The 143,328-nt window shown below is 43.5% G+C and overlaps 6 protein-coding genes and 1 pseudogene across 14 annotated transcripts; 4 read left to right on the forward strand and 3 right to left on the reverse strand.

The window, feature by feature from the left end:
- The first annotated feature begins 23,136 nt into the window (after nucleotides 1-23,136).
- Nucleotides 23,137-36,060, forward strand: LOC129840923 (claudin domain-containing protein 1-like). 6 transcript variants are annotated; one of them, XM_055908965.1, is made up of 6 exons: nucleotides 23,137-23,282; nucleotides 23,792-23,985; nucleotides 24,091-24,396; nucleotides 24,918-25,025; nucleotides 32,490-32,627; nucleotides 32,918-35,257. In XM_055908965.1, exons 3-6 carry the CDS (start codon nucleotides 24,111-24,113, stop codon nucleotides 33,136-33,138), a joined length of 753 nt encoding a protein of 250 aa, XP_055764940.1. In that variant the 5' UTR covers nucleotides 23,137-23,282; nucleotides 23,792-23,985; nucleotides 24,091-24,110; the 3' UTR covers nucleotides 33,139-35,257. The 6 variants fall into 6 exon arrangements, 4 of the variants coding, with proteins under 4 accessions (XP_055764940.1, XP_055764937.1, XP_055764938.1 ...); XR_008757260.1 differs by adding an exon at nucleotides 35,498-36,060 and having other exon boundaries at nucleotides 23,139-23,282; nucleotides 23,792-24,396; nucleotides 32,918-34,551; XR_008757259.1 differs by adding an exon at nucleotides 35,510-36,060 and having other exon boundaries at nucleotides 23,139-23,282; nucleotides 23,792-24,396; nucleotides 32,918-34,551.
- On the reverse strand, nucleotides 35,933-44,911 carry LOC129840922 (N-acyl-aromatic-L-amino acid amidohydrolase (carboxylate-forming) B-like). Its single transcript, XM_055908961.1, has 7 exons — nucleotides 44,617-44,911; nucleotides 43,598-43,908; nucleotides 42,752-42,947; nucleotides 41,400-41,493; nucleotides 41,150-41,257; nucleotides 39,583-39,698; nucleotides 35,933-36,352 (listed from the first exon to the last, which is right to left on the reverse strand). Exons 2-7 carry the CDS (start codon nucleotides 43,822-43,824, stop codon nucleotides 36,155-36,157), a joined length of 939 nt encoding a protein of 312 aa, XP_055764936.1. The 5' UTR covers nucleotides 43,825-43,908; nucleotides 44,617-44,911; the 3' UTR covers nucleotides 35,933-36,154.
- A 7,600-nt stretch (nucleotides 44,912-52,511) lies between these two features.
- LOC129840924 (neuromedin-K receptor-like) lies at nucleotides 52,512-78,467 on the forward strand. The gene is made up of 5 exons (XM_055908966.1): nucleotides 52,512-53,411; nucleotides 61,442-61,630; nucleotides 64,415-64,565; nucleotides 69,707-69,903; nucleotides 70,179-78,467. Exons 1-5 carry the CDS (start codon nucleotides 53,044-53,046, stop codon nucleotides 70,462-70,464), a joined length of 1,191 nt encoding a protein of 396 aa, XP_055764941.1. The 5' UTR covers nucleotides 52,512-53,043; the 3' UTR covers nucleotides 70,465-78,467.
- A 12,482-nt stretch (nucleotides 78,468-90,949) lies between these two features.
- LOC129841083 (probable E3 ubiquitin-protein ligase HERC6) lies at nucleotides 90,950-96,313 on the forward strand. Its single transcript, XM_055909186.1, has 5 exons — nucleotides 90,950-91,096; nucleotides 93,441-93,596; nucleotides 93,909-94,075; nucleotides 94,223-94,286; nucleotides 94,996-96,313. Exons 1-5 carry the CDS (start codon nucleotides 90,950-90,952, stop codon nucleotides 95,068-95,070), a joined length of 609 nt encoding a protein of 202 aa, XP_055765161.1. The 3' UTR covers nucleotides 95,071-96,313.
- Nucleotides 96,314-96,731: 418 nt separating this feature from the next.
- On the reverse strand, nucleotides 96,732-102,749 carry LOC129841084 (beta-galactosidase-like; annotated as a pseudogene).
- LOC129841350 (coiled-coil domain-containing protein 86-like) lies at nucleotides 102,496-105,038 on the forward strand. Its single transcript, XM_055909587.1, has 4 exons — nucleotides 102,496-103,488; nucleotides 103,639-103,768; nucleotides 104,075-104,149; nucleotides 104,418-105,038. The coding sequence occupies exons 1-4, from the start codon at nucleotides 102,935-102,937 to the stop codon at nucleotides 104,547-104,549; spliced, it is 891 nt and encodes a 296-aa protein (XP_055765562.1). The 5' UTR covers nucleotides 102,496-102,934; the 3' UTR covers nucleotides 104,550-105,038.
- A 2-nt stretch (nucleotides 105,039-105,040) lies between these two features.
- LOC129841348 (oxysterol-binding protein 1-like) lies at nucleotides 105,041-120,547 on the reverse strand. Of its 4 annotated transcripts, none has more exons than XM_055909584.1 (17): nucleotides 120,324-120,547; nucleotides 119,342-119,520; nucleotides 117,000-117,208; nucleotides 115,258-115,426; nucleotides 114,816-114,927; nucleotides 114,271-114,469; nucleotides 113,994-114,108; nucleotides 113,744-113,798; nucleotides 113,452-113,622; nucleotides 112,704-112,949; nucleotides 110,216-110,336; nucleotides 110,002-110,105; nucleotides 109,553-109,833; nucleotides 109,081-109,340; nucleotides 108,562-108,603; nucleotides 107,697-107,729; nucleotides 105,041-106,966 (listed from the first exon to the last, which is right to left on the reverse strand). In XM_055909584.1, exons 2-17 carry the CDS (start codon nucleotides 119,476-119,478, stop codon nucleotides 106,824-106,826), a joined length of 2,397 nt encoding a protein of 798 aa, XP_055765559.1. In that variant the 5' UTR covers nucleotides 119,479-119,520; nucleotides 120,324-120,547; the 3' UTR covers nucleotides 105,041-106,823. The 4 variants fall into 4 exon arrangements, with proteins under 4 accessions (XP_055765559.1, XP_055765558.1, XP_055765560.1 ...); XM_055909583.1 differs by having other exon boundaries at nucleotides 113,744-113,801; XM_055909585.1 differs by lacking the exon at nucleotides 108,562-108,603 and having other exon boundaries at nucleotides 113,744-113,801; nucleotides 120,324-120,546.
- Nucleotides 120,548-143,328: the final 22,781 nt, after the last annotated feature.

Raw genomic sequence — 143,328 nt, forward strand, 5'->3', positions numbered from 1 at the left:
CTCACATCTCAAAATAGGGCTACTTAATGTTAGATCCCTCACTTCCAAGGCAGTTATAGTCAATGAACTAATCACTGATCATAATCTTGATGTGATTGGCCTGACAGAAACATGGCTTATGTCTGATGAATTTACTGTGTTAAATGAGGCATCTCCTCCTGGTTACACAAATGACCATATCCCCTGCGCATCCCGCAAAGGCGGAGGTGTTGCTAATATTTCGATAGCAAATTTAAATTTACCCCCCAGAAATGACAGCGTTTTCATCTTTTGAGCTTCTAGTCATGAAATCTATGCAGCCTACTCAATCAAGTTTTATGGCTACTGTTTACAGGCCTCCTGGGCCATATACAGCGTTCTTCACTGAGTTCCCTGTATTCCTATCGGACCTTGTAGTCATAGAAGATAATATTCACATTTTTGGTGACTTCAATATTCACCTGGAATAGTCCACAGACACACTCCAAAAGGCTTTCATCGACTCAGTGGGTTTCGTCCAACATGTCTCCGGACCTACTCACTGCCACAGTCATACTCTGGACCTAGTTTTGTCCCGTGGAATAAATATTGTGGATCTTAATGTTTTTCCTCATAATCCTGGACTATCGGACCACCATTTTATTATGTTTGCAGTCGCAACAAATAATCTGCTCAGACCCCAACCAAGGGTCATCAAAAGCTGAGCTATAAATTCTCAGACAACCCAAGATTCCTAGATGCCCTTCAAGAACCGTCCACCTACCCAAGGACGTCAGAGTACAAAAATCGGTTAACCACTGGAGAAACTAAATGTAACCTTCTGTAATACCCTAGATGCAGTCGCACCCCTATAAACAAAAAACATTTGTCATAAGAAACCAGCTTCCTGGTATACGGAAAATACCCGAGCCCTGAAGCAAGCTTCCAGAAAATTGGAACGGAAATGGCGCTACACCAAACTGGAAGTCTTCCGATTAGCTTGGAAAGACAGTACCGTGCAGTATTGAAGAGCCCTCACTGCTGCTCGATCATCCTATTTTTCCAACTTAATTGAGGAGAATAAGAACAATCCCCCCCCAAAAAATTTGATGATGTCGCAAAGCTAACTAAAGAGCAGCATTCCCCGAGAGAGGATGGCTTTCACTCTTCTTAATAGGGGGGCGCTGTTTTCACTTTGGAAAAAAATCGTGCACAAATTAAACGGCCTCGTACTCTGTTCTAGATCATATAATATGCATATTATTATTACTATTGGATAGAAAACACTCTGAAGTTTCTAAAACTGTTTGAATTATATCTGTGAGTAAAACAGAACTCATTTGGCAGCAAACTTCCATACAGGAAGTTAAAATTCTGAAAATGAGGCTCTGTGTCAGGGCCTGCGTATTCAACTGGATTTTATTTATGGATCTGTATGCACTTCATACGCCTTTCACTAGATGTCAACGGGCAGTAGAAGGTTGAATGGGGTGTCTAGCTTGATGTGAGGCCGAATAAGAGCTTTTGGAGTGACATCTCAGCTCTTTTGTCAGTTTTCAACTGCGCGCCGGGGAACCTCACATTGTCTTCTGAAAAGCGTTCGGTATACACGACGAATTGCTCCGGCTCTGATTTTATTGGAAACAAATGAGAAGAACATTCTAAAGTAGGATTTTCAACCGAGTTTGACCAGTTTATTCGACGTTTATTGGGAATTTTTGAATTTTTCGTTCCAGGCACCAAGAGTTGATGGGCATGTTCGCGCCACAATGCTAGCCAAAGTTGCTAATTCGACAGAAGAAATGAACATTCTAAAACCAAACAACGATTTATTCTCGACATAGGACTCCTTGCACAACATTCTGATGGATGATCAACAAAAGTAAGAGAATATTTATGATGTTATTTCGTACTTTTGTGTAATATGTTGGCTCCAACACGGCGGAGAATAGGTGAGCGCTGTCTCACAATAATGCATGCTGTATGTTGTAGTAAAGTTATTTTTTTAAATCTAACACAGCGGTTGCATTAAGAACCAGTGTATCTTTCATTTGCTGTACAACATGTATTTTTTTGTAAAGTTTATGATGAGTTCTTTGGTTAGATTAGGTGACTGTCCAAAATATCTCCGGACATTTTGGTGAATTGTTGCTACGTATTCACAATGTATAACCACGATTTGCAGCTCTAAATATGCACATTTTCGAACAAAACATAAATGTATTGTATAACATGATGTTATAAGACTGTCATCTGATGAAGTTGTCCAAAGGTTAGTGATTCATTTTATCTCTATTGCTGGTTTTTGTGAAAGCTATTTTGGCGGTGAATAAATGGCGTTGCGTGTTTGGCTATTGTGGTGAGCTAATAGAAATATATATTGTGTTTTCGCTGTAAAACACTGAAAACATCGAAAATATTGGCTGGATTCACAAGATGTTTATGTTTCATTTGCTGTACACCATGTATTTTTCATAAATGTTTTATGATGAGTATTTATGTATTTCACGTTGCTCTCTGTAATTATTCTGGCTGCTTTGGTGCTATTTGTGATGGTGGCTGCAATGTAAAACTACAATTTATACCTCAAATATACACATTTTTGAACAAAACATAAATGTATTGTATAACATGATGTTATAAGACTGTCATCTGATGAAGTTGTTCAAGGTTAGTGATTAATTTTATCTCTATTTCTGGGTTTTGTGAAAGCTACTTATGCGGTGGAAACATGGTAGCCCTGAAAGGTTTTAAGCAGTGATAAATTCATGAACCTCTTTGACAAAAAGATCCTGATCATTAGAAAGCAAATTATAGACTCCTCTTTAAATCAGCGTATTTCTCCAAAGCTCAGTTGTCCTAAGTCTGCACAATACTGCCAGGACCTAAGATAAAGGGAGACACTCAAGATTTTTAATACTATAACATTCACGACTTCCGCCGAAGTCGGCCCTTCTCCTTGTTCGGGTGGTGTTCGGCGGTCGACGTCACCGGCTTTCTAGTCGCCATCGATCCACTTTTCAGTTTCGTTTTGTTTTGTCTGTATTATACACACCTGTTTTCAATTCCCCCATCATGTTCCCTATTTAACCCTCTGGCTTTCATTTCTGTTTTGTCCGTGATTGTTTGTTACGTTAGTGGTTGTTGTTATTCCTTGTTTTTTCTCTTTGTGGATTTTTGCTGTGATTTTGAGTAAACGTTTTGTGTTTCGCTCATCACCTGTGTCCTGCATTTGACTCTGCTACTTTGCTGCACACAACCCTGGCAGAATCACGGACCAGAACTTCAAATGGAGTCAGCAGGCACAGCCAGCCCCTCTCTCCCAGTCGAGGAGCAAGTGCAACAGCACGCGACCATGTTACACAGTTTAGGGACTGCCATGGATCGTGTGCTGCAGACAATGGACCGATGGGAGAGAGGAGGTCTCCCGGTAAATCAGACCCCATCATCACCACCCGCGCCTATCCCTACTCCACCGGTCATCCCTCCATCGTCAGGACCCAGTGGGATTCGGCTCTCGCTCCCAGGAGCGTATGACGGTACAGCAGCCGGGTGTCAGGGGTTCCTCCTACAGTTGGAGTTATACCTGGCAACTGTTCATCCGACCCCTTCAGGACGAGAGAAAGTGGGCGCCCTCATCTCCTGTCTGACTGGTAAGGCCCTGGAGTGGGCCAACGCCATCTGGGGAAGAGAGGGACAAACCCTGGATGACTATGATGACTTCTCTCGCCGCTTCCGGCCGGTCTTTGATCATCCACCTGAAGGGAGAGCGGCGGGAGAGCGTTTGTTCCATCTCAGACAGGGGATGAGGAGCGCTCAAGATTTCGCCTTGGACTTCCGTACTCTGGCCGCTGGTGCGGGATGGAATGAGCGGGCCCTGATCGATCACTACAGGTGTAGTCTACGAGAGGACGTTCGTAGGGAGTTAGCCTGCAGGGACACCACTCTTGACCTGGACCAGCTGGTGGACTTATCTATCCGTCTGGATAACCTGTTGGCCTCCCGCGGACGTCTAGATCGGGGTCCGCCCGTTCCATTACCCAGCCCCTTGGATCCTACACCGATGGAGTTAGGAGGGGCTGCTAGTAGGGAGACCGGAGGGAGGACCACTCCATGCACCAACTGTGGACGCAGAGGACACACTGCTGTCCGGTGCTGGGGTGTTTCTCCTGGAAGTCGAGGTAGCAGGCGGAGCACTGATGGGTCATCTCCGGTGAGTAGGCACATAACTCACCCAGAGTCTTCTGTTGCGCACATGTGGTTACATATAGAATTTCCTGAGTTTTCCTCGCATCCCCAGCATAAGGCGCTAGTAGATTCAGGCGCAGCTGGGAACTTTATTGATCGCTCTTTAGCACATAGATTAGGGATCCCTATAATTCCTGTTGATGTTCCCTTCCCTGTACATGCCTTAGATAGTCGTCCTTTGGGGTCGGGGCTGATTGGGGAGGTCACGGCGCCCATCGCTATGAGAACGCAGGGGGATCACGAGGAGAGAATTAGTCTCTTTTTGATCGACTCTCCTGCGTTTCCTGTTGTGTTGGGTCTTCCCTGGTTGGCCTCTCATGATCCGATTATTTCGTGGCAACAGAGGACTCTCAAGGGATGGTCCTGTCAGTGTTCAGGTAGATGTGTAGGTGTTTCCCTAGGTGCCACTACGGTGGAGAGTCCAAACCAGGTTTCCAACATGCACATTCCTCCCGAATATGCCGATTTGGCACTCGCCTTCTGTAAGAAGAAGGCGACTCAATTACCACCCCATCGACCGGGGGATTGTGCGATAGATCTCTTGGTAGACGCTAAACTTCCCAGGAGTCATGTGTATCCTCTGTCACAGGAGGAGACGGTGGCTATGGAGACATATGTCACCGAATCTCTGGGACAGGGATACATTCGGCCTTCCATCTCACCTGTCTCCTCGAGTTTCTTTTTTGTGAAGAAGAAGGATGGAGGTTTGCGCCCGTGTATTGATTATCGAGGATTAAATAAGATCACGAAAAAATACAGTTACCCGCTACCACTCATAGCCAGTATGACCGAGTCATTACACGGGGCGCGCTTCTTCACAAAATTGGACCTCAGGAGCGCTTACAGCCTGGTGCGTATTAAGGGGGGAGATGAGTGGAAGACAGCATTTAGCACCACTTCTGGGCATTATGAGTACCTCGTCATGCCGTACGGGTTAATGAATGCTCCATCAGTCTTCCAATCATTTGTGGATGAGATATTCAGGGACCTGCACGGGCAGGGTGTAGTGGTGTATATAGATGACATTCTAATATACTCCGCTACACGCGCCGAGCATGTGTCCCTGGTGCGTAAGGTGCTTGGTCGACTGTTGGAGCATGACCTGTATGTCAAGGCTGAGAAATGTCTGTTCTTCCAACAGTCCATCTCCTTCCTAGGGTACCGCTTTTCAGCGTCAGGGGTAGAGATGGAGAATGACCGCATTTCAGCCGTGCGTAATTGGCCGACTCCAACCACGGTAAAGGAAGTGCAGCGGTTTTTAGGGTTTGCCAACTACTACCGGAGATTTATCCGGGGTTTTGGTCAGGTAGCGGCTCCCATTACCTCACTGCTGAGGGGAGGACCGGTGAGACTGCAGTGGACAGCTGGAGCGGACAGGGCGTTTGGTCACCTGAAGGCTCTGTTTACTTCAGCTCCCGTGCTGGCTCATCCTGATCCTTCCTTAGCATTCATAGTTGAGGTGGACGCGTCCGAGGCGGGGATAGGGGCTGTGCTGTCTCAGCGTTCGGGTACGCCACTAAAGCTTCGCCCCTGTGCATTCTTTTCGAAGAAGCTCAGCCCAGCGGAGCGAAACTATGATGTGGGGGACCGGGAGTTGCTGGCTGTTGTCATGGCTCTGAAAGCGTGGAGACACTGGCTTGAGGGGGCTAGACACCCTTTTCTCATTTGGACTGACCACCGCAATCTGGAGTACATACGGGCAGCGAGGAGAATGAACCCTCGTCAGGCAAGGTGGGCCATGTTTTTCACCCGTTTTGATTAAGGCAGACGCACTGTCCCGGCTGTATGATACAGAGGAGAGGTCCTCAGATCCCACTCCCATCATTCCAGCCTCTCGCCTGGTGGCCCCGGTGGTATGGGAGGTGGACGCGGACATCGAACGGGCGTCACGTTCAGAGCCCATTCCACCTGACTGTCCAGCTGGGCGTATGTACGTTCCGTTTGATGTCCGCGATCGTTTGATCTGTTGGGCTCATACGTCACCCTCCTCTGGTCATCCTGGTATCGGTCGGACGGTGCGCTGCCTTTCTGAGAAGTACTGGTGGCCCACTTTAGCTAAGGACGTGCGGGTTTATGTTTCCTCCTGTTCGGTATGTGCACAGTGTAAGGCACCTAGACATCTGCCCAGAGGGAAATTACAACCCCTTCCCGTTCCACAGCGACCATGGTCACACCTATCGGTGGATTTTGCGACGGATCTTCCCCCGTCGCGGGGTAACACCACGATCCTGGTTGTTGTGGATCGGTTTTCTAAGTCCTGCCGTCTCCTTCCTTTGCCCGGTCTCCCTACGGCTCTACAAACTGTGGAGGCTCTGTTCACCCATGTATTCCGGCACTACGGGGTGCCTGAGGATATAGTTTCTGATCGGGGTCCCCAATTTACGTCTAGAGTCTGGAGGGCGTTTATGGAACGCCTGGGGATCTCGGTCAGCCTTACCTCAGGTTTCCACCCCGAGAGCAACGGGCAGGTGGAAAGAGTAAACCAGGATGTGGGTAGGTTTCTGAGGTCCTATTGCCAGGACCGGCCGGGGGAGTGGGCAGCTTACATCCCCTGGGCCGAGATGGCCCAAAACTCCCTCCGCCACTCCTCCACCAACCTATCACCTTTTCAGTGTGTGCTAGGTTACCAGCCGGTCCTGGCACCATGGCATCAGAGCCAGAATGAATGGTTTCGGCACTCAGAGGAGACTTGGAACGCTGCCCACGTACGGCTACAACGGGCCATCAGGAGACAAAAGGCGAGTGCCGACCGCCACCGCAGTGAGGCCCCCGTGTATGCACCGGGGGATCGGGTCTGGCTCTCGACCCGAAACCTACCCCTTCACCTGCCCTGCCGGAAGCTGGGTCCGCGGTTTGTGGGGCCATTTAAAGTCCTGAGGAGACTGAACGAGGTTTGTTATAGGTTACAACTCCACCCTGATTATCGTATTAACCCCTCGTTCCATGTGTCTCTCCTCAGGCCGGTGGTGGCTGGTCCGCTCCAGCAGTCTGAGGTGCGCGAGGTCCCTCCGCCCCCTCTTGACATCGAGGGGGTCCCGGCGTATACCGTAAGGGCCATCATGGATTCTAGACGTTGGGCGAGGGGCCTTCAGTACCTCGTGGAGTGGGAGGGGTACGGTCCGGAGGAGAGATGCTGGGTACCGGTGGAGGACATTCTAGATCCATCCATGTTACAAGAGTTTCACCGTCTCCACCCGGATCGCCCTGCACCTCGCCCTCCGGGTCGTCCCCGAGGCCGGTGTCGTCGCGCTGCTGGAGCCGCGCGTCAGGGGAGGGGTACTGTCACGACTTCCGCCGAAGTCGGCCCTTCTCCTTGTTCGGGTGGTGTTCGGCGGTCGACGTCACCGGCTTTCTAGTCGCCATCGATCCACTTTTCAATTTCGTTTTGTTTTGTCTGTATTATACACACCTGTTTTCAATTCCCCCATCATGTTCCCTATTTAACCCTCTGGCTTTCATTTCTGTTTTGTCCGTGATTGTTTGTTACGTTAGTGGTTGTTGTTATTCCTTGTTTTTTCTCTTTGTGGATTTTTGCTGTGATTTTGAGTAAACGTTTTGTGTTTCGCTCATCACCTGTGTCCTGTATTTGACTCTGCTACTTCGCTGCACACAACCCTAACAATATCTCTCTTTTTTTTTTCCTTTTTTTTTTTTAAGGGGTGGATCAGCTTAATATTGCGGAAAGAATGTTGCTTCCAATGTAATTGTCTGCATCATTTCCAATCCCCCATATTTTTTGGGGTAAATATATATATCCATTCACGTATGCATACATATACACATATATACATACACATACCTACATAGACATACATACTTTTTTTAAAGAGTATACCATTATTATTATTCCCTGCAAACCCTACCACCGATCCCCCAATTGGAGTAAACTGATAAACATTTCTGTTTTTACCTTCAATTTATACATCTTATACACATGTTACAGACACAGTCTACTTTATAATAGTTCTCTCTTGTTTGTTCTTAGTCCTTCCTCTATTTCTGTTGTCCATCCAGTTTGATTTCCACTTGTAACTGTTTGATTTCCACTTGTAACTGTGCTATTTTAATACTATATCTCTTGACACATTGATGAAAATAGTCATGGCCTCTAAACCTTCAAGCTGCATACTGGACCCTATTCCAACTAAACTACTGAAAGAGCTGCTTCCCGTCCTTGGCCCTCCTATGTTGAACATAATAAATGCCTCGCTATCCACTGGATGTGTACCAAACTCACTAAAAGTGGCAGTAATAAAGCCTCTCTCGGAAAAGCCAAAACTTGACCCAGAAAATATAAAAAACTATCGGCTTAAATCGAATCTCCCATTCCTCAAAAAAAAAAAAAAAAGATGTTGCGCAGCAACTCACTGCCTGCCTGAGGACAAAACAATGTATACAAAATGCTTCAGTCTGGTTTTAGACGCCATCATAGCACTGAGACTGCACCTGTAAAGGTGGAAAATTACCTTTTAACCTTTCTGAACCACCCATCCCGGTATCGGGATAATTGTCATCAACAACGCTGAATAACATAGCGCAACAGTCAAATAATATTACAAAAAAGTATGCATATTAGGCCTCCCGTGTGGCGCAGTGGTCTAGGGCACTGCATCACAGCGCTAGCTGCGCCACCAGAGTCTTTGGGTTCGCGCCCAGGCTCTGTCGCAGCCGGCCGTGACCGGGAGGTCTGTGGGGCGATGCACAATTAGCCTAGCGTCGTCCGGGTTAGGGAGGGTTTGGCCGGTAGGGATATCCTTGTCTCATCGCGCTCCAGCGACTCCTGTGGCGGGCCGGGCGCAGTGCGCGCTAACCAAGGGGGCCAGGTGGACGGTGTTTCCTCCGACACATTGGTGCGGCTGGCTTCCGGGTTGGAGGCGCGCTGTGTTAAGAAGCAGTGCGGCTTGGTTGGCTTGTGCTTCGGAGGACACATGGCTTTCGACCTTCGTCTCTCCCGAGCCCGTACGGGAGTTGTAGCGATGAGACAAGATAGTAATTACTAGCGATTGGATACCACAAAAATTGGGGAGAAAAGGGGGTAAAATTGTAAAAAATATATATATATTCATATTCATGAAATCACAAGTGCAATATTGCAAAACACAGTTTAGCCTTTTGTTAATCCACCTGTCGTCTCAGATTTTGAAATTATGCTTTACAGCGAAAGCAATACAAGTGTTTGTGTAAGTTTATCGATCGCTCAACAAAACATTAAGTACACATAGCATCAGGTAACTTGGTCACGAAAATCAGAAAAGCAATCAAATTAATCGTTTACCTTTGATGATCTTCGGATGTTTTCACTCACGAGACTCCCAGTTAGACAACAAATGTTCCTTTTGTTCCATAAAGATGTTTTTATATCCAAATACCTCCGTTCGTTTGGTGCGTTATGCTCAAAAAATCCACAGGAAAGTGCGGTCACGACAACACAGACGAAAATTCCAGATAATATCCATAATGTCCACAGAAACATGTCAAACGTTTTTTATAATCAATCCTCAGGTTGTTTTTCAAATATCTATTCGATAATATATCAACCGGGAGTGTTGGTTTTTCAATAGGACCGGGAGAAACAATGGCCGCCTTTCTCTGTTGCGCAAACTCACTCTGAGAGCCCCCACCTATCCACTTATGCAATGTGATCGTTCTCGCTCATTTTTCTAAATAAAAGCCTGAAACTATGTCTAAAGGCTGTTGACACCTTAGGGAAGCCATAGAAAAAGGAATCTGGTTGATACCCTTTTAAAATGCAAGAAAGACGGGCTAGGAAACAGATTAAAAAATTTAAAAAATCACTTCCGGGTTAGATTTCCTCAGGTTTTCGCCTGCAGAATCAGTTTTGTTATACTCACAGACAATATTTTGAGAGTTTTGGAAACTTTGGAGTGTTTTCTATCCTAATCTGTAAATTCTATGCATATTCTACGATCTGGCCCTGAGAAATAGTCCGTTTACCTTGGGAACGTTATTTAAAAAATTTAAAAAATCTGACCCCTAGCGTCAAGAGGTTTTTAAGCAAACCCAAATATCTTATATTGAGTGATAATTTACTTATTGAATGTCATTGGCCAGTAATTTTGCTTATATTGACATACAAATAGGCTTAATACAAGTAATTGATCTAATAACAACTGAATCCACTGAGGGCCGCGCAAACCAGGTGGAACTCAACCTCCAGGCTGGCACAGACCATCTAACTTTACCAATCTGATCTACGTGTGCTGTTCCGTATTATGAGGGACAATCAGGATGACTGGGATGGTGATACCCTGCTCATGGGCTCTGGATTAGATATGTGACTGTCAAAGACATCCACCTGCTTTTTGCTCATGGTCTATGGTGGCATTATGGGGTTAATGATAGGGTTAAATTTAGGAGTTAGTTTAAAGGGTTAAGGTTAGGGTTAGTGAAAGGATTAGGTAAAAGGTGAAAGTAAAAGGTGAAAGTGAAGTGCCTAGCTGGCCTCAGACATCACCGCAAGTCTCTGCAGAGAGAAGATAAGGTACCAGAAAGTGAAAGTAAAGTCAAACTCTATAAACTTTTCACATAGGTATTTATTGAACACAAACAGTCTTGGTAATTAATATTTGACATTCTTTTCAAAACATTTATTTTTACAAACACCAGAATGTAGGCTACAAAATACTTGTGAGCCAAATAATGTGTGGATGAAGAATCCTTATTTTGGATATTTAGTATAAAGTAGGCTAATAATTATGCGTGCTTAGAGAGGGCACAGAATCCTCCGATCTGATTGCCATCCACCTTAGAGGACACTTTCGGATCAAGAGAAAGAAGAAGAGTTATCAGAGACAAGACCTGTATCAGACCAACATACAGACTGGACAATACAGACCAATACATCACATCACTTCTGATAAAAGCTGCAAATTCCTCTTTAATACCAATTTAATGATTGAATTTGTATTGGACACATCTCATTTCAAATGCAGAATTGACCCTAACCCGGGTTCAGTCATAAGCAGCTCTTACAGAGCAACCTAGTATCATGATTTGTTGTTCTTTTTTGATAGTGACAGATGTGGTAGTAGCCAACATAATATTTATAAGCATTCCATTTTCTTCACAATGGAGAAACCCCTGTATCATAATACATTAAAAAAAACTCAAGTTCACAGATTTTAAGTGCAACAGAGCACGTAGATACGTAGATAAACCTGGTTTATTGTGTTGGGTGGTCCTTTGCATGGGGTGATGTCAGTTTTCCTTTAACAATCAGTCTTCCAGATAGATGACACAGACACAGGAACCTTGGTATAAAACTCTTTAGTAATAAAATGCAATTGCAGACAGAGATTCACTTACAGAGTACCTCAGTAGTCTATAGTAAAGATCTGTGTGGCGAAACAGGAGACCACACTCTTTATACAACCTACCGTCAATCGTAACTTAACATTGTTGCATTGGATTAGATACAAAGTATCTAAGATGAGAAAAACATGCCTAGACTCTGGTTTCTCACTCTACTATCTCGGCCTTGAGGCTGTGTGACTGTCAGCAGGTGCAGACAATTCTCAGCCTGAGAAAGAAAGCAGTACATCTCCATTTACCCAGTACTTTTCCATCATTGCGCATTGCAAGCATACAAAGGTTATCACGTATACAGTATACAGTAACAATGGCATTGGTGTAGGAGGAGGCCCTTTCCGCAGGTGTCAAGCATCTGCACTGATCCACAGATCCTAATTTGTGTTGAAAGGGTCTGCTCATGCGTTCCAGACTCACACACCCACTGTGCTTAGCATTGTTCAGTAGGTCCTTTCCAGAAACAACCTCTAGGCACTGTGTAGATCTGAAAGGGATAGTTATGTGGAGCTATTCCCTTTTTACTTATACCTATCTCTTTTCACGTATACATAAAGTGAAGTGACTAGGGGTTCGGGGTTAGATCTGCCCATCCAATCACAGTCAACCTGTGCACTCTGTTTACAGTGAGCTCCAATGTATTGGGACAGTGACACATTTGTCGTTTTGGCTCTGTACTCCAGCCCTTTGGATTTGAAATGATACAATGACTACGAGGTCTAAAGTGCAGACGGTCAGCTTTAATTTGAGGGTTTTGGCCTTCATATCAGGTGAACCGTTTATATATTACAGCACTTTTTGTACACACTCTGGTCCCCACATTTTAGGGGACTAAAAGTATTGGTATTGTGTAGTCAAAAGGTTAGTATTTGGTCCCTGATTACATCAAGCTTGTGACTAAACAAACTTGTTGAGTGCTTATGCTGTTTGTTTTGCTTGTATTTTGTCCCCATTAAAATGAATGGTAAATAATGTATTGTGTGATTTTGGAGTCGCTTTAAGTGTAGATAAGAAGGGAATATGTTTCTAAACACTTCTACATTAATGTGGAGGCGACCATTACCCATTTATTTCATACGTAATGTAAGTCTTCTTTTTCCTGTAGTCCTGACAGAGGTCCAGGATCAGGAAAAACAATAAGGCCCAGTTTGTCGTCACCCATAAACGGCTGCTGCTCCAGTACAGGTAGGAGGTGAGAGGGTGAACGGATGGTGAACTGGACAGTCAGTCATTCATTCTGTACTATGAGTCTAGTCAACCAATCATCGATAGAATTGAACATGCCTCTGATATAACTGAAGTCTTCAACTTCCTTCCCAGGCTCATGTTTTGAGGATTCTTCTGGGCTACTTGGCTCAGGACAGGGAGAGGCCACAACTCATACGAAGTGTTTAGTGTTGTGATGATACAGTACATGTGTATTTATGACAATGTTGTTAACTGTGTGTGTGACTGTGTGTGTGTTCAGGTGCTAAGGTCGCTGTGCCAGGCCTGGGCCAACCCCCTCTGGAGCGGCAGCTCTATGTGAGCCGGGCTCTACTGCTGTGTGTGGGACTACTGAATGATGCAGAGTTACAGGAGCAACGCTCAGGTAACACCCACAACACTACGATACAGTATTATGTCACACGATTAGAGCTGTTCACACTACTTTCTGACCTCTGGGTTGTGTTCATTTTTATTTTACTAACCAGGTAGGCTAGTTTAGAACAAGTTCTCATTTACAAATGCGACCTGGCCAAGATAAAGCATAGCAGTTCAACACATACAACAACACAGTGTTAAACATGGAATAAACAAAAATACAGTCAATAATACAGTAGAAAAATTCTATATACAGTGTGTGCAAATGAGGTAGGATAAGGGAGGCAAGGCAATAAATAGGCCATGGTGGCAAGATAATTACAATATAGCAATTAAACACTGGAATGGTAGATGTGCAGAAGATGAATGTGCAAGTAGAGATACTTGGGCGCAAAGGAGCAAGATGAATAAATAAATACAGTATGGGGATGAGGTAGTTGGATGAGCTATTTATAGATGGGCTATGTACAGGTGCAGTGATCTGTGAGCTGCTCTGACAGCTGGTGCTTAAAGCTAGTGAGGGAGATCTCCAGCTTCAGTGATTGTTGCAATTCGTTCCAGTCATTGGCAGCAGAGAACTGTAAGGAAAGGCGGTCAAAGGAAGAATTGGCTTTGGGGGTGACCAGTGAGATATACCTGCTGGAGAGCGTGCTACGGGTGGGTGTTGCTATGGTGACCAGTGAGCTGAGATAAGGCGGGGCTTTACCTAGCAGAGACTTGTAGACGACCTGGAGCCAGTGGGTTTGGCGACGAGTATGAAGCGAGGGCCAGCCAAAGAGAATGTACAGGTCGCAGTGGTGGGTGGTATATGGGGCTTTGGTGACAAAACGGATGGCACTGTGATAGACTGCATCCAATTTGTTGAGTAGAGTGTTGGAGGCTATTTTGTAAATGACATCGCCGAAGTCGAAGATCGGTAGGATGGTCAGATTTACGAGGGTATGTTTGGCAGCATGAGTGAAGGAGGCTTTGTTGCGGAATAGGAAGCCCAATTCTAGATTTAACTTTGGATTGGAGATGCTTAATGTGAGTCTGGAAGGAGAGTTTACAGTCTAACCAGACACCAAGGTATTTGTAGTTGTCCACATATTCTAAGTCAGAACCGTACAGAGTAGTGATGCTGGACGGGTGGGCAGGTGCGGGCAGCGATCAGTTGAAGAGCATGCATTTAGTTTTACTTGCATTTAAGAGTTGTATGGCATTGAAGCTCGTCTGGACGTTAGTTAACACAGTGTCCAAAGAAGGGCCAGAGGTATACAGAATGGTGTCGTATGTGTAGAGGTGGATCAGAGAATCACCAGCAGCAAGAGCGACATCATTGATGTATACAGAGAAGAGAGTCGCCCCGTGAATTGAACCCTGTGGCACCCCCATAGAGACTGTCAGAGGTCCGGACAACAGGCCCTCCGATTTGAGACACTGAACTCTACCAGAGAAGTAGTTGGGGAACCAGGCGAGGCAATCATTTGAGAAACTAAGGCTGTTGAGTCTGCCGATAAGAATGTGGTGATTGACAGAGTAGAAATTCTTGGCCTTGTCGATGAAAACAGCTGCACAGTAATGTCTCTTATCGATGACAGTTATTATATAATTTAGGAACTTGAGCATGGCTGATGTGCACCCATGACCAGCTCTGAAACCAGATTGCATTGCGGAGAAGGTACAGTGGGATTCGAAATGGTTGGTAGTCTGTTTCTTAACTTGGCTTTCGAAGACCTTAGAAAGACAGGGTAGGATAGATATAGGTCTGTAGCAGTTTGGGTCTAGAGTGTCTCCCCCTTTGAAGAAGGGAATGACCGCGGCAGCTTTCCAATCTTTGGGAATCTCAGACGATGCGAAAGAGAATTTCGGCAGATCATTTTAGAATGAGAGGGTCCAGATTGTCTAGCTGTCTGGCTGATTTGTAGGGGTCCAGATTTTGCAGCTCTTTCAGAACATCAGCTATCTGGATTTGGATGAAGGAAAAATGGGGGAGGCTTGGGCGAGTTGCTGTGGGGGGTGCAGGGCTGTTGACCGGGGTGGGGGTAGCCAGGTGGAAAGCATGGCCAGCCATAGAAAAATGCTTATTGAAATTCTCAATTGTAGTGGATTTATCAGTGGTGAGTGTTTCCTAGCCTCAGCCTGTGAGTGTTTCCTAGCCTTCCTAGTGCTCTTATTCTCCATGGACTTTACAGTGTCCCAGAACTTTTTTGAGTTTGTGCTACAGGATGCAAATTTCTGTTTGAAAAAGCTAGCCTTAGCTTCCTAACTGCCTGTGTATATTGGTTCCTAACTTCCCTGAAAAGTTGCATATCACGGGGGCTATTCGATGCTAATGCAGAACGCCACATTATGTTTTTTGTGCTGGTCAAGGGCAGTCAGGTTTGGAGAGAACCAAGGGCTATATCTGTTCCTGGTTCTAAATTTTTGAATGGGGCATGTTTATTTAAAATGGTGAAGAAGGCACTTTTAAAGAATAACCAGGCATCCTCTACTGACGGGATGAGGTCAATGTCCTTCCAGGATACCTGGGCCAGGTCGATTAGAAAGGCCTGCTCGCTGAAGTGTTTTAGGGAGCGTTTGACAGTGATGAGGGGTGGTCGTTTGACCGCAGACCCATTACGGATAATGTACAGACAAAGGTATGGTAGGATGTGAGAACATTGGAGGTAAACCTAGGCATTGAGTAATGATGAGAGAGTTATTGTCTCTAGAGACGTTTAAACCAAGTGATGTCACTGCATATGTGGGAGGTGGAGCTAAATGGTTGGTTAAAGCATATTGAGCAGGGCTAGAGGCCCTGAAATAAGACAATCACTAACCAGGACAGTAATGAACAAGGCATATTGATATTAGGGAGAAGTATGCGTAGTCGAGTGATCATAGGGGTCCAGTGAGTGGTTGGGCTGGCTGGAGACACGGCGATTCAGACAGCTAGCAGGCCGGGGATAGCAAGCTAGCAGAAGGGCCTTAGAGGGACGTCGCGACGGAGGAAAGTCTGTTTTAGCCTCCGCGTGCAGTGATGTCGATAGACCAGTCGTAATGGATTAGTAGGGTTCCGAGTAGCAGAGGGTCCCAGACCAATTGGCAAAATAGGTATAGTGGCCCGAGAAATTGGCCGATGGGCCTATTAGTTAACAACGATATGCTCTAGACAGCTAGCAGGCTAGCAGATGAGCATTCAGGGGACGTCACGACGTCGGAGCCAGTTGAGTACCCCCTCGAGCAGATTACGTCGGTAGTCCAGTTGTAAATAATCTGCGGGGTTCCGTGCCCCATACCGGCAGTAGAAGGGGTCTGGTATTGTAGCCCAGGAGTGGCAGATGGGCTTTATCAGCTAGCCGGGAGATGGGCCTAGCATGGGCTAGCTCCAGGCTAATTGGTGCTTGCTTCGGGACAGAGACGTTAACCAGGAGTATTCACTCAGATTGCAGCTAGCTAGCTGCGATGATCCAGGTGAAAAGGTCGGATTGCGCAATCGATATGCTGATTTTATTTTATTTTTATTTCACCTTTATTTAACCAGGTAGGCAAATTGAGAACACGTTCTCATTTACAATTGCGACCTGGGAGCCTTGTTTTCAGATTAGCCTTGTTAAAATCCCCAGCTACAATAAATGATGCCTCAGGATATGTGGTTTCCAGTTTACATAGATTCGAAAGAGGTTATTTCAGGGCGGTCGATGTGTCTGCTTGGGGGGAATATACACGACTGTGATTATGATCGAAGAGAATTCTATTGGTAGATAGTGCGGTCGGAATTTGATTGTGAGGAATTCTAAGTCAGGTGAACAAAAGGACTTGAGTTCCTGTGTGTTGTTATGATCACACCACGTCTCGTTAATCATAAGGCATACACCCCCGCCCTTCTTCTTACCAAAGAGATGCTTGTTTCTGTCGGCGCGATGCATGAAGAAACCAGGTGGCTGTACCGACTCCGATAGCGTGTCTCGAGTGAGCCATGTTTCCGTGAAACAAAGAACGTTACAGTCTCTGATGTCTCTCTGGAAGGCAACCCTTGCTCGTACTTTGTCTACCTTGTTGTCAAGAGACTGGACATTGGCGAGTAGTATGCTCAGGAGTGGTGCGCGATGTGCCCGTCTACGGAGCCTGACCAGAAGACCGCTCCTTCTGCCCCGTCTGCGGTGCCGTTGTTTTGGGTCGCCAGCTGGGAGCCGATCCATTGTTCTGGGTGGTGGGCCAAACAGAGGATCCGCTTCGGGAAAGTCGTATTCCTGGTCGTAATGTTGGTGAGTTGATGTTGCTCTTATATCCAATAGTTCCTCCCGACTGTATGTAATATAACCTAAGATTTCCTGGGGTAACAATGTAAGAAATAACATTTAAAAAAACTAAACACTGCATAGTTTCCTAGGAACGCGAAGCGAGGCGGCCATCTCTGTCGGCGCCGGAAGTATCAAGCAAACGGCTCTGGTGATTACACGAATAATAACATCAGCTAGCTAGCTAACAGTACACTTTAGCTTAAGACATATAGCTAGCTAGCAAGGTAAACAATGAACCTAGCAAGGTAAACAAAGTTAACAGATGTCACGTAACGTTAGCTAATGAGCCAGCCAGCTAGCATTAGCTAGTTAATAAAAAACAATGAACACAGTGCCAAATCATGTCGTTACTACCCTGCATGAATACGGCTCTGGGATACGAATAATAACGTCAGCTAGGGAGCCAGCCAGCTAACGTTAGGTAGCTAGCTATCAGTACACTTTAGCTTGAAATTAATCACTTTCTGTCAAAATTAGAAACGTGTAATATCTGAAAATGTAGCTAGCTACTGCTAGAGAATCTTACCTGTATCATCATGCATGATGGAAGTGTCAACCTGTCAGGAATGCCATACCATGGTTGCCCTACTATGGTTGCCCTTAGTTTGAAGAAGTAATCCGGAGACAGGTGTTTTCTGTCTCTTAGCTATAATACTCTAATTCCACTGATTTTAAAACTTGATCCTCCAGAAAATGTAGAGCAACACATATTCAACTCCACTACACAGTAATTTAAAAAAAAATCTGCATTCGACAGGATTACCAACACAGACTGACGAGATCAAATATACAGAGCCTTCTATATGGCATACCAATCCGAACTCATCTCTCGGCATGTCCAGCCCACTCATTATTTCAGCCAATCATGGCTAGTGGGAAGGTTGCTTCCTTTTTCTGTGGCTTAACCAACAAGGTTCGTAATTGAACAATTTTATTTGTATTTACAGATGGCATACAAGTTTGTTATTAAGGCACATGAAAGTTTTGAGAAGGCATTTCTGCCCAAAAAACTTTTTTTTTTTTTTTTTACATACACTTAGGTTGGAGTCATTAAAACTAATTTTCCATCACTCCACAAATTTCTTGTTAACAAACTATTGTTTTGGCAAGTCGGTTAAGACATCTACTTTGTGCATGACACAAGTAATTGTTCCAACAATTGTTTACAGACAGATTATTTCACTGTATCACAATTCCAGTGGTTCAGATGTTTACATACACTAAGTTGACTGTGCCTTTAAATAGCTTGGAAAATTCCAGAAAATGATATCATGGCTTTAGAAGCTTCTGATATAGCTAATTTACATAATTTGAGTCAATTGGAGGTGTACCCGGGGATGTATTTCAAGGAATACCTTAAAATTCAGTGCCTCTTTGCTTGACATCATGGGAAAATCAAAAGAAATCAGCCAAGACCTCACAAAAAAAATGGGTAGACCTCCACAAATCTGGTTCTGTCATGTTTTGGCTTTGATCATCATGTCTTGTCCCTGTGCTTCCCTCTGCTGGTCTTATTAGGTTCTTTCCCTCTTTCTATTCCTCTCTCTCCTCCTCCCTCTTTCCCTCTCCCGCTCTCTCTCTCTATCGTTCCGTTCTTGCTCCCAGCTGGTTCTCATTCTCCTAACGACCTTATTTACTCTTTCACACCTGTCCCCTATTTTGCCCTCTGATTTGAGTCCCTATTTCTCCCTCTGTTTTCCGCTTCTGTCTTTGTCGGATTCTTGTTTGAGGTTAGCTGCTCTGTGTCCTTGTTCCGCCCTGTTGTGTTTTTGCATTTGTCAGATGTTGCGTGTGAGCAGGTGTCTATGTCAGCTACGGTCTGTGCCTTCCTGAAGCGACCTGCAGTCGGTGGTCGCGTCTCCAGTCGTTCCTCTCTACTGACAAGAGGTTTTCAGTTTCCTGTTTTGGATTACCTTTGGATAATATCCAGGAACATCATTGTTTGTTTAAGACTGGAATAAAGACTCTGTTTCTATTACGTCGCTTTTGGGTCCTCCTTCATCAGCATAACAGGTTCACCCTTGGGAGCAATTTCCAAATGCCTATGGGTAGCACATTCATCTGTACAAACAATAATACGCAAGAATAAACACCATGGGACCACTCAGTCGTCATTCCGCTCAGGAAGGAGACACGTTCTGTCTCCTAGAGATGATGTCACGTTCTTTCAAAATCGAACCCAGAAGCAGACCAGGACAAGGAGCGTAGGAAGAAGGTGAGTATTTATTTACAAGTGAATGTGAATGGGTAGATATATCCAGGTGGCGTAGCGGGCAGCGGTGGTGAGTTGATGGGAGTAAATAGGTGAATCCAACGGGGTAGCGGAATCCTCCGTCGACCAGGCGGGAATGGGGTAAATGATCCGGGTGTGTAACTGAAGACAAAACAAACGGAGGTAAGTTTAAGGCAAGCAATACGTAAAAAACAACAAAACAAATTCTATCCAACTTGAGGCTGATACTATGGCACAACATACTGTTCATGGCTAACGATCCGGGGAATGGATGTCAGGTCCGGGCTTATGAAGAGGAGAGATGATGATCAGGACCAGGTGTGCAGATAGCTGATGGGATACAGGTGCGGGTAATCAGAACTCCCAACTGGCTACATTGCCCGGCAACCAGACAGGGTGCGTTCCAGGACGCCGGAAAAAAAACTCCAGGACAGAACACAGGCAAAAAACGACTCAGGAAACAGGATTCGTGACAGATGAACGTACTTTGGTGCGAAAGTGCAAATCAATCTCAGAACAACAGCAAAGGACCTTGTGAAGATGCTGGAGGAAACAGGTACAAAAGTATCTATATCCACAGTAAAACGAGTCCTATATCGACATAACCTGAAAGGCCGCTCAGCAAGGAAGAAGCCACTGCTCCAAAACCGCTATAAAAAAAGTCAGACTTGGGTTTGGAACTGCACATGGGGAAAAAGATCGTACTTTTTGGAGAAATGTCCTCTGGTCTGATAAAACTGTTTGGCCATAATGACCATCATTATGTTTGGAGGAAAAAGGGGGAGGCTTGCAAGCCAAAGAACACCATCCCAACTGTGAAGCACGGGGGTGGCAGCATCATGTTGTGGGGGTGCTTTTCTGGAGGGGGGACTGGTGCACTTCACAAAATGGATGGCATCATGAGAAAGGGGAATTATGTGGATATATTGAAGCAACATCTCAAGACATCAGTCAGGAAGTTAAAGCTTGGTCGCAAATGGGTCTCCCAAATGGACAATGACCCCAAGCATACTTCCAAAGTTGTGGCAAAATGGCTTAAGGACAACAAAGTCAATGTGTTGGAGTGGCCATCACAAATCCCTGACCTCAATCTTATAGGCAAATTTGTGTGCAGAACTGAAAAAGCGTGTGCGAGCAGGGAGGCCTACAAAACCTGACTCAGTTACACCAGCTCTGTCAGGAGGAATGGGCCAAAATTCATCAAACTTATTGTAGATAGCTTGTGGAAGGCTACCCAAAACATTTGACCCAAGTTAAACAATTTCAAGGCAATGCTACCAAATACTAATTCAGTGTATGTAAACTTCTGACCCACTGGGAATGTGACGAAAGAAATACAAGCTGGAAAAAATCATTCACTCTACTATTACTCTGACATTTCACATTCTTAAAATAAATAGATGATCCTAACTGACCTGAGAGAGGGAATTTTTACTTGGATTATATGTCAGGAATTGTGTAAAACTGAGTTTAAATGTATTTGGCTAAGGTGTACAGTATGTAAACTTCTGACTTCAACTGAATATACACATACATACACACATATATATACATATATATCCTTTATTACCGTACCACCCCTCCTCCAATTGGAGCAAACTAGTTATACATACTACATATATTTTATGGATACAGTTTATTTTACAATAGTTTTATTTTGTTTGTTTTTAACTCTTGTCCTTCCTCTACCCTCAACCTCTCCCATATATGTATTATGTCCATCCGATTTTATTTCCATTTGCCATTTCTTTCAAAGTGTAAAAGTTCCTAACCTATAAACATTTTACGGGCACAGTATGTATTGGTTATCTTGTTGTTATTAGTTCCAACCTTAAGCTCCATTCAACTTCTTCTGTGGGGTCATATTAGTGTTACATCAGACGAGTCCCGTGACACTTGTGGGGGTTGCAAGCAAAACGAAGAACACCATCATGTTCTTCATCTTTCCATAATTTGTAGGCCATATTTGTTTTGTAGGCCAAACCCTTTGGCCGCTACAGACATTTTTAGGAGAAGACCAATTTCCGGGATGCGGAAGGCCAACATCAGCGGATGCGGTGGATTGAGACACAGCCCACACAAAAACCTAATATCTAGCTTAAACCGATGGATTTTAATGACGATTCCTTTATCATGCTAATTCGATGTCAGCGGTTGTGTCATGGAATTATTTTAATCAAAAGGAGAGACTTTAAAATGTCTTAAAAACAAGTAAACTTTATAATTTAATTATAGCAGTAATGGAACTTGTCAACGAGCCCCCCCTGGGTAATTCGTTGAGAGCCCAACCATCAAGACTTAGCCACAGCATTTTATAGAAAAGTCTGTCTCCTGGATGTTCATGACAAATCACAGATGAGATAATTTATACAAAGGCACATTATGCTCTCATGCAACAGACATCAAGATTGACATGGCGCCAAATATCTGTCTCTAGTTCATTCACTGCTTGCTTGTACAAAAATATTAATGCAACCTAGAACAGACGAGTTGACGTTTTTGGCACTTCGGAGTCAAGAAGTGCGGCTGGGGGTCCGTACTATACGCCCGCTACGAGTTTGTGTCACAACGGGAGGAGGGAGGCAACTCTGGGTTGGCGTCCTCTTCAGCCTCCCCTCCTTAGAAATTGTCTTGTTTTTCATATTGTAGACTAACAGCATGAAACTACTAGAGAGTGATATCAAAATGTTATGAGCAGGAGATAACAAATACATATGTTATTAACTGACAGCTATAGCGCTTTCCCGTTTGTAGTCCTAAAAAACAGAATTAGTTACGATTTGTTCAGCCATTCCTATTGGGAAAGCATAGGGTTTTGGGGTAAATGATGATATTAAGGTCTGTGGTTATTTAACACAGGCTTAGGAGATCTTATACATTTTGTTCTATGAGATAATATCAGTCAGTGAACAGGACCTTAATGAATTATGAAGCCTTTATGTGCTTTTATTGATTACATAAATGCTTAAAAATTCTAAATTGATGTTAGATGATGAATATTATCTCATAGAACAAAGTATAAGATATTCCCACGACACTACCCTATGGTACTCTTAATCACAGCCGTATATGATACAGCCTGGTTTCGAACCAGATACTATTGTGACTCCTCTTGCACTAAGATGCAGTGCGTTAGACTGCTGCACCACTTGGGAGCCTAAATGCCTGTGTTAACCACAGATATTATTTTCGGTGTTTTTCCAAAAACGCCATTAATTTCCATATAGGCTTCGCCAATCGAACCATAGCTTTCTGTTTAGTGAGCTAGTTAGATGCATGTCATTACTTCATTAGTGCCCACAAAGAGACGCCATTCGTTCGCCATTCATAGAACCACCTCAGTGTATTGAAAGGCGAATGTGTAACCAAAAACTACAAAGCCCACATGGTAGGGTTTCACAAGACGCTGTCTGATGATGCTGCTTTGACAAAAAAAGCCACACCCCTCAATAGTTACCACAGCCACAAAGTCGTAAACCCCTCTATTTCTACAATATTCATAAAATCTTATTTTAAACCTAACCACACTGCCAACAGTATGCCTAACCTTAAATTAAGACAAAAATAAAAAATGTGTTTTCATGAATTTTTACCATAGCCAATTTTGACATTGTGGCTGTGGTAACTAGTCAAAACCCTAAATCATATGGGAAAGGGAACGCTATCAAGTGAGTTGAATAGCTACATGTTCATAGTATTTGCTATAAACGTTAGTATCGTTTAAATTAATCTGAGGGCCATTACATTGATCGATTTAAATGCATGATGGCTTTGTTCATTCACAACAAATATATATTTTTTCAAGAAACATGCCACTCTGTCGTGGCGGTTTTGCACCAGTTAGCTAGCTAGCGTTATTAACGTTAGCGTTTGATGACAGTCGGTAGATGAAAGGCAATATGTGTAATTCTTGCCACTTTGATTATTTTCTCATAGCAGGGACATAGCTTTCTGTTTAGTGAGCTAGTTAGATGCATGTCATTACTTCATAATTATTACCATATGCTTATTTTCATTCGCCTTAACAAGATACTGACAGCTAGCTAACCCCCTTTCGTCTGTGCTTTGCTGCTTTTTAACAAACGTTACAGGATCTTGCTATCAGAGCCAAAATGTGCCAGTCTAAGATCTGAATTAAAATTTAGTTGAATGACAGTTTGCAATACATTCTCTTCAGGTTTGTTCTCCTTCAAAGCAGTGAAGCTGGCCTGCTTGGTGATGGTGGGGTTGTGAGGACCTGGACTACAAGGAAGGCACAGAGGACAGGCTGGGAAGCACAGAAACAACCATCATGCTCAGGAACTGCACTGTCAGCGTTAAGGACATTACTGCAAGGCTGTTAAGTGCTCACTGACTAGCTGACCTCTTATAGTGAGTGCCCTTATCCCCCTACTTTTCAACTTCCCTTCATAGGAGGGTACGAGTCGACACACTAACAAATGCAGTAAGAGTAAAATCATTTTTACCCACAAACAGACACTCTTGAATTGCAAACCATGGTGGATAACCGCTACGCTACAGCCCTGGTCATTGGCTCTGTTCTGAGTCTGCTGGCCACAGTCTATCTCTCCGTTGCCGTGGGAACACAGCACTGGTACCAGTACCGAAGTCCGCCCGGCAACCATGAGGCCAGCAACGCGTCGGAGCTGCGCGAGGACTTCATCAACGGGGAGTTTGATGAAAAGGCTTACAGCGACACTCTGTTCCGCCTCAACGGCACACTGGGGCTGTGGTGGCGGTGTGTGCAGGCGCCAGGCCAGTCACACTGGTTCAAAGAGCCTGGTAAGAACCTACACACACTAGAGCGGGTCACCAAACACATGACTAAGTTGCATTGGTTTAAAGCGTCTGCTAAATTACAAATATTATATTACTGTATATTATGATGAATATATGTAAATATAGTATATATATATTACAGCATTCATTGCAGGTGTTGGTACAGAAAGGGTGTGCTGAATACACCAGCTATACATCACTGTGCCCATCAGTCTTATACACCATGCTAATATTGTATAATAAAGCAAAGCCTCCTTTTTTCTGATACCCACACAGGAGCAACACTCGGTTTGCTCTTAGTATAAATATTTGGTGCTTACTGCCAATGAGTTTGGGGTTCAATATGATCGCAGGTTGTCGACAATGCAGCTTTTAAAGGCAATTTCTGATCGAGCGGACATCTGCAGTGTTTAACCGTGAATGCGAAACATGTGAACACCGCCTTTAAAAGCTGCAATGTCGACAACCCACATCAGATTGAATCCCGGCCTAACGCTCTGTCTGTCTGTCTCTTGTTCTCTCAGATCCTAAGATGGTGACACAGTGTGTGAGCTTCACCCTGCCTCAGCAGTTTTTACCCAAGTACAAAGAACCAGGGAATCACAACACTGGGGAGGACCTGCTTCGGACATGTGAGTCTTGCCTTGCAGCCACACACACACATACATACAGTGCCTTTGGAAAGTATTCAGACCTCTTGACTTTTTCCAAATGTTGTTACGTTACAGCCTTATTCTAAAATGTATTTAAATAAATAAAAAAGTAGTGGAGAAGGTGGAAAGTTTTAAGTTCTTCGGCATACACATCACAGACATCCTGAAATGGCCCACCCAATACAGACATTGTGGTGAAGATGGCGCAACAGCTTGTCACCTAAATTTGGCTTGTCACCTAAATACCTCAAACGTTTACAGATGCACAATTGAGAGCATCCTGTTGGGCTGTATCACTAGGGTTGCAAAGGGTCGGAAACTTTCCGATAAATTTCCGGAAACTTTCCATGGGAAGTTAAGCCCAGGAATTTGATGAATTTTGCTTAAATTCATAAAAAAAGTTAGCTTAACAGTGAACCTTTTTTTGTGGGATACACATAAGGCAATTCTAGGTCTTGTGGCATATATTGATTATGGCTGGGATCCCGTTAACGGGATCGATATGACAACAGCCAGTGAAAGTGCAGGGCGCCAAATTCAAAACAACAGAAATCTCATAATTAAAATTCCTCAGACATACAAGTATTTTACGCCATTTTAAAGATAAACTTGTTGTCAATCCCACCACATTCTCCGATTTCAAAAAGCCTTTATGATGAAAGCACACCATCTGATTATGTTAGGTCAGTACCTAGTCACTGAAAAACAGCCATTTTTCCAGCCAAAGAGAGGAGTCACAAAAAGCAGAAATAGAGATAAAATGAATCACTAACCTTTGATGATCTTCATCAGATGACACTCATAGGACTTCATGTTACACAATACATGTATGTTTTGTTCGATAAAGTTCATATTTATATCCAAAACTCTTAGTTTACATTGGCGCGTTATGTTCAGTAATGTTTTGCAGAGAGCCACATCAAATTTACAGAAATACTCATAATAAACATTGATAAAAGATACAAGTATTACACATGGAACTTTAGATAAACCTCTCCTTAATGCAACCGCTGTGTCAGATTTCAAAACACTTTATGGAAAAAGCACACCATGCTTTAATCTGAGTACAGCGCTCAGAGCCCAAACAAGACATAAAGATATCCGCCATGTTGTGGAGTCAACAGATGTCAGAATAGCATTATAAATATTCCCTTACCTTTGATGATCTTCATCAGAATGCACTCCCAGGAATCCCAGTTCCACAATAAATGTTTGATTTGTTCCATAAAGTCCATCATTTATGTGCAAACACCTCCTTTTTGTTTGCGCGTTCAGTACGCAATCCAAACTCACGACGCGCGGGCAAGTCCATGAGAAATTTCAGACAAAGTCATATTACAGTTCGTAGAAACATGTCAAACGAAGTATAGAATCAATCTTTAGGATGTTTTTAACATAAATCTTCAATAATGTTCCAACCGGAGAATTCCTTTGTCTGTAGAAATGCGATGGAACGCAGGTCTAACTCTCACGTGAACGCGCGTGGTCAGCTCATGGCACTCTGCCAGACCCATGACTCAAAGAGCCCTCATTCCCCCCTCCTTCACAGTAGAAGCATCAAACAAGGTTCTAAAGACTGTTGACATCTAGTGGAAGCCTTAGGAAGTGCAATATGACCAATATCCCACTGTATATTCGATAAGTGATGAGTTGAAAAACTACAAACGTCAGATTTCCCACTTCCTGGTTGGATTCTTTCTCAGGTTTTTGCCTGCCATATGAGTTCTGTTATACTCACAGACATCATTCAAACAGTTTTAAAAACCTCAGAGTGTTTTCTGTCCAAATCTACTAATAATATGCATATATTAGCAACTGGGCCTGAGTAGCAGGCAGTTTACTCTGGGCACCTTATTCATCCAAGCTACTCAATACTGCCCCCAGCCATAAGAAGTTAAACTATCCCCAATTCAATGGAATTGCAACCCTCTGCATGCACAGTGCATTCTTCCATCACATGCACAGCTGATTCTCAAGATCTTCCTCACTAATGAGATGCTATTGAGCCCACACTACTACACTGTCTGAGCCAAGGACTACATGCTCTCTGGTAAGTTTTGATTACAATACTGTGTGGGGTGAATTTGTTTTATATGACATACATTATTTTTTGTTAACTAGTAAATAGTAGCCTACAGCAAAGTGTGTTTAAATTATTTCTAACTTGTTAACAATTTCTGCTAGTTAGCAGGCTCAAGCAAGCTAAAACTAACTGAGGAGTGTTATTTCACCTGTTTCCATATATGTTTCATTTTAAAACATTTATCTTACAAAGGAGTTGTTTAATCTAACTGCTTAACTATTTATCTGTACATGGAATTGTATTTGTTTGGTTTTTTTACTCCTTTTTTCCAAATTTTTACAGGAAAATGCCACAGGCACTATCTGATGTGTGGAGACATTTCACTGCAGCTAATGTAGAAGGAAAAGCTGTGTACATTTGCAAATACTGTGCCAAATCATATGTGAAGAATGCAACAAAGATGCAGAATCATCTGGCCAAGTGCATAAAGTTCCCTCAGCGCTCACAACAAGCAACCTCTGACAAAAGTCCCTCCACTTCTATTCGAGGTGAAAATTATGAATCAGACACCTTATCGATAGCAACAGCTCATGGTCCTCCTGGAATCAGACGTTTTTTTGACTCAATGGAGGAACGTAGTCAGAGAAATGCTGATGAATGTCTTGCTCGAGCTGTGTATGCAACTGGTTCACTTCTTATGCTCACTGGAAATGTGTATTGGAAGAGATTTCTGAATGTTCTTCGCCAAGTATACACCCCTCCAACCAGACATGCTTTATCTACTCACACTGCTGGATGCAGAGTTCAAGTGAAGGTCAAGCAAATCATAGAGAAAGCAGACTATTGCAATCATCTCTGATGGGTGGCCGAATGTTTGTGGGCAAGGAATAATTAACTACATCATCTCCACCCCTCAACCAGTATTCTACAAGAGCACAGACACAAGGGACAACATACACACCGGTCTCTACATTTCAGATGAGCTGAAGGCAGTCATCAACGACCTTGGACCACAGAAGGTATTTGCACTAGTGACAGACAATGCTGCGAACATGAAGACTGCTTGGTCTTAAGTGGAGGAGTCCTACCCTCACATCACACCCATTGGCTGTGCTGCTCATGCATTGAATCTGCTCCTCAAGGACATCATGGCACTGAAAACAATGGATACACTCTACAAGAGAGCCAAGGAAATGGTTAGGTATGTGAAGGGTCATATAGCAGCAATCTACCTCACCAAGCAAAGTGAGAAGAATAAGAGCACCACATTGAGCTGTCCAGCAACACCCGTTGGGGTGGTGGTGTCATGTTTGACAGTCTCCTGTAGGGGAAGGATTCTCTCCATGAAATGGCCATGTCACAGTCTACTGATATGGACAGCCGCATCAAGAGGATACTCCTGAATTATGTATTTTTGGAGAGAGTGGTAAAGCAGCCTGAAACTCCTGAAACCTATAGCTGTAGCCATTGCACGGATTGAGGGAGACAATGCCATCCTGTCTGTTGTTCAGACTCAGAGGAAACTGCAGTTCTGAAATGCATCAAAAAGCGTGAAGACTTCTGCCTGAAGCCCAAACATGCCGCAACGTACATGTTGGACCTCAGGTATGCTGGTAAGAACATCCTGTCTGGTGCAGAGATCAACAAGGCCTATGGTGTCATCACTACCGTGTCTCACCACCTTGATCAGAATGAGGGCGAGGTTCTTGGCAGTCTGGTGAAGTACACTTCCAAGTAAGGGCTTTGGCATGGAGATGTAATATGGCAGTCGTGCCAACATATCTCATTAGCCACCTGGTGGAAGGGACTTTGTGGATCTGAGGCTCTTTCCCCTGTTGCCTCCATCATCCTCCAAATCCCACCAACATCAGCCACCTCAGAGCGTAACTGGTCCTTGTTTGGGAACACACACACCAAAGCACGCAACAGGCTAACCAATACAAGGGTTGAAAAATTGGTGGCCATCTGGGCAAATTTGGGGCTTTTTGAGCCTGACAATGAGCCATCCTCAACCAGGTTGGAAAGTGACAGTGAAGATGAGTCTGATGTTCAAGAGGTGTACATTGAGGAGGACCAGGGAGAAGACATGGAAGCCTGAGAGGAAGACAACCAAAGCTTTAGTTTGTAGACTATCCTTTTACAGATGTATGCTGAAAACTTTTTGGGAGATGCGATGGGATCATTCAATATTCTCTTTTGTTGTTCATTGAAATCATCCCATGTGAAGAGTCAACTCATTTAATTAAAGTTAAATTCGTAACAAAATTATTCTTATTTTTTTTATTGGAAGTATTTAATCATTTGCAATTAGGTCTATTTATGATAAGGTAAAATATTTATGTTTCTGTCTCCATATGATATGGTAAATATATCCAATGCAAAAAACATCTACATTTAAATGGTATTAATATGAATTTTCATATATTTCCGTTAATTCCCATATATTCCCGTTAATTCCCACGGAAAGTTTCCACCTCTGAATATTCCCCAAAATGTGCAACCCTATGTATCACCGCCTGGTACGGCATCTGCACCGCCCACAACCGCAGGGCTCTCCAGAGGGTGGTGCGGCCTGCACAACAGCACCCGTTATCACAGGAAGGCCAAAAAGATCATCAAGGACAACAACCCGAGCCACTGCCTGTTTATTGCGAGTGTAGCGAAATGCCTGTACTTCTAGTTACGACAGTGCAGTAATATCTAACAAGTAATCTATCAATTCCACAACTACCTAATACACACAAAAATAAGAAAAGGGATGGGAAAATAATATATACATATAAATATATGGATGAGCGATGACTGAGTGGCATAGGCAAGATGCAATAGATGGTATAGAAATACAGTATATACATATGGGAAGAGTAAATGCAAGATATGTAAACAATATTAAAGTAACTAGTGATCTATTTATTAAAGTTGCCAATGATTTCAAGTCTGTATGTAGGCAGCAGCCTCTCTGTGTTAGTGATGGCTGTTTAACAGTCTGATGGCTATTTTTTCAGTCTCAGTCCCAGCTTTGATGCACCTGTACTGACCTCGCCTTCTGGATGGTAGCAGGGTGAACGTGTATGTGACCAATAAAATTTGATTTGATAAGGTCCCACAGCTGACAGTGCATGTCAGAGCAAAAACCAAGCCATGAGGTCGAAGGAATTATCCATAGAGCTCCGAGACAGGATTGTGTCGAGACACAGATCTGGGCATGGGTACCAAAAATATATCTGCAGCATTGAAGATCCCCAAGAACACTGTGGCCTTTCTTAAATGGAAGAAGTTTGGAACCACCAAGACTCTTCCTAGAGCTGGCCGCCCGGCCAAACTGAGTAATCGGGTGACAAGGGCCTTGGTCAGGGAGGAGACCAAGAACCCGATGGTCACTCTGACAGAGTTCTTCTGTGGAGATGGTAGAACCTTCCAGAAGAACAACCATCTCTGCAGCACTCCACCAATCAGACCTTTATGGTGGAGTGGCCAGACGGAAGCCACTCTTCAGTAAAAGGCACATGACGGCCCACTTGGAGTTTGCCAAAATGCACCTGAAGACTCTCAGACCATGAAAAACAAGATTCTCTGCTGTGATGAAACCAAGATTGAACTCTTTGGCCTGAATGCCAAGCGTCACGTCTGGGGGAAACCTGGCACCATCCCTACGGTGAAGCCTATTGGTGGCAGCATCATGCTGTGGGGGTGTTTTTCAGTGGCAGGGACTGGGAGGCTTGTCAGGATCGAGGGAAAGATGAACGGAGCAATGTACAGTGATGAAAACCTGCTCCAGAGCACTCAGGACCTCAGACTGGGGGCGACGGTTCACCTTCCAACAGGACAGCGACTCTAGGCACACAGCCAAGACAACACAGGAGTGGCTTCGGGACAAGTCTCCAAATGTCCTTGAGTGGCCCAGCCAGAGCCTGGACTTGAGCCTGATCAAACATCTCTGGAGAGACCTGCAGCAACGCTCCCCATCCAATATGGCAGAGCATGAGAGGATCTGCAGAGGAGAAGAATTGGAGAAACTAAACTTGTAGCATCATACCAAAGAAGACTCGAGCCTGTAATTGATGCCAAAGGTGCTTCAACAAAGTACCGAGTAAAGGGTCTGAATACTTATGTAAATGTGATTTTTTTTAAATGTTTGTTAGCCAAAATTTTAATAAGGATGTAACCTAACAATGTGGAAAAAGTCAAGGGGTCTGAATCTTTTCTGAAGGCACTGTATAGACATACTGTAGTTCAAACAAGGTTCACTAGTTTTTATTTAGTTTGTTTTATGAAAACATGTGTTTTTCATTTTTATATTATTTAGAATCCGTTTTAGTTTTAGGGACAGAAATTAGCCAATGCGTGGGAGGCTAGGATACATTTATGTGTTGTATAGTTTGTTTATTTTGAGATGTCACGTCTTGCCACTGTGGGGCAGTAATCCATCAGGTGATGGGTCAGGTCATAGGTTACGTGAGATGATGTACAAAGTAAACAGTAGTGCTGGGTAGATTTCCTCAACAACCAGCAGCGTTAAAGCGCCAGGCTCAACTTCTCAGCTGTTTAGCCCTGTGGCTACCACGTTGTAGAAGCGTGAAGCGCACATGCACAGCCACTCTGTGTTAGAGCAAAGTCTTGCGTCACGCTCCTCTCATTGGATGCGAGTAGTGAGGCTAACAAAGCCGACTGTTGACGGAAGTCTTTGAGAGAAGTCTGGGTAGGTGCATCTGTGACATTAGTGGTTTTCAAACTGCAAGGCTCAGATCAACATGATGGCAGTGTCAACATAGCCACTATTGTTTATGCATTTTTTTTTACTTTATAAATGTTGAAATAAACTTTTCTAAACCCCCATATCACACTCACAAACAGAAAACATAGGCGTAACGTTTACAATTAATTAGAGAGGTCTCAAATATCACTTTGATTTGGATCCCCTGTTCTGCAGTTGCACCTCCGCCGACGTCATTCCTCGACTTTCGTCTACAGCCGGCTGCTTGAACCTTACCACTCAAACCCAATCTGTGTGGCCCGAGAGAGAAAAACTAAAACTAAACATTTGTGGTTTTTTTCAAACAGGTTTGTTAATGATTTTACTTCAGGTTACGGGGGGGGGGGGGGGAATCCTGATTAGTTTGTTTTCATTTACTATAATAACCTTGGTTCAAACTAAGCTTGTGTTTCATAGAAATGAGGTGATTTGCACTGTTGTTTCTTATTGTTACTGACAGTCATGGGACCTCATCTCTTTCCCTTTCTCTCTCAGGCAAACACACACAGAGACACACATAGCCACGTGTTCATAATAAATATTGGTTTGGCATTATAAAGCTCTAACTTCAGATAGTGTTTATCCGTCTACGAAACTATAAAAATAACTTTATTTGTACTGCACTTTTCTGACATTTCTAAGTTGGTTTCTCTCTGTGTCTGAGCAGACCTGTGGAGGTGCCAGTTCCTGTTGCCTCTGGTGTCCCTAGCCTTTGTGTTCCTCAGCGGACTCGTCGGCGTTTGCGCCTGCCTCTGCCGCAGCATCACCCCCACCCTGGCCGTTGGAGTGCTCCACCTGCTGGCAGGTTTGAGAACTACGTGGATAATCACAGTGCCTCTCAACTCCCTTAACCCTCCCACCACACACGAACACACACACAAACTTTACACCCAACGACATGTAAAGGTATGAATGAAAGCTAAGGCATTCGTGATTCATGCCGCCTACCACATCTCGATTTCTCTCTTAATGAAATTCAATTGTGCTTTATTGGCATGAAATACACATGAACATTTTGCCAAAGCAGAAGGGTTTTCAATGAAGTAAAATGTACAATTGCATAAAGTTACATTCATTGTTGTCTTTCCCATCCAGGTCTGTGTTCCCTAGGCACAGTGTGCTGCTTCCTGGCTGGCATGGACCTGCTCCACAGGGTCTCTGTGCCTCCCGACAGTGTGGACGGCTCCCTGGGCTGGTCCCTGTACCTGGCCCTCATCTCCTCGCCGCTGCAGATGATGGCGGCCGCCCTCTTCCTGTGGGCCGCCCGGAGCCACCGCCAGAACTACACCCGCATGACGGCCTACCGGGTGGCTTAAAGAGACTGGGTTTCTTTTATACATCAGGGTTGCATTCAGTAAGAGCGTAACGTTTTGAAATGGAAGATGTGAAGTTGTAGAGTGTTGCCAGTAACATGCAGACTCCAATTTGTAGAAGGTGAGATTGTTTCTATGAAATGGCCAAGTTTCTAAACATTTTACGACCTGCATGTTTTACTGAATGTGACCCTAAACTAATCCTAAATGGCAGTCTACTCCTGAGGGGTATCCTACGAAGCAGGTTTGAGTAATTAGCCAGGTGACTTTGGTCAACTCGGAGTTCAATTCGGGGCACCAGTCATACGAAAGTGACTCACCTTTTAGCCAAGTACATTTCTATGGCAACAAACCCATCAGAACTCCGGGCCGGGCTAACTCGCAGCTAACTCCACTTACCCTGAATAAAATGACAGAGCCGTGAGTTGAGGACCAATGAAATCCGATACCTCTCGATCAAAGATTGCGTCGTCATCCCTTTCATTTGAGGAAGACGAATGATTCGATATTAAAAAAAATTAAAAATATTTTAATTGAATCAAATGGTTTGTTTGTGTAAAAAAAAAAATGTATTTACACATTTAGTAATGACAGAAAGCATTTTAAACTTCACTCAATGTAACACTTTTGTATAACTTAAATAAATATTGATAGGAGTGGGTAGAAAGTGCTTGTGCACACCAAAGTCAGCATTCATGAGAAGTAATAAAATAAAGACGGTTAGTTCATTTTGGAAAAATGGTTTGAGTAGTTTTAGCTTGCTTCCTAGGATACTCCTCTGCTCTTGAACGGCCTGTGTGTTCGCGTCTGTATTAGCCCAGCACCGAAGCTGTTAAACGTCCTGTTGGTAAGTAGAATCTGGGTCACGTTCAGAGGGGTGCAACGTACTGAAACATTGCAAATAGAAATGTGATAATTAGAGCTGACATTTCTTACTCGTCATGTTAGAGTATCTGAAGGCTCCACAACGTTGTGCCCTACTGAACACAACTCGAGTGATTTAGGTGCTGGGCTGGGACAAAAGTCTGCACTCCGTGGCCTCGCCAGGACGAGACATGAAGAGCACAGGGTGGCCCAATGATTCACTCTGTAACAACTACGCCTTTACAGTGTCGTCATGACAATCTTCCCCATTACTACACCTGATTGGCAGATTTTAGGGTGACTAAACCTTCGACACCTTAACTACACCCCACAGGGTGGCGCAAAGAATCTCTCCACCTTAAGCACAACTGTTCGACAGCTCACACTAGCCAACGTAACCTCAAACGAGACTTCGCCTGTACAAACATATCCTAAGAGCGTCTCACTGTCGTAGAGGCAAGTGTTTGATTTGATTTTCAGATGAATTTGTCCCCAGCAGCACGTACTGTATGTGTATAATGTTTAACAACACCTGTGGTTGATTGTGAGAAGGTGAGGTACGTTTGTTTTTCTTAAACTGTTTTGTTGGTGAATCTTTAGCGATGCTTTTTTTTCTTCAAGTTAACGATTGGAGTCATATTTTGCCTTTGTTGCCATCTCTACCATTTATGAATGAACGCTTTTTGCAAGCCTTTTTTTTCTAGGTTTTCCTAAACGGTTCGTTTTTTGTTGTTGCTTTTTGAAGTTTTGTATTATGTTATCTACAGAGCGTTGTAGTGACTTTTGACCCCGTTTGCCTACATTTCCCTTTTTTATTTCAGCTGATGAGAATGTTCAGTTGAATTTTGTGTCATATGTCGATTTGGAATGTAACCACTTTGCCATTGTCATCCATATTTATTGACATTTATTTGAATGTAAAGACATGTTATCCCGGGTTGTTTTGACACCGCTATAGCTAACCTGTGTTTTGATCTTCCTCTTGATGTCCATGATATTGTTTTGGTTATGTTGAAGTAAATGCAGTTGCAATACTTAGCTTTTCTGAAGCCTACTTGAAACTACCAATGACAAGACAACGGGCACTAACTCCAAGTACACTTGGTAAATGAGCACTCGACAGATATTGTTTACTGGGACACCGTTTTATGAAGGGTGTCTAAATGTGTCGAGACAACTTGTGGCTTTTGTAAGTGTTTTTATGTGACTATACCTAAAGCGTACCTGTTTCCATAAGAATAAAGTTCAGCTCTGCTGACCTCCTGTCTGAGTGTTAATATTGTATGTGTGTTTTAGATAATTAAATGGTGTTGTGTGTAACGTCTAAAGTTCAGGAGGGAAGACCACACCTGAAACAATTTACATCTCTTTCCCTTTTGACAATCAAACAATTTACTTCATCCGCCAATCAATGGCTGTGCTGTATATATTCGTGATTTTCTGTAGCATTTCGCATCCCTTCACCACCCCCGTCTCCTCCCCTCTCTGCTTTTTTTAGTTTTTTCCCCAGGATACATTTACTCTGCACCAAGAAGAAGATGCCTCCAGGACTCCCACCCCAAACACTCAGTCTTCATCTGACGATACCTCGACGACCAATCATAGCTCCCGAACCATCACTTCCCATCAACCTTCCGAAACCATAATGACCTTTCAACCACTGCAAACCATTAAGCTCCTTGAATCATCCAGGGCTCCTCTCGATGCTGCGACACCACCTCTGACGATGCCTGCCAAGATCCATTCCACAACCACCTATCAGTCATCCAACTTCATGGCAAACTCGAGCTCATTTCTGCATGACGTCATTCTGCATTCATACCGTTGTAACCTTTTCCTGCATTAAACTATCTCAAAGGTGTCGTCTGTACCTAGGAAACACCAGGTTAAACGGAGCAGTGAAATGCAACATTACATCACTATGAAGACAACAAAAAATTGACATGTTTAATTGACATACTAGATTATTGCATTGAGCTGTGCATAATTTCACATACAGTATTCCTGAGGTTATTTGGTGATGATAAAAAAACAATGGAATTAAAAATCACTTGAAAATGAGGTTAGACTAGTTAGTGCTTCTTAAGGTTCTGTGTGTGTTTTCTCTTTAATTCTCTCACTCTTTAAACTCTTTGTTCCTCCCCCTTTCCCTTCATCAATCTCTCTTCACTTGCAAGGGGGGTATAGTGACTGTCATCTTTCGCGCCAGGTGGAAGGCAATACTCTTCTCATAGTACGCACACTCGTTCACAAAGAAAGGATGGAGGACTTCTTCCCCTTCGTACTTAAGTATCTCCCCAGAAAACATCAGGAACATGGGATCTCCCGGATGGAGGAGGCAGAAGTCACGGTCCTGGAGAGAAAGATTCACATCAGCATGCTTTGCATTTAGATAATGACTAGGTCTATGCTGATTTTCACTAACCAAATGCTAACTGTTCCGTTACTCTAACCCTAACAAGCTGTTGCAGTTGATAGTTTGGGCATCTATAGACCAGAATCAAATCAAATGTTATTTGTCACATGCGCCAAATACAACAGTCAAACGCTTACTTACAAGCCCTCAACCAGCACAATGCAGTTTTAAGAAAATACCACAAAAAAAAGTACATGAAAAATTAAGGCGCAGCAGTAAATAACAATAGCGAGGCTATATACAGGGGGTACCGGTACAGAGTCAATGTGCAGGGGCACCGGTGTCGAGGTAATTGAGGTAATTATGTACATGCAGGTAGGGTTATTAAAGTGGCAATGCATAGATAATAACAGAGTAGCAGCTGTGTGGGTACAAATAGTCTGGGTAGCCATTTGATTAGCTGTTCAGGAGTCTTGGCTTGGGGTAGAAGCTGTTTAGAAGCCTCTTGGACCTAGACTTGGCGCTCCGGTACAGCTTGCCGTGTGGTAACAGAGAGAACAGGCTATGACTAGGGTGACTGGAGTCTTTGATCATTTTTAGGGCCTTTCTCTGACACCGCGTTGTATAGAGGTCCTGGATGGCAGGAAGCTTGGCACCGGTGATGTACTGGGCCGTACGCAGTACCCTCTGTAGTGCCTTGCGGTCGGAGCCCAAGCAGTTGCCATAACAGGCAGTGATGCAACCCATCAGGATGCTGTCGATGGTGCAGCTGTAAAACCTTTTGAGGATCTGAGGACCCATGCCAAATCTTTTCAGTCTCCTGAAGGGGGAATCAGTTAAATACCCAAAGAACGTTGTACCCCGTCGCCTACCTTGGGTGTATGCTAGTGTCCTAAGTTCATAGGGTTACATTTCAGTAATTCCCTACAGGCCTATGTACCAATGAAGCTTAGCTGCGGGAAGATATTTTGAGTTGGGGTTGCTGGAATGGGGGGAATCCCCTTTATAATAAAGCATTTCATGTACCTATAATCTCAATTGTGTACCAGCATACAGTTGAGCAGAAAGTTTCAGGATGTCCACACATGGGGCTATTTTTTAGCAGGGTCTGAAAAAAATTGCCTTTTATAAATGCATTTAATGCAATTCTAAATAATTTTCATGATAGAATACATTAGCAGATTCAGGCTACTGTGCAACGAGCTATTCAGGTAGTATTCAATTTTGGAACTGTATTAAAAATATATATATATAAGAATTGATTTTATCATTATTGTATATCATTGTTATTATTGTATGCTTATTGAGTCATCTAAACCAGTTCTTTAAAATATGATAAATGTGTTTTGTTTCATTCTTTTGAGACATTTATGTTGGCTAAATTAAGTTTGATCTGTCTTTTTAATTATGTGCTCAGTATTTAGTTAAAGATATGTTATAAGTAAGCCTTTCGTAAAAAATATATCTCAAGCCTGTTGAGTACGGTAGGCACTAGCCTTTCGTGGTCATTTCTGCAATATAGACTGTTCAAAACTTCTGTGAAGGTTTAAACTAGTTTGCAAGTGTTCTGTTTCATTCTTTTGAGCCATTTTCTTTGGCCAAATTAAGTTCCAACAATGTTGTGTCTGCCTTGATACAATATTCTGCTCATATTTTCCCTATAAACAATGTCTTGACCTACATTTGATTTTACCCTAATAAAATGTGGAAACGGTGTGGCTATTAGCCTATTATACTGAAGGCACTGTACTACAGCGCTCCAACTGACTCTGACAATTGAACTTGAGGTGAGCAAGAAAGTTTAAGGCTTACCAGAGTTACTCCAATAATCAACAAAAAAAAGATTTGAATAGAAAAATGATGAATTAGCCTCCTGTATGTCCATATCTGAATAGCAGACGCAGAAGCCTATCTGACAAGGACAAAGAAATGCAAGTTGGTGTCGTAGCATGCCGTCGGCATGCATCTCTTTCTCTCTCTCTCTCGCTCTCTCTCTCTCTCTCTCTCTCTTGGCCTAAGCTTCTCTTCCTTTGTATGGATTTTTTTTTTATTATAATCATACAGTGGACACCTAAGCCCATGCAATGCTCCGATGCATTTAGTGCACAAATCTCTGAACGCTGAACCGTGAGGCGGACAATTATTGTTTTAGGAAAGTAAAAACCAATAAAACAACATGCTATAAAGTTTTGCATTTTCCTAAACATGGAAACACAAGGAATAGTGTTTTTGTAATTTGTTATAGGCTGTTTTTAAGGACATGTAATGTGGCTCATTTGGCCAACATCCATCGTTTATTGATGGTGCTGGCTGCGTGGGTGGACGATCTAATGCGTTAAGCACCCAATGCATATGAATGACCGGTAAATTTCTCAAATGTCCGATAAATAAAAAATCTTCCCAATAGCTCGTCCGGCGCCAAATTCTGATAATCGGAAACCCTGATATGTAGTATACTGTATACAGTATATAGTATAGGCTACAGTAGGCTACAAAATAAACTTCCCAGTGACACTGATTCGCCCAAAGATGAAGATGAAGCAGAGGCTACTCACTGGTGATGGCCGATGAGCTCGTGACAATATCTCAAAATAAGCTACTTTGAAAAACAGTGCTGTTCACTCAGAATCACTCAAAAGTTGTTAGGAATTTTTCAACAGTTGGCATTTTCTTTTCGAACGGTAGACCTATGTTTTTCTCCAAATTGTATTTTGAAATTTGTGAAAGGCAAACTGGCAGCTGTAACCAACCATAGAAATATAGTCCAAAGATGACAGTCCCCATTCATGTCAGGACTGGCAGTCATTGTTAGTGTACCTATGAGTTTAACAGTCAAAGTGCCATGGTTAGAGGTTCCAAAATCCTTCTATGGATTTAATCTACAGTATGGCCACAACTCAAAAAGTTGTTTTATACTTGGCTCGCATGCTGCCCAAATTGCATAGGTCCCAACTGTAAGTGCTTGTGATAAAACTTAATTCACAACTATTTTTTTAGAAGCTATTTATCCTCTGTAGCTAAATTATGCTCTCTGATTTAATATTTTGAATAATTTAAATTTGCCTGTCCAGACAGGAGTAATATATATTTTTTGTTGGTTGTTGGTCAGAGGGTGACCACCCCAGGCACCCTTACTTCCCGCAGCTATGCATTAAAGGGTTCATGTACAGGACTTTAACCGACTGCAGCTAGATTAAATTATATACAAGTGAAGAATGTCCCTGAACCTGTAGTTGGGGATGTATGGCAGCAGCGATTTGATTGGTCTCTGGGTCTCTTGGGTAGTATACACTCTTCACAAAGGTGTACACATCGTCCACCTCGCCACCTTCAAAGGCACATCCTGGTTGAGATAAGATGAGAGAAGGTTTGTAATTGGTTAATGACTAGAATAGAATCTAAAATGTAATTTCTCTTGAAGGGGAACTTGTCTTGATATGGAATCATGTAGTAACCCAAAAAAGTCTTAAACAAATCAAAATATATATTTTATATTTTGGTTTCTTCAAAGTAGCAACCCTTTGCCTTGATGACAGCTTTGCATGCTCTTGGCATTCTCTCAACCAGCTTCATGAGGAATGCTTTTCCAACAGTCTTAAAGGAGTTCCCACATATGCTGAGCACTTGTTGGCTGCTTTTTATTCACTCTGCGGTCCAACTCATCCCAAAGCATCTCAATTGGGTTGAGGTCAGGTGATTGTGGAGGACAGGTTATCTGATGCAGCACTCCAACACTCTCCTTCTTGGTCAAATAGCCATTACACAGACTGGAGGTGTGTTGGGTCATTGTCCTGTTGAAAAAACAATAATAGTCCCACTAAACCAGATGGGATGGCGTATCGCTGCAGAATGCTGTGGTAGCCATGCTGGTTAAGTGTGCCTTGAATTCTAAATAAATCAGTGTCACAAGCAAAGCACCCCCACACCATCACACCTCCTCCTCCATGCTTCACAGTGGGAACCACACATGTGGAGATCATCCATTCAACTACTCTCCTTCTCACGAATACACGGTGGTTGGAACCAACAATCTCAAATTTGGACTCAACAGACCAAAGGACAGATTTCCACCAGTCTAATGTCCATTGCTCATGTTTCTTAGCCCACCAACTCTCTTCTTCTTATTGGTGTCCTTTAGTAGTGATTTCTTTGCAGCTATTCGACCATGAAGGCCTGATTCACACAGTCTCCTCTGAACAGTTGATGTTGATATGTGTCTGTTACTTGAACTCTGTGAAGCATTTATTTGGGCTGCAATCTGAGGTGCAGTTAACTCTAATGAACTTATCCTCTGCAGCAGAGGTAACCCTGGGTCTTCCTTTCCTGTGGAAGACTGTTCTTTCTCTTTTCTTATTTGAGCTGTTCTTGCCATAATATGGACTTTGTATTTTACCAAATAGGGCTATCTTCTGTATACCACCCCAAAATTAAGAAAAACCCTTGAATGAGTAGGTATGTCCAAACTTTGACTGGTACTGTACATATACATTATATAAAAGATCACAGGCCATACAGTACACAAGATAGAAAAAAATACTCAAAATACAATAACCATAAATGCAGTGAAGACCAACAGCATAATGTTGAATGGTAGGCCCATGTGTGTGAAGAAAATCTCATTGTATCTGTTCCTGGTACAGGGGAGCTAGATGCTTGTAGGTATGAATTATGTTTATGCTATTCTTGTTGTTGACCAAGGCAGTAGACTTAGTAGCAATGATCGAGGGTTGTGTATTCTGTGTGTAGGGGATGTGAGGGGTCAGCAATGTTTACCGTTGATGGGAGTTCAAGTACCTGAGTTGAAGCACTGGACCCAATCTAGTGTCTGGTCGACCGCCTCCTTCATGATGTTGAAGATGTCGGCTCTGACCACACCATGGGGTTGAGGTCCCACCTCTATCGCTGTGGAGTGACACCATCAGAAGGAATACATTTGTCATGTAAATGAAAAAAAAAAATCTGAAAATACTCTGGTTTCTTAAGACAGGAAGAAGATTGCATGGTGTGTTTCCAATGAACACACAGCACAAGCACAAAGACTTACAGAAGCCATGCTTGCCCAGGGAGTCCTGAGAGTAGGCATCAGCTAAGGGTAGATCCAGCAGGATTAACCTCACGGGCGCTGAGGTTATCTTCCTCTGAGGACACAACAGATGAACTCTTTACACTCCAGTAGAACCCAGATTATAGCAGTCAGATGATGCCCTTCTCCTCATAGAAACTGGGTCAGATGGTGCATGCACTTCCCCTTTAAGACAGCAATCGAGTCATGTTGAAATTATACACTCCAATCAGATTATTAAAGTCCAACCAGCATTGTATCTGTAGCTACATTTCCATCCAATTGGCAACAGATTTTCATACGAATATTCTAAAATCCGCATAAATAAACTATGCCAATTTCCACCCAAACAGACTTGTTGCAGATAAAAATGAGTGTGTGATGACATAGCGCAGACAAATTTTACTTTTTCGCAATGTGTTTCCATCACATTTTCAACTCTACAGATTTTTTTGGTGCCAAAACTATCTGTAAAATAGCAAATGTACCTACTCTGTTCTTGGCACTTGCACTCTAGCCAACAGCACTGCACAACAGCTCGCAGATACAGATACAACCTGTAGGCTAGTCTACATTATATGAGATTATTATGGACAAGAGCGAGAATATTTTTTTTATTTGTCAAACGGCAGTCAAGCATCGATCATCATGTCACCAGATAAAGACTCTCTATGTTTATTGGAACGGAGCATCAAGCTCATCACTGTGCACTTTCACCAACCTGTGAAGTTCATCATCATTTATTCAAATCTGTAACCTAACAAACTGCATAGTTTTCCGAGTCGTAGTGAGAGGACCACACACCATATCACCGTGTGACTCCAATTGTACTTAGATATGATGGTTAATATATCAATATTTGCACTTTGAAGGTGATCCTATCAGATCCCATCGTATTGAAGGAACCAATGATCTGTCGGCATTTATACGTTGTACTGGAACTTCCTGTTTCCATCACAGCTGTCATGGTTTTTCTATCACACAGTGTGACTTTAGTCGCTTAAAAATTGTGGACGGAAACATGGTTAGAGACAGCAACAGACAGAATCATTTTCTTCCCCTTCCAGACAGCAATGCTTCCAATCGGCATGTTGTCTCAATGACAGCAACAGTCAGATGAACCATCCACGTCCCCTTTAAAGCAGATCGATCTTTAATCCATTTTAATCTAATGCTCTCACACCAAAACAGAATAAGATACACTTTTGACCCTAGAGAGCATATTTGATGGCCCAAATTGGGGGCTGGCAGTACTAAGGACAAGGGGACGTTCAGTTTCCCTTGTCCTTCATTTTTTCCTTTATTTCATTGAATTGAACTGAACCTGTGGTCACCTGGATTTGTCTATAGATGTGCATGATGACCCAGTCTTGGACAGAGTAGGAGATGAGGCTGAGGCCCATGTTGGCTGTGGTGTTGTGGAGGTCACACACCAGATCCATGGCCCCCACGTTGCCCTTGGGCCCCAGTAGAGTGTTCAGCTCCTGGGCTCGCCTCACCTCGTACGGGGTGGCGTCCGTCACAGGTGAACTAGGGGGGGGAGAGAGAGGGGGAGGGACGTAGAGAGAGTGAGAGAGAAGGGAGACAGAGAAAGAGAAGAAAGGTGCATCGCCTTGGCATGGGAGAATGCAAACGACTCATCTTTTCTGGTGAGAGACTGAGATGAGGAAGTAAATGCCACCAACTCTTTGGGATGCCATCCCTTAGCTCTGTAGGGTTGAGTAAATCTGGAGTATCAATTAAGTACCAAGAATGAATATGAATTACGATATAGTCCCGTTTATGCAAAAACTGGACTAGACTGTTCAGATAGGTGGTGGCCTTGGTGGCCAGGTACATGCCAGGCCAGGCTGCAAGATCCAGAATGTTCCAAAACAATATCCAAAGTTATCTGGAAATGTTGCCATGACCACACTATTAATTTACGGACTCCACGGTGGAGGGATATATTACATTAAAGCTATAGTGTGTATGCTTCCATGTCTCTTTACAACGCATTGTGTAGTTATTGGCTTCTTTAAATAGTTGTAAGATCTCATTTCTGATTCATACAGTTCACACCTGAATAGTACATTTTCCGACAGGTCCATACTTGTACATTTGTACATGAGGTGAACGATCCCTTTATGGATCACACTGATTGCATGTACAGTTTCATTTGTGCTTATGGCAACGTTTACCTGAGAATGGCGTCAGTGAAACAGCGGTTGAGGTCCGTGTCGGTGTATCTTTTGCACACTTGGACGGCACGCGGGTTGGATATGACCGTGGTCAAGGTCGCTGACCCTGCCTTCTCCAGCTTCTGCCTCTGCAGCTCCCTCACCAGGTACACACCCGACATCTCGTTGCCATGGGTACCGCCGCAGAGGGCGACGCGGGACAGCGCTGGGAGAGAGACTGGTTCCATCTGCTGGAGAGAGAGAGACAGAGACAGAGACAGAGACAGAGACAGAGACAGAGACTGAGACTGAGACTGAGACTGAGACTGAGACTGAGACTGAGACTGACAGACAGAGACAGACAGACAGACAGACAGACAGACAGACAGACAGACAGACAGACAGACAGACAGACAGACAGACAGATAGGGGGGGGGATTAGAGGGAGAGAGACATATAGTAAAGTAATAGCCAAAGTGTATCCAAATAATAATCTTTGAGCTCTCTATCACATCACTCATTTCTAGGGCGCCGGCAAACACGTGGTGAGCAGGCATTTGCCTCAGCACTTTTCACCACATCTGATTTAGTTTAAGGGTCCGACCCTTTTTTCCCAATTTTCTCCTAAAATGACATACCCAAATCTAGCTGGTGTGTTTTCTGTTGTCCTTTGCAGAGGCTTGAATTGTTAACCTGTGCGTTTGTTTCATGAGTGAGTTTTCAAGACTCAGTGGGGGGTTTTTTCTTTCAAGTGTGATCCTGCGGCTACTGTTAATCAGTAAAGTATTTATGTTAATCCTTAACCACTGACTCCTCGTCTGGTCTCTACTCTGCACCTGGATCCAGCCTCACCACGTCACAATAACGTGTCCTGAACTTTAACACTGTCATATAAACAGACCCGCTTTGTTTGTCTTCACTGTGCCAGAAAGCAGGGGAAATCAACATTCCAAAGAAACAGGCTAGCAGGAAATGTAACAGCTGATATACCAGTATGTGTTTTCCAGCCACTCAGAAAAGTGTAAGGCTAACAGTCTTACCTTGCGGTGTAGGTGAAAGTTCCTTCCCTGGCTGGGACTGCAGTTTCCCTGGTCCTGTCTGACCAAGTTATGCTGAGCAGTCAGCAAACTTTGAACATTTTTACTAGCCCGGACATGTGTGAGACAAATTTCACAATCTGTAACCTACACCAGGACCTTTCAATGCCAGAGGCAAGAAAGACCCGACACACATACACCAGACACACCACACACACACACATACAAACAAGCGCAAACCGCCAATTTTCACAGACTGAACTTTCTTTGATCTATCCCGCCCTTCTTTCCCTCGCCCTCTTTCTGGTGCCTCCTTCCCCGTTAAAGTAATTTTCAGATCAGATTTCAGTTAGCGACATTTATGATGTAGTAGGAACTCCCTCTGCTGGTCCTAAACCACTGCAGTACAAAGTGCTGAGAGAAAGAGAAAGAGAGAGGTAAGACATTGGTCGTGATCTTAGCCATCATTCATAACTTTTTCATAAGTTGTTAGGTGCAAGGTTTGTGGCGGGTGGTGGAAAGGAAGGTATGGATAAGAAAGAGAAGGTCTGTGGGGGGGGGGGGGGGAAGGAAGTAATGGATGAGAAAGAAGGTTTGTAGGGGGTGCGGGAAAGGAAAGGATGGACGAGAAAGAGAAGGTCTGTGGGGGGGGGGGGGGGGGGGGAAGGAATGGATGAGAAAGAGCAGTTTCTTGGACGACTGCGGCTAGGGAGGTAACTCCCAACAACGGTCCTAGAGCAAAACGAAAATTCAGCAATCAACATATCTTTAGCAACAGGATAGGTGTCTAGTGGTGCTTGTAATTCATAGGTTGTTACTGTGCAATTACCTTTTCAGTGTCATTTCGAGTAAATACTTCGTCATGTCTGTACCGTACAATAAAGTGCTACCAAAACATATACTTTCCCTGTGTCAACTAGTAACATTCTAAAGTGGGTGTGCTGTACCTCTAAGTTTCTTTATTTTCTTCCTCATTGCCCTCCCTCCTCACCTGTTTAGTCCTCCGTTTCCATCTTCATTTTGTCTCCACCCCTCTCTCTCACTCTTCCTCCAAAGCTGTAATTAGCCCACTAATCTTGTTGGGTTAGTCAATCACACATAAGACTCAAACAGGACAGGAGAGATTAGGAGCTGAGGTGGCACCACATGTACCAGAGTGGTGGAGATTTCTTCTTATTATTATTATTATTATTCTGTGGTTGCCCCATGGAAAGTGAAGAAGTGTGGTTGCCCCATTGAATCTTTGGTTGTCCCATGGAAAGCCCTCTGCTTTCTTCGTAGACGTGCGTCATGACGGCCCGGCATGTGATTTCTGTGAATCAAATTGGTCTGGACAAACACACACACACAAATCAACGTTTATTGGTTGCATACACAGACTTGCAGATGTTATCGCGGGTGCAGCGAAATGCTCATGTTTCTAGCTCCAACAGTGCAGTAATAACACCTAGCAATACAAAGAAATACACACATAATCCAAAAAGTAAAAAGAAAGAAATATCAGAAGGAGCCCTTTCAGAGTCTGGAATATACACTATATACAATTAAAACATTTCATTACATTACACAACAGATTTGGTAATTGGTATTTTATTAGGATCCCACGACTGGTCACTAATCAAGATTTGACAAAACTAGAGCCTGCAGAACTTGCTTTTTGGAGTGTGGTGTCAAAAAAGCAGAGCATCTCTTTATTACGGCTGGACCTCTCCCCATCTTTACAACCACTGAATCTATATGTTTTGACCGTGACAGTTTACAATCTAAGATAACGTCAAGTAATTTAGTCTCCTCAACTTGTTCAACAGCCACACCATTCAGTACCAGATTCAGCTGAGGTCTAGAACTTAAGAAATGATTTGTACCAAATACAATGCTCTTAGTTTTAGAGATGTTCAGGACCAGCTTATTACTGGCCACCCATTACAAAACAGACTGCAACTCTTTGTTAAGGGTTTCAGTGACTTCATTAGCTTGGGTTGCTGATGCACATATGGTTGAATCATCAGCATACATGGACAAACATGCTTTGTTTAATGCCAGTGGCAGGTCATTGCTAAAAATAGAAAAGAGTAGAGGGCCTAGAGAGCTGCCCTGCGGTACACCACACTTTACATGTTTGACATTGGGGAAGCTCCCATTAAAGAAAACCCTTTGAGTTCTATTACATAGATACAGTTGAAGTCGGAAGTCCCGGAGGACAGGCAGTGTGCCTCCGATGATGCGTTGGGCTGACCCCACCACCGTCTGGAGAGCCCTGCGGTTGCAGACGGTGCCTCACACACACACAGCCTGCAGCACTCTGATGAGAAAGACATAGGCTACTAATTGTGCATTAGTTGACCAATCACAAGGCAAGGCAAGGCAAGTCAGTCTAATACCCCAAAATGTTGGTTTGGAGAGATAAGGAGATATTGGATTGATACTGTGCACTCTTCTGTAGTGATGCTACTTTAAACCACATGGGGGCAGTAAAGCTGCAAAGATCAATGTGTTTTCTGGGACCAATGAAATGGAATGGTAACATTTACTATAATATATATATACACACACTACTGTTCAAAAGATTGGGGTCATATAGAAATGTCCTTGTTTTTGAAAGAAAAGCACATTCTTTTGTTCATTAAAATAACATCAAATTGATCAGGAATACAGTGTAGACATTGTTAATGTTGTAAATGACTATTGTATCGGGAAGCGGCAGATTTTAAATGGAATGATTTTAAATGGGTGATTTTAAATGGGCCTCCGTACACATAGGTGTACGGAGGCCCATTATCAGCTACCATCACTCCTGTGTTCCAATGGCACATTGTGTTAGCTAATCCAAGTTTATAATTTTAAAATGCAAATTGATCATTAGAAAACTATTTTGCAATTATGCTAGCACACCTGAAAACTGTTGTGCTGATTAAAGAAGAAATATAACTGGCCTTTTTTAGACTAGTTGAGTATCTGGAGCATTAGCATTTGTGGGTTCGATTACAGGCTCAAAATGGCCAGAAACAAAGAACTTTCTTCTGAAATTCGTCAGTCTATTCTTGTTCTGAGAAATAAAGGCTATTCCATGCAAGAAATTGCCAAGATCTCATACAACGCTGTGTACTACTCCCTTCACAGAAAAGCGCAAACTGTCTCTAACCAGAATAGAAAGATGATTGGGAGGCCCCGGTGCACAACTGAGAAAGAGGACAAGTACATTAGAGTGTCTAGTTTGAGAAACAGACGCCTCACATGTCCTCAACTGGTGGCTTCATTAAATAGTACCCGCAAAATACCAGTCTCAACATCAACAGTGAAGAGGCGACTCCGAGATGCTCGCCTTCTAGGAAGGGTTCCTCTGTCCAGTGTCTGTGTTCTTTTGCCCATCTAAATCTTATATTTTTATTTGGCCAGCCTGAGATATGGCTTTTTCTTTGCAACTCTGCCTAGAAGGATAGCATCCCGGAGTCGCCTCTTCCCTGTTGACGTTGAGACTGGTGTTTTGCGCATACTATTTATACATTTATACTTTACTAAACTGTCTGATTCTAGAATAGGCTATGTAAAAAAAAGTAGTAAAACCAACTTTATATTTTGTTTCTGCATTACTATATGGAGAATAATGGAGCTGGAAGGACATGAATTGACCCGCATTCTTGTTTGTGTGGACGAGGCTGGGTTCAATCAGGCCAAAGGCAGGAGACGTGGCCGCAATCTCATTGCACACCGAGCCACAATTGGCACACCAGGCCAACATGGGGGAAAAATTACAATGTGTGCTGCCATTTCTGAGAATGTTGTGAGCGCACATATTCCACACATTGGGCCCTATAACACACAACTTCTCCTGGTCTTCCTAAATACACTTTACAGAGACCTAATAACAGAACACCAAAGAGGTTTAGTTACACCAGATTTGCCAAATTATGTAATTGTGTGGAATAATGTCAGCTTCCACTGAACCAACATTATTAGGGAATGGTTTGCTGTGCATGAAAGGATAACAATGGAGTTCCTTCCACCATCCCCCCCATTCCTGAATCCGATAGAATAGTTGTTTTTCAGCATGGAGGTGGAAAGTATATGACTATCGGGCACAAGATCAGATGTCTCTGTTAGATGCCATGAATGCTGCTGGTGAGGACATCACAGGCGATCATTGCAGGGGATGGTAGCGCCACGCAAGGAGATTTTTCCAACCGGTGCATCGCAAGGGAAAACATCAGAGGTGATGTTGACGAAAATCTCTGGCCAGACCAACAAGAGCGACAGGATGTCCACCAAGAAGATGGGAACTTGTAGTGTTACGTAGTGTGAGGAGGTAAAATGTATAGTTTTTTACAAAAGTATTGCATTTTTTTTTTCTTCTGTTCACTATATGTGACTTTAGAAGTAAGAAATATGTAAAAATGGACATGCAAATGTGAATGTTCTGTTTACATGTAGCACATTGCTACAAAAATACATGTTCTGTATACATAGAGATGGGCATATCCTTTTTCTGTGTAGTACGGTATTGTAATGCCCGGGGTGTAGTGGAGGAAAGAGTCAGACGCAGGAGACAGAGAGTTCAGAGTAGCGTAACTTTTAATCACCACCAAGGTGAAACACGACCCCACTCCAACCAAATGCCCCAACAGACAAGGGGAACAAAATAGTTCCGTAAATACAACTACCACGAACCGTGACATACACGCATGTACAAACAGTACACAAAACAATCCCGCACACCCAACAGGCGGGCCTGCTGGGTAATAAAGCCCTACTAATCACCCTAATTAAAAACAGGTGTAACCAATAAACAAATAAGGAGGGGGAGGAAAAAGTCAGTGGCAGCTAGTAGGCCGGTGACGACGACCGCCGAGCGCCACCCGAACAGGAAGGGGAGTCACCTTCGGTCGGAGTCGTGACAGGTATTGTACAGTATCGACTTTTCCCAGTAAACTTTTACCTACTGTTGAAATCGGTATCTAAAAACCTCAATGTGATACACAATAGCATTCAGCTAGACAAAACTGACCTTCTTGTATAGTACAGTAAGCAATCAGTGTCAACAAAAAAGTAGAACAAAACTAGCATTTGTACATAACAAGCATTTCCAGCGCTAACTGCCATGGTGATTAAACATCTCAACATTTTGACCAGTACGGCTCACACGATGACAAAAAACGTTTCATTTTGGTGGCATTGGCCAATTTACTGACAAAATAACTAGGTTTAGAAGCATGAGTTCAATGTTTTGGGTGAGTTACTACATTTTGCAGACATGCGATAGAGTTGTAATGTCCCATAAAACAGTTGCGACAATTGCACTTAACAGTTTAGAGAATGTTAAGACTGTTTAAAAAAATGAGCCAAAGCGATTGAGTAACTGTTAGATCCTATTGGTGAGAGACGAATCTCTACTCCTCTCCTACACAGTTCTAGAAATGAGGCAGGTCAAAGGCTATGGTAACAACCTCTTACCAGCCATCCAATTCCAACTCCATTTTCTCCCAAGGCTAGCTATCCTTCTCCTTTGATAGACCATGCCACTTATACCAAGTGGACTGAAATGACCGATTGAACGGTCATTGTGTGAAACCCCTCTGGCAAACAGAATTCAGAACCAGACAGAATCAGACTCAACATCCCCTGCTGTCGCAATCTGTAGAATGACAGACATTAAGAATAGTTGAGGAATAGATGAAGCCATTATAAACATAGCAGAGCCTCGTGGTTAAGTTTGCATTGTATTATTTGGAGAAGAGGGAAAAGAGAGAATAGATAGAAATTGAGCGTCCTAATATGTTCATATGAATTGCCTTTTTTAGGTCTTTTGTGTAAAGTATAGAATGGGTGAGAGATTTGAACTGTTCCATCTGTCCCTTTTAGAGAATGGAATATAATAGAAAAGAACACAATAAAATAGCTATCTTTTTCCTGTGAGGCCGGGAACTTCTTGTTTGGAGTAGTTCATTAACAGTAAATTGGGGAGTGGTCCTTGAGAAGGGGTTGAGGGATAATCACTAACCTATAGGCAGAGACGAAGAGACTAAGCGAGAGGCAGACCAAGTGGTGATTTCTTTGTGTGTAGAATTTGGTCAACAAAAATGTGTGTTACTAATTTGCTAAGTGAGGCTTATTTGATCGAATAGAAGTTTCGGGAATCTGTAGGCTGTTACAAATGCACTGATATAAGTGGACCCGCTTGGCATCTCGGCAACTTTGAGAAAAAAAATTATATTGGAGTTGTGTCTGTTGTTCACACACATATCTGCCCTCTCATTGGTTAGAATGTTCCCACCTGATCTCGCTTCCTCCTATCTGCCTTTCCGCCTTTGTGACAATGACTCCCATTGTTATTGCAGAGACAAGGATGCCTGCAGACAATGAATATCTGATGACCCCCTGTGTGCGCGCGTGTGTGCGTAACCGATGCGAAATGGCTAGCTAGTTAGCGGTGGTGCGTGCTAATAGCGTTTCAATCGGTGACTTCACTCGCTTTGAGACCTTGAAATAGTGGTTCCCCTTGCTCTGCAAGGGCCGCGGCTTTTGTGGAGCGATGGGTAACGATGCTTCGTGGGTGACTGTTGTTGATGTGTGCAGAGGGTCCCTGGTTCGCGCCCGGCTCGGGGCGAGGGGACGGACTAAAGATAAACTGTTACACGAGCATGCGTGCAAGTCACCCCCACTCTATTCCCACACCACCAGAAGATGTCCCTTACAGCTCCCCTTACGTAATCCAGCTAGGAAGGAACGCAGACGGTTAAATGACTCATTAAAAGGGGCACATCAGGTGTAATCGTGCATAATTGCTAGGGGAACCCACCAGGAGAAGGGGAGAGAGAAAACTAATTGGCCTGACTCCCTCAGCAGTGAACACATGTGGTCGGGGACATTAATGTCCTAACATCAGTGTGGCGTCACCTTTTCTACTTTTTCTACTGAGCATGTAGATCAGTGGATAAAAATCACTTTCCCACCTGCCTCTGAGTGTGTCCCAAATAGCACCCTATTCCCTATATAGTGCACCACTTTTGACCAGAGTAATGCACTAGAATGGGAATAGGGTGCCTGTCACGAGTTCCACCGAAGTCGGTCCCTCTCCTTGTTCGGGCGGCGTTCGGCGGTCGGCGTCACCGGCCTTCTAGCCATCGCAGATCCACTTTTAATTTTCCATTTGTTTTGTCCTTGTCTTACACACCTGGTTTCATTCCCCCCAATTACTTGTTCATAATTTAACCCTCTGTTCCCCCATGTTTGTTTGTGAGTGATTGTTGGTTTGTAATACGGTCCGTTATTGTGGGCTCGTATTATTGTGTTGTATTTGTGAATATTTGAGTAAATTACATTTATGACTCGTATCTGCTGTCCTGCGCCTGACTCCTCTACACCAGCTACACACAGGCACTATTACAGAGCCGTTTGGGATGAGGCCTATCTGTCCTTTCCATACTGCTTAGGTGACACAAATGAGGATGCGCGGTGGTTTGGATGCTGCTGAATACAGAGGGGGGGCTGTGGAGTTTTTGGAGAACGTGACTTTCGTTATGAGATACAAGTTGATCAGTCACAACCGAGCATGATCTCCAAAGCTGAAGCTTCAAAGACACATCTTGGTTTGGTACCCTGAACGTTTGACTCATTGTTTAGAATGAGTGCATTAGGATCAACGAGTCAGTCCATCGAGAAAAGGTTGACATAGGTCTATTGGGAACTAAATTAATTTAGGTGGTAAGGCCTTGGCAGATCCATCTATTGAAAATCGATCTTGGAAATTAAGAGAGTTATTTAGGGTAAAAGCAACGCATTTTGGAGATACTAGACACCTTTATCAAACATGACTGTTTAATAAACTTAGTCAATAAACGTATATGTTCAATACTTGCAGTGACAATGACAAAGTAGCATTGATCACGGAGATGTCCCACGAGTGAAATGAACGACTCAGTCAATGGAGGCGGCAGACCGTTCATCAGTTCCTGATGCGTGCATGTCGTTTATCAGGATTATGTAAGGCATTTCTAAGTGACTCGCCATCAAATTCCATGCTTGTTTGTCTCGTTTGTATGGAAGCGTAGCTGAAGGATCTGCCGTTTTCAACGTTGCGCAGTTTCATTCGGATGCATTCAAGAGAATGAATGAGGATGCTATTAGAAATTACAACTGTTCGAATATAATCGGTCGCCTATTTAAGTAGTAGCCTATCCTATGGATCAGAAGTTCCGCGCTCCTCAAGTGTCAATTATTTATTGGAGTTGTCACTGGACATGTTGTTACGACTGTCTCCCAAACGCGTTGGCCCTGTATTTACGGGAACAGCAATATAAATGAAGAGGGACTGAACGTGACCGTATTGAGCAGAGCATTTGCGCGTCTTGGTACGCTGCGGAGTTGTGTGCCAATACAACTGATGCCACCTCCAGGCATTGAATCCAAGTAAATCTAGGCAGGGAGACTAGAGGAATGGCAGCGGCAAACAACGGATCAAACACAACTAGGACCTTTACAAATCAGTTCGTACAACCGGCTTGGCGCATCGTGCTATGGTCGGTCGCGTACAGCCTTGTGCTGGCCGTGGCGGTTTTTGGGAACCTGATAGTGATTTGGATCGTATTAGCGCACAAGAGGATGCGGACCGTGACAAACTACTTTTTACTCAATTTGGCTTTCTCTGACGCCTTAATGGCCGCGTTCAACACGTTGATTAATTTCATATACGCTGCTCACGGCAATTGGTACTTTGGAGAATCCTACTGCAAGTTCCACAACTTTTTCCCGGTCACAGCAGTGTTTTCAAGCATCTATTCCATGTGCGCAATAGCAGTCGACAGGTGAGCTCTGGACACATCAACTTCAATCTCTAACATTTGATTCAATTTGGTGAAATGCATTGTATTGACCTATATTAAATGTGTCAATGTATTATTATGTATTTAATGCTAGGCCGGTTTCATGAATAATATCCCAATGTACTGATTCTATAATCAACCCTCTTAAATTAAATAAGAAAAAGGAAGGCCTAATGGTATAACAAGTGACCTGATGTTGCTCAGATGCCATAATTTCCATACATCATGATAGTAGCCTGTTATGCATGCTATGTATGCGTACAGGTTTTTAACGCACAGACACACAGAGACATGGGAAACCAACCCTCTCCTTACATTCTGTCAAAACGAGAATGAATGAACTGAATGTAGCTTTTAGTGCACTGATCTAACCAATAAAGATCCTGCAACACAAAGTGCGTCCCAAATGGCTACCATTTTCCCTATTTAATTTCACTAAAAGTAGTGCACTATAAAAGGAATCGGGTGCCATTTGGGATGCAGACAAATGAGAAAACAATTGAGGTTCTTGAGGATTTGATCAAGCATTTCATCACTCAGTTGGTGTATAAAAGAGCCAGATTACCTCTAATGAGCTCCACTGTGCACACAACCTATCATTATGGAGGGACGTGCTGATTAAATCATTAAAATGGAGTACCTGCAGTGAAATAATGTCTTTAAGTGCCAAGAGTGCTTATATGAACGCTATACTCACACCAACACACAGACACACACGAGCGAGCAAGCGGCCCCACATACACACACGCACATGTGCGCACACATGCAAACGCAAGCAAGCGTGTACACACGCAAGCACACACTTGATTTACCCTGCTATGCCAGTTTTCCTACAAAAGTTGGTATTTATCCATTTTGAACTTGATGGGAAGGTGTGTATCTCTATTCATATCTAAGACCATGCATACTCAGAATGTATGTTGGTTGATCAATTGTATTGCAAGCAAATATTGTTATTTTGGGGGAAATGGAGGTGTTTGATGCACGGAAATTATAATAATTAATGGTAGGCTAATAAAAACATTAAAATGTAGACCTATATAAAACAGATGCATTTGACTCTGGTAAGAAAATGACATAGCAGTATCTCGCCTAATAGCCTATATTTGCTTTAATTATATATGCCTAAATCATAACAGGGCATGTCTCTACTTTTCTGACATAACTGGTTTATTCCCTGTATACAACAAATATTAGGCTACCATTTATCCATCGCTCATTTAATTGCCAACCATGCTCAAAAGTAAATAGACCGGTGGCCTATGACTGTAACGGTAGGCTTTAGCATGGCTGTGCGATAGGAGCACAACATATACAATTTAATCTCAGAGCCTATACCAAGGCAGGAGATAGAAACACAAACATGTATAGATAAACAAAATATTGAACAACAATTTGTCTTTTGCATAGAAGTGTGGGCTGTAGGCAGCGTGTACTTTTAAATTGTTCAATAGACAATCTTCCAGAACGTGTTTGCCACTCGCTATAGGCGGATTAGGCATGCGACCCATCCGAACCTTTGTTAAATGTTTTCCTAAAATGACATACCCAAATCTGACTGCCTGTAGCTCAGGACCTGACGCAAGGATATGCATATTATTGATACCATTTGAAAGGAAACACTTTGAAGTTTGTGGAAATGTGAAATGAATGTAGGAGAATATAACACATTAGATCTGGTAAAAGATAATACAAAGAAAAAAAAAATTTTTTTGTTTTGTTTTTATGTATCATCATCTTTGAAATGCCAGAGAAAGGCCATAATGTATTATTCCATCCCATGTACAATTTAGATGTTGTCCACTAAATGGCCACAGTGTATGTGCAAAGTTTTAGACTGATCCAATAAACCATTGCATATCTGTTCAAAATGTTGAATCAAGACTGCCCAAATGTGCCTAATTGATTTATGAATGGAATTTTCCAAGCTGTTTAAAGTCACAGTCAACTTAGTTTGTAAACTTCTGGCCCACTGGAATTGTGATACAGTGAGTTACAAATGAAATTATCTCTGTCTGTAAACAACAGTTGGAACTATTACTTGTGTCATGCACAAAGTAGATGTCCTAACCGACTTGCCAAACCTATAGTGTGTTAACAAGAAATTTGTGGAGTGCTTGAAAAATGAGTTTTAATGACTCCAACCTAAGTGTATGTAAACTTCTGACTTCAACTGTATGTTTATGTCCAGGAATGTTCATGTTACTTACAACCTCATGCTAATCACATTACGTTAGCTTAACCCCCATGGGGGGGGGGGGGGGGGGGGGGGGGCACCGATCCTGTAGAGGTTAAAAAAGTCTAAACATTCTGCCCATACCTCTACAGAAACATCTGAGGATTTCAGCAACGTATCAGGTGTTGGATAGATGTCTGAAGAGATTAAGGAAGACAGAAATGCAAAAAGTGTTCCACTTTTTCAGAATTCACTCAAATAACAGCCTGCTAATAATTTGGCACAGTGCATAATTTATGACCGTTTTATAACCTTAACATCAAAACATAAATGAGGCCCCAGGTGTCTGGAGGTCAATTTGATACCTTTACAAGTTGTGTTGCATAGTAGAACTACAGTCCAACATCTCTTTTCATCTCACTTTGAAGTTAGTCAAAGGAGTTAATCTGCACCTGCATGGGCAGGACCACGACCTGAATACTTATAGGCCTACTGTGGGCCTGATACACACAAAGACAGAACACACACAGCACAGGTATACACTCGGAGACGGACACAGACAGACAGACAGAGACAGACAGAGACAGACAGAGACAGACAGAGACAAACAGAGACAGACAGAGACAGACAGACAGACAGACAGACAGACAGACAGACAGACAGACAGACAGACAGACTGTAACGGCTGTCGTACTCTTCTTCCTCTGAAGAGGTGTAGCAAGGATCGGACCAATACGCAGCGTGGTAGGTGTCCATGTTTTAATAGGGAAAACTGAACATGAACACAAATACAAAAACAATAAACGTGAACAAACCCGAAACAGTCCCGTGTGGCACAAACACCCACAAACAGGCTACCTAAATATGGTTCCCAATCAGAGACAATGAATGACAGCTGCCTCTGATTGAGAACCATATCAGGCCAAACTAGAAAACCCCACATAGAAACAGGCAACATAGATAATACCCACCCAACTCACGCTCTGACCAACAAAATAAAGACAAAACAAAGTAAATAACGTCAGAAAAGTGACACAGACAGACAGACAGACAGACAGACAGACAGACAGACAGACAGACAGACAGACAGACAGACAGACAGACAGATAGACGTAAGGTAATGACAGGATGAAACCTGACAGTCTAGCAGTAAGTTCTGGGGAAATGGAATCTTTGTTTACCGAAAACCAAACAAACAGCACTGTTGAATCCAATTAAAGACATACTGGGAAGAGTCAAACAATCATAACTAGCTCCACATGGGGCATCCTTTGTAATGAGTACCTGAAAGCAATCTGAAGTTGGGCACAGACACAGACACAGACACAGACACCCACATCACTATCCTAGCGGTGGCCGCTCCAGAGAAGATTGGTATTTTATTTACTGTTTAAATTGACATCGTACTATTTCAACCTGCCCTCTGGCTTTTGTCAAGAGGCGCTTGTTTTATTCACGTTCGGGAAAAAATGCAGTTGTACAACAAGACATTTCCCACTGGGTACAAATGTACATTCAATGTCTATTCCACGTTGGTTCAATGTAATTTCATAGAAATTATGTTGATTCAACAAGTGTGTTCCCAGTGGGTCCTGCATACTAAATTGTATGCGTTAACCTTAGTCAGGGCATAAGCACTACTCAATATAAAAAGGTCTAACCTCTCAAGCAAGCAGTGTATGGAGGAACAAAATACCAAATCAACCATGACCTTTGAACTTTGGCCTAATAACCTTTCACCGGAGATGGAAGAGGAAGCGAGACATCTCACTGGGTCCTTTTTTCTGGTTCATATACAGTCAATGAACTAAGTAGACCAGACCCAGGAGGCGATTGCATTGGTGTCTATGGGAGAGCCACCCTTTAAGTAGACCGGAACTGTGACAATGTTTTTTAATGGTAAACGGATTGAGTAAGACATCTTCATTTATCCACCATCTTTGCTTTCACCCCCTGACTGACCTCTTGAACTGTTTTAGAGATTGACGGACAGAGTCTGGTAGTGCTCCAGTTCTCCCTGTCAGAATAAGCAACAGAGGACTTGGAAAGCATATCAACTCCTGTAGAAATGGCACTATGGTTATTGTGAGTAACCTAATTCATGTTCTTTTAAAGCCGCCTTTTAGTGAGTTTATACAAATTGTCATATCTTACCATTCTGATAGATTGGAGAAAAACATGGTTGTAACGTTAATAATTTGGTTGTTATTCTATTGGTTACCTCGAGGCAGATGCCCCAGGGAAAGAGTGGCCCACACTCATTACTGGGCGCAAAGTTGATTGCATATTTTTCACTGAAACATGGCTGTCTTCAGACTGTAGTGCCGCTCTTGTTGAAGCCTCCCCCGGACTACAGCTGGGGGGGGACAGCCTCCATTTTTACTAATGCTCTCATCTGTAAGGACATTTCATTTCATCATGCTATACTGTTTAAATGTCAGTCACCAGTGTTGGCTATAACCCTGTTTAGGCCACCAAAGCACTGTCACACTTTTTTAAAACTGATTTCTCTGAACAATTGACTGTTGTTCTTGAGAACTATGATAAAATCATTGTGTTGTGCGATTTTAATATTCATGTTGACAAAGAAACTGACTCTAAGGCACTAGAATTTATTAATCTTTTGAGCCCTATGAACTTTATCCAACATGTTACTGGGCCCACCCATAACTGCGGCCATACTCTGGGTAACACTGAACGCATTATTAAGAAACACTATCTTACCTCTGAAGTTGCTACAGATTTTATTGAGTGTATGAACAATACACAAGCACCTATTCTGCCTTCCTCTTGTGATGATTTAGTTGATAACTTGATGCCATAGCTCCAGTGAGGTGATCCATGGCAAGAAGCCTCCAGTAATGATCCATGGCATGAAGCCTCCAATGATGATCCATGGCAAGAAGCCTCCAGTGATGATCCAAGGCACGAAGCCTCCTGTGATGATCCATGGCACGAAGCCTCCTGTGATGATCCAGGGCACGAAGCCTCCTGTGATGATCCATGGCACGAAGCCTCCAGTGATGATCCATGGCACGAAGCCTCCTGTGATGATCCATGGCACGAAGCCTCCAGTGATGATCCATGGCACGAAGCCTCCAGTGATGATCCATGGCACGAAGCCTCCAGTGATGATCCATGTCACGAGGCCTCCAACGAAGAACATCAGTCCGGAGCCTCCAGCAATGCCTTCTAGTCCGGAGCCTCCAGCGACGCCCTCCTGTCCGGAGCAGCCAGAGTCTCCCTCCTGTCCGGAGCAGCCAGAGTCTCCCTCCTGTCCGGAGCAGCCAGAGTCTCCCTCCTGTCCGGAGCAGCCAGAGTCTCCCTCCTGTCCGGAGCAGCCAGAGTCTCCCTCCTGTCCGGAGCAGCCAGAGTCTCCCTCCTGTCCGGAGCAGCCAGAGTCTCCCTCCTGTCTGGAGCAGCCAGAGTCTCCCTCCTGTCCGGAGCAACCAGAGTCTCCCTCCTGTCCGGGGCCCGCTGCGAGGGTCCCCGGTCCGGGGTCGGCGGTGTGGGCAGTAAGTGGGCCAAGACTAAGGTGGAGCGGGGTCCACGTCCCGCGCCAGAGCCGCCACCGCGGTGAAATGCCCTACCAGACCCTCCCCTATAGGTTCAGGTTTTGCGGCAGGAGTCCGCACCTTTGTTGGGGGGTACTGTCACGGCCTGAACTTAGAGATCCTTTTTATGTCTCTATTTTGGTTGGTCAGGGCGTGAGTTTGGGTGGACATTCTATGTCTGGTGTTCTATGTTGTCCTTGTTTTGTATTTCTATGTGTTTGGCCTGGTATGGTTCCCAATCAGAGGCAGCTGTCTATCGTTGTCTCTGATTGAGAACCATACTTAGGTAGCCTGTTCCCACCTGTATTTGTGGGTAGTTATTTTCTGTTTAGTGCGTGTCGTCACCTTATAGAACTGTTCGTTTGTCATTTTTGTTGTTTTGTTCAGTGTTCAGTTGATTGATTAAAACATGAACACTTACCGCGCTGCACCTTGGTCCTCTTCTCCTTCTCTCGACGACGTTCGTTACAATTATTCAATAGTGCTAGTGCTATTCTTGACCACTGATGGCCGGATAAATCCTACCCCCATAAACCTATATGAACTTTCCTCCACATCTAAATGTGATGAGTTTGTGGCATATTTCAGAGATAAGATAACAAACATTAGGCTGGGTATCAGTCAAGCAAGACCTGATGAGAAGTGTGATGGTATGTGCCCTAGCCTAACACGCAAAGGCACTATGGAGTTATTTTACATGGTTAATCACTCCCTATTTCACAGGCACTTTCCCCACTGCACTAACAACTGCCATGGTGAAACCCCTTCTGAAGAAAAGTCATCTAGATTCTTCAGCTCCAATCTCCAACCTTCCAGAAATGTTTTTTTTAAACAGCTAAATTATTTTTTTAAGTGGCAACTGTATTTTTGATATCCTATCTGGTTGTCTTGCCCGCCAAAGCTCAGGGACAGCCTGAGTTAAAGTGTTAAATGATCGTAGAGCCAACACAGATGCTGAACAGCCTTCTGTCCATGTACTCTTTGATTTAAGTGCTGCATGATAATGTCCTTCTGGACACACGGGAGAGGTGGTTTGGTCTCTTCCCTCTAGTTCTAAATTGGTTTAGTACCTATTTATCCGGTCGAGAGTGAACCACTCAGAGAAATGTCATATCCTATGTGGCGTTCCACAAGGTTCGATTTTGGGTTCAGTACTGTTCCGTTCATATATATATATATGTATATATATATATATATATATATATATATATATATATATATATATATATATGTTTCCCTTTGGCAGCGTTATCAGAACGCACAACATTGATTTTCACAACCACGCAAACAATACACAGCTTTACATTTCTGTGTCACCAGAGCATTTTAGCTCCACAGACAAATTATTAGACTGTATTAGGGATTTAAATACTTGGAAGGCTCACAACTTCCCCCAGCTAAATCAAGACAAGACCGAGGTACTTATAATTGGAGCCAAAGCACACAGAATCTATATATATTTAATTCATATTTTAATATCCATATCAATATTTGAATTCACTGTCAAATAAGATAAAACACTAGCTAAAAAAAACATAGGTGTCATTTTCGATTCTGAACTCAATTTCGAATCACACATTAGGAATGTGACCAAAATTGCCAAGTTGCGGCCATTTCTATCTCAGGCTGATACAGAGAGACTCATCCATGCTTTTATTACAGCAGGCTTGACTACTGTAATGCTCTCCTGTCTGGTCTACCCAAGAAAGCCATTGGCCAACTGCAAAACATACAGAATGCAGCTACATGGCCAAGCAGAGAGCACACATTACACCTGTTTTAAAGTCTCGGCGCTGGCTGCCTGTGCGTTTAACAATACATTTTAAGATTCTATTGGTTTTTAAATCAATCCACAATTGTGCACCCCAATACATGTCAGACATGCTTTTGAGTTATGTACTCAGGTCCTCTGGCCTTTTAACTATCCCAAAGCCTAGGACCAAGAGGCATGGAGAGGCAGCCTTTAGTTACTGTGCCCCCAGCCTCTGGAAAAGCCTGCCAGACAACCTGAGAGGGGCCGAAACTGTGGACATATTTAAAATATATCTTAAAACACACCTTTTTTAGTTTTGCTTTTCCTTGGGGTGCTTTTTCAGTCTTTCAGTTTTAATTGTTGTTCTTTCGTTTTTTATACTCTTATGTTGGTTGTGTGGTAAATATTTCTGTTTCTACTTATTGTTTTTTTATTTATGTTTTTTCCTGTGAAGCACATTGCGTCACATTCATGTCTGAAATGTGCTATTAAATAAAGATTGATTTCATTTGATTTGACATCCCTGCAGGTACATGGCCATCATCCACCCGCTGAAACCACGGCTGTCAGCCACAGCCACCAAGGTGGTGATCGTGTGTATCTGGGCGCTGGCCGTGGTGCTGGCCTTCCCCCTCTGCTTCAACTCCACCATCCGTATCCTGCCCCGCCGGACCATATGCTACGTGGCCTGGCCCCGGCCCTCGGATGACTCCTTCATGTGAGTGAGACACTCCGGGCGCATCTCAATAGTCTAAAGTGGCTTCCTTGACTCACCTCCTCTTGTTCATCTTCACTGATCTGGAAACAGTTTTGGGCTGATTGATAATGAAACTGTATAAGGTGTTCACCTTGCTGCTGGTGGTTTGGGTGTGGACTACCGTGATGATGTATCAATAAGAGTTGGAGATACACTTCAAAAGGGCTAATTCCCCGTTTATTAATAGACTAAAGAACATTGCTAGGATAAGTATGCTTTTCTTTAGAAATCAACAATGGAATCACCTTACATATCAATGTAAGGCAGGGTTCTTTCCCTAATTCCTGGAGAGCTACTGTCCCATAGATTTTCGGCTCCAACCCTAATCTGATTTTAATAATTAGCTGGTTGATCAAATGAATCAGGTTAGTTACAACTGGATTGAAAACCTACAGCTCTCCAGGGACAGCATTGTAAGGCAATTAACTTGGCCAATTATACAGGCACTAGTCAAAAGCACATACATCCAAATATACTCAAAACTCAATAGTAACTACAATATGAAAAATGATCTCAGTAACATAATCAATTTCTACACAAACAAACCTACTTAGATACCAACAAATAATATCAATAATGGCACATAGACAAACATATGAAATGGCCTCAAATCAAAGGTACACTATAAAGGAGCACAAACTTATACTGAGCAAAAATATAAACGCAACATGTAAAGTGTTCGTCCAATGTTTCATGAGCCGAAATAATAGTTCCCAGAAATGTTCCATATGCACAAAAAGATTATTTCAAAAAGATTAAAAATAAGAATCAAATCAAACTGTATTTGTCACATACGCCGAACACAACAGTGAAATGCTTACTTACAAGCCCTTAACCAACAATGCAGTTTAAAGAAAATACCTAAAAAAAGAGACAAGAATAACAAATAATGAAATAGCAGCAGTAAATAACAATAGAGGGGCTATATACAGGGGGTATCGGTACAGGGTCAATGTGCAGGCTATTTACAGGGGGTACCGGTACAAAGTCAATGTGCGGGGGCACCGGTGTCGAGGTAAATGTGGTAATATGTACATGAGGGTAGAGTTATTAAAGTGTCTATGCATAGATAATAACAGAGTTGCAGCAGCATAGAAGGGGGGGGGGGGGGCAATGCAAATAGTCTGGGTAGCCATTTGATTAGCTGTTCAGGAGTCTTGGGGGTAGAAGCTGTTTAGAAGCCTCTTGGACCTAGACTTGGCGCTCCAGTACCGCTTGTCGTGTGGTAACAGAGAAAACAGGCTATGACTAGGGTGGCTGGAGTCTTTGACAATTTGTAGGGCCTTCCTCTGACACCACCTGGTATGGAGGTCCTGGATGGCAGGAAGCTTGGCCCCGGTGATGTACTGGGCCGTACGCACTACCCTCTGCAGTGCCTTGCAGTCGGAGGCCGAGTAGTTTCCATACCAGGCAGTGATGCAATCCATCAGGATGCTCTCGATGGCGCAGCTGTAAAACCGTTTGAGGATATGAGGACCCAAGCCAAATCTTTTCAGTCTCCTGAGGGGGAATAGGTTTTGTCGTGCTCCCTTCACGATTGTCTTGGTGTGCTTGGACCATGTTAGTTTGTTGGTGATGTGGACGCCAAGGAACTTGAAGCTCTCAACCTGTTCCACTACAGCCCTGTCGATGAGAATGGGGGCGTGCTCACTCCTCCTTTTCCTGTAGGCTGCCCGTCAGAAAGTCCAGGATCCAGATCCATAAGCTACGGACAAAACACAATTGCATTTTGTCGATGGCAATTTGAATGCACAGAGATACCATGACGAGATCCTGAGGCCCATTGTCGAGCCATTCATCCGCTGCCATCACCTCATGTTCCAGCAGGATAATGCATGGCCCCATGTCGCAAAGATCTGTAAACAATTCCTGGAAGCTGGACATTTCCCAGTTCTTCCATGGCCTGCCTACTCACCAGACATGTCACCCATTGAGCGTTTGGGATGCTCTGGGTTGACTTGTACGAGCGTGTCCCAGTTCCCACCAATATCCAGCAATTGCGCACAGCCATTGAAGAGGAGCGGAACAACATTGCATAGGCCACAATCAACAGCCTGATCAACTCTATGCAAAGGACATGTGTCGCACTGCATAAGGCAAATGGTGGTCACACCAGATACGGATTGGTTTTCTGATCCACGCCCCTACCGTTTTTTAAAGATATCTGTGGCCACCAACAGATGCATATCTGTATTACCAGTCCATAGATTAAGGCCTAATTAATTGATTTAAATTGAATGATTTCCTTATATGATCTGTAACTCAGTAACATATTTTAAATTGTTGCATGTTGAGTTTATATTTTTGTTCAGTGTACTTTGAATAAACACATCCTTGAATAATTGTTTGTATCAACAAAGACTGGAATTAACTGAAGGTTTGTCGGGTTGCCACATTGATTGCATACAGGTGAGTTCATTTAAGGCGGTGAGTGTCCCGCTTCTGGAGGAAGAACTGGGTAGCGATTAGGTAATTGGAAAGTCAGTCGGTATGAGTATGGGAATTTACTACACACAGGATAGCGAGATTAGTTAGATAGAGATCTATCTATCTATTTATCAGGTATCTGCTCTCCTGTCACAACCAGTGCAGACTAGTTAAGGAGGAGAGCAAACTAGACTAATGAATATACATGTGAAATAGATTAACTATCATTTACAAATTTACCATGTTTTTCCATTACATTCACAGGAATGCTCTGCTTTTCCTTCATCTTACAGCTATCTATTCTTCTCTGGCATACAGGTATCATATCATTGTGACTGTGCTGGTGTATGTGCTGCCCCTAGTGGTGATGGGTATCACCTACACCATTGTGGGGGTGACGCTGTGGGGAGGAGAGATCCCGGGGGAAGCATCAGACAACTACCACAGCCAGCTCACAGCCAAGAGGAAGGTAACGCAAAAATACAACTCCATTATACACATAAGGTCCATTGGTAAAGCACGTGTATTCCATTTGTAAACCAACGCGTCAACCATTCATTGAATTCAGTAGGTTCAGCCATTCATTTTAACTGGCACAATCATGAGACAATGATCTCTCTGTATTCCCCACTGGATTTGGCTACCCATCAGGTAATCCAACATTACGCAGGGAAACAGCAGAGATTAGTGTCCTCTTTAGAGATGACAATGCATTCTATTAACTGGACACAGTGTATCTCTTCATTCGTCTTTGCTTGGAGTGCTGATCTGGGATCAGGCTCCCCCTGCCCATGTTATCTCATTCATTGTGATCTGAAAAGCAAAACTGGTCACAAATCAGCACTTCTATTCTGAGATGCTTGATATGCTTGACATACGGCCCCTGGTCCCCACAGTTATCCATAAGGATTCAGGTCATTTGAACCCGTATGACTAACATCTATTAGGCCGGATGTGGGTTTAACGTTACAGGAGCACAGATTATAGAAAGGCAATGGCCAATATGACACGTCTACTAGATATGGGAATAATTGGGATATGGGATTATTCAAGGACACCCTGTGAGGGAACCCAGTCTGTATTTCAGGGTTGTTATTGTTTTATTCGTGAGGATTACACTCAGATTACGGAGGGGGGGGGGGGGGGTCTTTGTCTTTGTTTTGGACAGATAGCTGAAGCCATGAAACCGTAATAATTTACAGTTTCAACCAGGGATGTACCCTGTGATCCCGCCTGACATTTGATCTCAGCACCAGCACATGTTTGGTGTTGTTACTTGCTCTTATTTCAGAACTGGTTCTCTTTTTGATTGTTTTAGAGTTGTTGTTGTTTTTGTTGTGAAATGCACCTCACGTAAACCTGATTTCCTTTGATTTAGTTTGAGCAATGCAGTGATGGATGGTTAGTTAACCTTGCACTTATACACAGTTCCAATTCCTCAGTGGGTTTGAATGGGCCATAAATACAGACTAGAAGTCATTTAGGATAAAAGCGCCTGCTAACTGACTGGATCATTTTTATAAGCCTGTTGCTGGATTTGGCCATTAACGTCCCTGCCAAACCCTTTTAACCTTAGCTAGAAGAGGGCTGAGAGAGGTTCATTAGGCTGAATGTCACCCATTGTCAAACCGTCAGGTCCTACTCGGTGGTCAGATTAAAAGTAATTATCACGAGGTCAGCGATCTGTTCCCACCGAGCTCAACTTACCCAATGCTGTGACAGCTTCGGCAGACCACCAGTGCTCTCGCGTCAACTACCTGCTGTGTAATGCGTCATGGATACCCTTTCTCCCGCTTTATGTAGCTCCGGAGAGAATTCTACCAGACACCATTTGCTCGTCATTAGACCCAGAGTCCCAGACACACTGTACATACAAAGAGATGCCACCGCTTCATAAGCTTTAGGCCACATTATTAACCATCCAGAAGAGAATGCAGGTAGAGCTAGTTGATCCGTGATTATACGCTCCTAATTGTTATTGTTCATAAACAAGGTAACTGACAGCTTGATTGATCACTTGACTATCCTTTCCATGTTGGAAGTTAATGAATAAAGTTTGACCTGCGTTTCAATGTGATCCATTGTCAAAGCTGTGAAACCACTTGAGAGAAGCTCAAGAATGTAAATGCTGATTTCATCACCGAAGAGTGTTTTGTAAGGTTTTCAACTGTGAACCCCTCTAAAGAGCACCTTCTTCTAATTCATTTAGCCTAACTTGTTTAACCCAAGCAGCTGTCGTAAAATGTTTTTTTTCGTGCCTTTTTTGGAGTTGTGTTCGTGTGTGCCCCAACAGACTGCGATCACGACCAAACCATTCATCGTCAGATGCCCTTGTTGTTGTTCCCTGTATGACTATCCTTAGTCTGTGATGAAGGGCTAACACCAGCTGTGAGTCTTCTCCACCAAAGTGAGATTGACTTCAGAGCTCCTACATCAAGGGGATTCAATTCCGACCTTAAGGAGCTGAAGTACTGCTGTATTTGTATCTATTTTCTACTTGGGAGTTTTAAAAGGATAGCTCGGCCAAATAACAAAGTGATATATTAGTTTCCTTACCCTGTAAGCAGTCTATGTACAAGGTAAAAGAGCAATCCTGGTTTGGTTTAAATGGCCACTATCTCCAGACGCTAACTTATTTTGCACTCTTGGCCCAAAACCAATGCAAGTAAATATCCCTGATGTTAGCATTTTTCGTGTATCATATGTAATACGTGTTAAACATGACCAAGCCCAGAGACATACTGTAGTTCAATTTAAGTCTTTAGGATGTCTATATCTGTGGGATGTCATATCAGTATATAAACACTTTTCCACCATTTAGTGCTTTGCATTCAACTACTACTGTTTCCCCGACACAGATTAAGCCGAGTGCTGGACTAAAAGGCATGCTCATTGGAGAATCTCAAAGGTTTAGCGAATGTAGGTTAAATCTAAAGAGCAAAGTGAGAGAATAGAATCTATGTGAAAGGCTTTGGGGAGTTTCTCAGACTGTTTGACTGACAGACTAACCATTCATTGGAGATCACAATCACTATTGCTCTATGGCTGGCAGCCATCTTGTCACATGACATTGTGAACATAGTATAGTTGATTAGACAATACCATGAGATGAGATGGTTTAGTGATGACACAGTAGTAACACCATAGTGAACACAACAGTGAAGATACAGTTGAAGTCGGAAGTTTACATACACTTAGGTTGGAGTCATTAAAACTCGTTTTTCAACCAGTCCACAAATTTATTGTCAACAAACTATAGTTTTGGCAAGTCGGTTAGGATATCTACTTTGTGCATGACACAAGTAATGTTTCCAACAATTGTTTACAGACTGATTATTTCACTTATAATTCCCTGTATCACAATTCCAGTAGGTCAGAAGTTTACATACACTAAGTTGACTGTGACTTTAAACAGCTTGGAAAATTCCAGGGAAATGATGTCATGGCTTTAGAAGCTTCTGATAGGCTAATTGACATAATTTGAGTCAATTGGAGGTGTACATGTGAATGTATTTCAAGGCCTACCTTCAAACTCAGTGCCTCTTTGCTTGACATCATGGGAAAATCAAAATAAATCAAACCAAACAAACCAACCACCTCATAAAACAAATTGTAGACCTCCACAAGTCTGGTTCATCCTTGGGAGCAATTTCCGAACGCCTGAAGGTACCACGTTCATCTGTACAAACAATAGTATGCAAGTATAAACACCATGGGACCACGCAGCCTTCATACCGCTCAGGAAAATCAAAGTACTTTGGTGTGTAAAGTGCAAATCAATCCCAGAACAACAGCAAAGGATCTTGTGAAGATGCTGGAGGAAACAGATACAAAAGTATCTATATCCACAGTAAAACGAGTCCTATATTGACATAACCTGAAAGGCCGCTCAGCAAGGAAGAAGCCACTGCTCCAAAACCACCATAAAAAAGCCAGACTACGGTTTGCAACTGCACATGGGGACAAAGATCGTACTTTTCAGAGAAATGTCCTCTGGTCTGATGAAACAAAAATAGAACTGTTTGGCCATAATGACCATCACATGTTTGGAGGAGAAAGTGGGAGGCTTGCAAGCCGACGAACACCATCCCAACCGTGAAGCACGAGGGTGGCAGCATCATGTTGTGGGGGTGCTTTGCTGCAGGAGGGACCAGTGCACTTCACAAAATAGATGGCATCATGAGGCAGAAAAATTATGTGGATATATTGAAGCAACATCTCAAGACATCAGTCAGGAAGTTGAAGCTTGGTCGCAAATGCGTCTTCCAAATTGGCAATGACCCCAAGCATACTTCCAAAGTTGTGGCAAAATGGCTTAAGGACAACAAAGTCAAGGTATTGGAGTGGCCATCACAAAGCCCTGACCTCAATCCTATAGAACATTTGTGGGCAGAACTGAAAAAGCGTGTGCGAGCATGGAGGCCTACAATCCTGACTCAGTTACACCAGCTCTGTCAGGAGGAATGGGCCAAAATTCCCCCAACTTATTGTGCGAAGCTTATGGAAGGCTACCTGAAACGTTTGACCCAAGTTAAACAATTTAAAGGCAATACTACCAAATACTATTTGAGTGTATGTAAACTTCTGACCCACTGGGAATGTGATGAAAGAAATAAAAGCTGAAATAAATAATTCTATCTACTATTATTCTGCCATTTCACATTCTTAAAATAAAGTGGTGATCATAACTGACCTAAAACAGGGAATTTGTACTAGGATTAAATGTCAGGAATTGTGAATAACTAAGTTTAAATGTATTTGACTAAGGTGTATGTAAACTTCCAACTTTAACTGTACATGGACAAAAATCTTCCTCACTGACAATACGGACATAGTGCAGTTTGCATGGTCCAGACGTGTCTGAGCTTTGATATTCGGTGTAAAGAAACAAGAGTCAAATTCTAATTCGATTACATTTGGCAGAACTCCTCCATACAAGGCAACAAAGTGCTAACTTTTTACGAATGCAGATCTGATTTCAAGTTTAGAAATGCCCTTTGAGGATTTTAAATGACACAACCAGCTCAAGAATTTCACAGGATCTTCGAAGTGAGCTGCTTCCTTTGTGATGGCCCTAGATTGTCAGGTTATAGAATGCACCTAATTCTATTGTGGCTCTACCATCTCCAATGTATGGACCGTTGGACCATTAATGGTTGTCCTGACCATTTATGTGCAAATGAAGCATTTCTATTTTGAGGTTGTGTGAATGGTTCTTTTGAAAGGGGTTGTCGTAATGAAAAAAGTATATCCTAAATTGCTGTGGCTTCCAGGACGGAATGAAAATGCCAACCTGATGATGAATCAATCATGGTGCCCACGCTTGTGAGAATATATTGAGTGTCACACATTCTGTCCATCTCGGAATCAGGCTCTCTGTGAAACCTGGCATGAGGTGGCCGACCAACTGTTGATTTTTGATCAAGTCTCAAAGCTACACAGAATAAAGACAATATACTTTGATTTTTCCCCTCTCTCTCTCTCTCTTCTTATTCTCTCCTCTCTTTTTCTCATTGCTTTCTCCCCCTCCCTCTCTTCCACCCTGTCTCCCCCTTCTTCCCTGTCTCTCTATTCCTCCAATCCTCCCACTATCCCCTTCCTAACCCCCAGGTGGTGAAGATGATGATCATTGTGGTGGTGACCTTCGCCCTCTGCTGGCTGCCGTACCACGTCTACTTCATCGTGACGGGCCTCAACAAGGCTCTGATGAGGTGGAAGTCCATCCAGCAGGTCTACCTGTCAGTGCTGTGGCTGGCCATGAGCTCCACCATGTACAACCCCATCATCTACTGCTGCCTCAACAGCAGGTAGGATCCAGCACCTGAGTACTGTTCAGTAGGCACCAAAACATACGATGAAGGTAAGCCTTACCCGTAAGTCATTTAGATTTTCCGTTTAAAAATGTTTTCTTCTTTGTGCCTACTGAACACAACCTAGCCAACCACTGGCTAGATAAATAAGACCAGATGAGAAAACTACCAGTGTACCTTCTTCAGAATTCATTGGCCACCCCTCAAATTTGAAATATCTGACCATGCACTCATTGTATATCTGTCTGGTTTGGGTTGTGGTTTGGATATAGGTTCCGGGCGGGCTTCAAGCGGGTGTTCTGTTGGTGCCCGTTTGTCCGGGTATCCAGCTATGACGAGCTGGAGCTGCGCAACAACACCACCCGCCACCGATCTGGTCACCAGGGCAGCATGTGCACCCTCTCCCGCGTGAACACCAGGACCAACAGCCCCAACGATCGCCACCACAGCTTCAAAAAGGCCGTCTCCAGCTGCCATGGCAATGCCAGTGTTAACGGAGATAACACTGGTAACCATGGCAACCAACCGGGCGGCAGCCAAGTCCAACCTTTACAGTGACCCCGAGGATATGGCCGACGATCAGTTCTCCTGAGATGTTGATGACGACCACAACCAGTTTCTAGAATGTTCACGAGTGGTTTGGAAAGTCGTTGTCAACGTTTCGCCCTCCGAACTGTCCCTCAAACATTCCAAGCAAGCCTTTACATATTTTTTTATTTTACCAAACATAATTATTTCTTGTGAGTTCGCTGCAAACGCGGTTGTTCTTTATAAAAGTATTTTCTGCTGGCTTGATGCAGTGAGAAACATTCAATTTTTTTTCTATTTGCTTAGCTTTCGAAAGCATTTATTCCTGCCTTTTCTCATTTCCACACCCCCATCTCATGACACTGACTGGACATCTGGTAGGCTGCTGTCTCAACAGGCAGATTTGTGGGCAGATTTGTGACATCTGGACTAAGCAATGAAGGCAGAGCTTACCAGTAGTTTACCAGTGTGTGTGTTTGTGCGCGCATCTATTTCTCTCTGGCTATTGCCTCAGGCAGTCTCCCACTGAAAGATTGTTAGGAGGGGTTGGTGGTTGGGCATATACACTACTGTTCAAACGTTTGGGGTCACTTAGAAATGTCCTTGTTTTTGAAAGAAAAGCAACATTTTTTGTCCATTACAATAACATCAAATTAATCATAAATACAGTGTAGACATTGTTAATGTTGTAAATAACTATTGTAGCTGGAAACGGCAGATTTTTTATGGAATATCTACATAGGCGTACAGAGGCCCATTATCAGCAACCATCACTCCTGTGTTCCAATGGCACGTTGTGTTTGCTAATCCAAGTTCATTATTTTAAAAGGCTAATTGATCATTAGAAAATAATTTTGCAATTATGTTAGCACAGCTGAAAATTGTTGTGCTGATTAAAACTTCTTATGGCTGCAAAGTGGCTGTAAAGTGGCTGTTCCACTGGATGTCATAAGGGGAATTCACCAATTTGAAAGTCGCTCTGGATAAGAGCGTCTGCTAAATGACTTAAATGTAAATGTAAATGTAAAATCCCGTTAACGGGATGACAGCCAGTGAAACTGCAGGGCGCCAAATTCAAACAACAGAAATCTCATAATTAAAATTCCTCAAACATACATGTATCTTATACCATTTTAAAGGTAATCTTGTTGTTAATCCCACCAAAGTGTCCGATTTCAAATAGGCTTTACGACGAAAGCACCACAAACGATTATGTTAGGTCACCGCAAAATCACAGAAAAACACAGCCATTTTTCCAGCCAAAGACAGGAGTCACAAAAATCCGAAATAGAGATAAAATGAATCACTAACCTTTGATGATCTTCATCAGATGACACTCAAAGGACTTCATGTTACACAATACATATATGTTTTGTTCAATAAAGTTCACATTTATATCCAAAAACCTCAGTTTACATTGACGCCATGTTCAGAAATGCCTCCAAAATATCCGGAGAAATTGCAAAGAGCCACGTCAAATAACATAAATACTCATCATAAACTTTGATGAAAGATACATGTTTTACATAGAATTAAAGATACACTTGTTCTTAATGCAACCGCTGTGTCAGATTTCAAAAAGCTTTACGGCAAAAGCACAATATTCAATAATCTGAGAACAGCTTTCAGCCACAAAAGGAAGTCATCCAATACTAACCCGCCAAATTGTGCAGTCAACAAAACTCATAAATAGTATTAAAATCTTCACTTACCTTTGCTGATCTTTGTCGGAATGCACTCCCAGGACTCCCACTTCCACAAGAAATGTTTGTTTTGTTCGGTAATGTGCATCATTTATGTCCAAATAGCTATTTTTGTTAGCGTGTTTGGTAAACAAATCCAAAGTCAGGAAGCGCGTTCACTAAAAGCAGACGAAATGTCAAAAACTTCCGTAACAGTCAGTAGAAACATGTCAAACAATGTATTGAATCAATCTTTAGAATGTTTTTAACATAAATCTTGAACAACGTTCCAACCAGAGAATACCATTGACTTCAGATGTGCGATGGAACAGAGCTCCCTCTCATGTGAACACGGATTGTCAGAGCATGGTCAGGTCATGGTAGACCTGACTAATTCCTGTCTCCTTCGGCCCCACTTTACAGTAGAGACATAAGACAAGGTTCTACAGACTGTTGACATCTAGTGGAAGCCGTAGGAAGTGCAAACAGATCCATATCCCACTGTGTATTCAAAGGGGCTGGGTTGAAAATCGACCAACCTCAGATTTCCCACTTCCTGTTTGGATTTCTTCTCAGGTTTTTGCCTGCCATATGAGTTCTGTTATACTCACAGACATCATTCAAACAGTTTTAGAAACTTCGGAGTGTTTTCTATCCAATACTAATAATAATATGCATATATTAGCAATTGGGACTGAAGAGCAGGCAGTTTACTATGGGCCCCTCTGGGCACCTTTCATCCAAGCTACTCAATACTGCCCCTGCAGCCATAAGAAGTTAAAGAAGCAATCAAACTGGCCTTCTTTAGACTAGTTGAGTATCTGGAGCATCAGCATTTGTGGGTTCGATTACATGCTCAAAATGGCCAGAAACAAAGAACTTTCTTCTGAAACTCGTCAGTCTATTCTTGTTCTGAGAAATGAAAGCTATTCCATGTGAGAAATTGCCAAGAAACTGAAGATCTCGTAGAACGCTGTGTACTACTCCTTTCACAGAACAGCGCAAACTGGCCCTAACCAGAATAGAAAGAGGAGTGGGAGGCCCCGGTGCACAACTGAGCAAGAGGACAAGTACGTTAGAGTGTCTAGTTTGAGAAACAGATGCCTCACAAGGCAGCTTCATTAAATAGTACCCACAAAACACCAGTCTCAACGTCAACAGTGAAGAGGCGACTCCGGGATGCTGGCCTTCTAGGCAGAGTTGCAAAGAAAAAGCCATATATCAGATTGGCCAATAAAAATGAAAGATTAAGATGGGATAAAGAACACAGACGCTGGACAGAGGAAGATTGGAAAAATTGGGCAAATCTAAGTTTGAGGTGTTGGGATCACAAAGAAGAACATTCGTGAGATGCAGAAAAAATGCTGGAGGAGTGCTTGACGCCATCTGTCAAGGATGGTGGAGGCAATGTGATGGTCTGGGGGTGATTTGGTGGTGGTAAAGTGGGAGATTTGTACAGGGTAAAAGGGATCTTGAAGAATGAAGGCTATCACTCCATTCTGCAACGCCATGCCATACCCTGTGGACAGTGGAGCCAATTTCCTCCTACAACAAGACAATGACCCAAAGCACAGCTCCAAACTATGCAAGAATTATTTAGGGAAGAAGCAGTCAGCTGGTATTCTGTCTATAATGGAGTGACCAGCACAGTCACCGGATCTCAACCCTATTGAGCTGTTGTGGGAGCAGCTTGACCGTATGATACGTAAGAAGTGCCCATCAAGCCAATCCAACTTGTGGGAGGTGCTTCAGGAAGCATAGGAGGAAATCTCTTCAGATTACCTCAACAAATTGACAACTAGAATGCCAAAAGTCTGCAAGGCTGTAATTGCTGCAAATGGAGGATTCTTTGATGTAAGCAAAGTTTGAAGGACACAATTATTATTTCAATTAAAAATCATTATTTATAACCTCGTCAACGTCTTGACTATATTTCCTATTCATTTTGCAACTCATTTCATGTATGTTTTCATGGGAAACAAGGACATTTCTAAGTGACCCCAAACTTTTGAACCGTAGTGTATATAACACAAAATATTGAAAAGGGAAGATTGTTTATTAATGTGTCTTTCTGTACCATAATCATACATCCTTTATCAGCTTGTCGTCAGTTCAGCAGACTGATACCACACAGATGGAAACAGCTGTGAACTGTATGTCCTGCTTTTATATTGTTTTTAGAGAGAGAGAGAGAGGCACCTGGGGAAATATAGAGTATTCCATGTTACTCTGTCAGCCTGCAATTTCCTGAGTATAAATGAGAATGATAGATAGCATGTTCCATTTTGTTATTGAAATTTGATTCATAAGCTGCTTTTATCATTATACGAATTGTACAGTGCCTTTTCTTTTTTAAATGTATGAGACATATGTCATATGTAAGCGAGGATTGTTTCATGCTTTTGTGATATACCGTGGTGTATACTTACTGTGGTTAAGGCAATTTTTAGCACATTAAATCACTGAGGGATAAACGCAGACACACACTCAGACATTCACAGACACACATGCACGCACACATACACACACACACACTTAGCCATCAACATGGAAGTATTTCATGAGAACGTACTGTGAATACTGTGCACTGTGTACTAAAACTAATCATCATGGGAAATAGTGCAGTATTAAAACACAAAACACAAACACAAGAGAGTTTGATAAAAATCCACCCATCCATCTCTCTGATTCCATGAAGACATTTAATCCAGAGCTCTGGGCTCTTACATAAACATGCCAGTACCCGCTCTCCCTCTCTCTGATAAGCATCTCATCACCTTATAACACACACACACACACACACTCACATGCACACGCAAGCGGTCGCATGCACACACTCGCATGGGCAAGCGCACACACCCACGCGTGGGTTACACACACACACTAATCCCAGTGAAAGTATACTGCAGTTATTTATTGTGTAGTGGGATTATCACTGTAATGTCAATTAGCAATATAGGTCCTTCTAGCGTAGTACTACAAAATACTGTTAAGTTATTGGTCATGCATAACCTGCAGTGTTACGTATTAAAGGTTGACCGGTTATGATTGCAGAGTCTGACAGAAAAAGTACTAGTCAAGTCATATATACTGTATACTGTACAGGAGTTTGGTGGCATCTTAATTGGGGAGGATGGGCTCGTGGTAATGGCTGGAGAGGAATAAGTGAAATGGCATCAAATACATCAAACACATGCCATTTTATTCACTCTGTTCCAGCTATTAGTATGAGCCTTCTTCCCCTCAGCAGCCTCCACTGATACACTGCTTACACCAAATATTAGGCTCACCTACCAAATGCTGAGTTGAACCCAATAAAAGGCCACAATAAAATATGCAGTTTTGTCACATCACACAAAGTTTTGAGGGAGCGTGCAATTGGCTTGCTGACTGCAAGAATGTCCACTAGAGGTATTGACAGATAATTCAATGTTCCAATCTCTACCAAAAGCCACCTTCAAGGTCATTTTATAGAATTTGGCCGTACGTCCAACCGGCCTCACAATCGCAGACCACATGTATGGCGTTGTGTGGGCGAGCGGTTTGCTGACATCCGCCACCATCACCTCATGTTTCCACATGATAATGCACAGCCCCATGTCGCAAGGCTCTATACACAATTCCTGGAAGCTGAAAATGTTCTAGTTGTTCCATGGCCTGCATACTCACCATACATGTCACCCATTGAGGATGTTTGGCATGCTCTGGATCGACGTGTACGACAGAGTGTTCCAGTTCCCGCCAATATTCAAATATTTCGCACAGCCATCGGAGAGGAGCGGGACAACATTCCACAGGCCACAATCAACAGCCTGATTAACTCTATGTGAAAAAGATATGAGAATGAGATGCGCTGCATGAGGCAAATGGTGGACGCATCAGATAATGACTGGTTTTCTGATCCAAGCCCCTACTTTTTTTTGTACACTATATTTTACACAAAACATTCAAATTAGTGGATTCGGCTATGTCAGCCACACCCGTTGCTGCAATCTCCATAGTGAAACATTGGCAGTAGAATGGCCTTACTGAAGAGCTCAGTGACTTTCAACGTGGCACAGTCATAGGATTCCAACAAGTCAGTTCGTCAAATTTTTGCCCTGCTAGAGCTGCCCCGGTCAACTTTAAGGGCTGTTATTGTGAAGTGGAAAGTTATAGGAGCAACAACGGCTCAGCTGCGAAGTGGTAAGCCACACAAGCTCACAGAACAGGACCGCAGAGTGCTGAAGAGCGTAGCGCGTAAAACTGCTCTGTCCTCAGTTGCAATACCCACTACCAAGTTTCAAAACCATGAAATGGGTTTCCATGGCTGAGCAGCCACACACAAGCCTAAGATCCTCATGCGCAATGCCAAGCGTCGGCTGGAGTGGTGTAAAGCTCGCCGCCATTGGACTCTGGAACAGTGGAAACGTTCTCTGGAGTGATCAATCACGCTACACCATCTGGCAGTCCGGCGGATGAATCTGGGTTTGGCGGATGCCAGGAGAACGCTGCCTGCCGCAATGCAAAGTTTGGTGAAGGAGGAATAATGGTCTGGGGCTGTTTTACATGCTTCGGGCTAGGCACTTTAGTTCCAGTGAAGGAAAATCTTAACGCTACAGCACACAATGACATTGTAGATGATTCCGTGCTTCCAACTTTGTGGCAACAGTTTGTGGAAGGCACTTTCCTGTTTCAGTATGACAATGCCCCTGTGCATAAAGTGAGGTCCATACAGATTTTTTTTTTTTTTTTACTTTTACCCCTTTTTCTCCCCAATTTGTTGGTATCCAATTGGTAGTTACAGTCTTGTCTCATCGCTGCAACACCCGTACGGACTCGGGAGAGGCAAAGGTTTTGGTCAAGGTCATGATTTTGGAATGAGATGCTCAACAAGCAATATAGATATGAAGGTTCTTTCTCCATCTTCCTCACCTTCCTGTCTCTGACTCTCTCTCTCTCTCTCTGCACGTATAATTGTTGAGTAATGCTACAAAAAATATAATTTAAATTTTCATGTATTTGCCAAAACGTAACATCTGTAAATACTTTATTTTCAAGGTTATTTGAAAAGAAAATATGTTTACCTCCATTATAGTGAATATTTTAGGTTCAGCTACTGTAATGTATTGTCAGACATGTTCAGGTTTATGTTGTGCAGCTTTGATGGGTGCAAAGTTCAGTCACATAGTGTTTACTGGCTTTTTAAGGCAGTGTGCATATTGCAATGTTTAGATTTATTTAAAAAGAGGCTCACTTATAGCAAAATCAACAGCATCTGGATAATATTGTATTTTCTCAAAATTGTCATTTAGTACCAATCAATGTATTTTCCATACACATACACTTGATGTAAAACTCATGCTAGCTTGCATATTCATGAATGTACCCAAGTATATAAATTGTGCAAATAATTGTTAAAACTGCAATTTTTCAATTACAGAATGACTCGTCTATCTATTCTGGCTACTGTGTGAGTATGCATTGATTGAATAAAGGTGTTTGTTGTCCAATGCTTGTGATTTAACACCATCTTCAATCCCTACCTTAAACAGTTGCACTTCCTCATTTTTCAGGTGTTCATCGTTCACTTGATTTATTCACTGTTCAAGAAAAGACAGGAACGTGGGTGATGTAGTTTCTCCAAACTGCTCCAAATGACATATGAGATCTGCTTCGAGAAGCTCTTAAGTGCAAAGGCAAGGCTACTGTATTTCAACACAATGTCACACCCCGGTCTATACAGTAGATAATCATTGCTCATGCTCTAGTGGCCCTCAAAACGCTCTCCCCCATAATCATTGCTCACGCTATAGTGGCCCTCAACAAGCTCTCCCCTACACGAATTAACCACTAGAGAGCGTCAGTGTGTCATCCATGATTACAGCCTGATGTTGGGTATTGTAAGGACAGACGCTGGAGACGAGAAGCAAGTACAGGGAGTGAACATTTACCGAAACACGGACAGGAACAGAATATTGACAGCGTCTGGACAGGGGAAAACATAATGAGAATAATGCTGACACGGGGATGAAACAGAAGAAACAGACAGATATAGGGAAGGCAATCAAAACGTGAAGTAGTCCAGGTGAGTCCAATGAGCGCAGATGCGCGTAATGCTGGTGACAGGTGTGCGTAATGTAGGTCAGGTTGGCGCCCTCGAGTGCCAGAGAGGGGAAGCGGGAGCAGGCGTGACAGGTATACTTATATGTAAATGGGGTGGAAAAATTCCTTCTTTTGTACAATTTTATAAATCCCTCAAACTTGTGAAACTTAAAAAGTTGGAAAAATTATTAGAAGTCATGTCTCTGAATGTCTCATTGCCTTGTCACATAAATGATGTCCTCAATTATTCTTTTTTTGGAGGGAGGAGGGGTGTTCTATTATTTAATATATTCATTGTATTCACAGGTATGTCCCTGTATTGATGTGTAATATTGTTATTATTGTTGCAATACATTTTTCCTTTAATGTTGGTGAGATTTTTTGTTGTTGCTAAAAAGCTATTTTTGTTTCTTTTTGACCATTTTAATAGAAAACTTTTACAGTAAGGTAGGCTACTTAATTGTTACTTAAATTATTTAATTATTGATATAAAAACGGCTGCAATGTGATCCTGACTCCCTCACCGTTTTGTTGATGTAGCAAGTAAAAAAAGAATGTTGAGGAAACACCAGAACTGCTCTCGGACTCACTGTATCTATTCTCTTGTCTTCTTCTTCTGAAAATACCACACACACATACACAACACCAACACGCGCTCACACATACACACACGCAATCAAAAATAACAAGAGGCAGGGTGAAGCCGTTGCTTTTATCGAGATGTCAAATAGAATCAAACGTTATTAGGAGGTCCCAGCAACTTAAAGCTGGTGCATGTAATTAACTTTTTTAATTACATTTTTTACCCCTGCAAAGAATTGATTAATCAGTTACACTGTTTACCTGATATTTACTATGAAATTACATTCTGAAGTGGTTATTATATAATATTTAGTAATCAATTACTCTTTTTAAATTAGTTTAAACAAGCGCCACTGGGTATCGTTTGGAACCAGGTAGTTACCAGTTGTTCGCTGAGGTACCAGAAAGCACCTATTGTTACCACGTCATTTTCAAATAAATACCAGGCAATCGCCTACAGACAAACTCCACATACGAACAAAACACTTCCTGGAAACAACTAATGTTCTGCTTAGAATGACATTTTATCTCATTTATCTCATTACATTTCTCTCATTTATCTCATACAGCAGTCTGCATTGCCAAAAATGACAAAACACGTTCACGTACTTTCCTTCACCAGGTGGTAAATAAGTGAATAGACCAATAACAAAGAGAGTTGCACACCTCTCTACCAATAACAGCACCCTTTACTGGCTCAAACATGAAACACGAAACATGGGACCAGCACTTTGGATGTTGCGTTTATATTGTTGTTCAGTACAACAACAGACTTTCAGTACGCTTACAGGGAAGTGCATTCAACATGTACGGCACTTAGACAAAGAAATTGACAATAAGATGATTGTGGCAGCTGTTCTGTTAGACTTCAGTGCAGCTTTTGACATTATCAATCATAATCTACTGCTGGAAAAACATGTGTTATGCACTGGCGAATTTAGCATGTAATTCTTGGTGGGGCAAACAAAACAAAATAATTGGATGCATGCCAGCAAAGCCACTAAGCTACACAACACTAAACATCACATTAGTTGCTCTATAACGGTGACAAACGGTGCCCACAAACTGCTGGGGCCTACATAAAGCTGTCCCAACAGCAGAGCTTTCTTTTCAGCACCATGGAGTGAATCCTTACCACTGCTACACCTGGCTTTCAGCGGAGCCTTGTCTTGCAGCGAAACAGTTCATTCAGCCTCATTTACTGCCTTTTCAAAAAACATAGCTGATATGTCTGACTTGCTTAAACAAATATGGTTTCTACTGACAATTGAGATGTACAAACTATGGCATCAGGGGATGACAAGCGGATAAGAGGCAATCCGTAATTTCGATTAAGACAATGAGTGAGCTAGGACGGACGTAGTCAATATAACTATTTGTTCAGCACTTTTGAAATGTACAGCAACATAATTCAGAACTTGGGTCGTTCTTACAGTGTACACCAAGTCAGAACCGCAGGAGAAATAAAGGGGGCAATGATTACATTTCTCAAAAACAGGCTATAGGCTACTTGTGCACCACCAAGTCAGAACAGTAGGCGAAATTAAGAGGTGAAAAAATACCAAATTATGAGGGTGAGGCACATGGGCTACTAACAGCTTACTACACAACATACACTTAGTATTACTTTATCAGCAACAGTATACATATCTCCCTGGCATATTGCATAATTTATGCAGCAGGATACAATACATTTTTGGACTGACCTTGTTGTGCTGTGCTCACTTGAAAAGAAAGGTGGCGCAGTGGTCCTTTGTGGGCAAATTTTGTCATCAAACTTTGTCATCAAAGTCTGCCATTCTCTGGATTTATGGTGCTTTCAAAACAAATGGGAACTAGAAGAAAAAAAGGACAAATCATGATGAAGTGATCTTCAGGTTGTAGCTCTAGAAAGAGGCCCAAGTCCCGGATTTACAATTCCGAGTTGGATGAAAGTTCGAAAGTCGTAGCTCGTTTTTTCCGAGTTCCCAGTTGTCTTGAACTCACTAAAGTCAGATTTTGCAGTTCAGAGTTAACAGTTGTTTTGAGCGCGGCAAAAATGTTGAATGTTTATAATTTTAAACTAGGAAAGGAGACCCTTAATCTTAGACTTGGTACAACACAGCCACTTCACTGAATAGCAGGCTAATGATTGCTTTGCAATGCTTGCAGTTGGCCACTGATTCCTTCCAAACCACTCATTGTTGAATTTGCGATTTCCAACTTGTTGTGAAAGGTTTATGTCCAATGGCCGATGAGCACCGATACGTTTTATCTATAATTTCCCTTCATTATTTCTCTTCATATGACAATGATTAAAAAGGATTTGCCGGTAGATTGTCGACTAGATTCATGATGATGACTGCTAGCTAAGATTTTGAAAGTATGATGTTGATCAGACTGGACATGATCAGTCCAGTCTGTCACACCCTGATCTGTTTCACCTGTCTTTGTGATTGTCTCCACCCCCTTCCAGGTGTCGCCCATCTTCCCCCTTATCCCCTGTGTATTTATACCTGTGTTCTCTGTTTGTCTGTTGCCAGTTCGTCTTTCAACCAGCAGTTTTGTGTCTCAGCTCCTGCTTTTCCCAGTCTCTCTTTTTCTCGCCCTTCTGGTTTTGACCCTTGCCTGTCCTGATTCTGAGCCCGCCTACCTGACCACTCTGCCTGCCCCTGAGCCTGACTGCCCACCTGTACCTTTGCCCCCCTCTGGATTACCGACCTCTGCCTGCCTTGACCTGTCTATTGCCTACCGCTGTTGGATTATTAAACCATTGTTAATTCGACGTTGTCTGCATCTGGGTCTTACCTTCACACCTGATACAATCAAAGCTGATTTACTCAAGAAAACAAAAAAAGAGACCATGTTTGTATGCGGCTTTATTAGCTCAATGATATATACAGTTGAGCCAAATACATTTAAACTCAGTTTTTCACAATTCCTGACAGCGTAAAGTCAGTGTATGAGCCAGTTCAACTGAAATGCATATAGGTAGGTATCGACTAGGTGGTAATGTTTCAAGCATTATTTATGTCTCCTTAATGCTCATCGTCGGTGCAACATGAGACAGCGATGGATTATAATAATTTACAATGTACGACATATCCTTCACATTTAGTGGTGCTATCACACTGGCCAGCTAATTTAACTACACTGCTCAAAAAAATAAAGGGAACACTTAAACAACACAATGTAACTCCAAGTCAATCACACTTCTGTGAAATCAAACTGTCCACTTAGGAAGCAACACTGATTGACAATAAATTTCACATGCTGTTGTGCAAATGGAATAGACAAAAGGTGGAAATTATAGGCAATTAGCAAGACACCCCCAAAAAAGGAGTGATTCTGCAGGTGGTGACCACAGACCACTTCTCAGTTCCTATGCTTCCTGGCTGATGTTTTGGTCACTTTTGAATGCTGGCGGTGCTCTCACTCTAGTGGTAGCATGAGACGGCGTCTACAACCCACACAAGTGGCTCAGGTAGTGCAGTTCATCCAGGATGGCACATCAATGGCACATCAAAGCTGTGGCAAAAAGGTTTGCTGTGTCTGTCAGCGTAGTGTCCAGAGCATGGAGGCGCTACCAGGAGACAGGCCAGTACATCAGGAGACGTGGAGGAGGCCGTAGGAGGGCAACAACCCAGCAGCAGGACCGCTACCTCCACCTTTGTGCAAGGAGGTGCACTGCCAGAGCCCTGCAAAATGACCTCCAGTAGGCCACAAATGTGCATGTGTCAGCATATGGTCTCACAAGGGGTCTGAGGATCTCATCTCGGTACCTAATGGCAGTCAGGCTACCTCTGGCGAGCACATGGAGGGCTGTGCGGCCCCACAAAGAAATGCCACCCCACACCATGACTGACCCATCGCCAAACCGGTCATGCTGGAGGATGTTGCAGGCAGCAGAACGTTCTCCACGGCGTCTCCAGACTCTGTCACGTCTGTCACATGTGCTCATGTGCTCAGTGTCAACCTGCTTTCATCTGTGAAGAGCACAGGGCGCCAGTGGCGAATTTGCCAATCTTGGTGTTCTCTAGCAAATGCCAAACGTCCTGCACGGTGTTGGGCTGTAAGCACAACCCCCACCTGTGGACGTCGGGCCCTCATACCACCCTCATGGAGTCTGTTTCTGACCGTTTGAGCAGACACATGCACATTTGTGGCCTGCTGGAGGTCATTTTGCAGGGTGCTGGCAGTGCACCTCCTTGCACAAAGGCGGAGGTAGCGGTCCTGCTGCTGGGTTGTTGCCCTCCTACGGCCTCCTCCACGTCTCCTGATGTACTGGCCTGTCTCTTGGTAGCGCCTCCATGCTCTGGACACTACGCTGACAGACACAGCAAACCTTTTTGCCACAGCTCGCATTGATGTGCCATCCTGGATGAACTGCACTACCAGAGCCACTTGTATGGGTTGTAGACTCCGTCTCATGCTACCACTAAGGTGAGAGCACCGCCAGCATTCAAAAGTGACCAAAACATCAGCCAGGAAGCATAGGAACTGAGAAGTGGTCTGTGGTCACCACCTGCAGAATCACTCCTTTTTTGGGGGTGTCTTGTAATTGCCTATAATTTCCACATTTTGTCTATTCCATTTGCACAACAGCATGTGAAATTTATTGTCAATCAGTGTTGCTTCCTAAGTGGACAGTTTGATTTCACAGAAGTGTGATTGACTTGGAGTTACATTGTGTTGTTTAAGTGTTCCCTTTATTTTTTTGAGCAGTGTATTTGGGTGAGGAACGGGTGTACACCGCAATAGTGTTGCAAATATAGAGTAATCTAGGGCTAGGGTTTCGATTATTTACGTTGGACATACTATGGTTACCATACTATAATTTCTGCAGCCTTGAAAGGCAGGCATCAACATGGCCGAACGAGAGGCTGCCAGCGATTTATAGAAATCGCTTTCTATGGCTACAAACCTTTTTCCCAAGAATACAAATCACTTTCTACGCGTGATAACTTTTTCTCTACGCGTGAGAAGGCCTTTGGAAATGACCTGCATATCTGCAGTGATAAAAAAAAATCTAGTTCAATATATCGATTTACAAATACAAATCCAAAGGTGTTTGTTTGTGGATAGTGAATTGTATTTGTTGATAGCGATTTACATTTGTGGAAAGTGATTTACATTTGTGGAAAGTGATTTACATTTGTGGATTGGTGATTTACATTTGTGGGAAGTGATTTACATTTGTGCTAAATTATTTACATTTCTGGATTGTTGATTTACATTTGTGAATACATTTGGCATGATATTGATCTCATACCCATCATTGAGACGGAGCACCGCCAAGTGCTGTCCTTCAAGTGTTAGAATCTGTATGGAATAGTTTAGGAATATAACACAGCAATGATTTCATGGGGAGAGGATAGTCGTAACGGCTTTGGTTTAGTCAAGCGGAATGGTTTAGATACGACCAGATATTGACTATTATGTATTGGTTTTATTAGTTGTGACAAACATTACCAAACCTTACCAAAACAGTCTGGCCTGAGTTTGTCACTCGTCCAAGGCGCATTCCGGAAGCTGGCGAAAAAGGACCAAGTTTTGACTGAGGTATTTTGTGAATATATTTATACATTTATATGTAATCCTATTCCTATTCCTATGTATTCTGACATGTGTCTTTGATTGCACATTGAGTTGCTGAAATGCATCTAAATTGTTGTCATTATCATTTGAACGAGGGACGATTCACACACCTCTTTCATTGAACTAGATTGAAGCTGTTGTCCAGCGCACACTACTTCCCTCCTTGTATGAGAAGCTCATTAGAGTGAAGGGCTTGAGGGTCTATGTGGTTCTCCCGGAGCTCCTGAGGGTCCTTCACAAACAGCACAGAAGGACAGATCTCACTGAAGCCGTTGCTGCTGCTATCCTCAGACTGCACCCCGACAAGCTGCAGGTCCTCGGTAATGTTGCCGTCCATTTCAAATGTTTAAAGTGTGTCACCCCAAATTCAACTAATCAACAATAACGTAGTCGTATATCTGTTTGTGCTGTAGGCAACTTCTATTGTCCTTGTTCATTCACTGTCTGGCAGATTTAGACTAGGCTAAATGAACAAAACCTGAGATTATTTGAATCAAGTGTGGTAGTGCTGGGCTAAAACAAAATGTGTACCCTTTGGGGTTGTGGGGGCAAATTCTATGCCCCCACGAAGTTGTTTGAGAAAGGAAATAAAATAAAACAAGGCTATATACAGGGGGTTGTCACGACTTCCACCGAAGTTGGCTCCCCTGCCTGTTCGGGCGGTGCTCGGTGGTCGTTGTCGCCGGTCTACTAGCCGCCACCGATCCCTTTTTCCTTTTCTGTTAGTTTAGTCTTATTAGTTGCACCTGTTCCTTTTTGTGTTTCTTGATTTTGGTCTATTTAAGCCTGTTAAGCCCGCTTAGGTTTGTGCGGGATTATTTTGTGTTCTCTGTCGATTGTGGATGTTTTTTGTTCTCTGGATCGTTTGCCCTGTGTTCTGGGTTGAGTGTGTATGCGCCCTGTGTTTGGCGTGACCGTTTTGTCCGGAGAATTACATTTAAACAAATCTTTGAACCCTCTGCTCTCTGTGCCTGACTCCTACCTTCCACTCCTAGTAACCCGTGACAGGGGTATCGGTACCGAGTCAATGTGAGGGGGCACAGGTTAGTCGAGGTAATTTGTACATGTAGGTAGGGGTGAAGTGACTATGCATAGATAATAAACAGTAAGTAGCAGCTGTGTAAAAACAAATCGAGGGGGGGTCAATGTAATTAGTCCGAGTGGCCATTTGATTAATTGTTCAGCAATATTATGGCTTGGGGGTAGAAGCAGTAACGCTTGCCGTGCGGTAGCAGAGGGAACAGTCTATGACTTGGGTGACTGGAGTTTTTAACAATTTTTTGGTCTTTCCTCTGACACCGCCTAGTACAGGGGTGTCAAAGTCAAATGGACGGAGGGCCAAATAAAAAATTTAGCTACAAGCCGAGGGCCGGACTGTTCGAATGTTCATTGAAAAAATTTTAAATGACGCATATAGTCTAGTGAACCTAATTGAACCTACTGAAAACCTAACAAATATATTCCAATATGATCAGATAAATAAAGCAATATTTTCTTATGGCTCTGTCAGTAATCTTTAATTTTCAACAGACACAAAAGACAAATTTCCTTTATATAAAAATCCCCATAACATGAACATTAAATGAAAGAAACCGGTATTCAAGGCACCATCAGTAGCCTATATTTTCTATTTTAGCAAAAGTGGGCTAAATTTACTTCAAAGAAAAAAACAATAATAGCAATTTTCTATCATCCACTCAACTGAAATATTTTTAAAATATAATTGGATTGAAATACAATAAAATAAAGTGCAAAAATCTATTAATCAAAAACAACACTTTGTTTAAGGAGAAGTAACATGCAGTGAAAACAAATATTAAACTTTAACTTTTAAACTTGAACTGAGTAAAAACTCTAAATATGTGATTGCACAGTAATGTTCACTTGTTTGAGGTTGAGGGTGATACTTGGTGGTGTCCCATCTTTTCCACAAGTTCATCAATGTTCGGGGTAAGGCTCTGAGCTGAGGAAATCCTCAGAATTGAGTGGAGGTGTTCAGCAGTAAGTCGACTTCTGTGTGATGTTTTGTTCAGGTTCATCAAAGAAAACAGTTGTTCACACAGGTATGTGCTGCCAAACATAGACAACGTTTGAGCAGCCTGGATGCGCAGCTGGGGCATTGTGTCGGGGAGGAAACGGGCGAACTCCGCAGCACCCACTGCCGCATATTTTGCCCTCAGTGCATCATTGCATTGGAGGTCAATCAACTCCATTTGGAGGTTTGGTGGTGAGCTTTCCACGTCAACAGCAAATGGGTTACCGAGCAGTTCCAACCTGCTTTTTTGTGCTTCAAAGTCAGCAAATCGGCGTCGAAAGTCAGCGGCAAGCATACCTATTTTATCAGCCAACTGTGCGCTCGGGAACGCACTGGTAGAGAGCTTCTCTTTCATGGTCTGGCAGCTGGGAAAGTGGCTCAAATTTTCTTTCCGCATCTGCGTCTCCCACAGAGTCAGTTTGGTTTTAAATGCCTTCACTGTACTGTACATATCAGAGATGACATGATCCCGACCCTGCAGCTGCAAGTTCATTGCATTCAGATGACTCGTAATGTCACACAGAAAAGCCATTTCACACAGAAACATTTCGTCTCGGAGTTGTGTTGTGTCTTTCCCTTTGCTGTCCAAGAACAGACAAATCTCCTCACGAAGCTCGAAACATCTTTGAAGCACCTTTCCCTGGCTTAGCCATCGCACCTCTGTGTGATAAGGCAAATCACCATGCTCCGTTTCTAACTCCGTCAGAAATGCCTTGAACTGGCGGTGATTCAAACCTTTGGCTCTGATAAAGTTAACTGTGCGCGTGATGATGCTCATTACATGCTCCATTTTCAAGGCTTTACCGCACAACGCTTCCTGGTGTATGATACAATGATAAGCTGTCAGCTCACCTGTCGCGTTTTCCTCTTGCATCTTTTCCCGTATCTTCGCCACCAGTCCGCTCCTGTGTCCACACATCGCAGGTGCTCCGTCGGTTGTCAAACCCACGAGTTTTTCCCAAGGCAGCTCCATCTCATTTACACATCTTGACACCTCTTCATACAAATCATGCCCCGTAGTTGTGCCATGCATAGGACGTAAAGCCAAAAACTCCTCTGTCACGCTTAGGCTGGAGTCCACTCCGCGGATGAAAATTGACAACTGGGCAATGTCAGAAATGTCGGTGCTCTCATCCACAGCCAAGGAATATGCAATGAAATCTTTTCCCTTTTTCACAAGCTGCTCTTTTAGATTGATGGACAACTGGTCTACTCTCTCGGCAATGGTGTTTCTGCTCAGACTCACATTTAAAAAGAGTTGCCTTTTTTCTGGGCAAACTTCGTCACAAACTTTAATCATGCAGTTTTTGATGAAATCCCCCTCCGTAAATGGCCGGGCTGATTTAGCGATCTCTTCTGCCAAAATAAAACTGGCCTTGACAGCAGCCTGGCCTTGTGATTTGGCTTTTTTGAACAGAGCCTGTCGAGATTTGAGGCCTCGTTTTAATTCCTCTGCCTTTTGTAGCCTTTGTTCCATGTCCATATTCTTGTTTTTGTCCGCGTGTTTCGTTTCATAATGTCGTCTCAGATTATACTCTTTCAGTACCGCCACACTTTCTCCACACAGAAGACACACAGGTTTTCCAGCTACCTCCGTGAACATATACTCCGACTCCCACCTTGTTTGAAACCCCCGGTTCTCAGTGTCCACCTTCCGTTTTGCCATTTTTGATGGGTATCTGAAAGTTAATTTTACTGTGATGCTGACGACTGCTGTGCCAATAAATATTGAAATGAAGCAGCCTACTGCTCGGTGCGTCACCGTTGCATTGTGGGAAATGTAGTATTGGTGCGTGTAAAAGATCTGCGGGCTGCCTGCTTGCTGCGGTCTGCGGGCCGGTTCTAATAATAAATCAAGATCATCCCAGGGGCCGTAAAAAACCTTCTCGCGGGCCGGATGTGGCCCGCGGGCCTTGACTCTGACATATGTGCCCTAGTATATAAATCCTGGATGGCAGGAAGCTTGGCCCCAGTGATGTACTGGGCTGTACGCACCACCCTCTATAGCACCTTACGGTCAGATGCCGAGCAGTTGCCATACCAGGTGGTGATGCAACCGGTCAGGATGCTCTCGATGGTGCAGCTATAGAACTTTATGGATCTGAGGACCCATGCCTAATATTTTCAGTCTCCTGGGGGGGAAAAGGTGTTGTCGTGCCCTCTTCACGACTCTCTTGGTGTGTTTGGACCATGATAGTTTGTTGGTGATGTGGACACCAAGGAACTTGAAACTCTCGACACGCTCCACTACAGCCCCGTCGATGTTAATGGGGGCCTGTTCGGCCTGCCCTTTCCTGTAGTCCATGATCAGCTCCTGTGTCTTGCTCACATTGAGGGAGAGGTTGTTGTCCTGGCACCACACTGTGAGGTCTCTCACTTCCTCCATATAGGCTGTCTCATTGTTGTCGGTGATCAGGCCTACCACTGTTGTGTAGCCAGCAAACTTAATGATGGTGTTAGAGTCGTGTTTGTCCACGCAGCCGTGGGTGAACAGGGAGTACAGGAAGGGACTAAGCACGCACCCCTGTGGGGCCCCAGTTTTGAGGATCAGCATGGCAGACGTGTTGTTGCCTACCCTTACCACCTGGGGGGCGGCCCGGCTGGAAGTCCATGATCCAGTTGCAGAGGGAGGTGTTTAGTCCCAGGGTCCTTAGCTTAGTGATGAACTTTGTGGGCACTATGGTGTTGAACGCTGCACTGTAGTCAATGAACAGTATTCTCACATAGGTGTTCCTTTTGTCCAGATTGGAAAGGGCAGTGTGGAGTGCGATTGAGATTCCATCATCTGTTTATCTTTTGGGGCAGAATGTGAATTGGAGTTGGTTTAGTGTGTCCGGGATGATGCTGTTGATGGCTACCGAAGTGAGTGCTACAGGGCGGTAATCATTTAGGCAGGTTACCTTTGCTTCCTTGGGCACAGGGACTACGGCAGTCTGCTTGAAACGTAGGTATTATAGACTCGGTCAGGGAGAGGTTGAAAATGGCAGTGAAGACACTTGCCAGTTGGTCCGTGCATGTTTTGAGTACACGTCCTGGTAATCCGTCTGGCCCCGCGGCTTTGAATGTTGACCTGTTTGAAGGTCTTGCTCAAATTGGCTACCGAGAGCGTTATCACACAGTCGTCCGGAACAGCTGGTGCTCTCATGCATTCTTCAGTGTTGCTTGCCTCGAAGCGAGCATAAAAGGCATTTCGCTCATCTGGTAGGCTCGCGTCACTGGGCAGCTCGCGTCTGGGTTTGTAGTCCGTAATAGTTTTCAAGCCCTGCCACATCCGACGAGCATCAGAGTCGGTGTAGTAGGATTCAGTCTTAATCCTGTATTGACGCTTTGCCTGTTTGATGGTTTGTCTGAGGGATTAGTGTCCCGCTCCTTGAAAGCCACAGCTCTAGTTCGATGCGGATGTTGCCTGTAATCCATGGCTTCTGCTTGGGATATGTAGGTACGGTCACTGTGGGGACAACTTTGTCGATTTACTTATTGATGAAGCCGATGACTGAGGTAGTATACTCCTCAATGCCATTGGATGAATCCCGGAACATATTCGAGTCTGTGGTAGCAAAACAGTCCTATGGCGTAGCATCCACGTCGCCTGATCACGTCCATATTGAACGAGTCACTGGTACTTCCTGCTTTAGTTTTTGCTTGTAAGCAGGAATCGGGAGGATATAACTATGGTCAGATTTTCCACATGGAGGGCGAGGGAGAGCTTTGCATGCGTCTCTGTGTGTGGAGTAAAGGTGGCCTTATACAGCTCGTTGAGTGCGGTCTTAGTGCCAGCATCGTTCTGTGATGGTAACTAGACGGCTACGAATAATATATATATGAGAACTCTCTCGGTAGATAGCGTGGTCTACAGCTTATCATAAGGTACTCTACCTCAGGCGAGCAATACCTCGAGACTTCACATTGCGCACCAGCTGTTATTGACAAATAGACACACACCCCACCTCTCGTCTTACCAGACATAGCTTCTCTGTACTGCTGATGCATGGAAAATCCCCCCAGCTCTATATTATCAGTGTCGTCGTTCAGCCACGACTCTATGAAACGATAAGATATTGCAGTTTGTAATGTTCCTTTGGTAGGATAATCTTGATCGCAGATCATCCATTTTGTTTTCCAATGATTGCACGCTGGCCAATAGAACGGATGGCAGTGGAGGTTTACTCACTCGCCTACAAATTCTCAGAAGGCAGCCCGACCTTTTTCTCCGTCTTTTCTTCACGCAAATGATGGGGATTTGTGCCAGTTCCAGAAAAAGCAGTATATCCTTCGCATCGGACTCGTTAAAGGAAAAATCTTTGTCCAGTTCGAGGTGAGAAATCGCTGTTCTGATGTCCAGAAGTTATTTTTGGTCATAAGAGAATGTAGCAGCAACATTATGTACAAAATAAGTAAGAAAATAAGTTACAAACAACGCAAAAAAAATGAACAAAATATCACAGTTGGTTAGGAGCACGTAAAACGGCAGTCATCCCCTCCGGTTCAATTATCCCTCAGCCAATCTGTGTGTTATCATGTCCTGTATGTGACCGACTCATTGAAGCCCTTTGTCATGACCAAGCACATTGGGGTGTGGAAGAAGGCCCTGTTGGTGATTCTGAAAAGTAAACATATTCAACACACCCGTGGCCCTTGGGTCAAACACCTGCTCCAGGTCCTTGGCCATCTCCACAGAGACAGTGTCCATGCTTCTCTGCTCGTACTGTCAATCCATTTATAAAGCTGTTTCCCCATTTTGACCAGTCAACTTCAGGGACCAATCTGGTGCCAGGTTGGCAGTTATTTCAAGGCAACCTATTTAGAACTGATGAGACCTAACTGAGACTTGATTAAATAATATTTTGCTGACTCACATGGAAAATATTTAGCTAATACTTGCTAAAAATTTTGTATTTATTGTCAAAATGTATTTTGACTATTCTATATTTCAAAGGCAAACCAAAAATCTGGAGAGACCCAGAACGTTCCAGACAGTACCTTTTGTATGGAGGAGGTTCATTTCAATCGCATATTTCTAGGGGAGAATGTAAAGCTTTATGTTCAAAAAGGTGTTTATGTTCAAAAATATATTTTGTCTCAGTCACTGATTGCTAACCATGCTATTTGCTGTCAGTCTTGAGGTGTTTTGATGTTTGTTGTTTGGGTCTTAGAAAGTGTCCTAGGCTGCATCTCAAGAGGCTTTAGATTTCCTCTACCTGAAATTGTCTGGAAAGAGAGTGAAGGAAACATTTTGTTTTCCTACTGGAAAATCTTTCTCACCTGCTGAGGTTCATTATTTTCAGGGCAGATGAACGTAATTAGACAAAGAAACTCCTTAATTCTTTAGGATAGGGTGCAGAGTTTTCACTTATGGAAAAATAGCGTGCCCAATTTCAACTTTGTTCTACTCATCCCCAGAATATAAGATATGCATATTATTAGTAGATTTGGATAGAAAACACTCTGAAGTTTCTAAAACTGTTTGAATCATATCTGTAAGTATAACAGAACTTAAATAGCAGTCAAAACCCTGAGAACTAACTTTTTTTTTTTAAGTCACTGTCTGTTCAATGAGTTATTATGGGCAGGCCAGAATTCTAATCACTATACTCGCAGTTCCTACTGCTTCCACTGGATGTCGCCAGTGTATGGAAAAAGATTAAGGTTATTCATTTGAACAATGAGAAAGAAAAACACCAAGAAGTAGAGTGACGTCTGGTGTTTTTGTTTGATTGTTGCGCAAGACTTGAAAAGTACCGTGAGTTTGTTTATCTCCTATATTGAAAACAGATTGACCCGTCTTCAATTTAATAGATTATTAACGTTTACAAATACCTTAAGTTGTATTACAAAAGTACTTTGAAATGTTTTGGCAAAGTTTAGAGGTAATCTTTTAGATATTTTGTCGTGACTTTGCGCAAATTGAACGCTGTTTTTTTCTGGTACAACGGCGCCAAATAAATGGACAATTTGGATATATATGGACGGAATTAATCGAACAAAAGGATCATTTGTGATGTTTATGGGACATATTGGAGTGCTAACAAAAGAATCTCGTCAAAGGTAATGCATGTTTTATATTTTATATCTGCGTTTTGAGTAGCGCCGGCAGGGTTGAAATAGGCTACACTCTCTTGTTGACATTTTGCTATCATCAGATAATAGCATCTTATGCTTTCACCGAAAAGCCTTTTTGAAATCTGACATGTTGGCTGGATTCACAACGAGTGTAACTTTAATTTGGTATCTTATATGTGTGATTTAATAAAGTTTGATTTTATATAATTTTTTGGAATCTGGCGCTCTACATTTTCCCAGGCTGTTGGGACGCAAGCGTCCCGCTATCCCAGAGAGGTTTTAATTGAGATGCATTGTACATTTTCTTTTACATCACTTTCAAGATGTGGATCAGACACCTGCCATCTTTTGTCATTACCCATTCTTGATGAATCTGCACAGCAAGATAAACATTTTTAACATGAACGCCGCACTCACAAACGTAATAACTTGCTTCTCAATATATATTATCATAATATACAGCAGATAGTATAAATCAGGGTGGCTAAACCCCCTTCTAGAAACCAACTGACTGTGTATGCAGGCTTCTGCTCTTGCCCTGCTCTAACACACCCGGTTCTACTAATCAGCTGCTCAGCAGGACCTTGATTAGTTGAACCAAGTGTGTTAGAACAGGGCCGGAGCAAAAGCCTGCATTCCAAGTAGCTCCAGAATGTTGACCACCACTACTGAAGAAACCAACCATATTTCTTCACCTTTTTGATGGGAGAAACTGGTTGAAATGAATACCTGTCTTGTACTAGAAGAGCACTAACTGAAGACGTAATATTGTACTGTATGCATTGCAGAATCCCCCTGCTCCGTTCTTTGAGCTGAGGCTGAGGAGAGCATCACTCATCGAACACACTTTCCAACAACTGAGTGTAGCATGTCACAGTACCTTCAATAGGTCCCTTGTGGCAAGGCCATATTATTTCAATTAGGAATGATAGCTTTCCAATGATGAGGCAATGTTTTGAACAGAGAAGGGCTATGCCGAAATGTAGTGCTTACCCTCTCAGGTGTATCTCGACGAGGACGCGAGGCTGACAGACGTCTACAAAAGGGACTTCTTCCTCCATGTGTTTGATAGGCTGTTGGTACCCGAGTCTGGGATGTTCATGTACAACGACACCAAGACGCTGGCCTGGTTCCCTGCAAAGGTGACGGCACGTTTAGGGAAATCACACATGGATTATGAGGTTTTCCACGCCTCACCACATTATTTTATCAATAATCATTGTACTTTCAAATAGCTTCAAATGTGCTGGTAGTGAAACACTGTAATGTTATGTTCCTAGAGAGGAACTACTACAGTATTACTACTGTATTACTAGCCTACTACTGTATTCTAGAACCCACAGTACGTTCCCTTTACTGCATATCAAGCAGGCTATCAGGTTATCAACAGCATGTCCTATACTTTCACTCATGGCGTTTTTCTTGTCTCTTGTCCAACTCATCCTCACTAACAGTCTAGAGTAGAGGAGACATGTGATTTCCTGTTTGGGGTTCTGTGTGGGATGGCCCTGTACAACAACCACATGGTGCACTTCCCCTTCCCCATGGCATTCTTCAAGAAGCTGGTGAACATCAAGCCCTCTTTAGAGGACCTGAGAGAGTTTAGCCCCATTGAAGCAGGGTAAGTTTATACCATAACATGGCACTTGCTCTGTGTGGATACACAATGATGACTTATTTGGATAAATCGTTTTTTATTGATTAATGCATCATGATTTATTGATTGCCGATTTATAATTGTCACATATTATTTTCAATGCTTTTGAAGGAATTTTCAGTACATCTTGGATTATCCTGATGATGATGTCGAAAACATGGACATGACTTTCTCAGTATGTATTGCATTTAGACAGTTTGATCAATGAACAAATAATATGTAACATAATACAGATGTAGGATCTTAATTTGATCACTCTTTTGTTGTTGACAATTTTCCCGCACAGCAAGAAATGCAAACTTGTAGTGTATTCAAGGTTTTAAAGGTTTGGGGTGGCAGGTAGCCTAGTGGTTAGAGCGTTGGGCCAGTAACCGAAAGGTTGCTGGATTGAATCCCCGAGCTGACAAGGTAAAAATCTGTTGTTCTGCCCCTGAGCAAGGCAGTTAACCACTGTAAGCCGTCATTGTAAATAAGAATTTGTTCATAACTGACTTGCCTAGTTAAATAAAGGTAAAAAACATTTTTTTAATGTAATTAAAAGGCTTCTAAAGTTAGTGATTTCCACTTTAAAATGACAGACTTGATTTGCCCGTATGGAAAAAATGTATCAACCCATACAAAAAATGTCCATTAATATAAAACACATAATAATTCACATTTCCTGTTGCTGCAGGATTATTTTCCTGCTGTATCAAATTGGCTCAAATTAAGATCCTACATCTGTAGTTAATTGAAGTGAAGTGGTATGAATTACTGAACATAAGATAAATTATATTATTTCAGTGTGTCTCTCCCAGATCACTCCCATCTATTTGTCTATACCCTCAGTCTTCAGTGTTGTCATTGTTCATTTACCTCACTATTTTCATTACTCACTATTATAGGTGATGTGGGGTGACATAGCGGTGGACCTCGTCACAAGTGCTAACAAGCAAGATTATAGCAATATTTACTACTGACAAAATACAAGGTTTACAGTATGACACATTTTTCCATTGCTACAGCTACCAGGGTTGGGGTCAATTCCATTTTGGCAAAATCATCTCAGCCTGAAATGTAATAGTATGAATGGAAAACCCATCTTTGAAAGTAAATGGGGCTTCTCATTCCTTGAATTGACACCAACCTATACTAGCTACAACTCAATGGATAGCTGACTCTGTCTGTCATTCTTTTGACAGGAAGGAATTTGTTGACACCTATGTGAACTACATCTTCAACCAGTCAGTAGAGAAGGTGTTTGAAGAGTTCAGGAAAGGCTTCTTCGAGGTGTGTGACATGGACGTGGTGGAGTTCTACCAGCCAGAGGAACTGATGGGAGTGATGGTGGGGAAGGAGAACGTTGACTGGGAAATGCTGAAACAGGTCAGAAACAGAAACATACTACACGACTGAAGCTCAGTCCCAACTCTACCCCTAGCCAATTGTCTACATCTGAGAGCATTAGACAAGTAAAAACATTAAGATATGGTAAAAATGTCACCTAGCCTATCAGAGGGCAAGATGGAGCCTAAAAAAACCCAAGTGTCCTAGGGGTTGAATTGGGATTCATGGTGAACATGTTCTGTGTAACACGTTCTGCAACCTGGCTAAAATGTTGTTTTGATACATTGATTTGACAAATGGTTTGAATCGTGTCAAGTGTCTATTGCTTCCCCATATTAGTTGGTGGCATCCCAACGTCATCACATTCTGGGAGGTGTTTGAGGATCAAAAGAAAGCTTTCCTGTGTAAGTATGGAATATCTTCATTATAACAGATGAACACAAAGTAGGCTACTGAGAATTAAGTTATATTCTGTCATTCACTGCCCTCCCCCCTTTTACCACCTGTGATCGTGTGCCCATCCTGGGTATGAACCAGACCAGGATGAGGGTCCAACCCCTTCTCAACTCCTCTCTAAAGCATTTCCCAGAGGCACTGATCTGTTACTCTCTGTTGCAGCTTCCCATATACCCCTTCAAAGAGACACTACAGAGCAGGCTTATAGAGGCTGTTGGCCACAACAGAGGCTTCTGGAATGAATAATGGGTGTATAGCGTTGCTGCTGTATTTACACTCCTCTCCTGTGTTCATCTTTTCATTGTTCCATAGTTGGGGTTAAGATTTGGAATGTTATATTTTGGTTGTATTTCAAATCCTAACTTCACATCTGTGCGGTACTATGTCATTTGTGTGTAATCATATTGCATTCACATTTTATTAAAACATTTATAAATCAAAAAGTACAGCTTGGTTCGTGCCTGCACATTAAAAAAAAATGATAACAACCAAGAAATCCCAAAGTATTTGAAATAATCAAATTGTGCAAAAGAAGCAGATGAGGTTACCAGTTGAACACATTAACTATTCATTTACAAGACACCCAAAATGTGAACATCGGAAAATGCTTTTAAAAGCCGTATTGTCGGCTGCATAGAGCAAAAGGAAAACAGCAGTACTATGGACCTCCAGGTTCATGATTTGAGCACCACTGACCTCAACTTATATTTAGGATACTACTCGAGTTCATAGCCCTTCTAAATGACTCATTTTCCTTAGTGAACTTGATTCAATTTCCAAACATACATACTGTTCAAATGACACATACTTAATTCACCTTTGAATACAGATGCTCGTGTAAACAAAATCATGTAGGGGTTTATAAGACACTGAATTGTCAAATAGAGGTAAAAGGTACAGCCAACCGTGATTCATGTACAAACATAACTTTTTGATTTTAAAAAAGGTCAGTGCAAATAGATCGCATATAGTAAATGTATTTGTAAGTCGCTCTGGATAAGAGCGTCTGCTAAATGACTTAAATGTATTTGTAAGTCGCTCTGGATAAGAGCGTCTGCTAAATGACTTAAATGTAATGTAAATGTAGTAAGTGCATTTTATCAGTGCTCATAAGAGATCCTCTTTATGGAACAGCGCCCTCTGGTGTTTGTGGTCAGACTTAACCGTGTCGTCCAGGGCTAGGGTGTTGGCGAACTCCACAGTACAGGGCCTGGGGTTGCATGGGTCCCTTCCAGCTCCAGGACGGTCACGTTGTTGGGCGCGGCCGTGCTCAGGATGCTAGCGGGCACGTACAAGGTGATTTGTGGGCCGCGAGCGGGCCAGTAGCAGCCCAGGTTGAAACCGTTGATCCACACCTGGCCCCAGTGATAAAAACAAACAGGATTCAGGATGTGTTCAGGATTCAGTAATGTCAGGGACCATGAACAAGTATGTTGCACCAGGGTATATGAAAATAACGTGGTTCAGTAAACCACGCTTATGTGATGAGTAACCTTGCCTGAGATCTGAAGAGGTGTGTCTAAGGCTAATGGCTAGGCTTTACCTCAGAAGCCTGACGCACAGATGACACAGGTCAGTGATATTAGCTATAAGGTCATTTGCAGTTGACTAGTCAGTCACATTATCTATAAGGTCATTTGTAGTTGTGGTGCCTGCTCAGGAACAACACACAGTACAGCCATTCAACAACCAATTAAAATCTTCTTAAAGGTAAAACCCCACTTTTCTCCAGTTAAGAAACTGGATGTAGGTATCCTGGGGCAGGTCTGGGATGACGAAGGTGCCCCCATAGAAGGAGGGGACGGAAAGGGGAGAGGGCCTCCCTCGAGCCCATCTCCCAGAGAAGACCCTGGCTAACAGCCCTGTCGATGGTGAAGACGAACCAGCCGGTGTGGATGTTGGCCCCCAATGTCAGGTTACACACCAGGCCCTGGGTGGGTGGGTGGGTGGATTAGATAGATAGAGAGACAGAGAGGAGAGAGAAAGAGAAGGGAGTCAAAACATGATAGTTGTGTATGTGCGCATAGGACACGTAGGGTTGGTTTCCCAGACTCAAATTAATAAATATGGTGGGCTGAAAAGCAGGTTCAATTAAAATTCGACAAAGTGCGTCTTAGTCCAAAACTTTGCTTAATCTATTTCCAGTGGGACCGAATAAGGTTCTGTCAAATTGAGTAGCTAATGGAAGGGTGCTGTATTATTGGTGGTTAAATGTTTACCATGGAGAGCCAGCTTGAAATAACATCTTGCCTTAAAGTCGTTGATATCTTTCCCATAGTTGACTCAGCCCATATTCTCCACCAGTATGTCCACCGGACTCCCAGACTTCCCAGTCACATTGATGGTCAGGGCCTAATCCCTCTCTAAGATTCCAGCAGCAACCTGGTGACAGACCATATTGAATTGCAACATACATATTCCTTTTTTGAAGAACCTGAAGGTCAGGAAGTTAAAGCTTGGTCTCAAATGGGTTTTGCAAATGGACAATGACCCCAAGCATACTTCCAAAGTTGTGGCAAAATGGCTTAAGGACAACAAAGTCAAGGTATTGGAGTGGCCATCACAAAGCCCTGACCTCAATCCCATAGAAAATGTGTGGGCAGAACTGAAAAAGCATGTGTGAGCAAGGAGGCCTACAAATCCGACTCAGTTACATCAGCTCTGTCAGAATGAATGGGCCAAAATTCACCCAACTTATTGTGGGAAGCTTGTGCAAGGCTACCTGAAACGTTTGACCCAAGTTAAACAATTTAAAAAAGGCAACGCTACCAAATACCCTCAAATAGTATGTTAACTTCTGACCCACTGGGAATGTGATGAAATAAATAAATGCAGAAATAAATCATTCTCCATATATTATTCTGACATTTCACATTCTTAAAATAAAAAGTGGTGATCCTAACTGACCTAAAACAGGGAATTGTTACTATGATTAAATGTCAGGAATTGTGAAACTGAATTGAAATATATTTGGCTAAGGTGTATGTAAACTTCCGACTTCAACTGTAGCTGCAGAGAGAAGTTTAAAACTAGTTGTCGATAGTTGAAAAATCCTCTGTACCTTTTTGATGTGAAATGTTTCATGTGTGACTCACAGATTAACGCTGGCACCGATGGCTAGGATCTCGTTGAGGGACTTGGCCACGACGGTGGTGGACACTGTAGAGTGATGCTCTCCCCAGTGGTCCAGCCAGCCAGTGTATAACTCAAAAGTTCACCTGCAACACAAGATACAGTCAGCACTATCTGGCCATGCTAGAGAGGAAAGAAATTATCACCCTTGACCATTTCTATGTATATTTTAACTTGCATCAGTTCCCCCTTGACACTGATCTAAGGTCAGTTTTGCAATTTCCCTTTATCAGTATGGTAGTGATTTTGGAAATATAATTTGATTCTAGAGTTGTGCCTCAGAAGCCTACCTGGGCCAAAGTCCACAGTGGCGTAGAGGCCCTGCAGAGAGCCACACTTGAGGTACCCGACCCTGGCCCCGTCTGTGGTGAACAGCACAACGCCGTTCCCCAGGTGGGAGCGGAACAGACTGGTCAGGTGACTTGGGTAGTTGTAGTCACAGGCAAAGTAGCTGCCGTACTCACTCTCCACCTGAGAGAGAGAAGGGGAGGAGGGAGAGGAGAGAGGGGGAGAGAGATGGTCTCTTGTTAAGGTGATGAGGCAATGTTTGACAAACAGTATTCTATTGAATTGTAGAGTTAAGGCACAATATGAAGTTATCCAAACTTTTGCTATTGATTCTCCAAATAATTTTTTATTAATCATTGAATATCAACATGGCTCACCTGAACAGTAATGGCGGGTCCACTGTTCTGAGAAAGGAACGCTTTAACATTGGCAGTAGTTTGCCCATCCACTTGTCAGCGGCCGCAATGTAATCTGAAACAAACGGATTTAGGTGTCATAAAAACACAATTCTTATATTGTAATACTCCATTGCATTCTCATCTAACGGTCAATACACACCTAGGTCTGAGGAACGCAGGACCATGTCTTTCTTGTGGAGCAGCCAGGCAGGCAAGCACCCCTAAAGATCAAGTCATGAAATTGGAAAATTATCACAGTCTGTCAAGAAATACACAGCTGGTGTAGAAGTGTCGTTACTACATTGTGACTTATCGTCTTCCGAAAACAACTAGGAATACAGGCACAATTTGCCAACATTATTACACATATCATCAACAGGTATATTTATCATAAAACAATTGTTTACAGTCATTCTCTCACCATATCCCACTCTCCACAGATGTAGGGCCCAAGCCTCAGTACAACCAGCAGACCAATGTCTTGGGCCAATTGCAGGAAGTGTTCTAGATCCCTGTCCCCACTGAAGTTGTACCGATCCGGGGAGGGCTCATGGAAATTCCCGGGGACGTACCTGGAATGTCAAATGTCATTTTTCAACCAAAATGGACAATGACGTAGTATTTAAGTCCATACCACCAGATGGTAAATCATAGCTCTGTCTGAGGTTTAAGGCCCGATGAAGGAATTCTGTCTGGTTATCAACATTTGGAGGTGATTTGATTAAAAGGCTCTTTCTTTGAATTACTTTGAACAATGTTAATTCTATGTCCAAATTGGCCACTGAAATGACTAACTGAAAACTAGAAGGACCATTGAAGACACTAATGTAACTGGTTGGCATTCAGTGTATTTATGACATAGTGGCCAGTCTACATTTGCCTGGCTACCCAGACTCCTTGCTAAACGCTACGCCAAGCCTACGGACTTAAGTTTCTTCTACACAATGAGTCTGGATCGGAGTATACCTCCCGCCGCTTCACCGAATGCAAACACATTCTGGGCCGTCTCATTGGTCCAGAAACCGATGGGTTGTGCCAGTGCCAGAACACACATGGGTAAAAGAGTCGGTTTGAAAAATCCTCATTGGCTTTGATACGCTGATTGGTTAGAGACGATCCAATCGCTGATCCCATTGTTTTTTACAACGCCACAAACGGCTTCAATGATGGCAGTCTCAGACTAAAGTATGTAGCAAACGACAGAGCGGCGGAATAACTTAGTGTGAGTCGTCAGGCTATGTCTACATTCACCTGAATGGCGTTCATTCCGGCCATATACATCTTGACTAGCCTGTCTTTCCATTAGGCCCTGGGGATCCTGTTGTAGTGGATGCTACCGGAGATGTAGCGGAACTCTTCCCCATCCTTACGGAAGTAGTCATTATTGTATTCCACACTGAAGGTCTGCGGCACTCCAAGCTGACAGAGATTTCAACAAAGTAAGAATCACATATAGTAGTTTTTAAATCTGGGGGAGCCATGGAGTCAGTGTGCTGTTTTTATTATGGCTACATCAAACTGACTTTAGAGAGAGAGTTGTCTGAGGGACCGCATCTTGAGAGCAATTTATATAATTTCATTGCAGTCATGTAACTGTTCTGTTACAGGTTCAGCTTTTTAAATGGTGAAGAGATGATTTATCAGGTGATGGCACAAGGTTGGCAACAACAACGTGACTGCCAATCGTTGAGCTCTAGTCAAGTGCTGTTGTTGGGTGTATAAAATGAAAAGGCCTACATCTCGATGAAAATTAATAGGGAGAGGAAAAGAGGATATTCCAATGCACATTTACATTATGAATTTATATGGCTTGCAGTATATCAACCAGACAGATTGGGTAACCCACAGTTCATAGGGGCTATAAACGTTCTCACCACCATATATATTGTAGTGAGAGGAAGGGGATGTCCAGTCCGGGGTAGTGGGAGAGAATGAAACTGGGCCGACATTCTGCCTTGTTTTCTGTTGCCAAAACTAGATCGTTTACGAACACAGTGCACTATATTTTATTTACTTGACGCTTTGCCAAAGTTGAAAAGGCCTACTTCTCGATTAAAATTAATACAGATACAGAGTGGGAAAAAGGTAATTCTAATGTACATTTAGGTTATTCATTTCTATAGCTTGCAGTAGATCAACTGTGATAGGTAATGTCAACTAAGCAGTTTGAAATGTTGCTAGCTAGCTACTATACTTTGAAAGCAATCAATCCAGATATGCTAAAGCAGTGCACTAGCGGGTAAATGGTTCCAAGGAACATGCGATTAGTTCAAGTTATAGGCTAATTTAAACATCATTCAAGTTAAGTGGTCCCTGGATGGGAGACCAGATGCTGCTGGAAGTGGTGTTGGAGGGCCAGTAGGAGGCACTCTTTCCTCTGGTCTAAAAAAAATAAAAAAATATCCCAATGCCCCAGGGCAGTGATTGGGGACACTGCCCTGTGTAGGGTGCCGTCTTTCGGATGGGACGTTAAACGGGTGTCCTGACTCTCTGAGGTCATTAAAGATCCCATGGCACTTATCGTAAGAGTAGGGGTGTTAACCCCGGTGTCCTGGCTAAATTCCCAATCTGGCCCTCAAACCATCATGGTCACCTAATAATCCCCAGTTTACAATTGGCTCATTCACCCCCCTCCTCTCCCCTGTAACTATTCCCCAGGTCGTTGCTGCAAATGAGAACGTGTTCTCAGTCAATTTACCTGGTAAAATAACGGTAAAAAAAAAAAAGAAAAAAAAAAGTGCATTCCAAAAGCAGGCTTGAATTCTGACTAGGTAACGTTAGCTTGCTGTATGTGTCTTTTTTCTCTCCAACTAATTCAGTCTAGGCTACTACGAAATGAACTGTGAGAGTACTTGCTGTACTTGTAAACATGGAACACAATAGCACAACTCCAACCCGGCATGAGCAAGCCATGTTTGAATGTCGTGACGCACTGAATGAATGACTGAACGTCAACAAATGAGATGCGGAAGTTGACGAAGTCATGTGACGATGTGTTATGGCAGTACCAACGCCTTACCAGTAGGCGGCAGTCTCATGGAATGCCCAAGGCACACACTGTATGCTCGTACTTCCTGTCATCTCTTCTCCCTCGGTGGTAATAAGTATCATATACACACACGTGGGCTTCCGAACTCTGCTCATATTGTCGTCTATAAAGATCTGTAAATAACAACATATGTATTGATTAGTTGCGGTCACGCCATCATATCATTTTGACAACATGTCGACAAGTGAGAAAACAACACCAAACGAAGGACTGGATGCCGAAGAGGACGAGTTGCCTCCTCCCGTTGTGACTCGGACTCGTAGCGGGCGCAGAGTACGGACCCCAGCTGTGTATCTTGACTCTGAAGTGCCGAAGACTCCAACACGCCGAACAAGGAAATCTGTCATTCAAGAGTTACCGAATGAGAATGCAGAGAACCAGACGGAACCCAAACCAGCGGTTGTAGTTGTGGAACCCGTTGCCGATGAGGCTCGTGCGAAAAAAACTCCAAGCAGGGCGTCCAAATCAAATGCATTGGCAACAGCTGAGGCAAAACCAGTCAAATCAGACACACCTGTAGAGAAATCATTAGGTACATTTATTCCAGCTGTGTCACATTGCACCGAGAAGGAAAACAAGGTTGGTCCCGTACCAATGGAGACTGTTCCGGACCGCCCAAATAAAACAGCCAAAAAGAGGACTCATTCAGAGTCTAATGAGAAACTTGGCCTGATACCGTTAGGGAAACCGAAATCCGGACGGGTATGGAAAGACCGCAACAAGCAAAGGTCAGTAGTGGCAAGCTGTAATAGCCTACAATGTATTAACTGCATGCATATGCAAACTATTACTAGTCAGCCCAGCCAATGCAAACACTGTGCCTATGGTGGCCATAAATTGTTTGAAATGTACCTTTTTATATGTACCTTGATTTTCAGGTTCTCTACTCTTGTAAGAGACAAGCCACTGTGCTCCTCCTGGGAGAAGAAGATGGCGGCCAAGCGAGAGAAGGAGCTGGTGAAGAAATATTCCCTGCAACTGAAGGAGGACAAAGCCAGGGAGAAAGAGGTCTGTCACCTGTTCATATGAGTGTAGTGATTAAACTCTGTTGGAAACTCTGCAATCTCTGACTTAAGTGCGTTCAAGACAACTGGGAACTCGAGGGGGGGGGGGGGGAGCTGTTTTGAACTCCGGCCTCTTTCTAGAGCGCTGACTCCGACCTGAAGCTCACTGACAGTGACTTAATCTCGTATTTTTGAGTTCCCAGTTCTTTAACACACCATTGTTATATGGACCACAGAGGTTGGCAGTGCAACTGATTATTTAAGCATCCCCTCATGATGTAATTGTTTGGGTGTCTTTCGTCCCGTACAGGAAAAGAGGAAGCGGCATGAGGAGAACTTGAGAAGGCGAGCTGAGAATGAGAGGAAGGCCGAAGTTGTGCAAGTAGTAAGTCAACACACACAGCCCCACGTGATTCCAAATGACGGCGTCTTTGTTTCTCACTGTAACCTACGTGAGCCAGGCAGATCTGTTGTTGACTTCAGGGGCTATATGTGTTAATTGTCACATTCTTTGATCAGGTTCCCCCATGTACATGTTATCATCGTTTATGATCTAAAAGGCAGTAATGATCCTAAATCAGTCCTCTGACGCTTGATACATATGGCCCCAGGCTAAGAGCTACAACTTATTTTTTGTGACGTCTCCATCCCAGATCCGGAACACAACGAAGATCAAGAGGATGAAGAAGAAACAGCTGAGGAAGATTGAGAAGAGGGACACACTCGCCATGCTGCAGAAATCACGGCCCAGGAACCCAAAAGCTGCACAGAAAGGGGACAAGTAGAGGGAGTGCTCAAGTTGACGTTCAGAAGCACCCCCCTAGGTACTTCATGTAGATATGAGAGAACTGGTCAGAAAAGGGGCTTGCTCTGTCTGCTACACGCAACGACCCAGTGTTGTAGTTCCTCTGGGATAAAAAGGCGCAATTTACCATATTGCTTAAAATCTATCTAATACTTTTGGATGTGCTTAGGGCCGACATGGCTATGCTTACTGTGTGAGGCTGCTGGGACTGGAGAGCATGAGCAGCGAACCCTTTCAAAACAATTAACCATCTGTGGAGCATTGCAGATGCAAAAAGTGCCTTCTGCCTCTTGTGGAAATATTCTTATCTTTACTTGGAACTCTTCTCAACTTGTAATGCAATGTTCCATTAAACAAACCAAATTGTTCTACACTTATACCACATCCCAACCTTTTGTCGTGGGCCATTAGATTATGCTTTTTGCCCACTTCAGTGTGTTGCATTAGAGGAATAAAGTTCTAAAGCAAGTGTGCACTTCTCCAGTCAGGCTTTATTACAATCATCCTCTGATGCTGTTACACTCGGAGCACCACAGTGCACTGACCAAGAACCATAAGAGAGAATGAATGGTCATAAAGATAGGAAAGTATGAAGAGAAACAAGATGAAATTATTGGAAAAAAAAGACAAACAATATGGCAGTATAATAACTAATTGCCCTCTTAAGATGGGTCCAGTATAAACTTTGGTACAACGCATGAATGGTTTTGATACTGATTTTTGTCAAACAACAGTTTGCATTTGCACATTTTTATTTTTTACAACCATTGTGGTCTTCACAGCAGTGTAACTTGTGCAAACAAATTGTTGAATCACAACTGTTCAGTCATATGTTGTACAGGGCCAGGGATTAGGACAACACAGAAGTGATCAAATAAATTGACTTAACGGATAACCCAGTTTAGGGAGAAAAATGGGAGTTCTCTGACCTTAAACACAATTACTATCAATATTATTAATAGCACTAATTACTTCATTTGATATACACACATATTAGCAATCTTTCATTTTTCCTCACTCAAACATTAAGTACACTTGAAAATAAGATTTATTTTTGGAACTCAAGCTCACATTCTGTACTAGCGCTGCACACACTTTAGTTCATGTAGATTAGTTCATGTAGACACCCTGAATCCCTATTAATTTATAGTGCAATACTTTTGAACACTGCCTATAGGGGGTCAAAAGAAGTGCACTATATAGGGAATAGGGTGCTATTTTGGACATACCCACCATTCCAATGTTACGATCAAGTCTGCTTCACACACACTAACCCTAATAAAAAAAAATATACGCTACACTAGATTGTTTTGCTGTTGGAAGAGGTGGAAGTTGTCTTTGGGATGTAGGGTGTAGTAGGAACTGTTTAAATAGTACTTAATGGCGATACATCCTTCATTTAGACGATTACGCTGCTTTGAGATGGAAAAACAGGCTCCAAGCCCAAACTATCCTTGTGCCAAGCAGCAGAGGAGCTAATGTGATGTCACCAAGTTCTGGAGGACACACACCTCTTAACAGCATTTGTGAAGCTTTGACAATCTGGCAGCCTCAAAGCAGACATAAGCACCAACCCATTGCTATTATAACCCCCCCTCTTCACATACTCACACAAACTGTTCATGTCTGTATGTATTTAGTCCATATCCTTTGGAAGAGGAGCAAGGTAGAGTTAGTGTTAAATCGCTAGAATCTATCAACCAGACCACCTATCTGCCCCCAGTCTTTTCCACAGACTAACATAGCAAGAGATGAAGTGTAAGAACGATGAGAAAGAGAGCGGCAAAGGAAGAGACGGAGAGAACGACAAAGGCCTAGCCAGTGGCAGTGGCTCTAAAGGGAGATATCTAATCATTCTAGTGAAGCGTCGGGGGTGACGTTTTCCCTAGCTACAGATCTAGGATCAACTTCGGCTCCCCCAATGGTGGGAAATGCAAAACGGACCCCAGATCAGCATCTAGGAGAAACGGACCCTACACAGAAGATGAAGGCAGAAAAAAGCAGGTCTGTCCCCCTATCCGGTTGCACTGTCCTGCAGGGTCTCACTGCCCCTGTGCACACCATCCCCACAGAGAGTGATAGGGGAGCGGTAGGGGGCATTACAACCCAAAATCTATCCTGAAAGAGGGAGGGTTGGGGTTTAAACAGGGTCGATACCCAGGCTGCCCCTTCTTCAATTGGGGAAAAAGGGTGGCTTGTGGCCTTCCATATTCCAAATGCCTGGGTTAGTACAATTTGCTGATGGGGGGGGGGGTCAATATATATCGGGGCACATGTCCCAGCTGCCGTGGTCCTTCGCTTCCCAGTAGCCCCCCTTGTAGACGTGCATGGACTCTCCCGTGACGGTGTCCTCGGTCCGCTCGAACCACATCGCCTCATAGTTGTCCTGGTGGACACCTGACGGAAATAAGAGAAACAGAAAGGCATTTAATCCATTGAAAGAACCATTGATATTGAGGACCTGCCATGGAAGCTTTGGGAAAGGGACTTCTGCATCAAGACCATATAAAAGAAGGATGAGGTCAGGGGTTTTTCAGTCACTGCTTGAGCAATGATTGACAGTATTGGCTCATCCCTCTTTGGTATGATCCTGGAGAAGCAGAACATTAGGATGACAAGGACAACATTGCAGCAGTATGGTGGTGTCTAGCTACAATAGTTACCAGAGTTATCATTTCTAGTGCTACAAGATTTGACACATGACCACCGTAAGACTTTAGGAACTAGTATTTCTCAACCAAGTTATACTGCAACTACTAGAGCGTCTAAGAGGAAGGAGACAAACTACAGACAAATAACAACAGAGAAAGAGACAGAAGGAGAGTGAGCACGAACAGCACTGGTGTTACTTGCTTTTGACAGCAGCTCCATAATGACCTTCCATGTCATCCACTGGGGGGGGGCAAATGGAAATATATGAATGATGGCTGATGTGGAAAATGTATCTAAAAAAGGTGTGAGAATGAAATCATGGTGCGTGTGTGTCCCGAACAATGAATACTTGCTTTGATACTCTGAGAGGGGCGGACCACGTGGGGCTGCAAAAGGGAAGACTGACAGATGAGAATGTGAGTGTGAGGATAGAAAGACAGTGATATAGAGAGGAAAAGAGTAGAGGGCTACTTGCTTGGAGTGTGAGGTGGAGAATCGTCAGGGTCCGCTGAAGGGGGAGAGAGGAACATGAAAAATTGACAGAAAGAAAGGAATGAAATTATGAAAAGAAGAGGGGGAAAAAAAGAACCTACAACCTAACCAAATAAATATATTTAATATAAGATGATACTTACTGGTGTGATGTGAAAAATTAAAGCTAGCCTATTTTAATTATGCTACTGAGCTGTTCGCTACCACAGGACATTGCTGCATATCAATTTAAACATTCCTCTTGAGTATTATAATTCAAATGTGAATTCCACAGCACAATAATAAGTCATTTCTAGGCATAGCCTGGAAATTTGGGTTGTATTCACTAGACACCTTAGGTAGAAAAACATCCCAAAACAGCAAGGGACTACCTGAACTTGTCAAATAGGGAACTTGTTTTGTTGCAAAACGTTTTGCTACAGTGTGCACTAATGAACACGACCCTGGTATTGATTGAAAAGCATATTTGCGTCACAAAAAAAGCTAGCTAACTACCTTTGTATACACACACACTAAACGGAAAGTGATAGAAGGATCAAGTGTCAGAAGGAGAGGGAATAAGAGAGCGAGGGAGTGTGCTATAAGGACACAGATGGACGGAGGAAAGGGGGGAGTTTGTGGTACTTGCTTTCGTCCGAAGCCTGGCTCGCTTCCATACCAATCTCCACTGCATCAGCTGAACACAGCACAAACCAAGGATGGATGGATGAATGAATAAAGAAAGCGGGATATGATGGATCGTCAGAGGTATTACATACCCCTACCTTGTGAAAAGTGGAACGGATTGTGTGTGTGACAGTGAGAGTAAAGGTAGAGTGAGACAATAGGGGGAAGAGAGGAGTACTTGCTTTTCAAAGGCGAGTCAGTGATGAAAGAGTCCTCAATGACAGCTTGCGGGACAGAGAGACAGACAAACGTGTGAAAGACAGACAGATATATACAAGAGAAAGGGACAGACAGGTAGACTATGAACACAGACAGCTCTGGGACGACACACTCACTTTGTCTTTCCTCCAACCTGCCTCCATCTCCTTTTCCTCTCTCTAATTACAATAGAAGCCAAAGAGACCAGACTCCTCATTCAAGTTAATGGGGAGTATTTGCTTACTCACAAGCACAAGAAATCGATCTTGCTCCCATCTTGGGCATGTCCCAATAATATCCTCAAGTGTGCACTTGTTTACTACTTCCAACATTGGATTGGTGAGACATCGGTTAGTGGGTGTCTCCACCATGTTTCTTAAACCAGTCATTTCCTTTCAAATAAGTACAGGAAAGTCAACAAGTGAACAGTTTGGGAGGAAGGAGATAAACTGGGATGTAGCCCTTCTTGCACCGCCTTCCCTCGCCCCCTCCCTCTTTCTCACCGTCCTCCGCTACTTCCACCCCCTCTGCCCCCTCCTCAGGCAGGTTGGCTGCGCGCTGGGCCTCTCGCTCCCTCTCGCGGCGGACGCTCCTCTGCTTCTCCTCCAGCCGTTGCTTCTCGGCGTTGGCCTCGTCCCACCGGCCCGCCTCCATCAGCTGCTGGTCGGGCCGTCGCCGGCTGTCGGTGGGCGCCACGCCCTCCTCGGGCTCGTTGAGCGTCAGCGCCAGCGACGAGAAGTAGTACATGGTCTCCGCACCCTCACTGCAGATGGTAGGAAGAGAGAGGATGGGAAATAAGGAGAGAGAGAGAAAGGAGGAGGAAGTGGAAGAGACACATAGGAGAAAGAGACAGACCAAGCAGAGGTGAGATGATTGAAAAAGCTGTGTTCTTTGACACACCAAATGTCTTTTTCGTTTGCTGCACCTCTTCAGCAAAAAAAAAAAAAAACACACCCACCCCCACACTCTACTCACGGTAGTGGGTTCTTCTTCCAGAGCTCCTTGGCTTTGAGCGTCTGGTAGACGGTCTTCTGTTTGCCCTCGGTGCCGTTCTCGCCCTTATTACTCTGCATCACCCTGGAGAACTCCATCTTCTCATCCCACGTCCCTGACAGCACATAGTGGGCCTTACCCTCCTTGTCTGTCACCACACCAGTCACCTTCCTGGCCACGTCTCTGGAGAAGTAGCTGTACGGGGCGAACTTGAGATGGCAGCGGTCGCCGGTCCGGTGGTTCACCACGTCTATCTCGCCCGACTGAGAAAAACAGAAAGAGAGAGAATGGAATTCTTTAAAATAAATCTGGAATGTTTTTTGGAATTGGTCTAACACCCACAGTAGGTTCTGCATGTGTCTATTGCAAAGATTGTGGCATGATAATGTCACTTTAACAGATATAGCCATCGTGTGTGATATTTTTCTTACCTGGTCGATCCACAATTTGCCCACAATGATGTTGTGTACTGTTGTAGTGACTTTCTTCCACGAGTAGTGATTGTTGCTCTTCTCAAACATACATTGGATAGAGCCTGTGGAAGACGATTACACCATAGTAAAACATGTCAAATGCCAACTAAACAAAGATTGAGCATGATGGAAACATTGGCTGGCAACCATCAGTCCTCACACACTGCCTTACCCAGAGGCATGATGGAGAGGTATTTTCCCCTGAACTTGCTGGCGAGGGAGATCTCCTGTCGGAGGGTCCAGCCTCTCTCTGAGATGGCATGATGAGCCGCTGCAGGCGGGTGGTGACTCACCTGGATAAAGAGATGGAGGATTGGGTAGGGCGATATTACAATTAAATCACGAAGCACAGTGTTTTGCAACTCCGGTCCTGGGGACCCACGGGGTACCATTTTTAAACAGTGCACTAAAACACCTGATTCGACTAATTAATGGCTTGATGATTAGCCGATTACTTGAGTCAGATGCGGTTGTGCTGGGATAAAAACATATGTAAAAATGTATTTAAAGTGTAAGTGTGTGAATAAAGAGAGCCGTTGTTTCCCCACAGCTGACACTAGGGTGTTTTCCTCTCAGGGAATTGAGTACCACAGTATGAGTCATAAAACCCGGAAATCAGTTCCAATCGTTTTTTTGAACATTCCTTTTTCCATTGGGATTTTAGAACTCATAAGGTTTGTGTTTTGTGTAGGCTTAACCTTGGCGTGACGTTTTGATAACTGCAAATCTCTTGGACAAGGTAACTTTATCAATAATTAGAATAGCAATTTTTTGTTGTTCTCAATTGAGGCAAATATATTGTTAAAACTCACGGCTATCAAAACGTCACGCAAAAGGTAAGCCTACACCAAACACACAGTTAATTCAATCTTTTTGTAAAATACACAATGTGAAACATTAAGCGGAAAAACCATTGGAACCATTTCCGTGGTTTTATGGGTATTATGTGGCGTACTATTGGAACGTGCTACAGCAGAAGGGAACGTTTCAGCACCACAGGTGATGGACAGGGCTGGAACTCTTGACAGTTCTCTGACTAACTGGCTGTTTCTAGAGGTACCACTACCCATCGATGCCCTCTGTGTAAATGTGTTAAACCTTGCAAGGCTGCCGGCCCAGCCGCATCCTCAGAGCATGCTCAGACCAGCTGGCTGGTGTGTTTATGGACACATTCAATCAATCCTTTTCCCAGTCTGCTGTTCCCACATGCTTCAAGATGGCCACCATTGTTCCTGTTCCCAAGAAAGCGAAGGTAACTGAGCTAAATGACTATTGCCCCGTAGCACTCACTTCCGTCATCATGAAGTGCTTTGAGACAAGTCAAGGACCATATCACCTCCACCCTACCTGACACCCTAGACCCACTCCAATTTGCTTACCGCCCCAATAGGTCCACAGACGACGCAATCGCAATCACACTGCCCTAACCAATCTGGACAAGAGGAATACCTATGTAAGAATGCTGTTCATCGACTCTGGGAAGACCCAGAGTTACCTCTGCTGCAGAGGATAAGTTCATTAAAATGACCAGCCACAGAAATTGCAGCCCAAATAAATGCTTCAGAGTTCAAGTAACAGACAAGAGTTCAGAGAAGACTGTGTGGATCAGGCCTTCATGGTTGAATTGCTGCAAACAGGACAATGACCCAACACACCTCCAGGCTGTGTAAGGGCTATTTGACCAAGAAGGAGAGTGATGAGTGCTGCATCAGATGACCTGGCCTCCACAATCCCCCAACCCAATAGAGATGGTTTGGGATGAGTTGGACCGCAGAGTGAAGGAAAAGCAGCCAACAAATGCTCAGCATATGTGGGAACTCCTTCAAGACTGTTGGAAAAACATTCCCGGTGAAGCTGGTTGAGAATACCAAGAGTGTGCAAAGCTGTCATCATGGCAAAGGGTGAATACTTTGAAGAATCTCAAATATATTTGATTTGTTTAACACTTTTTTTGGTTACTACATGATTCCATGTGTTATTTCATAGTGTTGATTTCTTTACTATTATTCTACAATGTAGAAAATAGTAAAAATAAAGAAAAAGCCTTGAATAAGTAGGTGTCCAAACCTTTGTCTGGTACTGTATGTTTAAGTAATATATCTAATTAAGTAGTTCACTTGTTAGTTTATAATTATCTGTTGTAACCAAGTACTTATCTTCTTACCTTTGACCTGTTTAACTGCCAGTGTTGAATGTTATGGTTAATGTTTGACACCAGACTGGATTCGAGGACAGTGATGTATCTGTGACACTGTAGCAGCTGACGCGGTGACTTCCTGCAAGCCTCTCGGGCTGGTGTTTACAGAACATTTGATGCTGGGAGATTAATACTTAAGGGCCTTCTCTGCTTTTGTTCTGGAGGGGTCTCCTAGTTGCAATAAACCGGATTGATACAATCAAATTGTTGTGATGTCAATTTGTGGTTTATTGAATGCGTATTGGTTTTTAAAAACATATAGCCACTGTAGATGCAAAGCTTCTTCTCCAATACTCGCTCTCTGCCCCCTCCCTCTCTTAGCCCCTCACCCATTTGAACCTGTAGCCCTCCCTCCCCCTTCTATTTTTCCAATTCCTCTCTTTCCCAACCAGTCATTCCCCCATTGCTCCCGTCCCTCTCGTTCCTACCAGTCTTTCCCCTGTCGCCCCACTCCCTTTTTTACCTGTTCACACAGTGAGCGGTAGCCACTCTCCTTCAGCCGGTCCAGTTCGTAGGTCTCCCCCAGTAGGGGGTTGAAGGGTTTCCCTGTGCGGTGGACCGTAGTGGAGTAGGACGATACGGTGAAGGCAGCCACGTAGCACAGCTGCTCCAGAGAGCTCTGGCATTTAGCCGCCTTGTCTAGGAGGTCATAGTACTCTAAGTCCTCGGATAGACGCTGGAGCATGGAAATTGGTTCGTTGAAGTTCACCTGAGATAAATGGGGAGAAAAGGGGGAGAGAAAGGAAACTTAGAATGGAAAGGGTTAGGGAAAAATACAGGTGACTGCCAAAAGAAAGGAAACACTGGCATGAAGTGTCAATGCGCCTTAGCATTGATTCTGCAAGTGTCTGGAACTCTATTGGAAGGATGCAACACCATCGTTCCATGAAACATTCCAACATTCAGTGTTTTGTTGATGGAAAACACTGTCTCACACACACACTTTAAACCCCCTATGCTCCTTAACCGCTTAATAAACTCAGGAACCATGCTGTGTGGAAGCACCTGCTTTCAATATACTTTGTATCCCTAAATTTACTCAAGTAGAGTGTTTCCTTTATTTTGGAAGCTACCTGTCGATGCATTTCATTCCAGAAAGATGTTCTCTCCCGATTGCCCTCGTTCAATACAATGCATAGAGCTGAAAGCAACAGTTAGGGTGTGCTGCAATAGTCTATAGTCACACACAATCACACACGTGTGTTTCTTACAGGCATGGGGATCTTGGAGAGCTCCTTGCCGATGCAGTTCTTCATGATGCTCCAGAGGTTCAGAGAATAGTTGGGCTTGTCTGGGATTTTGGTCCGCCTCTTCCTCACTGGCTCAACCTCCAGGGACTGCGGCGACTCCGAATTGGACCCCAACGACTGCTCGTCACAAAGCTGTGGGCGGCCAAAGAAGAGGGCAGAACACAAACACATTTTTCTATTTCAAGGGACATCCTATGTACCGTAAAGCAAGTAATAAAAATAAAAAAACATTTCAAAACAGTGACAGACTCACTGATTGGTCATCAATTCCAGTTTCAGTGCTGAGACAACTGACGTTACTTCCTGACCTTCTGGGTGGAGGAGAAAGAAACAGATATAGAGAGAAAGAAATGCATTTGACCAATTACAGTTTGCCTTCTAAAAGCTCAGTTTAAAATCGCTCATAAAATGCCATGCCATTTGTATTGAGAAAAAGAGGTTGAGCAAGAGAAAGAAAGAGAGCAAGAAACAGAGAGTAAAAAGAAAGGTAGAGGCGTGCTGACCTATGATACTTGGGGTCGGCCGGTACAGTGATGAACCCCGCCGGGTCCTCCATAGCGTCAAAGAACTCATTCTCATCATCCTCGTCGCTCGCGTCACCCTTTGCTGAGCCCGAACCTGAGAGAGGGAGAAAACAAAATATTATGAATGAGAGCAGGTTGTAGATTCAGTGGTTGACTTAACTAGCAGGCTAACAGCCAGTTTGGAGTTTCGGGGTTAAAGTTCAGGGGTCAAAGAGTTAATGTAACAGATCGTTCGGGGTCAGAGGTGATGCCTTACTCTTGCTGTCCAAGGCGGGGTTGCTCTGGGAGAGGGGCAGTACGGTGGCCCCTCTAAAGGCCCTCTCCAGGTGGTTGTGCTGCTTGGCTAGCTGCTCCAATGTTTCCTCCAGCCTTATCCTCTGGTCCCGCTCCGAATGCAAGGCTTTCTGCCACCGTTTACTGTGGGCCTGGGCCAGGGACAGGAAGTCTCTGCACGCCTGGGGGGAGAAACATTAGAGGTACATTTTATACAAATACCAAAAACAGTACGGTTGGTCTGGGCCAGGGAGTCTCTGCACGCCTGGGGGGGGGGAAGAACGTTAGGGGAAACAGAGGAATGTCAGGGAAATGTCACAGAAACACTTTTAGAACATTCGTACTATACCACAAAGCCGTGCAAATGTTTGTGTAACAGTCAAGATACAGATGTCTCGTACGGTGGGCTTCAGCTAGAACGAGGTCTTTACTAAATTATTACACTGATTTATTAGACCTTGACTGTATTCTATGTACGACGCTTTGTAAACCAGTGTCGCCTTCGCACACTACAAAAACAACACGTACGTTGATCATGGCGTTGGAGGTGATGCGGAACAACGTGGCTCTCTCCGTCACCTGCCGGATCTTGCCATCCGTGTCGGCTCCCAGCCGCACCCCCTCCAGCTCTGACAGGGACCTAGGACAGTGGCACAGCCAAGGAGAGTCAGCCAGTCCCTTCAACCCATCCCCTCAACCCATCCCTTTTGTATGTAGTGTTTGCAATTTGTTTATTCACTCAGACGACTCTGCAACCAAGACAAATATCTGGTCCATAACAAAATTTTAGCACTTAGTTGGCCAACCAGTTAATATGTGCTTGTAAGGATAGCACAGAACAATAGCTTTTTGCAACCATTGATGTGTTCTATGGATGTGGGCAAAGTTATCTTGTTCTATTACTATCGGTGTCTATACATGGGGATTCAACCAGTTGTTTATGTGTGAGCGTGATGGGTTGACCCCTGACCTTTGGAGGGCAGAGCCGTGCTTGGCGATGAGGTCGTTGCAGGTGCTCAGGTCTTCTACCTTGCTGCCCAGAGTGCGTAGTGTGGACTGTACCTCTGAGTTAGAGTTACGTGCCCCTCCGCCTTGTCCCGAGGTAGGGGGTGACGTGGGACACTCATCACCAGAGTCATCTGGAGAAGAAGAAGAGAAAGGAAAGGGTTTAACACACACACGCTATAATATACAGTACCAGTCAGAAGTTTGGACACCTACTCATTCCAGGGGTTCTTTATTTTTCTACATTGTAGAATAATAGTTATGACATCAAAACTATGAAAAACACATATGGGAATCATGTAGTAACCAAAAAAGTGTTAAACAAATACAAATATTTAGATTCTTCAAAGTAGCCACCCTTTGCCTTGATGACAGCTTTGCACACTCTTGGCATTCTCTCAACCAGCTTCAACTGGAATGCTTTTCCAACAGTCTTGAATACTCATTGTTGGGTCATTGTCCTGTTGAAAAACAAATGATAGTCACACTAAGCGCAAATCAGATAGGATGGCGTATCGCTGCAGAATGCTGTGGCCCCCCCCACACCACCTCCTCCATGCTTCACGGTGGGAACCACATATGCAGAGTTCTGTTAACCTACTCCGCGGCTCACAAAGACACTGCGGTTGGAACCAAAAATCTGGACTCATCAGACCAAAGGACAGATTTCCATCGCTCTAATGTCCATTGGTGGTGTTTCTTGGCCTAATAAGTCTCTGCTTATTATTGGTGTCCTTTAGTAGTGGATTCTTTGCAGCAATTTGACCACGAAGGCCTGATTTACGCAGTCTCCTCTGAACAGTTGATGTTGAGATCTGTCTGTTAATTGAACTCTGTGAAGCATTTATTTGGGCTGCAATTTCTGAGGCTGGTATCTCTAATGAACTTATCCTCTGCAGCAGAGGTAACTCTAGGTCTTCCTTTCCTGTGATGGTCCTCATGAGAGCCAGTTTCATCATAGTGCTTGATTGTTATTACGACAGCACTGAAATTTTGCGGATTGACTGACCTTCATGTCTTAAAGTAATGATGTACTGTCGTTTCTCTTTGCTTTTTTGAGCTGTTCTTCCATAATATAGACTTGGTCTTTTACCAAATATGGGGAGGTATACAGAAGATAGCCCTACCTTGTCACAACACAATTGATTGGCTCAAACGCATTAAGGAAAGAAATTCCACAAATTAACTTTTAAATAAGGCACACCTGCTAATTTAAATGCATTCCAGGTGACTACTAGCTCATGAAGCTGGTTTAGAGAATACCAAGAGTGTGCAAAGCTGTCATCAAGGCAAAGGGTGGCTACTTTGAAGAATCTCTAATATTTTTCGTTACTACATGATTCCATGTTATCTACAATGTAGAAAATAGTAATAATAAAGAAAAACCCTGGAATGAGTAGGTGTCCAAACTTTTGACTGGTACAGTATATGAAGAAAAAAATACATTATGTCAGAATGATAGCCCCACCCCCTCAATCTAACTGAGGGTTATACAGTAAACTGTAATTCTTAAGAAAAAAACATGTTCTCTCTCCATAACCACCTCTTTCTCAAAGGAACATGAACAAACATATACAGTATACACTCCACCCAGACACCCCGCTCAACCCTCCTTCCCTTTCCCTCGCTCTGTACCCATCACAGACCGTTCTACCCAGACAAATCCCTTCCTCTCCCTCCTCCTTTTTCCTCTCCCCCCTCCCTCACCAGACTCGGCCTGATTGCGGACAGCCTTGGCCTTGGCCAGCTCCAGGGCGGTGATCCAGCGCTGTCGCTCCACCTCAGAGCTGGCCTTCAGGTGGTAGGTTTGCGCCCCGCCGTTAGAGATGACAAAGTTGCACGAGTCCTCCACCGCGATGTTGGCCGTGGCCAGGTTGATGGTGCCCCGGCACGTGTGGCCCATCTCTGCCTGGGTCCTGGGGAGAAACAGAGCGAGAGAGAATGGTGGGTTTAACCAGCTCCAACTCCTGAACCAGCTCCAACTCCTGCTTGTATGGCTGGTCCGAAAACAACTCCTAGCCCCCTAACCAGATCCTCTTCAGTGTTTGCTCATCTGAAGGAACAATATAGGAAGCAATATGGCAGAAGCTTCTCTACACCTACTGGAAGCCAAGATGAAGACATCACTTTAATTACACCTTACTGGTTTCTGTTGGTCTGCAAACACCAGAAACAGGGAAAGAGGTTAGGGAATATGTTCAGACTAGGGAAGCTTTAGGCTAGTTGGAGCAAAATTGAGTAAACTAATTTTGGACAACAATGCTCTCTGTTCCACATTGTTCTATTTTACATTCCATTATGTAAAAGTCTCTGATTACAGCCAGTTTAACCAGGAACCATTATGATTACACCAGCAGAGGAGTGGGGACCCAATACTCAGATTACATGGAAGCGTGGCAATAGAAACCAGCTGACTCTGATGGTCCAGTCTGGAATATTGGCTATTGTTGCCTAACTAATTTGTTCATATGGAACAAAGGAATCTGTCCAATACAGCTATGCTATCTCAGGGACAATCTAGCCTAGTGTTGGAAAAACATTTCAACATTCTGGTTTGGCAATTTTGCATGATTGCAAAAACCTTTGTGCAAATGTCTCGCTAAATGCACTCTTGGCAAGTTATTTGAGAGAAAACAAGACTCAGAGAGAGGAACATGGAAAGTGTGTGAATTGTTGGACGTGCTTATCACCAGATTCTAAGTTGTTAGGCAAACAGTACCGTTCACAACACACACAGCGTGCTTGGAGTGGGAGGTGAATGGTACACAGCAACATGTGTCTCCAAAACTCATTAAACAAACACAACTCATATTACACAGCCCAGTGAAGACATGATGACTCCCCCACAGGGCCGAAAACAGGCCAAGCATTCAGACACACGTCTTTGTTGCAAGCAAAACGAAGAGGAGTCATGCAATATTGTTACACCATTAAATGGCAAAGAGTTAAACAGGGACTCCACAATGACCTCTAGCTTAAATTTCTTTATGATACTGTGCGCCATAGTCAAAACTCATGATAGGCATATAAAGGAGCAAGTTGTATTCACCTTATAGTGCAGGGGAAATGTCAACACAACACAGAGCAAATCACAGCTATAATGTAACCGTTTATACATTGACAGTGGAAAAATGACCGTAGCCATATCCCTGGATAACAATGACATTCTTCTAGATTTTTCCAATAGCGTGTGATTGCGGCCCGCAATTCTGGCCGTTCCTGTATGGGGGCATTACGGCATCTGCAGGAACGCCCCCACCTCGAGCACGACATCTTCATGCTTGTGTGACACTTTTGTTATTTGGGATTTCCCTTGATTGTCTAGGCGATTAAAATGTGGTTCAAATAAAAAATAAAATAGTTTGTCAGGGGCTAAGGACACTGTCTACCGGTATCCTAGGACCTAGCTACCGGTGTCGCCCCCGCCTGCTGTGTACCAGTCGTTCTAGCTAACAAGCACAGTGTCCTTCGCTCCCACTGGCACAAACACCTGCCCTTGTTAACAGAACTGCTGGAAAGCATGGCCCAACAGGCAGGGTGCAGTACACTGTCTACTGGCGTGCTAGCTAGCTAGTTATCCAACCTGCTGCACCGGAGTCCTAGCTAGCTAACTAACTAGCTAGAACAGTGTCCTTCACTCCCACTTGTCGAACACCTGCCCTCGCCGTTGTTAACAGAACTGCGGGAAAACAGTGCCAGACAGGTAGAGGCGAAGGACACAGTCTACCTTTGTCCTAGCTAGCTACCGACGTTGTCGCCCCCGCCTCTTCTTCTGTGGGGTTTATCTGCGGTTGGCATCCAATGTTATGGTGCATTACCGCCACCTACTGTACTGGAGCACCCTGCCTCCTGCCTGTGTACTGGAGTCCTAGCTTAAAAATGGACCAATAGAAGTATAAAGAGGGGTTCCTGCAGATGCAGCAATGCCCACAAGCAGGAACGGCCCTGAATTACAGGCAGCAAAGATTTCTGGTAACTGTTAGTCTTATCTGTTACAGAGGATGCGAAGAGGTACTACGTCATGCCACCCCATCTCGCCCCATTCTTACCTGTAGTAGGATAGTAAACCATTGCTCAAGACAAACCATCGTCGCTGGTAGCCCTTGATGTAATTCGTCCATTTGAATAGCCATCCTTTGTATGTGTCTCCAGCCGGAGTCGGGGTGAGTGCCTTGGCCTCCGACATTACGACAGTCTGAGCCTCCACAGTAGGCTAGTAGATTGGAGCCTAGGGAGATTTAAAACAGTAAGACAACATGGAAATGGCATGGGAAAATCTACAGACTATTTACTAGCCAACTAATCCATACATACTTGGGATACATACTAGAAAGTCAGAACAGTTTCGAAAGTCACTACAAATCAGCATAACCCAAAGGCCGGCAGATGACGATATTGAGTAATTTCGATATCGCCATCTACCGGCCTTTGGGCAACAATCAATGACACTAGCCTACCTGTCAGTGTCAACTGCCTGGCTTTGGTTAACAGTATTATATTGCGTAAATTGATATAGCAAGTCATATCAGCAACTTAGCTAGCTAGCTAAGCTGGATAAGTTGTTGAAGAACAACTACTGCTAGTGATGTTAAGAGATTAGCTTCCTAGCTGGCTTGCAAACGTCGCGCTAAACAGGTAGCATTCGCTAAACTAGTTACAGTAGCTAACGTTAACGGCATAGCCAGTCTTGTCGAGAGCAAGACGACGTTTCCATCCAAACTTTGGCATGAAGCTAGAGGGATACTAGTTACTACTACACAATTTGCAATGACTATACACTTTACACATTTAGCACTGTCAGTGCAAAATCAACAATAAGTCGCTAGCGGCCTAAAACACAGCACAGCCTGGCGCTAAAGTGCAGCATCAACACCGCACTCACGACAATGACAGGCGGATCCACCTCGGCGCTAACGACCGTCGACCGAGAGTCGATGCCTTGAGCAACTAATCAACTCAAATTTTGCAATAAAAATACACGTTATTATGCTCGTATAGCTAGTTAATTAATGAGCCATACAATCAACCAACCTTTATCAATATGTCGAGGAAAAACTGACGCAATTTCCTTGGGCTACTATACCTTGACAACTTCAACATCCGACTATCAGACTGGACATTTACTTTTGCTTAAAAAAATGAAAGTAACATGACAAACGTAGCTATCAAGCCACAACTTTCCCAATCAAAGTTCTTCGCCTTAGCATTAAATGTCAGGAACACAATTGATTTCAGTTTTTTGATTACATTAGATTTTTTTTTTTTACAAATCTTTCCACCTAACGTTTACCTTGTATCAATGGGCGGGGTGTGCACATTGTAGACCATTTCATTGGGCCCTATATAAATAGCCACCCACCTGGGGAACCGGTACATGCAAAACGAACTAGTCCACTCACTGGTAGCACCTGTGTGCGGCCAGAGACGTTAAACAAAGTACTCTCGCTTCAAAACGTGAACACAAAAATAAGAGTCATCGTCAGAAACCTTGTGATTTATTTTTTAAGGAAATCATGTAATATTTCTCAACTCTGGTGGAACCTTCAAATACAGTCATTGGGTGGAACACTGGGTGGGGCGTACAGTGGTGAATTCATTACGGAAACCGTTTACCGTTTTTAGAACCAAACGGAAGCAAACAGAGCAAAACTAGAGTTTTCATTGGACAAATTTGGGTAGGTCCCGCCCCGTTTGTTCCTTTTGCTTCCACTTAAGAAGCCTTTTGCAACATAATCGGCATAATGAATACACCCCTGGTGTTTTCTGGCTCTTTGGGGGTAGCAGTTTCCCTTAACCACAGATCTAGGATCAGATTACCATAACCCCAATTCCATATCTTTTATTTGTGATGAAAAACACCTCACCCTGTATCTTGACCTGTCTCCTGTCCCACTAGTCTGTGCCATGGGTCCACAGTCTGTTAGCAGTGTCAGCTTCAGTTGACCCATAGTGTCCTGTTCTCGTCCGAGGCACTACTGTATGTCTCATGCCCAGTTAGGTTCCAAGTCTCAGTTTGTGACCTTAGTAGCAGCTGCTATGAGTCCCCTGCCTTGTAAGGCCCGAGGCCGCCCACCCTGCTAGGGTCTCAGCCACCTGACTTGAGGTACCAACCATTTCCTGACCCGGTGGGCCTGCTGTCTTCAGCTATGGGGGGGCCGTCTGCCACCTGCACTGGATGCCCCTCACACCAGGGAAGCCACCCAACCTCACCTCAGGGGCACAGCTTTCCTCATGCTCTGGATACCTTATAGGCCTTCTTCAGAGCAATGGTCCCCTGAATCTTATCTACCCTGGGAGCCATCTCCAGCTGGTAAGGTACTGTGTCAGTTGGATTCTGCTAGAACCATGACAACTCTTGCACTAGGACCCAATCCTCCCCCTTCCCCCCAGTTCGAGCATTCAAAGGGGGGGGGGGGGGGGGGGGTAGAGAGAGAGAGAGAGAGAGAGAGAGAGAGAGAGAGAGAGAGAGAGAGAGAGAGAGAGAGAGAGAGAGAGATGCCGAACAGCAAAGGGCGATTTCACACCAGCGGAAGCAGAAAATATTTAGGGTATCTCAGATTGTTCTGGCAAATCTCAAATATAAACTTCATTGGGAGGAAGGATGTTTGACATGCTTTATACATTTCTATCACAAACAATTATTTTGAAAATCATGAAAGTGGCCATTTTAGGCCATTGTAGACCAAAACGTCTCCTGTAAAGACCTTGTGATCCGAGAATCGTACATGAAAAAGACAATATCTTAGTGCCATTATACTCCTAATAGTGTGCTCTAACATACAGTTGAAGTCGGAAGTTTATATACACTTAGGTTGGAGTCATTAAAACTCGTTTTTCAACCACTCCACAAATTTCTTGTCAACAAACTATAGTTTTGGCAAGTCGTTTAGGACATCTACTTTGTGCATGACACAAGTCATTTTTCCAACAATTGTTTACAGAGAGATTATTTCACTTATAGTTCACTGTATCACAATTCCAGTGGGTCAGAAGTTTACATACACTAAGTTGACCATGCCTTTAAACAGCTTGTAAAATTCCAGAAAACGATGTCATGGCTTTAGAAGCTTCTGATAGGCTAATTGACATAATTTGAGTCAATTGGAGATGTACCTGTGGATGTATTTCAAGTCCTACCCTCAAACACATTGCCTCTTTGCATGACATCATGGGAAAATCAAAAGAAATCAGCCAAGACCTCAGGAAAAAGTGTAGACCTCCACAAGTCTGGTTCATCCTTGGGAGCAATTTCCAAACGTCTGAAAAAAGCACGTTCAACTGTACAAACAATAGTACGCAAGTATAAACACCATGGGACCCCACAGTCGTCATACCGCTGAGGAAGTTCGGTTTCCTGGAGATGAACGTACTTTGGTGCGAAAAGTGCAATCCCAGAACAACAGCAAAGGATCATGTGAAGATGCTGGAGGAAACCGGTACAAAAGTATCAAAACTCATTAAAAAAAGAAATGTCCTCTCACTGTCAACTGCATTTATTTTCAGCAAACTTAACATGTGTTAATATTTGAATGAACATAACAAGATTCAACAACTGAGACTTAAACTGAACAAGTTCCACAGATATGTGACTAACAGAAATGGAATAATGTGTCCCTGAACAAAGGGACACATTTGTTCCTTTGTTCACACAAAATCAAAAGTAACAGTCAGTATCTAGTGTGGCCACCAGCTGCATTAAGTACTGCAGTGCATCTCCTCCTCATGGACTGCACCAGATTTGCCAGTTCTTGCTGGGAGATGTTACCCCACTCTTCCACCAAGGCACCTGTAAGTTCCCGGACATTTCTGGGGGGAATGGCCCTAGCCCTCACCCTCCGATCCAACAGGTCCCAGACGTGCTCAATGGGATTGAGATCCGGGCTCTTTGCTGGCCCTGGCAGAACACTGACATTCCTGTCGTGCAGGAAATCATGCACAGAACGAGCAGTATGTCTGGTGGCATTGTCATGCTGGAGGGTCATGTCAGGATGAGCCTGCAGGAAGGGTACCACATGAGGGAGGAGGATGCCTTCCCTGTAACGCACAGCGTTGAGATTGCCTGCAACGACAACAAACTCAGTCCGATGATGCTATGACACATCACCCCAGACCATGACGGACCCTCCACCTCCAAATTGATGCCTGTACTCTGGAGCGGGCTCGGTGTAACGCTCATTCCTTCGACGATAAACGCGAATCCGACCATCACAACTGGTGAGGCAAAACCGCGACTCGTCAGTGAAGAGCACTTTTGCCAGTCCTGTCTGGTCCAGCGACGGTAGGTTTGTGCCTATAGGCGACGTTGTTGCCGGTAATGTCTGGTGAGGACCTGCCTACAAGCCCTCAGTCCAGCCTCTCTCAGCCTATTGCGGACAGTCTGAGCACTGATGGAGGGATTGTGCTTTCCTGGTGTAACTCGGGCAGTTGTTGCCATCCTGTACCTGTCCCGCAGGAGTGATGTTCGGATATACCGACCCTGTGCAGGTGTTGTTATATGTGGTCTGCCACTGCGAGGACGACCAGCTGTCCATCCTGTCTCCCTGTAGCGCTGTCTTAGGTGTCTCACAGTACCGACATTGCAATTTATTGCCTTGGCCACATCTGCAGTCCTCATGTCTCCATGCAGCATGACTAAGGCAGGTTCACACAGATAAGCAGGGACCCTGGGCATCTTTCTTTTGGTGTTTTTCAGAGTCAGTAGAAATGCCTCTTTAGTGTCCTAAGTTTTCATAATTGTGACCTTAATTGCCTACCATCTGTAAGCTGTTAGTGTCTTTTCGACCGTTCCACAGGTGCATGTTCATTAATTGTTTATGGTTCATTGTTTATGGTTCAAAGTGTTTTAAACCCTTTACAATGCAGATCCGGGAAGTTATTTTGATTTTTAAGAATTATCTTTGAAAGACAGGGTCCTGAAAAAGGAACATTTCTTTTTTTGCTGAGTTTATATCCACAGTAAAATGACTCCTATATCGACATAACCTGAAAGGCCGCTCAGCAAGGAAGAAGCCACTGCTCCAAAACCACCATAAAAAAGCCAGACTACGGTTTGCAACTGCACATGGGGACAAAGATTGTACTTTTTGGAGAAATGTCCTCTGGTCTGATGAAACAAATATAGAACTGTTTGGCCATAATGACCATCGTTATGTTTGGAGGAAAAAGGGGGAGGCTTGCAAGCCAAAGAACACCATCCCAACCGTGAAGCACGAGGGTGGCAGCATCATGTTGTGTGGGTGCTTTGCTTCAGGAGGGACTGGTCCACTTCACAAAATATATGGCATCATGGAGTAAAATGATGTGGATATATTGACGAAACATCAAGACATCAAATCAAATGTATTTATAGAGCCCTTCTTACATCAGCTGATATCTCAAAGTGCTGTACAGAAACCCAGCCTAAAACCCCAAACAGCAAGCAATGCAGGTGTAGAAGCACGGTAGCTAGGAAAAACTCCCTAGAAAGGCCAAAACCTAGGAAGAAACCTAGAGAGGAACCAGGCTATGAGGGGTGGCCAGTCCTCTTCTGGATGTGCCGGGTGGAGATTATAACAGAACATGGCCAAGATGTTCAAATGTTCATAAATGACCAGCACGGTCAAATAATAATAATCACAGTAGTTGTCGAGGGTGCAGCAAGTCAGCACCTCAGGAATAAATGTCAGTTGGCTTTTCATAGCCGATCATTAAGAGTATCTCTACCGCTCCTGCTGTCTCTAGAGAGTTGAAAACAGCAGGTCTGGGACAGGTAGCACGTCCGGTGAACAGGTCAGGGTTCCATAGCCGCAAGCAGAACAGTTGAAACTGGAGCAGCAGCACGGCCAGGTGGACTGGGGACAGCAAGGAGTCATCATATCCTGAGGCATGGTCCTAGGGCTCAGGTCCTCCGAGAGAGAGAAAGAAAGAGAGAAAGAGAGAATTAGAGAGAGCATACTTAAATTCACACAGGACACCGGATAAGACCGAAGTACTCCAGATATAACAAACTGACCCTAGCCCCCCGACACAGAAACTACTGCAGCATAAATACTGGAGGCTGAGACAGGAGGGGTCAGGAGACACTGTGGCCCCATCCGATGATACCCCCGGACAGGGCCAAACAGGAAGGATATAACCCCATCCACTTTGCCAAAGCACAGCCCCCACACCACTAGAGGGATATCTTCAACCACCAACTTACCATCCTGAGACAAGGCCGAGTATAGCCCACAAAGATCTCCGCCACGGCACAACCCAGGGGGTGTGCCAACCCAGACAGGAAGATCACGTCAGTGACTCAACCCACTCAAATGACGCACCCCTCCTAGGGACGGCATGAAAGAGCACCAGTAAGCCAGTGACTCAGCCCCTGTAATAGGGTTAGAGGCAGAGAATCCCAGTGGAGTCAGGATGTCAGGAAGTTAAAGCTTGGTCACAAATGTGTCTTCCAAATGGACAATGACCCCAAGCATACTTCCAAAGTTGTGGAAAAATGGCTTAAGGACAACAAAGTCAAGGTATTGGAGTGGACATCACAAAACCCTGACCTCAATCCTATACAACATTTGTGGGCAGAAGTGAAAAAGCGTGTGAGAGCAAGGAGGCCCACAATCCTGACTCAGTTACACCAGCTCTGTCAGGAGGAATTCACCCAACTTATTGTGGGAAGCTTGTGGAAGGCTACCTGAAACGTTTGACCCAAGTTTAACAATTTAAAGGCAATGCTATCAAACACTAATTGAGTGTATGTAAACTTCTGACCCACTAGGAATGTGATGAAAGAAATAAAAGCTGAAATAAATCTCTCTACTATTATTCTGGCATTTCACTTTCTTAAAATAAGGTGGTGATCCTAACTGACCTAAGACAGGACATTTTTACTAGCATTAAAAGTCAGGAATTGTGAAAAACTGAGTTTAAATGTATTTGGCTAAGGTAAGCTTTCGACTTCAACTGTATGGAGTATGTCTAGATTCTGAATACACATTTTCACATTCATTTATTTTACATTAAAATAATTATTATGATTCTCAAAACTGCCCATTTTGATTTTGTTCATTTTAAGACATATTGTTTGGAACAATGTATTGTAGAGTATATCACATTTACAGAATGGGCTCTCTGCTAATTCGGAAGGTATGATACACTTTATGAGCACCGACAACACAGTGAATGGTAAATGGATGGTTAATAGATTTATTGTTAAATAAATACATTTTAAAATGTATATTTCTGAATCTAGACATCCGCCATATGTTTGAGCACACTATAAGTTGTATAATGACACCAAGATAGTCTGTATTATGTACGATTCACAGATCATACGCTCTTACAGGAGGCATGTACAGTATGATGTAGGTCTAAAAAGGGCCTAAAATGCCCAGTTTCATCATGATTTTCAGAAACGTTTTTGAAGTTTCTTTGTGAGAATTGACAACAAAATCTAAACATTTTCCGCTCCCTCTGGTGTGGAATCGGATGGATGAGGGTGAAGTCCACCTTAAGTTAGTGTGCGTTTGTTGTTTTGAGAAGAGAACGCAAACCATTTTCTCAAGGACCAGAAATGTGTGTCCTCTTCCTCTAGGACAAGAAAAAAATAGAAGTTTAGCTGTATCCACATTTTAACTCTATTTTTTGACAAGCAAATTCACTCTCGCATTCTCTCTCTCTTCATCTTTTCCTCTTTGTCTTCCCTCCTTTCTAGGGTTAATCATAACTATGGAGACACTAAATTAAATGGGATATCGCCAGGCTTCTGGCTTTGGTAGACCCTGGCCCAGACAAGCCTTCATCTCCTTCACTTGTTCTCCCACAACACTGAACAAAACTATAAACGCAACATGTAGAGTGTTGGTCTCATGTTTTCTTGAGCTGAAATAAAAGAAATGTTACCAATATGCACAAAAAAGCTTATTTCCCTGTTACATCCCTGTTTGTGAGCATTTCTCCTTTGCCAAGATAATCCATCTACCTGACAGGTGTGACATATCTAGAGGCTGACTAAACAGCATGACCTTGTGCCGGGGACAATAAAAGGCCACTCTAAAATGTTCCACAGTTTTTTCACAGAACACAGTGCCACAGATGTCTCAAGTTTTGTGGGTGCGCGCAATCGGCATGCTGACTGCAGGAATGTCCACAAGAGCTGTTGCCAGAGAATTGTATGCTCATTTCTCGACCATAAGCTGCCTCCAATGTCGTTTTAGAGAACTTGGCAGTATGTCCAACCGGCCTCACAATCGAAGACCACTTGTATGGCGTCGTGGTAGCGAGCGGTTTACATGGTGGCGGTGGGGTTATGGTATGGGCAGGCATATGCTACGGACAACGAACACAATTGCATTTTATCGATGGAAATTTGAATGCAAAGAGATACCGTGACGAGATCCTGAGGCCCATTGTCGTGCCATTCATCCGCTGTCATCACTTCCATGTTTCAGCATGATAATGCACGGCACGATATCGCAAAGATCTGTACACAATTCCTGGAAGCTGAAAATATCCCAGTTCTTCCAGGGCCTGCATACTCACCAGACATTTCACCCATTGAGCGTGTTCCAATTCCAGCCAATAGACAGCAACTTCACACAGCCATTGAAGAGGAGTGGGACAACATTCCACAGGCCACAATCAACAGCCTGATCAACTCTATGTGAAGGAGATGTGTCGCTCTGCATGAGACAAATGGTGGGCACACCAGATGCTGGCTGGTTTTCTGATCAACGCCCCTACCTTATTTTTAAGACATCTGTGACCAACAGATGCATATCTGTATTACCAGTCATGTGAAATCCATAGATTAGGGTCTCATTTATTTATTTAAATTGACTGATATCCTTATATGAACTGCAACTCAGTGAAATCTTTGAAATGGTTGCATGTTGCATTTCTAGACAGCACAAAACCTCACGAGGAAGGTGTTTTGCTTCCACCACTTCATCAACAACATTGAGGACGGTGATGGCCAATGTTACCAACTGCTCCCAGACCAGGGTTTACCGTACTAAGAGGTGGGCAATCTGAATGAACCAGAAGTCTGAGAACCTGCCGGTTAATGTAAACAAAAACCACACAAGACACAATGACGACAGCAACATAGACCAAAGGTTACGTATGTAACCACGGTTATGTGAACGATATAGATCACTCCTATGTATTGGTATCACTCCGAAGCGGAGGGATACATACGAGGTGAAGATTTAGAGATTTACTCCCATGTACACCTGTATCACGGCTGGGGTCCGCCCCTATGTATAGACCCCATGACCGTGACACACATTCTCTACATCCACATTCTCTACATTTTGGAGGTGCCTCTAGCACCGTAGAGGATTGGAGTGATCCATATAGCTCACATAACTGTGGTTACATACATAACCTTCGTTATGTTTCACTGTATTGGATTACTCCAATATATTGGTATACCCGTACCAGATTTAGTCGGTGCTAGAGGTACATGTCCAGCCAGCGGCGAAGTCCCAGTGCAGGATCGAGACGCAGGGGGCTGTCAATGTGGAAGAGGGTTCCCGGCACAGTCCCCGGAAGGGGAGGCGACGCCCAGGACCGCTGAACCAACAGCAGAGGAAGGGGCCACATTTACCCGATAGTACCCAGAAAAGGTGCAAGAAGAAGCCCAGCTGGCCGAAGAACAGATATCAGCGAGGGGCACTCCTCTCAGTAGAACCCAGGACGTAGCCATACCTTGTGTTGAATGTGCCACCACAGATCCCAGCACTGGCCTGCCAGCCAGGCGGTATTCTGTCGTAATCGTGTCCACGATCAGGTGAGAGAGCCTCTGCTTTGATAACCCAGGCCCCAGGACTCTCTCACCATAGCAAACAAAGAGGTGGTCTGTTGTCCTCACTGACCAAGTCCGCTCCACATAGGCAGCCCGCACAGGGTACAGCATGCCAGAGGGAGGCACAGATCATAAGCAGAAAGGATAAAAGGGATGTTCACATGCCTGTTTGACAGAACCTTCGGGAGGAATGAAGGGTTGGGGCGGAGAGATGTACTCAATCCGGTAGCACTCAGAGCTTACCAAAAGAGCATGGAGCTCACCCACCCTCTTCATGGAAGTAATCACTACCAAAAAAAGCCACCTTCATAGAGAGGTGTTTCAGGGAAGCAGATTCCAACGATTCGAAAGACCACATCCAAATTCCAGCTCGCCGTTGAGCGGGTCCTAGCTGGACGCAGGTAACAAACCACCTTCATAAACCTGGAGACCAAGGGATGGCACCCCACTGGCCTGTCCATCCACCCCACATGGCAGGCAGATATAGCGGCCAAATACCCTCTCAGTGTAGAGGCTGCAGAGCCCTCATCCACGTGAGAATGCAGGTATTGGAGGACTTACAGCACCTCGCATGACTCGGCCACAACCGCAATACCAGTGCACCAAGAGCAGAAAAAACGCCGGCGCAACTGGTATGCCGCGGTTATAGCCAGTGCCCTTGCGCTCTGCATCGTGTACTTTACGCCCTCCTGTAGCCCTAACATGGACCATTGGTGTCGTTCAACGACCAAGCCCACAGACTGAGGCGGTGTGGTCTCGGATACCACAGAGTTCCGGCCTGAGACAGCAGGTCGGGTCTCAGGGGCAGTTGCCAAGGTGTCCCAGACAACAGGGACAGGAGAAGGCTGAACCAGGGTCGTCAGGGCCAATATGGTGCCAGCACAGCAGACAATGCTCGGCCATCCAGGTCCTGTCCAGCACAGCCTGGATCAGGGGAAAAGAGGGGAATGTGTAAAGCTCCAGCCCTGGCCAATCTTGAGAAAGAGTATCCAAGCCCAGAGGCCCTGGTGGCTCCGACATAGAGTATCACAGGGGTGGTGTGCATTGTCCAGGGAGGCAAACAGGTCCACCTGCGCCCTCCCGAACTTGTCCCACAGGTGCTGCATCACCTGGGGATGTAGGCTCCAGTCCCAAGGTGGCGGGCCCTCCCTCGAGAGAATATCTGCTGCCATATTCAGGATGCCAGGTATGTGCGCTGCGTGTAGAGACTCTAGACATTCCAGAGCACAGAGAAGGAGCTCCCGTGCAATAAGATGAAGGAGGTGGGACCTCAGTCCACCCTGATGGTTGATGTAAGCCACCACTGTGGTGTTGTCCGTTCTTACCAGGACATGTCTTCTGTTCAGATGTGGAAAGAGAGACCGCAGGGCTAGCAGTACAGCTCTGAGCTCTAGTGTATTGATGTGCCTGCTGCTCCAAGGGGGTAGCCAACAGCTGCTGGCCGACCTGCCCTTGGTCACACCCCCTAGTCGATCTGGGAGGCATCTGTGCTGACCAGCTCCCGGCAGCACATCCTCAGCATCTCCACCCCAACTGAGAGAAAGGAGCGACAGTGCCACCTCAACAATGCCGAGGCACTGTGCAGTCACCCGCAGCTGGCGGTGAAGGTGGCGCGTCTGGTGCAGCCGGTGGGAGTTGAACCACCGTTGAAGAGGCCGGAGATGGGGCAGGCCCAGGGAAATCAGCAACGGATACCACCCGCCCCTGACAAAAGTGGTCGAGGCAAGTTAAGATCGCCTGAACCCTTCTGGTGGGCAGGCATGCTCTCATGAGGACTGAGTCCAGTTACAAGCCAATGAAGGCCACCCTCTGGGTGGGCGTCATACAACTCTTCTTGTTGTTTACAGTCATGCCCATCCCACCGATGTGGGTCAGGAGCAGGTCTCTGTCTGACAGGACCAGGGTGATGGTCGGGGCACAAATCTGCCAGGTAATTGAGGATCAACAATCCTCGGGACGTGAGAGGTGCCAGGACAGCGTCCATGCACTTTGTGAAAGTGTGGGGTGCCAAGGAGAGGTCGAAGGGAAGAACCATGAATTCTTAAGTCGTCCCTTCGAAAGTGAATCGGTGGTACTGCCAATGAGCTAGGTGAATAGGAAAATGGAAGTACGCATCCCCCAGGTCCAGCGTCACAAACCACTGGTCCCAGGACATGGCCTGCAACACGCAGGCTGGGGACAGCATGTGGACCCTCAGTACCTTCAAGTAACCATTGAGGTTAGGTAAGTCCAGAATCAGTTAAAACCCTCCATCTCTTTTTGGGACCACAAAATATGCCCTCCTACAGCCGGGGCAACAGGTAGGCCTGCAGCAGCATGGCCACGTTGGAAAGGCGGCCAAGAGAGCAGAGGGACCCATATGTGGTTTTCAAGTCCGCAACGAAGACTCTGGGGGTCCCGGCTTCAGTCGCGGGTTCCACCCTATAATCTCCTGGTTCGGGAAGACCATGGCAGCTATCATGGTGTCCATGGTTGGGTACTCCCGGAGTTCCTCGCGGAACTCAGCAGAGATAGGGACAGATGGAGAGTCATCACTGTCCACCAGTTTGATGTCGAGTGCAGTGGCTATCAGAGTGAGTAGGCTCCTCATAGCCTCTCGAGCCACTGGGGGCGATGAAGCCCCGCTGCCGGCTTCTGATGGCCTGTCAGCCCCGCTCACGGTGGTGAACAGTGCCAGCGTTGTCCCCCAGGAACAGCCTATCACTGGACAACAGGGAACAGCTGTCGTCACCATTGAAGCTATTAATCTCCTGACGCAGGACATGCGCCCTCCATTCAAGGTGGTCCCAGCGGTCCGACTCCTGACCACGTCCAGGACTGGTAGAACACCACACAGAACAGGCATCCAGTAGGGCTCTCCACCGCGTGGCTCAAACCCAGGCAGTTGCATACGAGGTCTGCGTGTCCCCAGTGGGGATGCCACCATCACACCTGTCACAAAGGGAAGCCATAAGCTCAGCCAAACCAAAAAGGCCACGGAGCAAGGGTAAGGGTAAGCCCTGGGAGAGCTTATGTCGTGACTCGATTGAAGAAATAGGAACCCGGTGAGAGATAAATTACCCAGTACCTCTGCAAAAAAAACAGGGAAGACCTGGGTGGGAAAAGCAGGCAGACAAAAAAAAAGCAACCAGGTAATGGATTTGATTTATTTATTTTATGACAACTGCAAAATTACCTAGCTGGTTTAATATCCAAGCAGTAAAATCAGCACCACATGATAGAGTAACTCCGTTAAGGAACTCCAAAGTTAATGTCTAAACCTTGTGGAAAGCCCACCAAGATACTCTTACACTCTGCATGGGAAAGAACAAGAAAAAACCCTACAGTGTAATTAGCAGAGAACCCACGCCTATGGCTCAGGGAGCAGCATGTTAAAGCAATTCACAACACACACATAGAACAAGCCAGTCGGCAAGTTGTGTAAGGTAAATTACAGTTTGTGGCAGCAAAAGCCACCATAGTAATGGTTGCACGCGGAGTCGTAGGGTAACGAAGATACAGATCAACCGCGCGCAGCGCGTGGAGTACTCAAGACGAGGGGCTGCTCCAGGCTGCAACCAGCAAGTGAGTATACTTCCGCGCAAGATATTACAGTTACCAGTGATTTACCAAGTGAAAGAGATTTGCGTCAGTTCAAATCTGGTATCAGGACAAAAAGTGATTCAGAGTCACCGAATATATTTTAAGTATTTTAATTAAACTCAAGCGATGGTAAATGCAATTTTCGTATATACGGGTTCACTGTATCTCCGCGCAGGGTAGAACAGGGAACTGTGGAATGTACTCAAATAGCAGTTCTTATACTATGACAGCTTTAGTTCCAACTCGTCCAGTTGGCCTATCATAGTAGAGGCTGAGCGCAGTTTAAACTTTTGCTCAGCCTATGCTGGCACCCCTTAGTGCTTTCTTTTGTCCACATCTGGTTGCTGGGTAGATTAGCTCCGTATTGTGTCTCCCCCTTGAATCTTCACTCAAAAAATTCCTGATATGGTACTGATCAGTGCCCTAACCTCCCTGGTTGGCCTAGAGAGATGCACCCCTCCCCTCTCCAGATTGACCACAGCTTTTATGGCCTGTGTTGGTCAGTCATTACACACCTACACACACACACACACACACACACACACACACGCACACACACACACACACACACACACACACACACACACACACACACACACACACACACACACACACACACACACACACACACACACATCTGTATTGTTTGTGTGTGTGTGTAACAAAACAATAGTCATCTTCAAACAATATGCTAGCAGGCTATAGTGCATAAACATAAATCATAACACAAGCGAACTTCAGAAAGTTTGTACCTCAAACCATAAGGTCTTCAGCCGAGAAAATGAAAGAGAACGTGTGTCGCGGCCATGGGGTCTATATATAGGGGCGGACCGCAGCCGTGACACAGGCGTACACAAGAGTAAATCTCAATCCTCACCTCGGGTGTATCCCTCCGCCGCGGAGTGATACCAATATATTGTAGTGATCCAATATAGTGAAACAGAACGGATCATCATCAGCAGGACCGCATGGAATCTTGCGCACAAAGAATTCCAATGAAAATCCGCGGAATTTCAAATAGGGTTAGGATTTAGGATTCTAAAACAAAAAATGCACTACCAGCTGACAGAAAAGTAAACAAAAATTGACTTGTTGCTGAATTTGCATTTTTTGGGGGAATGCATTTCAATTACCCGAAAGTGTTTCACTCTGCCAACCGTCCCCCCTTGCCTGTGTGGGTGGTGCAGACAGCTCAGTGAGTGATTGACTAGTTGTCTGATGAGCGTAGTAACGTTATCTAGCTAAAAATGCAAAGATTTACAGCAGCAGAGGAGATGAGGAGTAAACACTTGGCGACAGTTGAACTGTACGAGGATGAAGGAGTACTTTTCTGCGAAGACTGTCATAATTCAATCAACTAACTTACATACGGCGAAAACTGCCGTGGAGCGCGACTGGTCACTCAGACACAAAAATACGAGGGCCATTGTGGACCAGGTAAGAATTCTGATGCTTTAGCTAGCTACAGACATTAACTAGCTCGTAGCTTTGCTCAAGCTAGCTAATATATGTTCTTGATGATTACATGTTTTGTCTGTATCTAGATAGGAGTGGGAAGTTGACTGTTAGCCTGGCAAGCTTTCCAACTTGTCTCTCCTTCATGCCATTTAGGCTAGCTAGCTAACTTAGTTGAGGTAATGTTAGCTACCGGTAGTAGGTAACAAGTTAGCCCCACCATGTCACTTTGGGTATCAAAACAAGTGACATGTTGGGAATTACAAAAGCAGCAAGTCACAGTTACATTTTTTAAAACTACTCTCAATGTGTGTGTGTCGCTTCAGGAGGGAGAGTGCTTAGCTTCAAAGCTTGAGATCCACTGTAGGGCTGCTGTTGCAATCAACCTGAGAATACTTAATTTGCTCAATTTAACATACTTTATTTTCACTTTTTTCCCCAGTCCAAACAAGAACACAGACCCTTGGCCCCTGTCTGGCAAAGATCCCCTCCACAGCTGACGGAAAGGAGTTCATATTGGACTTCACAGGAACATTAATCGAGAGAAGAGGCCCAAGTTCTCCACATTTCTGAAGGAACACTGCAAGCAGGGAGGGCCTATCCCAGCGCCATCCCATCTGCGTACAGACTACATTCGATGCCAGCCTTAGCTCACTTTGATACATCTGTGCCTCCCCACTATCTCAGTGGATGTAGAGAGACTTTTCTTACATTATCAGATGCTACTTAGTCAGCATAGGAGGAGCCTCACAGAATCTTTTAAATATGTTGATTGCAAAGTACAAAGCATTGAGCACTAAAAAGCCTGTCAGTCACACACCCAACTCTCCCCCTCTTTCTGTGTTTTGGTTTGAAGCAATTTGATAATAGTTATATGGTGAATGGAACAATGAGACAAAATGTATAATCTAATCTATTTGGTGTTTATGCATTTATAGCTAGATTCAATGTATTATTTGTGTTTGTGTTTATATGCCTTTGCACTTTGTCTATATTTTTCCATAAGGAAACATTTACAATAAAAGGATCATATAAAGATCGAGTCTGTGGCAAGGTTATTTTTAACTGATCTTTAGTAGAAGGATAACCGTAGGTTCATTGTCATCGAATACACATAACTAAGCATTTATTTACATAAAACTGTGTTTTCAATGTTATTAAATAATGTTAGTACTCTAGAGGCAAAAAAAAGCTTTCTGTAGGATTTCAGCATAAATTAGAAGAAAATCCCTACACATTCCATTTGGGTTTGATCATCAACCTGCAGTCAGACCTGGTGTTGGACAGGATCTACATGACCCAACATCACAGAGGTGCTTTTGACCCCATGCGCACCTATTGCATCAGTAAGGGGTATGTCAGTATCATCCATAACCTGGAGCTGGATTAACTCCTGGAGCAGACTGGATCCTCTTAAGACTTTCTCCCCAGGCCAAGGTCATAAAGACAGAGACATCAGTACACTTTAATGTATTTTGAGCCTAATATCTGATGGTCAAATTCAAGATCTTTAAATTAATGTTTTTTTTTCTTGTTAAAAATTGATAATAGGCATGGTTGTGTGAAATTTTGATATAGGGTCTTGTTTTCAGATCTTTGACATCCTGCCACAGTTAATGTTTTTTTGTGTGTTCAAATAGGCGTAAGAGAGAACCAGATGTCATTTGTAACGGTTTATGCCCTTTAAAAAAAACTGATCTTAAATCAGCATTTGAGGATAATTTCATCCTACTCCATACAACACTCAACTGGAGGGACAATGCTACTCCACAGCACCATGAGGAGACAAATGAACGGTGATATGTTTCATGGTTATTTCAAGTCAACAGAGATACTGTGGATGGTAAAACTACCATCATAGACTCTGACGTATATTGTTAAAGGCCTAGTGCAGACAAAACTGTGATTTTCTGTGTTTTATATATTTCCACATTGAGGTTGGAATAATAAATAAAAATAGTGATATTGCCCTTTTAACGTAAAAGCTGTTTAAAAGGCCGCCTGAAATGTCAGCCTGTTTTGGTGGGATGGCGTTTTGGCCTGCCTGGTGACATCACTAGTTAAGAGCCCAATAAGAAAATCAGTTCCAAACCTCTCTGCCAACAGATCATTTTCAATTTTCCCCTCCCCACTCAGATCACTCCCAAACAGTCCCAGCTAAATTCTTGTTTGAGAAATTGCTCTTTGCTAAGAAGCTATTTTTGTTTCTCTTTGACCATTTTAATTGAAAACAATCCCAGTAAGGTACTTAATTGTTACCCTAAAATGATTTGATATTGAGTTAAAAACAGCTACATTGGGCCTTTAAATCTAGACTTGAGAACATAATAGAACAGTGGTCCTAAAGTCATTCCTGGGGGACACACAGGGAGTGCACATTTTTGTTTTAGTGCAGCACTATAATACATGTTTCTAATACAATACTTTATTAGTTCATTAGTAGTTAAAAAAATAAATAATATGTTTAATGTATCAATAACATCAGACTCACCATTCTCTCATCACCCCGAGAGACTGGGAAACTCCTGTTTCTAACAACATGAAAACATCCACACCATACTTTGAATAATAGCATGTACTGTTTGATCGTTAGACTCTGGCGTATTTTGTTAAAGGCCTGTGTTTTATATATTAACACATTGAGGTTGGAATAATAAATCTAACTATGTACATAGAAGAACATTTTACAAAAGAAAATGAATCACATATCCATGTATTTGAAACCTACAAGATGAATGATTTAGTTGCTTAACAGTTTTGTCCATGTCCTCCTTCTTATTCTCATCTCCTGACAGAAGATCTCTGTCTTACTTTTCTTTCTTCTTTTCACCATCTTCCTATTTTCTTTCTTTGTGGATGAACAGTATATGCCTGTTGAGGTTAACCTTGTAATTGAAGCTTTTTCCACATTCTCCACATTTAAATGGTTTCTCTTCCATGTGAATCATTATATGTTTGGTTAAGTCACTCTTTTGCTTGAAGCTTTTCCCACAGTCAACACAGCTAAATGGTTTCTCTTCTGTGTGAGTCAGTAAATGAGAAGTTAGGTTCCTCTTTCTATTGAAGCTTTTCCCGCAGTCGCCACAGCTAAACGGTTTTTCTCCTGTATGATTCTGGATATGATCAATGAGGGTCTCCTTGCGATTGAAGCCTTTCCCACAGTACCCACAATGAAACGGTTTTTCTCCTGTGTGAATCATTTTATGTCTGTTCAGGGTCTGCCTACGAGTGAAACTTTTCCCGCAGTCACCACAGCAAAATGTTTTTTCTCCTTTCGTCTTTCCATTTTCGTACTGTGTTACTTCTTTGTGGACAAGCAGTATATGCCTGTTAAGAGTAAGCTTGCGATTGAAGCTTTTTCCACAGTCACCACAGTTAAATGGTTTCTCTCCAGTGTGAATCACTATATGTTTGGTTAGTTCTCCTTTCAGCTGAAATCTGTTCCCACAGTCTCCACAGCAAAATGGCTTCGCCTCTGAATGAATCCTTGAGTGCATCTTCAGTCGGCCAACCTGAGTGAAGCATTTGCCACAGTCCAGGCAGCAATGAGTCTTTTTAGACGTGGTGCTGCTTTTTGTAGGTTTTCTCAATGGTGGGCTGCTGTCAAGTCCTAATGGGACGCTGCTTACGGCTGAGCTGTGGCTGGAGGTATTACCTTCATTATCTGGAGGGTCGCACAAAATGTCGAGACCCTTTATGTGAGTCACAGTGACAAAAGGGTTGTGATCCAACAGTTTAAAGTCACTCCCTCTGCCATCCACAGTCTGGGTTTGGGGAAGATCACATTCACTTTTCACACAAGGAGGAGTGAATATGAACTCAATGGTGTCAGACTCCAGGCCTTGAAGCTGCCCTACCTCCTGACTGGTCCAGATTTCCTCCTGCTCCTCTTTAATCTGTGTGGGCTCTGGTTTCTCCTGCCTCAGACTGGGGCTCCACTCCTGCTCACAGTGCTGCTGCTCAGGCGTTTCCTCCTCTTTTATCTCTGTTGTGATCCGCAGAAGTCTCCGTAGCCGGTCATTCTCCTCTTTAGATCGGGAAATTTCCTCCTGGTACTCGGCTACCACTTTCTCTACAACGTCAAAAATCTCCAGAGCAGCCACTGTTAAACGCTCATTAACGAATACACTCAAAGACTGTAATTTAGCCATTCTCAGAAGACTGAGAATTCCGTTTTAAGTTTCGTGTCTTCCTTGGTCCACACAATGACTGAAATCAAAACAAACTCGCTTCCAAACCGATTTCCGTGTTTTATTTTTTTCAGCGGGTGCCGAGCGCAGAAACGGAATATAGCGCCGCCAGCTGGATGGAGTTCTGAGCTGCAATAGGTGATATGGTAGGTGTGACTCAATGACTGTATAGAGCGCCACAATGAAGGTGTCGTAAAACCCATAAACTTAGCGATCAAACAGTGAAATGGTTCCAATCATTTTCAACCATTCATTTTTCCCATAGGGAATTTTAGAAACACTTAAAAGAAGGACTGTGTTTTGTGTAGGCTTACCTAGTGTGACGTTTTGATAACCATGTAAATCTCTCTAGGACAAGGGGACTTGCATCAATATATTTGGATCTATTTACTCCTGGTGGGCCCGGAGAGCGAATCAAATGCACTATAGGCCTATCCCTGGCCAATCGGATGGCTCAGATGACCTTGTCTGCAGTAGCGTAACAGGAATAAAAGAAAGCTAAAGCAAAGTTGATAGTGTGAGATTTCAAAACGTATAAAACCATGACTAGATAGAGACTGTCAACGAATACAGCAAAGAGCTGCTGTTTCTATGAGTGAGTTCATGTTTAAGTTTCTACTCAGCACTGTCAACACGTTTTTCCCCCAACCATTTTATAAATGGTTATATATATATATATATATATATATATTTTAAATATATTTTAAATGGTCCGAACAACAATGCATTGGCAGGACAATTCAAGCAAAGGCAATATGCAGTGAAATTGTATTGGGCCTATAGCCGACTGCACAATCCTCATAGCTACGGTATTGTTATTAATAGGTTTATGCTGCATAGGCTTCCATTTTTTGCTGCATAGGCTTCCAAAAAAAAATCTAAGAGGTAGATCTCGGCTTGTATTTTGACTCCGAAAGTTATCTTGACTCAGAAAACGTTAGTGACCACTGGTATTGGGCGTGATCGTGTAAAATGTTTAACGGAATCAATCTAATAAATCCAGTAAACAGTAACAGTTCAGATTAATAATTATTAGGCAGTGCAGTTGCAGTTCAAATGAAAAATTATTGGGCATAATATTAACGGATTTATAATAACAGATGATGCTACTGTATCATTCTGTTGATCAAACAAACCAGATGGGCTATTATTCAGAGTTCAGAGGATAATTAACATCCTTTCAGAGAATTTACTGGGGTAATAACCAGAGTAGATTTTTTTATGATAATCTCTTTTAACCAAGAACTAAAGTCTCACGTAATTGGTCAGCTGCTCGATTAAGGTCTGGGTCCATACGTATTAAGAGAAGAGACGCTAGAACGAGGAGCGGAAATGGAACAAGGAGCTCCAACCTCTTTTTGCAAGTTACGGGCCGAAATTCGAAAGATGCTAACACCTGCGAAATTGTGATTTGTCCAAATAACCAACGAGGACAAACACAAACACCGGAACTACTGCTGCTAGTTGTCCATCCCATTCCTTTCCGACAGATTCTATGGTACCAGTTATGTTTACGTGAAACTGTCCACGTGAGATTAACTTTATTTAAAAAAAATCTAACTTTATTTGGGGAATTATTATTTTTTGTTTGTTTTGATTACAAATCAATTCCCAGATATGATTAGATAAATGTATGGATATTTCAACAATGGGATATATATTTTTTTAAAGAGCCACCCCACCTCCTGGGAAAGCAGAGACCATGACCCCCAACCCATCACCACCCCAACCCCCCCACTACTTTTATTCCCATCTCCTGACAGAATATCTGTCTTAAGTCTTAATTTTCTTGCTTCTTTCCACTTTCATCCTGATTTCTTTCTTTGTGGAACACCAGCATATGACTATTCAGGTTCACTTTATGTCTGAAGCTTTTCCCGCAGTCAGAACAATGAAATAAAGTCTCTCCTGTGTGAGTCAGTATATGCCTGTGAAAAGTCCTCTTGTGATTGAAGATTATACCGCGATGTCCACAGCTAAATGGTTTCTCTCCAGAATGAGTCTTTATATGCTCATTTAGGGTGCCCTTGTGTTTTTTAGATGTGGTGCTGGGTTTAGTGCTGGGTTTCTTCAATGGTGTGTTGGTATCCAATGGTGGGCTGACGTAAAGTCCTACTGGATCGCTGCTTGCGGCTGAGCTGTGGCTGGATGCATTGTCTTGACTATCTGGAGGGTCACAGGGATTGTCAAGGTGGGTTACACTGACAAAAGGTTTTAGATTCATTGATTTAGAGTCACTCTCTCTGTACTCCAACGTCTGGGAAAGAGTCAAGGACTTAAGTTGATCCACCTGATCGCATTCACTTTTCACACCAGGAGGAGTGAATATAAACTCTATGATGTCAGCCTTCAGCCCTTGAAGCTGCCCTACATCCTGACTGGTCCTGATTTCCTCCTGTTCCTCTTTAATCTGTGTGGGCTCTGGGTCCTCCTGTCCCAGACTGGGGCTCTCCTGCTCACAGGTAACCTCCTCACCAGAGACAGCGAGCAAGAACTGGTGGGAGTCTATTCCACATAGTTTTATCTCGGGTGTGATCCTCAGCAGTCTCTGAAGCCGGTCATTCTCCTGTTGAGATCGGGAAATCTCTTCCCGATACTCCTTTATCACTTTCTCTACGACGTCAAAAATCTCCACTGCAGCCACCAATAAACGCTCACTAATAAACACACTCAAAGACTGTAGTTTAGCCATTTCAGAGGACTGAGTGTTCGGTATTCAGTTCAATGCGTCTACGCCAGGTGCCTTCTACAAAAACAAAACAATGATCAATTCTACTTCCGTGTTGTCTTCTTCGTTTGTCTTTGCCAACGGTTGAGTCCCAAAACAGATAACAGCGCCCCCAGCAGTTGTAAGCTGGGATAGATAAGAACAAACATTTGGTTGGAAATTTACTATGCTGAATGCATTCAACTGAAATGTGAGTATGCTCATGTAAAATATGATATATGCGTTATACAGTAATATAAATTTAAACATAAGGCTAAGAAAGAGATACCGTTCAAATACAAAATATTGGGCATAAAATAACCAGTGGTGGAAAAAGTACCCAATTGTCATACCTGAGTTAAAGGTAAAGAGATACATTAATAGAAAATTACTAAAAGGGAAAGTCACCCAGTAAAATACTACTTGAGTAAAAGTCTAAAAGTATTTGGTATTAAATATACTTAAGTATCAAAAGTAAATGTAATATAATTATTCTAAACAAACCACAGAAGCGGTTAGAACTACAATTTCAGCGCCATTTTTTGTCGCCGCCGCTGGACGCGAATCAACGTGGGCTCCCGAGTGGTGCAGCGGTCTAATGCACTGCATCTCAGTGTTTGAGGCGTCACTACAGACACCCTGGTTCGATTCCAGGCTGTATCACTACCTGCCGTGATTGGAAGTCCCATAGGGGGGCTCACAATTGGCCCAGCGTCGTCCGGGTTTGGCCGGTGTAGGCTGTCATTGTAAATTAGAATTTGTTCTTAACGGACTTGTCTAGTTAAATAAAGTTTAAATAAAACATTTAAAAATGAAAATGTGAAACAGGGAGTTTTAGTTCTTCAGAGAAAGCGTAGGTGTATTCGAACCATTATATTTCCTAAGCACTGAAACATTTTGCCATTTTGGAATCACAATCATGAAACACCCCTTAAACATATTACATAATGTTCTCACTACAATTTAGGACTTACAGTGGCCCAAGTTACAACTGGCTAAATCTATGACATTAAAATGCCTATTTACTCTGTTCCATCTGACTGTGCAATACACTGTCTCATCAGCCCAGCCAGGCAATTTATAAACTTGATCTCCACTATAAAAAGCATCTAGACATTATCTCACATTTATTTTAGACTACCACTTTGAGATTTGTATAAGGAGATTTGTATAAACCTTGCTGTCTTTCTCTCCGACATTTGCAACATTGTTTCAATATTCAAATTCGATCTCCAGCTGTCCCATAGTAATGAACGTGTCGGGAGCCGGGACGAGACAGACAGACAGGCAGGCAGCGTTTCTCAGCCAGTCGAGATCATGAATCAGCTAGCACAATTTTAATGGATATATTCAAAGAATGTCAATTGAAAAAAGGTCAAACGAAACAAAGTGCAGCTAGTTTGCAGTCTTTCCAGCTTCAGTTTGAAGTGATTTTGTTAGCTGTGTTGTTGGCTAGCTCCTCTGAACAACAGTTTCCTGACGAGAGAGCTCATTTTCTATGACAAGCGAAATCGTGCCTCATTAGCTCATTGTTATGGATGTATCCAAATAAATGTCACTAGAAAACAGCGTAAACAAATGCAAAGGAAGCTACTGCTGTTATTCTGGCTGCACTGTTTGACCTGACTGTAAGTTAGCTGTTGTTGGCTAGCTAGCAACAAGGGATAAGAACGTTGCCAGCCAGTATGGCAATGGAACATTTAGAACGAACGACTGGGTCGCATCCATAGATCATGTCTCTGGCAACCGAACCGATAGAATGAACGACCAGCCACCTTGGGTAGCAACCCTAGATGTGTGTTGGGACTATATCTTGTGGAAGGGTGAAATGGTATGAATAAAGTAATCAATATAATATTTTTAATGAAAATATGTCAATCATTATTTGAATATGTTGGTAACCCGTTGTATAAAAGTGATAATGCCCGAGAAGCCAGTGTTCGTCTCGGGCCTAACACCCGTGCCAATATATCCTCCAAACACTGGCTTCTAGGGCATTATCACGTACTTATTTTACACATGATCAGAGAGGGAGAGTGACATTAACCCCTTTACCAAAAGAGCAACTTCAATCTACAAATATCTATTATTGAACAGCGCTTCACTTAGTTGTAAATGAGAACTTGTTCTCAACTGGCCTACCTGGTTAAATAAAGGTGAAATAAAAAAAAACGTATTTTCACACAATTAAACATCTTGCATGCAATTGTTGAGTCATTTCAGGGGCTGGGCCAGCCTACAATATCTATTCAGTTATCTCAATGAATAATTTAATGGGAAAATTAAACAATAACAAGATAGAATGAGACAAATATATAATTAATT

This window comes from Salvelinus fontinalis, chromosome 42 (genome assembly GCF_029448725.1).
Source record: "Salvelinus fontinalis isolate EN_2023a chromosome 42, ASM2944872v1, whole genome shotgun sequence".
In the NCBI taxonomy this organism is placed as follows: domain Eukaryota; kingdom Metazoa; phylum Chordata; class Actinopteri; order Salmoniformes; family Salmonidae; genus Salvelinus; species Salvelinus fontinalis.

Excerpts from the sequence above, each read along its gene's own strand:
- LOC129840923 (XM_055908965.1), top strand. The coding sequence starts at position 24,111 with ATGGTGGATAACCGCTACGCTACAGCCCTGGTCATTGGCTCTGTTCTG. Across the intron at positions 24,397-24,917 it reads ACACTGGTTCAAAGAGCCTG|ATCCTAAGATGGTGACACAG; the intron begins GTAAGAACCTAC and ends TTGTTCTCTCAG. Across the intron at positions 25,026-32,489 it reads GGAGGACCTGCTTCGGACAT|ACCTGTGGAGGTGCCAGTTC; the intron begins GTGAGTCTTGCC and ends GTGTCTGAGCAG.
- LOC129840922 (XM_055908961.1), bottom strand. The coding sequence starts at position 43,824 with ATGGAACCAGTCTCTCTCCCAGCGCTGTCCCGCGTCGCCCTCTGCGGC. Across the intron at positions 41,258-41,399 it reads CCTGGGCAAGCATGGCTTCT|CGATAGAGGTGGGACCTCAA; the intron begins GTAAGTCTTTGT and ends GTCACTCCACAG. Across the intron at positions 39,699-41,149 it reads GGTCCAGTGCTTCAACTCAG|GATGTGCCTTTGAAGGTGGC; the intron begins GTACTTGAACTC and ends TATCTCAACCAG.
- LOC129840924 (XM_055908966.1), top strand. The coding sequence starts at position 53,044 with ATGGCAGCGGCAAACAACGGATCAAACACAACTAGGACCTTTACAAAT. Across the intron at positions 61,631-64,414 it reads CCCTCGGATGACTCCTTCAT|GTATCATATCATTGTGACTG; the intron begins GTGAGTGAGACA and ends TCTGGCATACAG. Across the intron at positions 64,566-69,706 it reads AGCTCACAGCCAAGAGGAAG|GTGGTGAAGATGATGATCAT; the intron begins GTAACGCAAAAA and ends CCTAACCCCCAG.
- LOC129841083 (XM_055909186.1), top strand. The coding sequence starts at position 90,950 with ATGACCAAGCACATTGGGGTGTGGAAGAAGGCCCTGTTGGTGATTCTG. Across the intron at positions 93,597-93,908 it reads TGGCCTGGTTCCCTGCAAAG|TCTAGAGTAGAGGAGACATG; the intron begins GTGACGGCACGT and ends CCTCACTAACAG. Across the intron at positions 94,076-94,222 it reads TTTAGCCCCATTGAAGCAGG|GAATTTTCAGTACATCTTGG; the intron begins GTAAGTTTATAC and ends ATGCTTTTGAAG.
- LOC129841350 (XM_055909587.1), top strand. The coding sequence starts at position 102,935 with ATGTCGACAAGTGAGAAAACAACACCAAACGAAGGACTGGATGCCGAA. Across the intron at positions 103,489-103,638 it reads AAAGACCGCAACAAGCAAAG|GTTCTCTACTCTTGTAAGAG; the intron begins GTCAGTAGTGGC and ends CTTGATTTTCAG. Across the intron at positions 104,150-104,417 it reads AGGCCGAAGTTGTGCAAGTA|ATCCGGAACACAACGAAGAT; the intron begins GTAAGTCAACAC and ends TCTCCATCCCAG.
- LOC129841348 (XM_055909583.1), bottom strand. The coding sequence starts at position 119,478 with ATGTCGGAGGCCAAGGCACTCACCCCGACTCCGGCTGGAGACACATAC. Across the intron at positions 117,209-119,341 it reads GGTTTACTATCCTACTACAG|GACCCAGGCAGAGATGGGCC; the intron begins GTAAGAATGGGG and ends GTTTCTCCCCAG. Across the intron at positions 109,834-110,001 it reads GCAAATTGTGGATCGACCAG|TCGGGCGAGATAGACGTGGT; the intron begins GTAAGAAAAATA and ends TGTTTTTCTCAG.